The sequence below is a fragment of the Coregonus clupeaformis genome, chromosome 33 (assembly GCF_020615455.1).
Source record: "Coregonus clupeaformis isolate EN_2021a chromosome 33, ASM2061545v1, whole genome shotgun sequence".
Classification (NCBI taxonomy): Eukaryota; Metazoa; Chordata; class Actinopteri; order Salmoniformes; family Salmonidae; genus Coregonus; species Coregonus clupeaformis.
In genome coordinates, this window is record NC_059224.1 from 38,123,996 (window position 1) to 38,242,941 (window position 118,946).

General features: G+C 44.2%; 6 protein-coding genes across 14 annotated transcripts; 3 read left to right on the plus strand and 3 right to left on the minus strand.

The window, feature by feature from the left end:
- Positions 1-316: 316 nt before the first annotated feature.
- LOC121549187 (TATA box-binding protein-associated factor RNA polymerase I subunit A-like) lies at positions 317-8,394 on the minus strand. The gene is made up of 11 exons (XM_041861047.2): positions 8,343-8,394; positions 8,065-8,222; positions 6,541-6,704; positions 6,331-6,444; positions 5,917-6,115; positions 5,571-5,692; positions 5,157-5,315; positions 2,814-2,880; positions 2,375-2,498; positions 2,037-2,194; positions 317-1,784 (listed from the first exon to the last, which is right to left on the minus strand). Exons 2-11 carry the CDS (start codon positions 8,198-8,200, stop codon positions 1,627-1,629), a joined length of 1,401 nt encoding a protein of 466 aa, XP_041716981.2. The 5' UTR covers positions 8,201-8,222; positions 8,343-8,394; the 3' UTR covers positions 317-1,626.
- A 15,942-nt stretch (positions 8,395-24,336) lies between these two features.
- LOC121565682 (transport and Golgi organization protein 1 homolog) lies at positions 24,337-103,087 on the plus strand. The gene is given in 28 exon segments (XM_045210087.1): positions 24,337-24,917; positions 25,011-25,144; positions 67,766-67,822; positions 69,643-69,765; positions 86,409-86,639; positions 86,762-86,848; positions 86,974-89,140; positions 89,424-89,433; positions 93,050-93,108; positions 93,239-93,327; positions 93,436-93,513; positions 93,634-93,744; positions 94,679-94,750; positions 94,866-94,970; positions 95,082-95,204; positions 95,389-95,470; positions 97,623-97,675; positions 97,799-97,889; positions 97,979-98,117; positions 98,303-98,501; positions 98,700-98,767; positions 100,271-100,456; positions 100,579-100,601; positions 100,832-100,867; positions 100,870-100,944; positions 101,733-101,804; positions 101,910-101,956; positions 102,135-103,087. Coding segments are annotated over 28 exon segments (5,205 nt in total). The 5' UTR covers positions 24,337-24,400; the 3' UTR covers positions 102,306-103,087.
- LOC121549185 (transport and Golgi organization protein 1 homolog) lies at positions 25,841-38,636 on the plus strand. 6 transcript variants are annotated; one of them, XM_045210278.1, is made up of 21 exons: positions 25,841-26,483; positions 27,516-27,647; positions 27,778-27,799; positions 27,930-28,018; positions 28,127-28,204; positions 28,325-28,435; positions 28,859-28,930; positions 29,046-29,150; positions 29,262-29,384; positions 29,574-29,655; positions 31,800-31,852; positions 31,976-32,066; positions 32,156-32,294; positions 32,480-32,678; positions 32,876-32,943; positions 34,452-34,540; positions 35,913-35,984; positions 36,090-36,136; positions 36,315-36,380; positions 36,666-37,023; positions 37,154-38,636. In XM_045210278.1, the coding sequence occupies exons 1-21, from the start codon at positions 26,382-26,384 to the stop codon at positions 37,459-37,461; spliced, it is 2,406 nt and encodes an 801-aa protein (XP_045066213.1). In that variant the 5' UTR covers positions 25,841-26,381; the 3' UTR covers positions 37,462-38,636. The 6 variants fall into 6 exon arrangements, with proteins under 6 accessions (XP_045066213.1, XP_045066214.1, XP_045066216.1 ...); XM_045210279.1 differs by having other exon boundaries at positions 36,318-36,380; XM_045210281.1 differs by lacking the exon at positions 35,913-35,984.
- LOC121549088 (axin interactor, dorsalization-associated protein-like) lies at positions 40,288-44,249 on the minus strand. Its single transcript, XM_041860918.2, has 7 exons — positions 44,143-44,249; positions 42,613-42,776; positions 42,403-42,516; positions 41,729-41,851; positions 41,402-41,524; positions 41,129-41,246; positions 40,288-40,925 (listed from the first exon to the last, which is right to left on the minus strand). The coding sequence occupies exons 4-7, from the start codon at positions 41,814-41,816 to the stop codon at positions 40,829-40,831; spliced, it is 426 nt and encodes a 141-aa protein (XP_041716852.1). The 5' UTR covers positions 41,817-41,851; positions 42,403-42,516; positions 42,613-42,776; positions 44,143-44,249; the 3' UTR covers positions 40,288-40,828.
- LOC123482452 (leucine-rich repeat extensin-like protein 3) lies at positions 102,997-104,022 on the plus strand. The gene is made up of 3 exons (XM_045210088.1): positions 102,997-103,014; positions 103,094-103,460; positions 103,591-104,022. Exons 1-3 carry the CDS (start codon positions 102,997-102,999, stop codon positions 103,896-103,898), a joined length of 693 nt encoding a protein of 230 aa, XP_045066023.1. The 3' UTR covers positions 103,899-104,022.
- A 1,417-nt stretch (positions 104,023-105,439) lies between these two features.
- aida (axin interactor, dorsalization associated) lies at positions 105,440-113,420 on the minus strand. Of its 4 annotated transcripts, none has more exons than XM_041860907.2 (11): positions 113,088-113,420; positions 112,230-112,296; positions 111,882-111,935; positions 109,457-109,511; positions 109,285-109,348; positions 108,920-109,023; positions 108,444-108,458; positions 107,991-108,113; positions 107,666-107,788; positions 107,393-107,510; positions 105,440-107,189 (listed from the first exon to the last, which is right to left on the minus strand). In XM_041860907.2, the coding sequence occupies exons 1-11, from the start codon at positions 113,192-113,194 to the stop codon at positions 107,093-107,095; spliced, it is 927 nt and encodes a 308-aa protein (XP_041716841.1). In that variant the 5' UTR covers positions 113,195-113,420; the 3' UTR covers positions 105,440-107,092. The 4 variants fall into 4 exon arrangements, with proteins under 4 accessions (XP_041716841.1, XP_041716842.1, XP_045066219.1 ...); XM_041860908.2 differs by lacking the exon at positions 108,444-108,458 and adding an exon at positions 108,652-108,660; XM_045210284.1 differs by lacking the exon at positions 113,088-113,420 and adding an exon at positions 112,410-112,503.
- Positions 113,421-118,946: the final 5,526 nt, after the last annotated feature.

Sequence of the window (118,946 nt, forward strand, 5' to 3'; positions counted from 1 at the left end):
ACAAGGAGAGCCTATATATATTTTACTCATGTCACTACTTTTTAAGACTATGCCCATGGACATCCTTTGAGATACAAGATTAGAAAAATAGGTAACACTTGCATATCACACACAAAGTCCTCTAGCCATGTGAGCTCAATGAAATGAATGAATGTGTATTCCCTAGGGGTGAATTACGGTATATTCATTCAGGACACATAAATATTGCTTTACCCAGAGTTTAAATATTGAATCACTCATGCATTACATTGAAAATAAATTAACATTATCAAACTAAAGTGCCATGGGTGAGACAAAAATACTTAGGCTTCACAGATTCATTCATCACAAACAACTTTATTCATTTAGAGCTATGCACCCACCCAATCCACAGTGTTTATTCAGTAACAACGTGTACAAAATATAGCAGCCACATTTACCATACCACAGGCACAGAGATTACAAAAATGAATCAGGTACAAGAGCGCAAATTCAAACAACAAAGTCATTCACTTTACAGTACAGAGTACTTGATCATGTAACCTCCTGACATTGAATAGTACTGGCCACAGTTAGTTGTTCAGGAACACAAGGCTTAATCGCAGGTTCTGATAACAAACATGAGTGTGTGATGTCGTCCTTAATCATGATAAAGCTGGGCCCACTGTTCCCTGGCAGCCTGCGAACCCTCGGCCTGTGAAATTGAGCTCTGTTATCCTGCATCGAGCGGCTGGAGGGGTGTACAGTAATCAGATTTGCGTTCCGCCTGTGTGTGTGTGTAAGTGTGTGTGTGTGTGTGTGTGATGGATAGGTGTGGAAGGAGCCAAGGCTGTGTGTTCTCCCTCCCTCCATTTTACCTCAGGGACCCAAGGCTGCTTCCAACCAGGGATATCACTCATGTGATGTCATCACACAGAGACAGAGGACCGCAGAGCAAAGGTTTTATTGAACCACCAAACTGAGGGTGTCTGTCGTGTCACGTGAACGTGACTGAAGAATCGCCACAGCAGTTTATAAAAATGTAGTTTTTTTTTCTCCGTATCACTGCACTGTCCTTTGCGTCTGTTGTCATGATGCTGCTCTTTGGCGTCCCCAAATGCTTTAGCAATTCCAACATGTCGCCGCCGCCTAAATGCAGCTGGGTTCTCCATGTATCAGCGGAAGTTCAGTTGAGGCCACACCTGCCTCAGAGCTTATTACCTAGACATAATACTGTAGCACGCCCAGACTCCCTTTTCCCTACCAACTACCACAGTGAACACAGCTTTCAATTTCTGCTTCTTATAAGATGGAGCAGCAGCAGCACACAGAGCAACTCAAAACATAGGCATAGCGTGAGTGCTCCCTGGTGGACAATCACAGAACTTGACATGTAAAGCATTGCAATGCAATGAGAGGCCTGCCTCTTCTTGAAGGGGGGGAATGGTCATCTGGCTGCAACTACTGTCTGCAGATAACCAAGAACATTCTAGATAAGAAAAATAATGTAGTTGGAGCAACTGTCATGGAAGGGGAGAGAGTCTGACCTGATGACTGTATGAGGAGGACATGTCTGCCATGATCTGGCAATGGTGGAAGCACTTCACACATTTTCAAAATGTTTGTTCTCGCCACTGTGCCGGTGGCATTCTTGGAGCTTTCTTAAGGTCAGTCTTGGCTTTGTTGTCCACTTTCTCTTCTGAGCCTTCTTATATTTCTTAGCTGTCTAGGATTCCTTATCCTTTTCTTTGCCCTCTTAGCCTTCTGAGCCTCAGAAGTTACTCCTTTTCGGGCTTCCTTACCAACACGGTGGTACATGGAAGTATCTGGCAAAAGAGACAATGGGTTAGCCTACATAAGATGTCATACTGCCACTTTTCCACTATCAGAACCAGGAAAAACTAGAGCTAAGGACAGCCAAGCACTGTGGTTCAAGGAAGTAAACGTATTCTTAAACTAATTGTATTTTTTGCCACATAGTGCCAAGGCTGCAAATACTGACAATAAGTGGGGACATCTCTTAATCTCACACAACTGAAAGAAAGAAAATAAAGGTGTTACTTTGTAGCTTCACTTACAGCGAGGACAAAAGGCTTCAACCACAAAGCTCTTCACTTCCAGTAGCTCTCTATTCTCTGCCAAATCTTTCCTGGCCTGGAATGTTGAGAAGTGTATTGCTAGCCACCAGTCCTTTCTGTTCGCCATCTCCTCTGCAAAACTCTTCCGCCATTGTTTTCTAAAGGAAAAAATAAACCAGTGGAATTGGCACAAATTAAGCATGATATAAGGGCTTGACAATTAGCCATGAGAAGAGATAAGCAATGTATGCCGACATTACATTTATTCGAAGGGAATGCATTTTCAAAGTCATCCTTTTGAGAGAGAGAGTAGTGTGGATTCATGCAGCCATCCTTACTTCATCCTCAGTCTCTTGATGATGTTCCTCAAATGGTTCCAGACATCCAAGCTGCTCCTCCAACTGGAGTAGTCCAGGAGATCCAGAACCACACCTAGAGCCTTCTGAAGATCACCCTCTTTCTCTGAAAAAAAAATACTCACCCTTTACTATGAACACCTTCAAAAGGACCAACGTCAATGTGAAGAGCACATCCACCAAACACATTCATCTTAATGTGTAAAAGCCACAGAGGACAGAAACACACCCGACAACATTGAAAACTGACCAAAACATCAAGATAGACTTTAAAATGGCTTGTTTTCCTCATTTTACACCCTAGTGTGCCTTTAAGGCACTAGAAGCCAATATAATGTTATGATTGTAGCAGAAGAGAACAGTATTCCGGCATCAACTCATGACTTGGGACCAATGTATGCAGGATCTTATATTCACATACCCGATTGTAGCAGAAGAGAACAGTATTCCGGCATCATCTCATGACTTGGGACCAATGTATGCAGGATCTAAGGCAAATGTAATGGAAAACATGGACTAATTAAACAGTACTGTCTCTATTGAGAGGCAGAGCGCAGGACTAACTGTAGCCTAGAGATTTCTTGGTCACAATTAAGTACCTTACTGTGATTGTTTTAAAATAAAATGGTCAAAAGAAACAGAAATAGAAATTGCTTCTTAGCAAAGAGCCATTTCTCAAGCAAGAATTTTGCTAGGACTGTCTGGGAGTGGTCTGAGCGGGGAGGGGAAAACCGAAAACGAGCTGTTATTAGCAGAGACGTTTGGAACTCTCTTATTGGTCTATTAACTAATTTACCACCAGGAAGTCCAAAACTCCACCCCACCAAAACAGGCAGACATTTCAGGCGGTCTCGTCAAACAACTCATCCACTAAAAGGGCGTTATCATCATTTTCACAGTATTATTCAAACCTGTAGAAATATATATACAGTGAAGGAAAAAAGTATTTGATCCCCTGGTGATTTTGTACGTTTGCCCACTGACAAAGACATGATCAGTCTATCATTTTAATGGTAGGTTTATTTGAACAGTGAGAGACAGAATAACAAAAAAAAAATCCAGAAAAACGCATGTCAAAAATGTTATAAATTGATTTGCATTTTAAATGAGGGAAATAAGTATTTGACCCCTCTGCAAAACATGACTTAGTACTTGGTGGCAAAACCCTTGTTGGCAATCACAGAGGTCAGACGTTTCTTGTAGTTGGCCACCAGGTTTGCACACATCTCAGGAGGGATTTTCTCCCACTCCTCTTTGCAGATCTTCTCCAAGTCATTAAGGTTTCAAGGCTGACGTTTGGCAACTCGAACCTTCAGCTCCCTCCACATATTTTCTATGGGATTAAGGTCTGGAGACTAGCTAGGCCACTCCAGGACCTTCATGTGCTTCTTCTTGAGCCACTCCTTTGTTGCCTTGGCCGTGTGTTTTGTGTCATTGTCATTCTGGAATACCCATCCACGACCCATTTTCAATGCCCTGGCTGAGGGAAGGAGGGTCTCACCCAAGATTTGACGGTACATGGCCCCGTCCATCGTCCCTTTGTTGCGCTGAAGTTGTCCTGTTCTCTTAGCAGAAAAACACTCCCAAAGCATAATGTTTCCACCTCCATGTTTGACGGTGGGGATGGTGTTCTTGGGGTCATAGGCAGCCTTCCTCCTCCTCCAAACACGGCGAGTTGAGTTGATGCCAAAGAGCTCGATTTTGGTCTCATCTGACCACAACAATTTCACCCAGTTCTCCTCTGAATCATTCAGATGTTCATTGGCAAACTTCAGACGGGCCTGTATATGTGCTTTCTTGAGCATGGGGACCTCGCGGGCGGGGCAGGATTTCAGTCCTTCACGGCGTAGTGTGTTACCAATTGTTTTCTTGGTGACTATGGTCCCAGCTGCCTTGAGATCATTGACAAGATCCTCCCGTGTAGTTCTGGGCTGATTCCTCACCGTTCTCATGATCATTGCAACTCCACGAGGTGAGATCTTGCATGGAGCCTCAGGCCGAGGGAGATTGACAGTTATTTTGTGTTTCTTCCATTTGCGAATAATCACACCAACTGTTGTCACCTTCTCACAAAGCTGCTTGGCGATGGTCTTGTAGCCCATTCCAGCCTTGTGTAGGTCTACAATCTTGTCCCTGACATCCTTGGAGAGCTCTTTGGTCTTGGCCATGGTGGAGAGTTTGGAATCTGATTGATTGATTGCTTCTGTGGACAGGTGTCTTTTATAGAGGTAACAAGCTGAGATTTGGAGCACTCCCTTTAAGAGTGTGCTCCTAATCTCAGCTCGTTACCTGTATAAAAGACACCTGGGAGCCAGAAATCTTTCTGATTGAGAGGGGTCAAATACTTATTTCCCTCATTAAAATGCTAATCAATTTATAACATTTTTTACATGCGTTTTTCTGGAAGTTTTTGTTGTTATTCTGTCTCTCACTGTTCAAATAAACCTACCATTAAAATTATAGACTGATCATTTCTTCGTCAGTGGGCAAACGTACAAAATCAGCAGGGGATCAAATACTTTTTTCCCCTCACTGTAAAACACAGGAAAATCTAGTTTTTTACTGCACTTTAACAATGACATTAACAAACATCTGCCTCGCCTAGAATACTCTATATTGTAAAAGGAAAGGAAACACCACAGAAAAAAAAACTTGGAAGATTCTTTCATTTAATAAAAATTAAGGTTTAAACAAACAGAAGCCAGTGCCCAGCATTTCAGCTAGACGTCCCTGTTAAGAACACCAACATTGGCCTCAGTCCTACCTTCAGCACTTTGAGAAGTTTCTTCAATGGTTGGTTGTGTTTCTTCATGTACCGGTATAGGTAGACATGGGCATTGGGGTTGGGGGGGAAACTGTTGTCATAGGCATAGTCATTCAGAACCGTCACAGCTCCCTCGTGATCGTTGTAGAATTCCAGCATCTGCCATTGGCACACGCAAGTCAAAACATTAAATCATCATAGGTTGTCTGATAAGGGAAAGTAGTTAAATGATGGAAAAGTAATACAATTATGGAAAAAGGGGATGCCAGGGGCCATGTTTAGTAGGGCAAATTGTAGCAAACCATTTTGAAACTGAAAAATGAAAACAAGTGTTTTTTATTGGACAAATTCAAGTAATTCGGTTTGGAAAATGTTCTCCTGTTTCATGCGTACTAAACACGAACCAGTACTTACATCAATGTAACTCAGAACAAAAGGATCCCAGACGCCAGGAAGCTTCATGATCTCCTTCAGGTTCACAGAGGATTGTCGGAAGTAGCTATGCATTTCTTGGTTAACTGCTGCATCATACTCATCTAAAAATGTCAAACGTCCATTTTAAGCCAAAGCACAAGCACAGGTTATGGTTACCTTTTATTTGACCATGCTTTTTGAAATGCTTTGGAATGATGTCCCTAAAGGCGCAGTTACATTACCTGGCCAGTAGATGGGGATGTAACAACATAAGGATTTCTACTATCCCAATGTCATTGAAACCAATGAATAATGGTCGCTTGGTGGTTGCCAGGTGTCCTCTTACCTGTGCTGGATACAGTGGCTTTCTTGTCACTCCAGATGAAGTAATCCAGGAAGCCACTGTAGGCCTGGATCAGCTTAATCCTCTGGGACTGACCGGCTGACTGCTTGCCGTACCTCCAGCTCTCAGCGATGGACAGCTGACGCTTGGCATCCTCAAACTGCCCGTTGACCAGGAGGTGGAACGAGTGCTCCAGACAGACCTTCAGGACAAAACACTTCCTCAAAGCACGTTGATATACATTTCGATTGTAAAGACATTCCATCCATTTGTTTGTTTTTGAAGATGTCATAATGGCTCATAAGAAAAAGTACAGATGTGTTGACTGTCCTATATGACTTTTTTTTAACCTATCGACTTAGGGTCCTTTAGTAGGGCTGATAGTGTAGAGATCAAGAGGTCAATTAAGGAACATACCTTCAGGTAATGCTTTACTCCTGAGTGTTTCACTCGCTCATAGAAGCTGTTGTAGTCTTCCAGCTTCGATTCGGGATGGTGGTGTAGTATCTCTGTGCCTATCCTCCAAATTATCTGAAAGACAAAGTTTGAAGAAATCAAACTTAGCATCTATACAGTATTTCTTAGCTACACTTTGTGAGTGTTCAGTCAGTCCAAAGATAGACCTACCTCAGCGTAGAGTTGTGGCATGTTTGCAGTGGTATCCTCCAGTGTCTGTGAGTAACTGGCCATGTACTCTGCGGCATCCTGCCATCTATGGTGCAGCAAGACCTCCCTGATGTGTTGGAGGCAGTTCCTTGTGGTCTTGTGAAAGCCAGTCTCACGGGGTGTCTCTGTAATGAAACAGACATAGCTACTGATTAATAAGACTAAAGAGAGCATCTTATGTAAAGATGAAAACGATAATCAGACACTGACATACACTACGTGACCAAAAGTATGTGGACACCTGCTCGTCAAACATCTAATTCCAAAATCATGGGCATTAATATGGAGTTGTACACCCTTTGCTGCTATAACAGCCTCCACTCTTCTGGAAAGGCTTTCCACTAGATGTTGGAAAATTGCTGCGGGGACTTGCTTCCATTCAGCCACAAGAGCTTAAGTGAGGTTGGGCACTGATGTTGGACGATTAGTCCAGGCTGGCAGTCGGCATTCAAATTCATCCCAAAGGTGTTTGATGGGGTTGAGGTCAGGGCTCTGAGCTAGCCAGTCAAGTTCTTCCACATTTCTGTATGGACCTCGCTTTGTGCACGGGGGCATTATCATGCTGAAACAGGAAAGGGCCTTCCCCAAACTGTTGCCACAAAGTTGGAAGCACAGAATTGTCTAGAATGTCAATGTAAGCTGTAGCGTTAAGATTTCCCTTCACTGGAACTAAGGGTCCTAGCCCAAACCATGAAAAACAGCCCCAGACTATTATTCCTCCACCACCTAACTTTACAGTTGGTGCAATGCATTCGGGCAGGCAGCGTTCTCCTTGCATCCACCAAACCCAGATTCTTCCGTCAGACTGCCAGATGGTGACATGTGACAACGCGTTTCCACTGCTCCAGAGTCCAATGGCGGCGATCTTTACACCACTCCAGTCGACGCTTGGCATTGCGCATGGGGATCTTAGGCTTGTGTGCGGCTGCTCGGCCCGACTAACAGTTATTGTGCTGACATTGCTTTTAGAGGCAGTTTGGAACTCGGTAGTGAGTGTTGCGACCTAGGATTGATGATTTTTTACAAGCTATGTGCTTCAGCACTCGGCGGTCCTCTGTGAGCTTGTGTGGCCTACCCCACTTCGCGGCTGAGCCGTTGTTGCTCCTAGACGTTTCCACTTCACAACAACAGCACTTTAAGTTAATTGAGGCAGCCCTAGCAGGGCAGAAACTTGACGAACTGACTTGTTGGAAAGGGTGGCATCCTATGACCATGCCATGTTGAATATCACTGAGCTCTTCAGTAAGGCCATTCTACTGCCAATGTTTGTGTATGGAGATTGCATGGCTGTGTACTCGATTTTATACACCTGTAAGCAACGGGTGTGGCTGAAATAGCCGAATCCAATAATTTGAAGGGGTGTCCACATACTTTTGTGTATACATAGTGTATGTAGCACCAATCGGTAGGCAGGACCTTGAACTAGCTGGTTTAGCTTACTCGAGGGTTCACATATTCCTCTACACACTGTATTTTATCAATTACCTTTAAATATAGGAGGCGCCAGGGGTAGGTTTGGCTTCTTGATTCGTTTTCTGTTGATTGATTCATCATCATCTGAAGACTCATTTTCGCCCAGTTCTTCTCCAGGTACCCTGAGTTCCGACTCCAGATCATCCATGACTCACCATTTGAAGTTCGACCTATTTTCGTAAACAATCATGTGAAAGCCACAATATATATATATATATATATATATATGTTATATTTTTAGCAAAATATAATGTAGGTAGTTTAGCAAAAAGTGTGAATTTGCTCCAAACCCCATGCATGCTACCAACGCCTCGTCAGCGACACAAAATAAAATAATTCCGGGTCATGGAATTTCTGAGTTTTTCAAAATAAAGGTCGACCACGTAATAGTAGAAAAGTATCATTAAACTGTATTTATTCATGATAAAAATAATTGTCTAAACATTAACAATGATTCATATTTGTTCCTACTTAAGTGGTATTTGGTTAAAAGTGCAATACACTGTATTCTTCTTCTTCTTCTTCTTCTTCTGTGGGCGTTATGGTGGACTACAACCCAAAAAGGTGTATTGCCGCCACCAACTGGATGGGTTGAAGCCAAAACAAGGTAAAAAATAAAATCCATACGTGATAGGGAAACTAACTCAATCCACCCAAATAAAAATAGTACATTGACAAAACAAAACTCCTATTTCTTCCTTCTTTCAATTCTCCATATCTCCCTTCTCAGGCTCTAGGGTCTGAGACGGTGGTACGGCTTGTGACAATATTCCATGTAACTCCTTCGTCGAGAAATCTTTCAGCCCCAGGAACCTCTCCGCCGCTTCCACAATGATTTCTATCTTCCTGGACCTTCTCTCCACCTTGGCAGTGCCATTTATCACCATAGCTATAAAGGCCACAAAGTCCACCTTCTTAACCTTTGAAATATCAGGATCCTGCTGGTGAAAGGCAACCCCTGCAGCCTGCAGTGAAGGCCTTTCCATTTTACATTTACATTTTTGTCATTTAGCAGACGCTCTTATCCAGAGCGACTTACAGTTAGTGGACTTCAAGTGCACCATTCAAACCCTCAACCCTTTTACCAGCTGCTGCATATGATACAGTGGGGAAAAAAAGTATTTAGTCAGCCACCAATTGTGCAAGTTCTCCAACTTAAAAAGATGAGAGAGGCCTGTAATTTTCATCATAGGTACACGTCAACTATGACAGACAAAAGTAGAAAACTAAATCCAGAAAATCACATTGTAGGATTTTTTATGAATTTATTTGCAAATTATGGTGGAAAATAAGTATTTGGTCACCTACAAACAAGCAAGATTTCTGGCTCTCACAGACCTGTAACTTCTTCTTTAAGAGGCTCCTCTGTCCTCCACTCGTTACCTGTATTAATGGCACCTGTTTGAACTTGTTATCAGTATAAAAGACACCTGTCCACAACCTCAAACAGTCACACTCCAAACTCCACTATGGCCAAGACCAAAGAGCTGTCAAAGGACACCAGAAACAAAATTGTAGACCTGCACCAGGCTGGGAAGACTGAATCTGCAATAGGTAAGCAGCTTGGATTGAAGAAATCAACTGTGGGAGCAATTATTAGGAAATGGAAGACATACAAGACCACTGATAATCTCCCTTGATCTGGGGCTCCACGCAAGATCTCACCCCGTGTGGTCAAAATGATCACAAGAACGGTGAGCAAAAATCCCAGAACCACACGGGGGGACCTAGTGAATGACCTGCAGAGAGCTGGGACCAAAGTAACAAAGCCTACCATCAGTAACACACTACGCCGCCAGGGACTCAAATCCTGCAGTGCCAGACGTGTCCCCCTGCTTAAGCCAGTATATGTCCAGGCCCGTCTGAAGTTTGCTAGAGTGCATTTGGATGATCCAGAAGAGGATTGGGAGAATGTCATATGGTCAGATGAAACCAAAATAGAACTTTTTGGTAAAAACTCAACTCGTCGTGTTTGGAGGACAAAGAATGCTGAGTTCTATCCAAAGAACACCATACCTACTGTGAAGCATGGGGGTGGAAACATCATGCTTTGGGGCTGTTTTTCTGCAAAGGGACCAGGACGACTGATCCGTGTAAAGGAAAGAATGAATGGGGCCATGTATCGTGAGATTTTGAGTGAAAACCTCCTTCCATCAGCAAGGGCATTGAAGATGAAACGTGGCTGGGTCTTTCAGCATGACAATGATCCCAAACACACCGCCCGGGCACCGAAGGAGTGGCTTCGTAAGAAGCATTTCAAGGTCCTGGAGTGGCCTAGCCAGTCTCCAGATCTCAACCCCATAGAAAATCTTTGGAGGGAGTTGAAAGTCCCGTGTTGCCCAGCGACAGCCCCAAAACATCACTGCTCTAGAGGAGATCTGCATGGAGGAATGGGCCAAAATACCAGCAACAGTGTGTGAAAACCTTGTGAAGACTTACAGAAAACGTTTTACCTGTGTCATTGCCAACAAAGGGTATATAACAAAGTATTGAGAAACTTTTGTTATTGACCAAATACTTATTTTCCACCATAATTTGCAAATAAATTCATTAAAAATCCTACAATGTGATTTTCTGGATTTTTCTTCCTCATTTTGTCTGTCATAGTTGACGTGTACCTATGATGAAAATTACAGGCCTCTCATCTTTTTAAGTGGGAGAACTTGCACAATTGGTGGCTGACTAAATACTTTTTTTCTCCACTGTACGCTCTGGATAGCCCTGACTTTGGCTTGCAGGGATTTGTAGTCTTGCATGATGTCTACTTTGATGCTAATTAGCATTTTTCGAATCTGAGAGTAAATAGAGCCGAATATATTGATAAAAGTCACCTTGTCCAAGAGCGATTTAAATGGTTATCAAAACGTCATACCAGGGTAAGCCTACACGAAACACAGCCCTTATTTTAAGTGTTTCTAAAATTCCCTATAGGAAAAATGAATGGTGGAAAAACGATTGGAACCATTTCCGTTTGACCGCTAGGTTTTATGGGTATTATGACACCTCCACTGTGGGGCTCTATAGCAGGGGTAGGCAACTCTGTTCCTGGAGTGCAGCAGGTTCTGCAGGATTTTGTTCCAACTAGGCACCACACCTGACCAACTGAGCTAATTGATCAGTTCAGTGATTGCCTAAATTCAACACACCTGCTGTTCCAGGTTGGTTCAATCCAAAATATGAAGTGTCTGCGGCACTCCTGGACCAGGGTTGCCTAGCCCTGCACTATAGGCCTATAAATTACATATTGGCTTATAGAGAACTATTCTAGGTGCCGGAATGAAGTGGGGTTGGGATTACTCAATAGGGTCTTCATTTTAATTTGACTTTATAACAAGTGGGCTTTGTGTTCGAGCCTATTTCTTCCTATTTAAGAAATAAAAGGTAGGCCTACCTGTTTGTGGACGAAATTATAGGCTATACTATAATAACATATATATATATATATATATATATAATAATGATTTAACAACAATATAATGGAATAAAATAGAATAGAATAAATTAGGGAAGGGAGTTGGTCGCAGAGGTCTGGTGTTGGTGGAAGGACTGGTAAAGGGTGGACCTAGTGCTATAGTAGGAGTTGACTGTACTGATAGTGACGCTGTTGTCTATGGTGATAAGAGTTAACTGTGGAGTCGACCTTACTGATAAATGCATAGATCAGAATAATTTGACAAAACAGATGAATGAAAATAAGGCTGTTGAACCACCAAATCTGAAACATAAATTGTATGGGGTGGCAGGGATGTTGTGGAGGATCAGAAAGTTAAGACTCAAAAAAATGAGGGGAATTATCATGCTATTTCAATGGCAATACATTCCATTATGCAGCATAATGAAAAGTGTGATTTCGAATTTTGGGAGGAAGTTGCCAAAACTTTGCAATGGCCAATTGGAAAACCCATTGTCACCAAACGTAGTATCAAACATTTTAGGAATATGTGGGACAAGAACAGAGGTAACATTCAGTTTTGTTAATCAGATTGAGGAACAAGGTTGAGTTGACCAATCCTTTGAGCCGTCACCCATATGTAATGAGATAGGAGATGAGGATGACAGCATAAACTTTAGTCAGTGCAACAGTCAAAGACAATAAACTAACTGATACAAAAACACCAAACACAGAGGGGGGAGAAGAAATGCAGTGAAATGTAAATATGGTGAGGAATGTGTCACACAGCACAAGAAACCCCAAACACTTTTGTTTCTGTAAATCACCAAATAACAGTAAACAAGCAATGATTGTATTGGCCTATCTCCAGATAGTCAAAAGGATGTAGCATCTGCTACTTTTCTATGCAACTCAGAATCATGTTGAGTTCAAGTACAGCCATTGTAAAATGGATTTAGTCTTAAAGGGGACTGTGACACATCTATACAATCTATTAATAGTGACAACAAAGTGAAATTAAACAAAATGGTAAAAGAACATAAATGAGGTTCAGGTACAAAATCTTTGGTAGGCTCAGTGCCTCACATCCCTAGAATCATGTAGTTAAGTAGGCCTCAAACAGTACTGGGGAAAATCTGAATATTATTTATGGGGGGGGGTATAGATAATTTTAAACAATAAAGGCAATACTTGGGGAGATATTGACCCTGAATATGGAATGGATCAGCACAGTTAACCCCTCATTAACCCCTCTGCTTGCAAGTTCTTTTCTTTTTGCATCTACCTTATCAAGTTAAAAACAATATTCTATTTACCCTTGATGCTTTCCTTTTTGATACTCTGGCTCTGTAAAAAGAGAAGTAGATAACTTTAGAGATGTCTATTCTATTCACGCCCCGATTGTGCATGGGGCACGTAGCGTGGACGCCCAGGTCAGTGGCTGGGTCATGGGCCGGAATCTTTGGTAGGGGTTACATCTCCACAACAACTGATCTTTGAAACATTTCTCTCCACAGTGCTCCTGTGCAGGGGGAAAGCTTTCAGCGATTTCACCGGACCAGACTGTCGGTTTCTGTCATTTAAAAAAGGAGAGACTTGTTGGTGAAACCATACAGGAGAGGAAGTACAGAACCAACGACGCTAGACGGAGAGGAATATGTTTAAGCAAAAGGCAGTTTATTAAACACAGAGATAGCTGGTATCTGCTCAAGCTACATGCATGGACCCATTTCAGTTGCCTCTTATGGAGACAGTTGAAAAGGGATCAAAAACAGAGTTTTCAGCATTACTTTATACAATGCAACACAAAGGAAGGGGTCCTTCTTCTAGTCCCTTGATTGGTTCCGGAGGCGTAGGAGGCGGGTCTGCTCTGTCCAGAGTAGAAGCCCCATTTTGTGCACGGCAGAGTCCTCTGCCCTAGGCACCCGACCAGTAGAAAGAAGTGCAGTGTGTGTGTGTGCGTAACTCGTGAGGCATGAGGATGAGTGTGCGTATGCATGGAGATGTGTGTGTGAATGTGTGTATGTTCTCAAAGGAAAGTCTCGTGGGGAGCAACCAGATTGTGGCCTGTGGCGTGGGAGTTGTCCTTGAGAAGATATTGGCTCTGTCCATTGTTCTTGCATAGGAACAGCATTGACTGAAAACAAGCTCCTAACATTAAAATGGGTCATGCACAAGATTTTAGTCAGACCAAGCTATAACATTTTAATATTTACTACGACAAATCCCCCTCTTCACGTCTCCCCAGAGACGTGACCAAGTAACAGTAAAGAAGGAAAACTTGAGACGTGACACAAGCTAACAGTGTAATTGGCAAAATAGGGAAAACTTTATCAGAAGATAAAGTTTTATATTCCCCCTCTTCACGTCTCACAAGAGACGTGACAAAAAGCTTAAATGCTATTCATCATCCAGATATCCTTGGTCAGCATCGTCAATAGCAAGCAAAGGAAACATCTGACCGTTATCTGCAGGATTTGGATCAATAGCGGTGGTTATAATCCTGGTTGTCAGCGTCCGTATGCATGGAATGCAACAGCATCCACAAAGCACTAGAATTGCAGCAAAAACAGAGATGGATACAAGTATAGAAGAAACAAGCGTTTTATATTTACCAAACGCATTCATCCAAGAGTCCCACATTGAAGTATCCACCCCCTGAGTGGCTCTTCATTTTACCATTAAGAGTCCTCAAACCTTCTAGAGCAATTGTCAAGCTTCCATCTGCAGCAGTATTATTAGGAATAAAAGTACAACATTGTTCCCCGAACATAGCACACACACCCCCTCTTTCAGCAAGTAACATATCAACAGCAATTCTATTCTGAAAAGCCATTAATGAAGTTGCAGCTAGTTGTCCATGAACAGCCTCAAAACCTTGTTGAGTCCAGTTTTCTAATTTCTGGACATTAATGTATGTAGTTAATTCTATCGACGTTTTTATTAATAGTGCAACAGTCAGCACCCAAAAGGACGAGCCCCCAAAACTGTACTCCATGTACCCATGTTCAAGGACAGTTTCACAGACAACAAAGAGAGAGTGTTCTTATCAGCCTGTTATGTGAAACAATCCATATCAGTACAGTGCTCCTCATTAATGCATTCCTTCCAAGCTATTCATCACATACAGATCCAAAAAATAAAACCCAACAATTTTATGGTGTCACTCTAAACAGAGTATAATCACCCTTAAGAATAACAGGATATGGAAATTAAATCACAACATTTAATGTTAATAAAAAATAAAAATAATAATTTTAACCCTCTATTCCTCCCCTACACCTAACATGTACTGAGTTGGCTACCAGCCACCCAGGAATCCTTTACCTTCACATCAGGAAGAATAAACAATCACAGTGGTTAGTAAAAACATAAGGTAATAAATGAGCAAGAACTGAAAATAAATGCGTGAATGTATTTTACTAGGCAAAACATGGATCATCCAGCTTGGTCTCAGAGTCAGTAGCAGAGTCACCTGCATCATCCTGGGCCGGTAACAACAGCATCATACCCGACGCCTGCACCACTCCTACCACTGACCTCCTGAGACAGGGGACGATGCAAGAAGCACAACACATTAACAGCAAAAACACAATTACTAGGGTCAGAAATCCAGTAACCACCATAGTAGAGTACTCACCAAACCAGTCACTCAGCCAGGAAATAAGGCAACATCCACAAAGAACAAGTATACCCATAGAGGCCATAACTTCACCCAGAATAGTCACAACAATAGTTTTCCATTTACCAAATATGTTATCAAACCAACCGTTTATGGAGCTATCAATACCAGAGTTCTCAACCAGTTCGTTCTCCAGCGTGGTGATGGTCACTCAAGCGCTTTGGTCACGGGGCCCGTCCGGTGCTATATTGTTGGAGATGAAAGTACAACACATATATCCAAACAGAACACAAACCCCGTCCCGCTCAGCCAAAAGCATATCTAAAGCTATTCTATTCTGCCATGTCATTAAGCTAGTTGCCGCTGTCTGCTCAGCTAATCCCTTTATTGCATCACGAGTGTGGTTAATAAATCTTTTGCTGGTTATATTAAATATAATTTATCCAATTTACATTTTTATTAATTGTTTGACCACCAGAAAATACTTGATTCAAACCCAGCTGCGATCTGATTGTGGATCCCATCAATATATATCCTTTCATCAAAGGATCCCGGGAGGAGGTCCTACTTTCTATGTGACAACTCACCAGTCTCTGACACGTTTGATTGTTTGCTTATGTAGGTGAGTTCACAATCAGTTATCACCACACATCCATCAGATGTCAGCACGGGTCTGGTTTTTTGGCTCCTATAATCCTCTGGCTGCAACAAAGAGGAGAGATTAATCATGGTCTCTTTTAGTTGTGATATTCTCTGTGTGGGAGCAGGAGCTAAGATGCCCTACCCTGTATCCTATCCTTACTAGTCCTAGAAAAACAATTTAGAATCCCCTGTGACTTCAAACTGAGGCAACCCAGGTCGGGATGACTTTGTTATCGGGGGAAACAGATAGTGCAAGTTACCATAAGACTCTTTCACCACATTCCCAGGTGGCCTGCATGGAGGAAAAACCTGACAGAGAGTTAAAGCCTGTCAAGGGGAACGGAGTAGTTGTTAACCCTGGTTTGGCTGTCCCACAGGCAAAACAGTCCTCTTTAGACATCGTTTTTGCCATATACTGAATCCATTCCAACCACAGGTTAAGATTTCTATACCCCGTTTCCACCTGTACTACTTCCTCCAGGTCTATAGTTTTGCACTATCTTTATCACAGCCCCGGTCTCACTACCTCCCTCAGAGAGGTTTACTCTAGAATTTCCCCTTTCCCCTACGTCTAGCTGTCTCCTATGCCTTTTCAACTTGTGTTAGGTTAACTACCACTTCTGGCTGAAACAGGAGGGTCCGTGTGTGCTAGGAATATGGCCCCCACAATCAGACAGCTACCTACCGTCGGGAGACCTGTGAATCCCCACCCTTGCCCTGAGAACATGTCAGATGCCAGAGGCCAACCCATTGCTTTACCTTCTATCGAACTCACACAGGGATGATCAGACAGGGTAAGGGAATCTTCGTTAAGGAGCCAACCCCCGAGCCCTAGTGGTAATCGGATCTTTCTCCTAACTCTGTGTTTGTTCGTCAGGTGTAGCTGGTTTTGCCTTTTTACAGTGTGTGACATGGACCCAGATGGATCTCTCAGCTATTCTGCTGGCAAAGGCAGTACTTGGTAGGGCCCTTCCCGCCAGGCCTGATTCAGTCTCCTGGTTAGATAGAGTGGGTCACCTTCTCCTTTAGTTCACCTGTGGGGCACAAAACCTCTGACATACAGCTGTGGTTAATAAACTATCATACATGTTTTTTGTTTTTTTTTAAATATTTTGTCCTCTCCTTCGTATATATTTAATATTTAATCCAACCATCCCCCTCTTTGACACATGATTTGGCCATGTGTCAATATTACCACCTACCTAAACAATCACTTTAGTTAATATTGGTATTTCATTATCCAATTGCCATTCCTCCACTCTCTCTTCTGTTATTTATGGTTCAAATCAAATATATTATTACCAAATTATAATCTTCTTCACAATTTTCACAGTACTATAAATTACCCTCAACTTAGTAAAATAAACTATCTTAAAGTCCTCCTCTCATGCCTTTAGAATTTACTAGTGTGGATGATTAAAATAACACCAGAATGTTAAAACAGAGTTCAGAGGCCATTGAAATCATTTAACGAACTGTTTAATCCCATAGTATACTAAACATTTACCATTATTCTAAATATTTCATAAATGTTAGTTATCCCAAGTGTTCATTAAGTCCTCATGACATTCATTCTCATAAGAAATCATATATACCCCAAACTCAGCCAAAACCTAAAAACTCCATAAAATTCACTGTGTGCTTCTCTAAGACCTATCACCCTTGACCTGCTGAAAACCCTCCAAAATTGAAACAACAAGGCTTTATAAACATCATACTAGGTGTGTTGTTTTCTATTTGAAAACCCCAATTAAAAAACAACAACCAAACAGCCAGGTCATGAGGACTCCTGATTTCTCTCTTCCCCTTCTGCCTACAGTTTCTTAACTGGTGCCCTTTCCTTGCAGTAACTACACGGTTCCTCACATTCTCTAGCAAAATGTCCCGTTTTGTCACAATTGTAACACTTCCACTCACTCCTGTCTCCACTATTACTATTTCCTTCTTGTCTGTCTTTGCTACCGTAACCTCTCTTCTCTCCTAGGTATTGACTAATAGTCTCACTGTCTCTAATTCAACACAAAACCCCATCATCCAATAAATTTTCATACCCATTACTGTCAATGCCAAATTAGGTTTCTCTGTTCCTGTTGAAGTGCTAAGTCAATAGTAGCCAATTCAAACACCTCACAATTTGGATCAAAGGGTTCCTTAGTCTTCCCCCCACTAGAGTCTACTATTTCTCCCTCAAGGACTAGTCACGCCTTATCTTCCTCTTTCTCACGCTCAAGGCTGGGGGATGGACTTCTCTCTCCTCTCTCCTGTCTGATGGATTGCATGTCTCTCTGAGGCTATTACACAATTCAGTTATTTTCCCAACATACTCTCCGTAATCGGCCCATGGCAAAAGTGTCCTCTGGGCATCCCCTGAAACCCACTGCCCTCTAACGGCAGCCCAAACCTTACTATTCCTGTCATGGGGTGGGTCATTCTTTCTACCGCTCTGGCCACGTCCTCTGTGTTCATGGCCTGTCTGCTAAATGGCATATTATTATTATTACTGTATACATCTAAGGTTGCTGGGGCCCCCTATCATTCCCCGCCAATAGATTAGGTAAGGCTATCAGTGGGTACTGGCCCCCTCCTACTCTCTCTCTCTCTCACTGCTTATTTCTCCTTTACACACCTTATGTATCTGTTTAAGCATGGATTCGAGTTTATCTGCGTCCAGACGTCCCTCAAAACCATACCTCTCCCTCCACCTCGTTATATAATGGAGATTTCTTCTATCTCTGGATTCCATTTTAATTACATCAAGCATTTCTCGTCCCCAGTAAATTCTGGGACCTCTTGTGAGGATTTCCCCCCCCATGGTTGGTACTGTTAAAAATCCCTTAGCCACCTCTTCTATATTACAAGTAAATTTAAAGTAATTCAAAATAGCTTCACACAACAACCCCTCATAAGGAGTGCCCAGCAGGAGTCCAATTCCTATCAGAAAACATACATACAAACATTCAGACACTCCCAATCTCTCCCAGGGGGAAAAAGTTCTTCTTCACCCTGAGTGAGATTGTTGTTCCCATTAGGGTTTCTTCATTGTGTTGTCAGGATTGGTTCTCGCTGCTCAAATCAGCCCTGACTTCTGTCAGTGATCTAGAAGGAGTGGGGGCTGGTGTGCAATGAGTTAGATGGTGTCAGTGTGCGCCTAATTTACCTCTGACCTGGACTGAGTGTGAAGTAACCTCCTTCACTTCGTACGGTCCAGTCCACCTGGGTTCCAGCCACTTTCTCTTGTGGACTTTAACCCTCACCCAGTCTCCCACGTTTACCTTCAGTGTCAGCGTACTTCCCGACAGCTCCCCCTCTTGGGCCTTCTGCGCCTGAGAAGAGAGTGCTGCAGAAAATTCCGTCAATTTCTTCACATAATCAGTCATTTCTATCTGTTGTACATCAAGGGAGGGCATATGACCTCCCTCCCTTGGTGGACCTATGTTAATTTTGTTCCTGCACAAACCTTTGTTATTTTAGCTTTAAATGTTTGGTTGGGACTGTGGATGTTACTGAACCGAATCTGTGCATGATTCCGAATCTTACCTCCACCTTTTTCAGGTGTTTTGTTGCTAAAAATGTGTGGTTGTCAGATCTTATCTGCCTTGGTATACCATATCTGGGTATTAACTTAGTTTGTAGCCACTTAATAACTGACCTATCATCCTCTAATTCTGTAGTTTTCTGTAGGAATTGCCTCTACCCATTTTGAAAACCTGTCTACAGTTTCTGTCATGTGAGGGTGCCACCAGATGTGTGGGACTCGGTTCAACTTGTCTTCCATCATGGCACCTCCAGAGTTCGTCCTGTCCTCTGCCGCCCCCTCTTTCTGTCCTGGGGTGTATGGTGGGGGCCGCAGTGCCTCCTCTGTTAACAATGGGTATAGTGAAGTGGGAACAGGTCTGATGCTGGTGTCTGGGGCGACTGTAGGAGACCCTTTCACACACATTGTGTCAGATTTTTTAGGGTGCACCCTCCTACTCTCCTCTATTGCCCATGTCCCTACTCTCAACTCTCCCTGTGCTCTCTTTCTCTCTTTAGTTCCCTCTTTCTTAAACCTATGTGCCTTGTTCTTTCCTTCTTCCTCTCCCTTGGCTTTCTCAACTGCCACTTCTAGACTTTTCTCCATAATCTTGAGTTCTTCCCCGAGGGAGGTCCCCTCTGAGGTAACCTGCCTGTGTCCATCTCAACTTCACCTCCTCCCACACTTTCTTAACTTTCTTATACTTTTCTTTTCCCCCCTACTCTCTCAGTCATTCGTTGTTGTAGGTATTCATTAAATTTGGGTTTAGCTATGTTTGGTCCTGCCATCTTGCTTTCTCTATCTTTATACACTTATTCCCGTCCCTGGTGTTTTATTTCCAAGGATGTATTATCGGTATCAATTACAGACTTATCTCATGTACGACACCCTCGTATATAAAGAGGCTGATTGTTTTTATATTATGTGTAATGCAATCATTATCATAAAATCAGAATTCTAGTCACATTATACCAATGCAGTAATTTCCACACACAGCACACACCACGCTTTAGTTATCTCACGCTTGTTCTAGAATCGTGCACAACTTCAATATCAGTCTCCCCAGTCCCCGGTTCCTGAAACCCTAGGTCAAATTCACTCAGATCCACAGATTGGTGTTCAGTCTCATAAGTCTCACTATAACTTCACATCATCCATTACACGTTATAATACATAAAAACACAGACACGTTAAAATATAAACACAGCAAAACAAAACTGCCAATTAGAATACAATACCTTAAAAAAATTTAGGTTACCAGAGCGTCCTAAAACATAGTCTCAGTTCAACTGCCACCCTTCACACAACCTTATACTTATGTGAAGTCACAGAAGCAACTGGATCCCTATCAAAGGATTTTCTTTAGACAACTCAATCACTAGGAAAGACTTAATCTCAGCTTAATTGTACCTTTCACACAACCATTTATATGGAACGTTTTAAGTGTGAAATCACAGAGATAACTGGCATCCCCGGGAATTTAATACCTCTGGTCAATTTTCGGTGATTCTCCCCCACCTAATGTCTAGAACTCTGCCACAGTTAAACTTCTACCTCCTCGCAACCTATAGGGTAGGACCTCCCCTAATAGGATTTATGCAAAAGGTCTCAGTTCAAACTGGGTCCCTTTAGGAATCTAGTTGTGGGTCAAATCTTATCCACCAATGCGTCAATCCGTAGTTCGACACATTCTGGATACGTTTATCTTTATTCCTTATTCCTTATTCCTTATTCCTTAATTCCTTAGTATAAAACACAGTACCAGATATCTCATGTATGCCTTAATTCATTAGGATGGAAAATTATTTAACAAGTATTCATACTCACGCTCAGTACTACTGATCATAATTTGGTATTGGTCTATAATACAATATGCAAGATTTCGTTTTAACAGGCTCTGCATACCTTTTTAGAAGAGCGCGCTCTGATCAGGTTCCTGAGCCAAGACGAATAGTTGATTTCTCCAGGATTTTCAGGTCACTCTTCCGTCTGTTTTTAGATCGATGATTTGCCTTTTCCTCTCGCACCAACTTTTAGATCGAATTAAAAACCATCCTCTGCTACCATTTTTGTTGGTGAAACCATACAGGAGAGGAAGTACAGAACCAACGATGCTAGACGGAGAGGAATATGTTTAAGCAAAAGGCAGTTTATTAAACAACAGAGATAGCTGGTACTGCTCAAGCTACATGCATGGACCCATTTCAGTTGCCTCTTATGGAGACAGTTGAAAAGGGATCAAAAACAGAGTTTTCAGCATTACTTTATACAATGCAACACAAAGGAAGGGGTCCTTCTTCTAGTCCCTTGATTGGTTCCGGAGGCGTAGGAGGCGGGTCTGCTCTGTCCAGAGTAGAAGCCCCATTTTGTGCACGGCAGAGTCCTCTGCCCTAGGCACCCGACCAGTAGAAAGAAGTGCAGTGTGTGTGTGTGCGTAACTCGTGAGGCATGAGGATGAGTGTGCGTATGCATGGAGATGTGTGTGTGAATGTGTGTATGTTCTCAAAGGAAAGTCTCGTGGGGAGCAACCAGATTGTGGCCTGTGGCGTGGGAGTTGTCCTTGAGAAGATATTGGCTCTGTCCATTGTTCTTGCATAGGAACAGCATTGACTGAAAACAAGCTCCTAACATTAAAATGGGTCATGCACAAGATTTTAGTCAGACCAAGCTATAACATTTTAATATTTACTACGACAGACTATATATGTCTACTATAAACTCTCAGGCAGACAGACAGATATATGGGCAGGGAGTGTAAGTATAAGTTAATATTTAATTATGTGATAACATTGCAGTCTAGAAGGAATGTTGAAGCATTTTCTGTTTTGTTAACATCATGTTTCGTTCTCTGTTTTTGTTGCAATTTCGTACAATAGGTTGGTAACCGCTTTGGTTATTTCAATAAGGACCAACTTGTAATCAATCACATATACACTGAAAAAGAATTGGAGGTTCCTTCTGAGGTAAATTGATTTAGGCCTATTTCACTACTGCCAATGCATCATCACTTAAACAAGTATCTGGAATGACTGAACTTCTTTCTGAAATGGGTAGTATGACTCAAACAATGTCTTCTTTTTCTTTTCAGGAAACCGACTTTGTTTGCTTTGACACTGGACACGATAAGTTTGACAGTTATGACATTGATTCACTGTTAGGCTCCTCTTTATTGTTAACAGACAAGGAGGAATCTGTGCAAGTAACCACAGATACTTTTGACCTAACCAAAAGTGCTGAGAGCACCACAGTGGAAGTGGATAAGCCTCCACCTGAAGTGACACTGTCAGAAAATTATGAGATTGATAGGGATGTTCCTGAGGACATTGATAAGGTTGTAGAGGAGGTTCCATATGAGGTTGTAGAGGAGGTTTCAGATTATGAAGATCTGAGACATTTTGAGCCTTTAGAGTCCTCTCTGCCTCAGCCTGAAACTCTTGACACAAAGGGAGTGGAATCTGACACAGTACTTGAGACCACAGCTGAGAGGATCAAAGATTACCTTCAGAAAGATCAGCAGAGGACAGAGGACTCTGTGCCGGACAGTGTTGTTGAACCAGAGGAAGGTGAGACCAAAGAAACCCCCTCAGAACCTCTATCCAAAGATGATCCTGAGTTAAAGAATGCACCTGATGGTTTTTCAGAAGGCAGACCTATCCCTGAGTTAAAAACGTTTGATGCTGTCACCTCTGATGATGAGGACACTTGGAAGGTGACTCCATATGACGAGGAGGACGAGGAAAGTGACAAGTTTGAATATCAGCAGGATGAGGAAAGTGATTATCATCTCAGGGAAACTCCATTGCTGGCTTTTTCTGAAGAACCTTCTAATTTGGAACACAAGAACATTCCGGAATCTGATCAGACAGATGAGGAAGACAGTCTATCAGAGGTACCTCATACACAGAAACAGGACTCCAAGGACAATAACCTGTGGTCTTCATTTGGTGATACAGTTTTTAACATTGTCAGTGGTGGGGAAAGAATAGCTCATGTTGCCGGTTCAGAGGAAGATGACGAGGATGATGACGAAGGTGAAATGACACCAGAGGAGTCTCCCAAAATTGAAGAACCCAAGGAGTCAGAGGAAGCAGAACAGCCACATGAGCTAATCTTTGAGGAACCTGCAGACTCTAATTTCAGTGAGGATGCTGTCAAAGTACCTGATGAGGATTCCCAGACGTTGCAGTTTGAGGATGAATCTGAAGAAGGTGACATTGAACCTTCAACACCTCCTGCTGATGAGGCAAGTCCCTTTGAACACACTGAGGAGGCTTTAGCAGAGAACCTTACAGTAGATGACAGCCCAGTCCCTAAACAGCTCTCAAAGACAGACATGCTCTCAGACTTTGATAGTAAAATTAACGAATCAGAGCAGAAACAAGCTGTCGAAGAGTCACAAGTAGATAATACATTGAAACAGGGTGGTACAGAGCTTTTCAGACGATTTCGAGAACCATGCCAGAAGGTCCCAGATCTAAGTAAAAAAACAATGGTGAAAGAGAGCCATCAAGAACTCCTCATAGAGGAGGAGGATTCAATACACCTAGAGGGGGGAAGAGATTGAGGAAGAGTTGCTGGAGGATGAAAATGCATCATTGTGTTCATCCAAAACTGAGCACAGTGATGAAAAGGACAAAGACAGTCTATCTGAATTTGGGTCAGAGCAACCCAATAATGATACACAAACCGATGTTGTATCCAGTGATGTGTTGGATGTGGTCCAACAGGACGAGGCAATTGACATAGAACCTAAGGTGCATGAGACTGAAAAGGATGCTGAAAGCCAAACACCCTCACTTGAAGTGAAGGTTCCGGATCCCTTCCCAAGCCAAGAGCCGAAATACAGTGACGATGTGTTGAGGCTGACACTATTGCAAGACCACTTTAAGGAGGAGGATATGGAGCGCTTCCAAAAGATTCTGGGTCTTCAGAACCTCTTTAGGGTGGAGTTCCTGTTCTCTGACCTGCAGCAGGAGGCTGGTGAGTTTATTGAGGAAGCTGCCATCTTGGACGACTTCCAGGAGTTGGTGTTCACCCTGCGTCAGAAGTACTCAAACGCCAGAAACAGTGCTCCCTTGGCAGTTGGCAGTCAACTACACCCGGACACAGGTAATATTGCTTTTTTTTAAATCAGTTTAAGTTCATGTCAGAGTACAGGAGAATTAAAACCTTTTGTTAAATGCATATTTGGAAAGTGTCATACATTGCTAATGACATGATAATAATGCCTGGAAATTTGGTTTGCATAATAAGCTGTATTTATGAATTGCCCAAGAAGTACAACAAAGTAAATAGTAGTCTGTTGACAGAACAAATACACATCCTGACAATGCCAGTGAGATTGCAATGCATGAAAATGTACTCACTGTTTGAACCTCTGAATGTTTCAAAAGATGGGGAAATGTCTGATGCGGAGGAAGAGAAGACATTCCTGCACTCTGTGGAGGACACAGACAAGGATAACCTCACTGTGACAGAGACGGGTGAAGAGACTAACACACCTGAGAAGCCTGCCCATGATGAAGGTCACAAGAGACCAGATATGGACATTGAGGAGGATGGCAGGTACTTTAACAGAAACAAAGACAATCAGCTGAGCTCTAAAACTCCAGAAGAAATCCAGAGGGGCCCTCAAACTATTTTGGAAAACATCTTGGACATGGGACTTAGTGTAGGCATGGATCACCCTCCCTCAGGTAGGTGTTCATTAAACTTTCCCTACTTTTGAGATTGTGGTGAGATGTAAACTGTGTATGCATTAACCTAATTTTCTTGTGCTGTATTTCCAGGATCTCTGGAGTCACCTCCTGTCACTGATTTCCATGAAGAGAAGCACAGTGGTTCATCATTCGTATCAGTGCTAATTTTATCTGGTAGTCTCGTCACCCTGTTTTATGAGTACCTTGGAATATATGGTGTTATGGTAAGTTACTTCATGTATTTCTCTCTAATGAATGGGCTTGCCTTCCTATTGTAATTGACTAACTGCCTGCATTTAGTGCTTAGGACTCAAGGATTCATACTTATTTTATGTAGCCTAATTATTGCTGGGACAATGCATGTATTTGTTTTGTTTTTTCAGGGGGGCTTTTTGCTTAAAATTCAACATATTTTGGGTTCTACGGAGGTGTGTTCAGTTGAACGTTTGCTACGTTGCGGAACTGTTTGTACTAAACGACACTTTCCACAAAACGTTATTGTATGTTCTTGAACAGACAGGTACGTTTGCTTCAGTTTGATGAGTGTGAAGAGGTGTGGCTTGAAGCAATGATGCCGCGTTCACAGCTACTGAGAACTCGTGCCGCGTTCAAAACAACTGGGAAGTCGTAACTGGGAACTCGGAAAAATCAGACTTCAGTGCGTTCAAAACAACTGGGAAATCGAAAGAAAAAAAAACGAGCTCCGACTGGGAAAAACCGATTTGAACGGTCATCCAACTCGGAATTCCAAGTTGGGAGCTCGAGCCTCTTTCTAGAGCTTCGACTTTCCGACCTGAAAATCACTGATGGTATGATTCGACCCAGTTGTCTTGAAAGCATCATGAGTGTGGTATTTAAAGGGCAGTGGCCATGCTGACAGCCTTCCCCAACCCAACCCTTCCCCGTTTGTCAACTGGTCGTTGAGTACGGCACCGTTTCCGTTCAATTAAAAGTTCCAGAACGTCAAAACATACTGAATGCAGCCCGGGTTCATTGATCCGTCCCCCTTTTTTTGTTGACGTGTTCTAGTGAAGTGTAGGCTGAAGTTCAGTGTCCACAGCCGGTATTTGGCTAATTGAATGGGGTATAAATGACACCGTCGCTCGTGTTATACGGCTTTGTCAATTTGGCGTAGAAAGTAATCGCGTTCAAAACTCTAAAAGGAGGCTAGTAGACAGGTTGCTGGAGAAGCAGAGCCAGCGTTCAAGTTAACGTTAGCTAACTAGCAAGTTTATTAGGTAGCTAGCAAGATAGGGACATATTGTCCTCTCCTGGGTAGTCACGATAACCACGATGAAGGATCCTCTCGAGTAGTCGACTACGTTGATCAGTTGGTGAAACAAGGATTTTCGGATTTCCGCAAGCGAGTTGCATTGTACGTCACTAGCCAAGCTAACTAGCTAGCCTAGTTAACATCAGATAGCCAGCTCAGCTGTCAAACTAACGTACGGTAGCGTCGCGATGGATTCGGAAGAAACAACCCCTTTACCCACGTTGCCCCTGATGACAGAATCTGATCAACTGTCTGTCTTCTACGTATTATTTCTAACGGAACTTCAATATGTAAGTAGTTGGCTACAGTGTTGATACTGCCAATGTATGGAGGATATCTTGTTGAACTCTTTCTATAATAGCTATTGTAGCTAGCTGGCTAGTCAAGTCTTAGGCCGCCGTATGGCTGGCTGGCTGGCTAGCTAGCTACATTGAAACTGAATCATGTTGGCAGCTTCAATGTCTTGGGGAATGATCTTGTCCTCCAATACCCAATGCGTTTCCCCAATAGTTGCAGCCTAGAATGGATCACTAGATTGCTCTTTAGTTTCGATGTTTTCAAAGTGGAAGTTGCCAGCCCTCTTCCTCATAGAAAACTAAATGTCACACTTACCAGACTGGCAGTATCTGTTCTTCCTCTATCTGTGTCTCAGATAGAGAGGTGTCTTCAAGTTGTTGAATTTTACTTTGACATGTTCCCCTTGCATAACTATCACCTGAGGTTACATGCCATTTAAATATACATGTGGCTCATGTCTAGTGATGTTATGCAATAATCTGTTTTGTTTATTGCCCATTTTACAGGGTGAAAGGGCATATGATGCAATCTTTTGCACTCTAAATCCTAGGCCTAAGGCTTGTTAGATCCATGCTGTGGTGATTCATTTAACTAATCCCTGAATTTCACTGAGCGACTGCGATGGAAGTTCTGTGTTGTGCCTGTATGCCACGTGCATTGTGCAAAGGTCTCCATGGTTGGACAGTGTTAGGGCTCCAGGCCAATCCAATCCCCATTGATTACGTAAGGTTAAGGCAAATATTCTCTCTTTATTGATTTTGATCAACAACTGGGTTATAGGCTAGGTCTATTTCTGAACCCACCTTGATTTGATCTGAAGATGTACTTCGCATTGACTGAGAGGGTGCTCAGTGGGATAACCATTAGCCATGCTTTTAAACAGAACACTGTAATGCCTGATGGTTTAGTTCAATGTTTAACATCACTGATTTTCCTCTGTCATCTCAGCCCAACTATTGCCCAACTTATTTGCTAAGCCAGGCATGTGCTGTAGTAACACTGATTGGGCCTGTGTGTCTCCCCAGATGGTCACCTGCCTGCCAGAGCAATGGAAGCCAGGTCCAGACTTCTACGGCGTGTCCTGGGAACCCGTGCTGGTCACTGCAGGTGCCGGGGTCATCGGCTTCCTCTTCCTCTTCTGGAGGAGCATTCTATCTGTAAGTCCTTGTTGTACAGTCACTGCTTTCATAATTTCATCATCTGAATGCTTCATGTTATTCTATGATGTATCGTATGCTACTGTTGAGGAGGCTGTTTGCTGCCACTTTTCTTTTCCCTTTCTCACAGGTCAAAAGCAAGTCATATCTAAGTAAGTTCTTCTACTTCTCTCTGGCAATTTATGGTGCATAGTGAATCCTCATTCATATTGCCTACAGGCTGGTGTCCTTGTCACGTGTAAACCATGTCTGAATTCATACTCTTGTCATATGTTTTATTAGCTACTGAAAAAGAGATGACGGACAGGATGGAAAGGCTTGAACAAGAGAAGAAGGAGATACTCCAAAAGGTCGCTGAACTGCAGCAACAGGTAAGTTGCAGAGAATTTTCACTGACCAAGATCCAGAATTTTGGGTTCAACGAGAATTAAGCGACATAACAATGTTTGGATAATGTATTTCTACTGGGTTCCACTCAGGGCGAAGAACTTAAAGAAAAGCAAAAGCAATCTGAGAAATCTGCCACTTCATCTCTGGAGAAGATCCAGGAACTGGAGGTGAGTCTCTAGGAAATATTATCTTGATCACACATCATTGTCATGCTGACAATTTTTTATTAGTTTTTTGTTTTCCATAGTGTTTGAATTGACACACCATTTTATTTTTCTATCCAATAGAATATTGTGCAAGAGATGGAGAGACAAAATGAGCGCCTGGACGAGGAAAATAACTTACTCGCCAGATCCTTTGACGATGAGCGAGCCAATACTGCGAAACATGAAGATGTGGTGAGTAGTATTGAGCGATTAGCCGGAATAAAAATGTTCCCCCTGGTTTCAAAACAACCAATTGTCTGACATCTGTTCAATTCTTTTAATTCAATTAAGTTTGTTTTATTCTGTGAGCTCAATGTGCCGTTTCTCTAGAGAAATCAAATCAAGCACAAACTTTGAGACGTTGTAGGAAGTTTTAATTTTCAACAGGCAAATAAATATTCAACATAGTTTAGTGCAGAAAATTTGGTAATTGACTACAGAGAGGAAGGGACAGCCTGCAAATGAGAGAGATAACTGCCCTAGAGAGCAGTTGCTTCTTGATGTAGACAGCATAGGCAGCTACTATTAGCCAGCTACAAGCCTACATAGGATGACTCGTTGGTGAGCACAGAGAAAGATGGTTGTCATTATGCTTATCATTATCTTTGCCCATAGATGTCTGAAATGGACAAAACCATTGAGAAGTTGAAGTGCAGCAGGAAGAAGACCCAGGACGCACTCTCAAAGGTATAGTTCATATAAGTGAACATGCCCAATGAAAACATGTCAGATATGTTAACATTGCAACAATCAAATGTAAAGTGTCCATTTCCTTTAATTATCTTTGTCATTGAATCTGTAGGCTACCATTCTGATGGATGAAGCCAAGCTCCGTGAAGATGCCCAGAAAGTCCAGCGCCAGGTTCTGGAGAAGGATATTGCCACCCTGAAGGAGGAGAACCTCTCAGTGAGTACCAATACAGAACAACGATTCACACTTGAAGCCTCATGTGTAGGACTCATTGGCCATGCAGGGCCTGCATAGAACTGTCTTTATGACCTCATTTCCTTGTTACAGCTGCACCATGCTGCCAAGTTGTGGGAGGAGAAGCACAGGGAGATGAGCGAGCAGATCAAAGTCTACCAGAAGTCCCAGAAAGACCTGGAGGATTCCCTCGTTCAGAAGGACCACAACGTTGAGGTGAGTTTTTTTTTTTAAAGTTACGATATTGTTACACCGCATCAATTCCTTTTCACACCTTCTCAAACGCACCCTGATGACAATGAAACATGGCACCTGTATTATGTTAAGAAAAATCCTTCTCCTTGACTGATTCCAGGGGAAAAGTGTAGTGTATAATTAATTGGTGGTTCTCTCCCTCTCTGGCAGGTTTTGTCTGACCTGCTAGGAGACCTGGAGGCCTGCGATGACCTGAAAGATGGAGTTGTGACTAACGGGGAAGCTTCTAATGGTAAGTCATCTGACACAGTGTCCTAATCAGAGGAGGCTGGTGGGAGGAGCTATAGGAGGACGGGCTCCTTGTAATGTCTAGAATGGAATAAATTTAATGGTATCAAACACATGGAGACAACGTGCTTGACTCCGTTCCATTTATCCCATTACAGTGAGCCAGTCCTCCTATAGCTCCTCCCACCAGCCTTCTCTTATGTTTTTTACATTGGATAAAAGTAGAGACTCAGATCTAGAAAATGGTATAGCATACACTACAGTTGAAGAACAATGGGAAATTAATTCTGCTTTGAAAGTTGATAAACTTGTAACCCCACTTTTGAGAAAATTATCCATTTAATGTTTTGGTACACCTACTGGAGAGCTCCTCTTTGTCTATACCCATTCAGCATCGTTCACACCCTCTTAAGCCAATGCCCCACCCCTCTCTTTAAGGATTCACATGTGCTAAACAGTGAGTACTGTAGTGTACTAAACAACCAAAGATTTCAAGACTAAAGGGTAGTTTATACTACGTCTATCGACGTGTCTGTAGACAGTTGTCGCAGTGACATCATGAACATTCTATTGTCGTCCGACATCAAACTTGTCGTTGTCGTTATGAAAAAGTATAAACCCAAAAACAACAGGCTGCATGACATCAGCAGCCTGGTGGTCCAAAATAGCAGAACTGTTGTATTTGAACACCAATAAACCCATCTGTTTAAAAATGAATTTAGTTATGTCAATCTAGCAAACCAGGCAACTAAAAGCACTTTTCTAAACAATGTTTTGGTTAGTTTCTAGCTTGTTAGCAGCTAGCTAATGTTAAGTTAGCTGGCTAGCCAGTTCAAATAATGACCATATCATATAGCTGACAACGTCTTAACTTTAGCTAATTTGTATTCATTATTACAGGAAAATAAACTCCCAACAAGATCATTATTTACAAGTTAAGGGTGAGATAATTACAGGAAATAGCTTACGGTTGTGAGTGTGATGAAGTAAAAGCAGGGCATTCTACCGGAGAATTTTAGAACTTGGACACTGTCTCGTTGGCCTAACGTTATATCCAAATTTGACTTTTGTGCCGGTCATGTTCTTCACATTACCATCTCTGGTAAACACACATTATATAAAATAACATCAACGTTTATTTGTCACATGCACAGGATACAGAAGGTGTAAACGGTACAGTGAAATGGTTACTTGCATAGTGGAGTCTTTTGTTTAGACTAGCTAGCTAAACAATTAACCATAATTCCAACTCGACGTTACTACCCTGTATGAATCTGCTGGTAGCTAAAACTAACCAACTAGGTTCAATGCTACCTAGCTAACATTAGGCTATATCTAGCGATGCAAATGGCTCTGAGATACGAGTAATATTACTACACAGATCATACAAGTAACGTTAGCTAGCGAGCCAGCCGGCTAACAATAAGATTTCTTTTGCAATGAAAACGACTTTCTGATAAAATTAGAAATTTATAATATCGTAAAATGTAGCTAGCTAGACTCTCTTACCTGAATACATGGCTGAACACTTCTCCCTCTGTCACGGATGCCATGGTTGCCCTTAGTTTGAAGATGTAATCCGGAGACGGGTGTTTTATACAACTGCCTTCTTTCTGTGTGTTCTCTTTTCGACTCCCTCCACATATTTGCAATCAAACAACAACATTTTCTCCATCTCCTTAGCTATCATACTATGCTTCCACTGGATTTCAAAGCTCGGTTCTCCAGAAAGTGGAGAGCATCTTTCAAAAAAGCGAAGTTAGAAAGGATTACCTACACATACTGAGAAGCTCATGTTATAGACAGAAGCGTGCTACATGGCAGACCAATCCAAACTCATCTCATTATGTCCAGCCCATCCATTATCTCAGCCAATCATGGCTGGCAGGAAGGTTCCTGTCTTTTTCCGTGGCAAAACCAGCTAGGCTCGTAATTTAACAATTGTATTCGTATTTACAGATGGCATACAAGTTTGTTATTAAGGCACATGAAAGTTCACATGTTCCAGAAGGCATTTCTGCCAAAAAACTAATTTTGATAAATGTTTACATTCAAATGCCTCTCCTGTGAAGTAGTGACGTACGACATACGCCTAGTTTCCTGAAACGTGTCAGTAATGTGTTTACAATTATGTTTGATCCATTTCAGACAAGCAGACCGTCATCCAAAACCGCATTAAGCAAATGATGGACGTCTCTCGGGTAAGACTGAGTTCATTCTTGAACGGACCAACATTTCTGTGTACCTGAAAGCCAATAAAACTGATGCTCAGAACCAAGAAGTGTGTCAACTCTTACGCTGACTTTTGGCACAACTTACCACAGGTCCAGACCACTCTGTCTGTCGTGGAGGAAGAGCGCGATCGCTTCATGACCAAGCTGCTGAACGAAGAGAAGGCCAGGAAAGAGCTGGAAGGTATGTCAAGCACTTTATCCCAGCAACTAGAGTTTGAAATACATCACTCCCTTTTCTCTCTCAACACTATCAACTTGTTATCGCCACAGAACAATATCAGCAGCTGGAGCATGACATCTTGTTGGTGAAAAGTGACAGGAACCACCTGGAGAACCAGTACAACACCCTGCAGCAGAAGAACGAGATCATGACCGAGATGTACCAGCAGAAGGAGAATGCTTTGCAGCAGTAAGTAGAACCAGAAGCAGTTCAGTTCATGCGTTAATACCGTTGTAGGGTTTGTTCTCAGTGGCACCACAGCATGTAAAAAACATTGTTCAATGTCTTTTACTGTATTCTTTTATTGTGAAGTTTGAGGTTTTCAAATGCACTTTAAATTGAGAGTTTGATTTAATTTGTGTGTCACCTTTCAGGAAGCTGACCAAGGAGGAGTTTGTGCGCCGCAACAAGGAAGACATGCTGACAGTGGTGGACGGCAAGGCCCTAGAGGCCGAGGAGGAGGTCAAGGTATATAGGCAGCGCATCAAAGAGATCCAGGACGAGCTGAAACGGACCGAGAAGTCCTACAAAGCCCAGATGATTGAGCAGGAGCAGAAATCCCACGAGAGCTGGGTATGTACAGTACAACTTTATTAGTCCATTTGTTACAGAAACAATGGAAATGTGTATTTTTCTCATTTCTCAACCCCCACCGATGGCACATACAGTAGGACAAGAACATTTTTTAAGTCTACTGTTTGGCCAGTAAATTGTAAGGTGAATTTAGTCCAAAACAGGAGATTTTAAATGTCTCTCTTTCTTCTCTCTAGGTGATTGCACGTGCTGCTGAGCGAGCTCTGTTGGACGAGAAGAAGGAAGGAACTAACCTTCGTAACAAGTGAGTGCAACACTAATACAACAGACTCAATTGGGCTATACCAATGCAGGGCTCTAGGCTTATTCAGTTGATGGCACCAGCACATGATTTGGTCGCACCAATTTTTCGCCACTGCACAGAGATGGTGACCTGACCTGTGTCCCATAATGTACCTGCATTCCATACAGAACCAGGCTAATAATGACTAGCCATCTTTTAAATTAGCATGCCCTTGTGTTCCTACATTGATTTGGATATATTTACTCAGGGTTCAACGTGAACTGTTTTATAAATGCATTGGGAAGCATGCTTTCTCTCTATATTCAGCTAGTAATAGGCTACATTTGGATATTAATTAATGATGTATTAAAAAGCTGTATGATATAATTTTGCAATGTAAGACATTATTCTATTCGTTAGAATTGCATTGCATTAATTGCAGAATTTTGTTTCTAAAGTAGGCCTGTCTTTTAAATATTTTTTTACATCTCAAAATAGGACATTGTCCCTTTAAGACAGACTGCTTTTCAAAGGAGAGGTCAATATGTCTACAGTAGGCCAGCCAATAGGAATGCTAGTTTTCTTTTTGTACACTATCAACAGTAGCCAGTATAAGAAGAAAAAAATTATCCTGTGACAAGTAAGACAACTGAGATGGTAGTCTAGGATTCAAAAAGTAAGATATTTCATCTAACATATCCAGGGAATGCATGGTTGGTATTTTGATGTGCAACCTGTCGAAATAGAAATTCAAAATGATCCGATTTATTTTTGGACAACTTTGTGCATATTGGCCTAGGCTATATTATTCACCCCCTGAGGATGTGGGAACTCAAAACACTTATCTAGATTGCTAACTCTAAATATGATAATGTTACTAGATAGCCAATGTAGGCTAATTTATTAATATATTAGCGAATGTAATGTCCTACAAAAACCTTCCAGCTCTAGGCCTATACAGGCTACTTGATGTAGCCTTATTCACCGCAAATGGCGCGCTCCGCGGCGCATCAAAACCATATACTACATAGCCTACTCCAGTTGTAAAGTGGTGCCATGAACTCCATATTGAGAGGTGAGAAATGTAATTATATACTCACAGAAAGCAGTGACTCTCCTCTCTGTAACTAGAACAACAGTAGTTGCTTTGCTAACTGTATTTTTCCCGCAATTGCATTTTAAGCAACGGTCATATGGTTGTGCTTATTAGAATGCACCTCTCACCTATTGCTCACTCAAAATGGGGACAGGCAGATCCGTTCATATGGTCTATTTTTGGTCAATTGCACAATCATAATAATAAAGAAAAAATAAGCAAATTGTGAACCAAAAACTAACGTGACCGGCTAAAAAAGATTCACTGGCACCCTAGCAACCAATTTAAAATTGGTCGCACTGCCAAGTCAAAGGGTCGCAAATGCAAGTGTTTTGGTCGCAGTTTTGAGCCCTGAAATGCAGTAAGCTATATTAGTCTAGGTTTGGAGGTACAGTATTGAGAAGCTAAATGCCTGTTCTCTTTTTTACCCTAGACTGACTGACATGTCCAGCAAGCTGAATGAGCTCCGTAGGCCTCTGTTCAAGCCCACCCCTGGGATGGCTCCCATGCCTCTCCGACGAGGTAAGAACCAATCCTCAGAGTTCCCTTTGTTATTTCGTGCTGGCGACTGGCACGTCTGTGGCGCATTCAGTAAGGCAAAATCATCAGAATATAACTTGCAGATAGAAATGAAATGAATAGGGCTGAAATGACTCTATTCTTGAAGACAGAGAATCATATATTTATATCTGAACGTTCTGTAACGTTCCTGAACTGCCCACTGTGTTTCATACCTGGCAGGGCTAATTTCTATTGTCTTGTCGGTTGGATTTCAGCTGTGACTGCATTTCAGATTAGTTCTTGGATGTTTTGACTGTCTGATACCCCATCTGCTGTTTGATCTCTACTTTCTGAAATGCATGTTTTCCTGATGTTTTGATTTGAATTCCTTGAAGCTGGTCCAATGTGGAGAGACTGACAGCGGTATTTGGCTGTGTGGTGTTGGTTGTGTGTTTTGTTGTTTTAAAGGTTGTTAAATGCTTTTGCTAAACAGGTGATTCGTACGGGCCCTCACCTGTGAGTGGCGGTGCCCCGTCCCCCCTCTCATGATAGAGGGTCCCGGGCGCCCCCTCTGCCCCCCGTGGGGCGAAGGAACGAGCTCTACGGTGAGACTCCTGAACCCTCGCCCCGGACAGCCTTGGCCCTTCTGATTGGCCGAGCAGTACCATCCCTCAGCCAATCAAACCCCCTCCTTGTTCACCCTTGTATGCCCCGACTCGCTGCTCTCTTTTTCACCTTTCCTTTTCCCCTTTCTTCACCTCCCCTGTGGTGTTTCAATCATTCCCTTCCTTATTTTTCTTCCTACTGCTCTCATCCTGCTCCTAGTTGGTACCCACCTCTGACCTTTTCCTCTTCCTTTTTTTTTGTCTTCTGATTACTTCCTTTTGATTTTCTATGACATTCTTTCATGTCTCTTTCACTGCCATCTTTTATCCCTCTACTGCCATACCCATCTTTCTCACCTGTGTTTGAGTGTCCAGATGATCCAGAATGTTCCCATGCCTTCATTTGCTTTCACAATTTGGAATAACGCCTCTTGCTCTTCCAGTACTATGGTGTTGTTTTTGTTGTGTTCAGCTGTTGTGAGATCATATGTAAGGGGCAACTCGTTAGGTTACAAAAGCTTTAGCCTTTGCTTTATTTTTTTAAACCATATGAGATGTGGTATTAATATTTATCCGCAAGTGTTCTAGTTCTAGAAGAGTAATATCCTACCATGACATGACCAAACATTTTCCTCGGACTGCAAATAGACCAGACTTTGCTATAAATAGATGGTAGCATGAACCAGCAACGTGGTCTAGAGTCAGGTGTCTAATGACAACCAGGAGAGCCAAGATTAGCATTCGAGAAGATGAGAATATGGCATCACCGCGTATTTTGTGTCCAATAGGACCACGACCTCCATCTGACCCTCACGGCCGTTACCCTCCTGACCACAAACACCCAGTGGCTGCTAGACCTGGTAGAGATTATATTTGTAGTCACTGAGGGTTGATGTAGTATTATTCCCTAATTGTGCCCTTATCCTAAATCTCCTCTAATCATTCTGCCCTTTGCTCCTCCACAGACACAATGGCCCCACGTACATCCTCACTAAGCAATCTGGACTGCTCGGTAAGTTTCAGTCAATTTCCACAGCTTATTTGTTTCCTTATTACGTAACCATGTCAGGAGGGAAAAAGTGACATGGAACTAGAGAAGGAAAGTTTCAATGAAACCCCTTCAGTACTTACTGTGGTGTGTGCATCTCTCCCCCCTGTTCCTCCATCATGTGGGTGTGTTTGCACTAAAGCAGACCACTACACTAGAGTCAGAGTCACAGGCTGAGGCCCAGGCCTCCACAGAGAACCTAGAGGCAGTGAGTATTATGTTCCAGGCAGCGGTGGCAGGGATTGCGGATGTGTGTGTGAGCATGCTTACCAGAAATCAGTGTGATTCTTGTGGAACTGTGTAACTTGACTTATTGTGGGTTATTGTTGTCTTTCTCACATGTGCATGATTGTGTTTGTTTTGTTCTAACCTAACGAAACTGTTTGAATCACATGAAAGGGGTCTTCACTGTTGGTGCCAGCAACAGGGCTACAAGCACAATGGACATATTGCTATTCTTCGTTTTAATGTTTCTTGTTTGTTGTTCCTCCAGAACTCTCGACCTCAGGGTCCTGGCTCCCTCCTGGTCTCTCCCATCAGCTCCCCCCCCGACTCAGGCCCCGGCCCCCTCAGACCAATCATCAGCTATCCCTCTGGACTCTGCTACCGTCCCCCTCCCGGCCCCGGCCCCCACCACATCCCTCCTCCCCCACCCCCACCCTTCATGCCTCCCGTGTACCGACCAGACAACGGACACTCAGGCATGATGCCTCCCGGACCCCCACCGCCTAACGGACACCCGCCTGGTCCCATGATCTCACCCGAATATCGGCCTCCACCACCTGGTGCTTCCCCACACAACCGGTGCCCTCCTCCACCTTCTCACTATGGACCGGTGCCTCCCCCATTCGGTAGGTAGTGAATTCTGGCCCCCAGCTTTTACCTCAAGTTGACTCTTTGCTATTAGTATTTCAGTTGTGGTTAGTAATGCTATTGTTATGTTGGTACTATGGTATTATATTTGTTTTCCCTTCTACCTAGGTGTTTCCAGCGGCACTCCTATGGCCCGACCCATGGGACCCCCACGTACCTACGTGCACTATGGACCACGTGATCATTCCATCCCACCCCAGCACCTGCCCCCTTGGGCGGCCCCATACCCTCCTCACGGCGGCCCCAGAGACTTCCCTGGGCAGCCCCCCATGCAGCCACAGGCCCCCCATGGCCATGACTCTTCTGTGGGCCCCCAGCCCGGCATTGGCTCCCAGGGCCAGGGGCAAGAATACAGCTCCCAGCAGGCAACAGCTGCCCCCCAGGACTCAGTCAGCTCTGCCATGGCAGAGCCTTAGACACCCACCAACCGTTAACGACCCGGCTACATTTAATCAACCACGATTCATCTCTTTATTTTTCTTAAAGTATCTTTTCTTAAAGTATCTTAAATGTTAGTGTTCCTATTAAAGCATCAGAAAATCAATGTCTTATGTTTCGTATGTTTGAGTAGTGACTGAGGCTTGCCACTCTGCAAGAAGGCCTATTGTGCAATAACATTTATATTGTATGACTGAGGATTTTCAGTTTTTAAAAGGGTATTATGTTGGTTTTGTATTAATTTCACAATGTTATCATGGTTTCCTATGGAAATTATTAAAAATAAAGGGGCCCCAAGCTTTTGGGTTGCTTGCACTGGTTCTAATCCCCGAGCCGACTAGGTGAAAAATCTGTTGATGTGCCCTTAAGCAAGGCACTTAACCCTAATTGATCATGTAAGTCGCTCTAGATAAGAGCGTCTGCTAAATGACTAAAAATGTTTTAAAAAATGTATCAATCATTTCAGAAGTACCGTATTATCTTAACTCTTCCCAAAACAGTCTCTTCAGAATGAACTGAAAAGGAAGGTTGTGTAAATTGATAGTCAGAGATGTATTTACTATTCTTAGGATATTTTATTAATAAAGCTGGTAAAAAGTACTGCAGTTATGTTATCTATTGTTCATATGAAGCATATGACAACTCTTCAGATCCATTTTAGTTTAAAGGAAATGTCTGATAGTGCTCAATGTATTTGTTTTGTATGGATAGCTATATTACATGTGAAAAGCCATTAATCACCCACTAACTGAACACCTGTCATATTACCTTCACATTTGTTTGTCTTTTTTTTGTTCTTATGTTACATCAGGGATGCATCACATTTGTCAATTTATTTTCAAGTAAAAAAAGAACCTGATATTTCTTGCACATGATTAAAGACTGTATTTGCATTACATTTATATCATTGCGCTCAGATAATGTATGCTTTGGTGAGAAATATTTGTTTAACTCTGAGTAGGTCCCAGAGCGTTTCTTTGTACCCACAGACAATATTTACTGCTACCAAAACACTTTACTGATTTGATTATTAATGGCATATCTGGAATGTTATGATGTACACTGTTATCAAGGCTGTCAAATGATTGTATAGTTGGCCTCTGCTCTGCCTTATACAGTATGTGAAGCCATAAATGGAGTTACTGAAGGTTAATCATGATGACTAAGTGAATTTTCTGTCGACCACACCCTACACTTGAATTTGCTCTCTTTGTACATGCTATCAATAACAGCTACAGTAATACCCATCTGTTTATTCCTTAAGTGGTTAATTCTGGTAATTGCTATGGGCACTCCTGCAAAGCCTTCACTAGTCTTGCATGACAGTGGCTATGGTAGTGAGCATCAAATACGTGATCCATTGTGGTTCAATTGTGACTGACTGATCTACAAATAATTAGCTGTTTATTTTATGATGCAAGGTCATTTGTAGATCAGTCAGCAGTCACCTGCAATGTCGAACAAGCCAAGTGAAAATTTGACATAAGTGTTTAGTTAGGATTCGCTCCTTTAGTAAGTGTAAAGGAGGACCACTATTCAAACAGCATTTTGTTGTTTATTAAAAATGAAAGCAGTGTAAATTGTCAATCCAATGATAAATGTTCATTTTCTCACAACCTGTCACCCAAAGCACAACACTGTATTGACAATCGTCAACCTTGTCAGACAGCACACACACAATAATATGCACTGATTAGTGTCTCTAAATGCCACATTCAAAACAACTGGGAACTTGGAAAGACAACTGGGAACTCCCAACTGGGATATCTTTTTGAACGGTCATACAACTCGGAATTCCAAGTCGGAAACTCTTTCTAGAGCTCCGACTTGAAGATCACTGACGTCATGATTTTACCTCGTTCTTTTCAGAGTTCCCAGTTGTCTTGAAAGCACCATAAGTATATTCAGTTAGTGCCATTACAAAAAAAATATCAAAATATTAATGACAATGTTTTAATAGTGGTTAGCCATTGTGGCATTGATGGGAACAGCATTCGAAACAAAGGTAGAAATCAACTTCAGTTACATGCAGCATCCTTTTTCAAATCCCTTTACAACAGGATGACATCATAGCATCTCAGAATCCTTTTTTAATGGTAATAAAATGCATCCTTACTTCCGCCCATCCTTGAAGTAATCACAGATCTGTGATAGGATAGATTAAAGCAAATATCCCAATATATTGCTTTTACCTATTAAATAATGCCAGATCAGTGATAAGGGTGCATTTTTAAGTAAATGAACAGGGCAGTTATGTTTTCACTCTGTGGCAGTTGTGTCAAAATATCTCATTGTGCCCATTTGAAATTGGCACCAGGATATGACATCATCAATACACCGCTTGACCACCTATGACCATGTTGTTCCTCTTTTGTCCCCAAACGGAAAGACAGAGGAAGACTAAAGACGAGGCTGGTTGTTTTTCTGCTGGTTGCTTGACATACAGTGCCAACTGCTAACTCAACTCTTATTTTCCATTGAACGTCATGCAGAGAGGAGCAAAAAGTTATCGCTAATTGGCATCAGAGGGGTCAAATGCGGCGTTCGTAACCAAGTGGGAATTTACCATATAGGACTGGGAAAAATCCATTTGAACGGCCCTCCAACTGGAAATTACTAGTGAGAAACTCGTATATATAAATAATAAATAATATGCCATTTAGCAGACGCTTTTATCCAAAGCGACTTACAGTTATGCGTGCATACATTTTTTTGTGTATGGGTGGTCCCGGGGATCGAACCCACTACCTTGGCGTTACAAGCGCCGGGCTCTACCAGTTGAGCTACAGAGGACCACAATATATCATCCTGAGCTCCCACTTCTCCCACATGCTGACCTCTGACGTCACCTATTAAGGAAATGACCTGGATAACAGCCTTTTCGGCAGTTAAATGCAACAACAAAACCTTATTTATAAAAAGCAATCTATTAATATGGTTTTTTAACACTCATTTGTTTACCAGCATGATAGCTTTTAGTTTATGGCTTAGGAAGCTTGTTGGCCATTAGACAAATCAGCCTTTCTCAACAAGTTCAAAGCACGTGAATGCGTCCAACTGGTATTTACGACTTCACAACTGGTAAATTCCCACCTCCCACCTGGTTACGAACGCAGCATTATACAGTAGGGTGTTGTCACCGCTGTAGTTAATATGTGTCATCCAGGGCCATCCTATGACAGAGTTGAGGGTGTGGCCTTTGGGCCTGCTGGGTTTAGTATTGCTGATGTGAGTGGAGGCGGATACGCAGTAGGTACACCAAACTTTGTTGGATGTCTGATGACTACAGTGGAATTCTGTGGTGCTTCTGCTTTCTTGATGTGCTCCATTCAGTGACCTCGGTTATTAATCTTTGTGCAACGTCTGGTGGAGGTGGAGATAGAGTGGCTTCTTTGTCAGGAGCTGGAGCTTCTTCCTCTTGAAGTCAGTGGGCTTCTTGTACCTGACATCCGATAGCATAAATAAGTGATTATTTCAAACTGTATATTCAAAGGGCAGACTGACCAACAACAACAAAAAATAACACTCAAATCTGAGATTCTCCAAAGAAATAGTTATCAAATTTGATTTATTTTCATCTTTAAATAAAATAGAGAGTACATTTAAAGAAAGTTAATCTGGAAAATTCAACAATGTGTCACTCACAACTCGATCACAATGGGACCAGGTTTGATCTCATCCATTTCCATGAAGGCAAAACATTTTGTGCTGGTAAACCCCTTCTTGGGTTTATAGTGCTTGAACTCAAAGAAAATAGCTACCCCTGGAACATGAACAAAATTCAGGATTAACAATTGTCCGCCCAATCCCTCTGCAAGGATTTGAACATAAACGGACACTGTAGTAGCTTAATATTACATGATACTAGCTAAATAGAGGCCCCACTACTAATTCAGTAGAAATAGAAAGTTTGACTACCTTTTGGTAGTCTCTCGATATGTCTCTGGATCTCGATGTCTACGCTGAAGTGAATGTATGTGTCCTCCTTTCGGGTAGCCACAGGTGTGTCTTGCACCGGGTTCAAATCAATGCCATTCACATCTGTTGGGAAACAAAACGTTCAGATTCACTTGGGCTGTTCTGCAGGAAAAATATATAAAAAAATGTACTGTCAAGCGTCAACTCAACAGAGATAATTCTTTTTACAAAATGTCTAGATTATCACTGTTTCAGACCTTACCATTTCAGATGTGAAGGTAAGCAACTCATCTCAGCATTTTAAACAATATAGCCTACATACAGTACCTTTCACACTAACTGTCATGTAGGGATCAATGCATTGCCCTGCATCTTTCAGCCCAATCTTGTCAATCTTTATCGTGAGCAGCGACATCCCGGGCTCTGAGGGTAACCGTGGCAACAATGTACCTGTTGGAGACATGAAAGCTGTAACTTTCTAAAGAAATACAATAATTGCATAAAACATTCCCACTTTCCCAGAACTAATGCAGCTGAAATCAATATAATGTTGGCGTCCGAAATGTAACCCTACTCCCTATATAGTGCACTACTTTTGACTAGGGACCATAGGGGCCGTATTGCACTATATAGGGAATAGGGTGTAATTTGGGACGTAACCAGTGTTTATACTTGCAGATCCTTTTTCAAGTCATTACTGTCAGCATTATTTTACTTATACAATAATAGGCAGCAGAAGAAGTTGTAGACTGACTAACAGGTAAGGCTAAGATGACATACCCATTTTGGTGAACGCTTGTAAAAAAAAAAGAAGACATTGTAAAGTAGATTCAACAACTAAAGTTATCTAGTAGTAGTAGTAGTAGTAGTATAGGGTTATTGATAATAACAAACTGTCTATTAGTAGGCAATCATATTCATGCTACAACAAAACCTATTGACTTAGGGTCCTTTAGTAGGGCTGATAGTTTAGAGATCAAGAGGTCAATTAAGGAACATACCTTCAGGTAATGCTTTACTCCTGAGTGTTTCACTCGCTCATAGAAGCTGTTGTAGTCTTCCAGCTTCGATTCGGGATGGTGGTGTAGTATCTCTGTGCCTTTCCTCCAAATTATCTGAAAGACAAAGTTTGAAGAAATCAAACTTAGCATCTATACAGTACTTCTTAGCTACACTTTGTGAGTGTTCAGTCAGTCCAAAGATAGACCTACCTCAGCGTAGAGTTGTGGCATGTTTGCAGTGGTATCCTCCAGTGTCTGTGAGTAACTGGCCATGTACTCTGCGGCATCCTGCCATCTATGGTGCAGCAAGACCTCCCTGATGTGTTGGAGGCAGTTCCTTGTGGTCTTGTGAAAGCCAGTCTCACGGGGTGTCTCTGTAATGAAACAGACATAGCTACTGATTAATAAGACTAAAGAGAGCATCTTATGTAAAGATGAAAACGATAATCAGACACTGACATACACTACGTGACCAAAAGTATGTGGACACCTGCTCGTCAAACATCTAATTCCAAAATCATGGGCATTAATATGGAGTTGTACACCCTTTGCTGCTATAACAGCCTCCACTCTTCTGGGAAGGCTTTCCACTAGATGTTGGAACATTGCTGCGGGGACTTGCTTCCATTCAGCCACAAGAGCTTAAGTGAGGTTGGGCGCTGATGTTGGACGATTAGTCCTGGCTGGCAGTCGGCATTCCAATTCATCCCAAAGGTGTTTGATGGGGTTGAGGTCAGGGCTCTGAGCTAGCCAGTCAAGTTCTTCCACATTTCTGTATGGACCTCGCTTTGTGCACGGGGGCATTGTCATGCTGAAACAGGAAAGGGCCTTGCCCAAACTGTTGCCACAAAGTTGGAAGCACAGAATTGTCTAGAATGTCAATGTAAGCTGTAGCGTTAAGATTTCCCTTCACTGGAACTAAGGGTCCTAGCCCAAACCATGAAAAACAGCCCCAGACTATTATTCCTCCACCACCTAACTTTACAGTTGGTGCAATGCATTCGGGCAGGCAGCGTTCTCCTTGCATCCACCAAACCCAGATTCTTCCGTCTGACTGCCAGATGGTGACATGTGACAACGCGTTTCCACTGCTCCAGAGTCCAATGGCGGCGATCTTTACACCACTCCAGTCGACGCTTGGCATTGCGCATGGGGATCTTAGGCTTGTGTGCGGCTGCTCGGCCCGACTAACAGTTATTGTGCTGACATTGCTTTTAGAGGCAGTTTGGAACTCGGTAGTGAGTGTTGCGACCTAGGATTGATGATTTTTACAAGCTATGTGCTTCAGCACTCGGCGGTCCTCTGTGAGCTTGTGTGGCCTACCCCACTTCGCACTTCGCGGCTGAGCCGTTGTTGCTCCTAGACGTTTCCACTTCACAACAACAGCACTTTAAGTTAACTGAGGCAGCCCTAGCAGGGCAGAAACTTCACGAACTGACTTGTTGGAAAGGGTGGCATCCTATGACCGTGCCACGTTGAATGTCACTGAGCTCTTCAGTAAGGCCATTCTACTGCCAATGTTTGTGTATGGAGATTGCATGGCTGTGTACTCGATTTTATACACCTGTAAGCAACGGGTGTGGCTGAAATAGCCGAATCCAATAATTTGAAGGGGTGTCCACATACTTTTGTGTATACATAGTGTATGTAGCACCAATCGGTAGGCAGGACCTTGAACTAGCTGGTTTAGCTTACTCGAGGGTTCACATATTCGTCTACACACTGTATTTTATCAATTACCTTTAAATATAGGAGGCGCCAGGGGTAGGTTTGGCTTCTTGATTCGTTTTCTGTTGATTGATTCATCATCATCTGAAGACTCATTTTCGCCCAGTTCTTCTCCAGGTACCCTGTTTTCCGACTCCAGATCATCCATGACTCACCATTTGAAGTTCGACCTATTTTCGTAAACAATCATGTGAAAGCCACAATATATATATATATATATATATATATATATATATATATATATATATATATATAAACACAGTGGGGAGAACAAGTATTTGATACACTGTCGATTTTGCAGGTTTTCCTACGCACAAAGCATGTAGAGGTCTGTAATTTTTATCATAGGTACACTTCAACTGTGAGAGACGGAATCTAAAACAAAAATCCAGAAAATCACATTGTATGATTTTTAAGTAATTAATTTGCATTTTATTGCATGACATAAGTATTTGATACATCAGAAAAGGAGAACTTAATATTTGGTACAGAAACCTTTGTTTGCAATTACACAGATCATACGTTTCCTGTAGGTCTTGACCAGGTTTGCACACACTGCAGCAGGGATTTTGGCCCACTCCTCCATACAGACCTTCTCCAGATCCTTCAGGTTTCGGGGCTGTCGCTGGGCAATACGGACTTTCAGCTCCCTCCAAAGATTTTCTATTGGGTTCAGGTCTGGAGACTGGCTAGGCCACTGCAGGACCTTGAGATGCTTCTTACGGAGCCACTCCTTAGTTGCCCTGGCTGTGTGTTTCGGGTCGTTGTCATGCTGGAAGACCCAGCCACGACCCATTTTCAATGCTCTTACTGGGGGAAGGAGGTTGTTGGCCAAGATCTCGCGATACATGGCCCCATCCATCCTCCCCTCAATACGGTGCAGTCGTCCTGTCCCCTTTGCAGAAAAGCATCCCCAAAGAATGATGTTTCCACCTCCATGCTTCACGGTTGGGATGGTGTTCTTGGGGTTGTACTCATCCTTCTTCTTCCTCCAAACACGGCGAGTGGAGTTTAGACGAAAAAGCTATATTTTTGTCTCATCAGACCACATAACCTTCTCCCATTCCTCCTCTGGATCATCCAGATGGTCATTGGCAAACTTCAGACGGGCCTGGACATGCGCTGGCTTGAGCAGGGGGACCTTGCGTGCACTGCAGGATTTTAATCCATGACGGCGTAGTGTGTTACTAATGGTTTTCTTTGAGACTGTGGTCCCAGCTCTCTTCAGGTCATTGACCAGGTCCTGCCGTGTAGTTCTGGGCTGATCCCTCACCTTCCTCATGATCATTGATGCCCCACGAGGTGAGATCTTGCATGGAGCCCCAGACCGAGGGTGATTGACCGTCATCTTGAACTTCTTCCATTTTCTAATAATTGCGCCAACAGTTGTTGCCTTCTCACCAAGCTGCTTGCCGATTGTCCTGTAGCCCATCCCAGCCTTGTGCAGGTCTACAATTTTATCCCTGATGTCCTTACACAGCTCTCTGGTCTTGGCCATTGTGGAGAGGTTGGAGTCTGTTTGATTGAGTGTGTGTACAGGTGTCTTTTATACAGGTAACGAGTTCAAACAGGTGCAGTTAATACAGGTAATGAGTGGAGAACAGGAGGGCTTCTTAAAGAAAAACTAACAGGTCTGTGAGAGCCGGAATTCTTACTGGTTGGTAGGTGATCAAATACTTATGTCATGCAATAAAATGCAAATTCATTTCTTAAAAATCATACAATGTGATTTTCTGGATTTTTGCTTTGTAAGTAGGAAAACCTGCAAAATCGGCAGTGTATCAAATACTTGTTCTCCCCACTGTATTTGTTATATTTTTAGCAAAATATAATGTAGGTAGTTTAGCAAAAAGTGTGAATTTGCTCCAAACCCCATGCATGCTACCAACGCCTCGTCAGCGACACAAAATAAAATAATTCCGGGTCACGGAATTTCTGAGTTTTTCAAAATAAAGGTCGCCCACGTAATAGTAGAAAAGTATCATTAAACTGTATTTATTCATGACAAAAGTAATTGTCTAAACATTAACAATTATTCATATTTGTTCCTATTTAAGTGGTATTTGCATTAAATGTGGGGTTCAAAACATGGTCCAAGGTCAAATAGGGCGGCAGGTAGTTTAGTGGTTAAGAGTGTTGTGCCAGTAACCGAAAGGTCGCTGGTTCTAATCCCCGAGCCGACTAGGTGAAAAATCTGTCGACATGCCCTTGAGCAAGGCACTTAACCCTAATTGCTCCTGTAAGTCGCTCTGGATAAGAGCGTCTGCTAAATGACTAAAAAAATAAAAATAAAAAATGCCTGCAATACACTGTATTCTTCTTCTTCTGTGGGCGTTATGGTGGACTACAACCCAAAAAGGTGTATTGCCGCCACCAACTGGATGGGTTGAAACCAAAACAAGGTAAAAATAAAATCCATACGTGATAGGGAAACTAACTTAATCCACCCAATTAAAAATAGTACATTGACAAAACAAAACTCCTATTTCTTCCTTCTTTCAATTCTCCATATCTCCCTTCTCAGGCTCTAGGGCCTGAGACGGTGGTACGGCTTGTGACAATATTCCATGTAACTCCTTCGTCGAGAAATCTTTCAGCCCCAGGAACCTCTCCGCCGCTTCCACAATGATTTCTATCTTCCTGGACCTTCTCTCCACCTTGGCAGTGCCATTTATCACCATAGCTATAAAGGCCACAAAGTCCACCTTCTTAACCTTTGAAATGTCAGGATCCTGCTGGTGAAAGGCAACCCCTGCAGCCTGCAGTGAAGGCCTTTCCATTTTACATTTAAATTTTTGTCATTTAGCAGACGCTCTTATCCAGAGCGACTTACAGTTAGTGGACTTCAAGTGCACCATTCAAACCCTCAACCCTTTTACCAGCTGCTGCATATGATACGCTCTGGATAGCCCTGACTTTGGCTTGCAGGGATTTGTAGTCTTGCATGTCTACTTTGATGCTAATTAGCATTTTTCGAATCTGAGAGTAAATAGAGCCGAATATATTGATAAAAGTCACCTTGTCCAAGAGCGATTTAAATGGTTATCAAAACGTCATGCCAGGGTAAGCCTACACGAAACACAGCCCTTATTTTAAGTGTTTCTAAAATTCCCTATAGGAAAAATGAATGGTGGAAAAATGATTGGAACCATTTCCCTGTTTGACCGCTAGGTTTTATGGGTATTATGACACCTCCACTGTGGGGCTCTATAGCAGGGGTAGGCAACTCTGTTCCTGGAGTGCAGCAAGTTCTGCAGGATTTTGTTCCAACTAGGCACCACACCTGACCAACTGAGCTAATTGATCAGTTCAGTGATTGCCTAAATTCAACACACCTGCTGTTCCAGGTTGGTTCAATCCAGAATATGAAGTGTCTGCGGCACTCCTGGACCAGGGTTGCCTAGCCCTGCACTATAGGCCTATAAATTACATATTGGCTTATAGAGAGAACTATTCTAGGTGCCGGAATAAAGTGGGGTTGGGATTACTCAATAGGGTCTTCATTTTAATTTGACTTTATAACAAGTGGGCTTCGTGTTCGAGCCTATTTCTTCCTATTTAAGAAATAAAAGGTAGGCCTACCTGTTTGATGGACGAAATTATAGGCTATACTAAAATAACATATATATAATAATGATTTAACAACAATATAATGGAATAAAATAGAATAAAATAAATTAGGGAAGGGAGTTGGTCGCAGAGGTCTGGTGTTGGTGGAAGGACTGGTAAAGGGTGGACCTAGTGCTATAGTAGGAGTTGACTGTACTGATAGTGATGCTGTTGTCTATGGTGATAAGAGTTAACTGTGGAGTCGACCTTACTGATAAATGCATAGATCAGAATAATTTGACAAAACAGATTAATGAAAATAAGGCTGTTGAACCACCAAATCTGAAACATAAATTGTATGGGGTGGCAGGGATGTAGATAATTTTAAACAATAAAGGCAATACTTGGGGAGATATTGACCCTGAATATGGAATGGACCAGCACAGTTGGCCAACATCACTTTTATGGGTTGTAAGAATAGGCAGAAAGAGGTTAATGTCTTTGGTATTGGCCTGTAATTAGTTGCAATGCTTTTTTGTCATTTCATTTGCAATGGCATGTGACTTGGATCATTACCATCATTGATGGTCCTCCCAAATATGTTCACTACCGGGCTTCCTTGGACCTTGATAGTAGAGTGGCTACTATTTTGAGAACAAAATAAAACAAGGATAGCCAACCCTTAGCGTCGTCCCTCAACTAGGCATTTATATTACCATTTATTTGATAAATTCTGACTTTTACTTTTAAAGGTTAATATAAATGTAGTTGAGGGACGATAGCCTACCCTGAGACTGTGAGAGTCATATCCTCTCTGCATTTGCTTAGTTTTGTTAGAAATTGCGTAATTCAAATCTGGTATTGAAATAAGAATCAAGAGGTCTTCAATCCAAGCTAAATTTATTATATGCAAAATGTATGGATGATAAGTATGTTGGTTCGTATACGGGCTCACTGAAAAACCTCGCAGGGCAGACAGAGAACTAATCCATTGTTTTAGATTGTTCTTCAAATACTCTGACAGAGAGAGAGTTCCCACCTCTCTGCTGGCCAATCAGAGTAGAGACTTGAGCGTGGTTTAGACTTACTCAGCCAATCCGTTGGCGCACTGGCTGTTCCCCGCCTCTTAGCGCATCCCTGTTTCCAGGCATACGTTTATCATAACAACCTGTCATAGTGAGAAGAGCCAGCTCCCCTAGACACCATTCCTACGTCCAAGGAAGGTTCACAGATCACAAAGAACCAGTATAGTTAGTATTTGGAGACACAAATCCTTATCTCATTTTACCCCCTAAAAAAGCTCTTCACATCAATCACAGCTTGCCAGGTGACACAACCTACATCAGCCCAGTCTAGAATGCATTCTTTCTAAGTTAGTCATCCCATCAATTAGGAGAATAATAAATCCCCCATAATCCCCCTTTTCACACCCACTGGGTGTGATTCAAAATAAGAAAACACAGGGTGTCATTCATTATAATACAATACAAACAAAAAGAATCACACTTTTATTAATAGGCCATAATGATAAAAAAAAATTAAAACCCTCAGTCCATCTACACCCAACTTGCAAATTGTTACCAGTCACCAAGGAACTTCAAACCATAAAACACAGGATGAATAGAACACAAAACATAAGACTATTAAAACATAAAACACAAACAGAGAAGTATATTTTGGCCCCCTTTAGACACCCTCTAGTGTCACTCCACCAAGCCTGGTAGGTCATATCCTTCATTCCTAGGTTGGAGTCCAGGATTGGGCCGTATCTCACCATCTGTTGGGAAACCACCTTCTCCATCTCCTTTCTCACCAAACCTCAGACACAGGAAATAAGACAACATCCACAAAGAACAAGTATACCCATAGAAGCTATAACTTCACCCAGAATAGTTACAACAATAGTTTTCCATTTACCAAATATGTTTTTTGTTGTTGTTTTTTTATGTTTTTAGGGGGAATGGATCAGCTTAATATTGCAGATAGATTGTATCACCTATCAATGTAATTGTCTGCATCACTTCCAATCCCCCATGTTTTTTTTTTTTTTTTTTTTTATATATATACTCCCCTTTATTACTTTTCAACCCCACCGTCCCTTCCCTACTTGGAGCAAACTAGTGAACAACAATGCCCAGGCCTCTACTTCCGGTCTATACTTACTATCTACACCTTATGGACAGAGTTAATTTTACAATAATTCTATTATATATATATATATATATATATATATATTTTTTTTTTGCTCCTGAACTTCTTCTACTCTCAACCTCTCCGATCATTTTCATGATGTCCATCCGGTTTGCTTCTATATGCCATATCTTTCTAACTGTGCTCTTTCCCAAAAGCTCCCAACATACAACCTATATACTTATTATGGACACAGTATGCTTACATTATTAGCTATCTTTGTTATTATTTGTTGTTATTTGTTATTAGTCCCATCCTTCAACTCTATTCAATACCTCCCATCTATCTCTTAACACCATCCATATAGGATTTCTATTTGCCATATATATTTCAACCGTACTGTGATGTTTTACAAAAGTTCTGCACCTTTCTATTCTCATTGCTTCTACAGATTGTGAATTAAAAATAAACATTTTTGCTAAAAGTATTATTATATTATTGATTGATTGACTATGACTTTTCAGATCACCCAGTAATGCTATCTGCAAGGTTAGTTCCAGGTAAATATTGCAATCCTTTAGCCATTCCTGGACCTGTGTCCAAAAACAAGCTACAAATGGACAGAACCAAAACAAATGATCTAATTATTCTGTCTCTTCACAGCAACATCTGCAGAGCTGGGAAGATTGTATCCCCCATATAAATAACATTCTATTGGTAGCAAGAATTTTATATAATAATTTAAATTGAAAGATTCTAATTTTTGAATCCGGTGTCGTTTTGCATGTCAGTTCATAAACACTATGCCATGGGATCGGTACGTCAAAGATCTCTTCCCAACTATTTTGCAATCTATATGGGACGGCTGTCAATCCTTTGGTCCTTAAGTGAAACTGATATACTTTTTTATTTATCACAGTTTTCCTTAACCAATTATGTTCTTTAATGCAAGGCCGACAGACAAGTTCCTTACTTTCTCCCCCTTCCACTTTCCTCTTCCACTTTTGCGGTAAGGCTGCAATTATTTGGTTGTAATTTTGGGTAGAGCAGACATTTCCATATGTTTTTGTTAGCTGCATGTGCGTCATAACTCCACCAGTCCTACCGATGATATCATTTACGAAGATTATACCTTTTTTAAACATTCTGTCAAAAAATAAAGGTTTTTTGTCAATTAGTATATTTGAATTTAACCACAATATTTGTTGCATTATTTGTTCTGTCGTTTCTGGAGGATTAAATTGAAATTGCAACCAACTTTCTATGGCTTGTTTTAGAAATAGTGACATTTGGGAGATTATTTCCTTTTCAAATAACTGAAAGTGAGAGGTTGTAATCTGAATAAAGGGAAAAAGGCCTTTCTTGAACATTGGGTGAGACAATCTTACTAATTTGCTTGAGAACCAGTTCGGATTTAAGTATAACTTTTGTATGACTGAAGCTTTTAGTGATAGGTCTAATGCTTTAATATTTAATCATTTCTGTCCTCCGAATTCATATTCATTATATAAATATGCTCTTTTAATTTTGTCTGGCTTGCCGTTCCAAATAAAATTGAATATTTTTTTCTCATATAATTTAAAAAACTGTTCGCTAGGCGTAGACAAGACCATAAGCAAATAGGTAAACTGGGATAATACTAAAGAGTTAATCAGGGTGATTTTTCCACAAATTGACAGGTATTTGCCTTTCCATGGTAGTAAGATCTTATCTATTTTTGCTAACTTTCTATTAAAATGTATTGAAGTGAGATCATTTATTTCCTTTGGGATATGTATTCCGAGTATATCCACATCACCATCAGACCATTTTATTGGTAAACTACATGGTAATGTAAAACTTTTATTTTTTAGTGATCCAATACATAATATAGTACATTTGTCATAATTTGGTTGTAATCCAGAGAGGTTAGAAAATGTATCTAGATCCTCTATGAGGCTGTGGAGGGATTCTAGTTGTGGATTTAAAAGAAAACATGAATCATCAGCGTACAATGACACCTTTGTTTTTAAGCCCTGTATTTCTAATCCTCTGATATTATTATTGGATCTGATTTTAATAGCTAACATCTCGATGGCCACAATAAATAGATATGCCGATAGTGGACAACCTTGTTTCACTCCTCTTGACAGTTTAAAACTTTCTGAGAAATAGCCATTATTTACTATTTTACACCTAGTGTTACTATACATGATTTTGACCCATTTTATAAGAGATTCTCCAAAATTGAAATGCTCCAGGCATTTATATATAAACCCCAGTCGAACTTTATCAAATGCCTTTTCGAAGTCTGCTATGAATAGCAGGCCTGGTTTCCCATATTTTCCATAGTGTTCTGTTGTTTCCAATACTTGCCTTATATTATCTCCAATGTATCTTCCATGTAAAATACCTGTCTGATTAGAATGAATAATATCCGACAATAGCTTTTTAATTCTATGCGCTATACATTTTGCTAGGATTTTTGCATCACAACACTGAAGTGTAAGGGGCCTCCAATTTTGTAAATGGACTGGATCTTTATATTTTCCACTTGTATCCTGTTTCAGTAATAATGAGATCAGTCCTTCTTCTTGAGTGTCAGATAATCTACCATTTACATAGGAGTGGTTAAAACATGCTAATAACGGTCCTCTGAGTATATCAAAAAAGGTTTGGTATACCTCGACTGGTATGCCATCCAACCCTGGAGTTTTCCCAGACTTAAAGTCTTTAATTGCATCCAGAAGTTCCTCCTCTGTAATTTCACCTTCACATGAGTCTTTCTGTGTGGCTGTTAATTTGACATTATCAATAGAAAAAAAATCTCTACAATTAGCTTCAGTTAGAGGAGATGGAGGCGACTGAAAAGAAAACATATGCTTAAAGTACTTTGTTTCTTCCTTCAAAATATCATTTGGTGAATTATGGGTGACTCACCCATATCAATTGTAACCAGTTTCATTAAGTTCTTTTTGGTAGCATTCCTATGTTGAAGATTAAAAAAGAATTTTGTGCATTTTTCCCCATATTCCATCCAGTTTGCTTTATTTTTATAATATATTACACTCTTTCTTGAATAAGTTTCTCCATTTCTTTTTGTTTTTCCTCTAATTTATTCTGAGCCTCTATGTTACAGTTTTTATTGCCATCTATCTGTTCTGTTAGACTTTCTATTTCCTTTCTTAGTATAAACTCTTTTGACCTAAATTGCTTTTGTTTTCGAGATGAGTACTGAATTGCATGGCCTCTAAAGGCACATTTAAAGGTGTCCCATACAATAAGGGCATTCGCTGTACCTATGTTATGTTGGAAAAAGTCAGTTATAAATTCCTTTGTTCTAATTATAAATAAATTATCATCCAATAGGCTTTGATTAAATTTCCAATATCCTCGCCCACGTGGAAATTCAGTAAGAGTAATGTATATGCCTATTATGTGATGGTCCGACCGCATTCTGTCCCCTATCAACACTTTTTTTACTTTTGGTGCCAACGAGAATGAGATAAGAAAGAAGTCAAGACGACTAGCTTGATTCAGTCTCCGCCATGTATATCTCACTAGATCAGTATATTTAAGCCTCCATATATCTACTAGTTCTAATGTATCCATGACATTCACAATTTCCTTAAGAGCATGTGGGTGATTGTTTGTGGTGTGATTTCCTTTACGGTCCATTGAGCTATTTAAAACAGTATTATAATCCCCCACCATAATAATATTGTCTTGAGTTGCTTGCAGGCTTGATAATTTATTATATATATTGTCAAAGAATTGTGGATCATCATTATTTGGTCCGTAAAGGTTAATGAGCCATATCTGTTTATGGTCCAATAACATATTTAAAATAATCAATCTACATTGTGTATCTATTTGTACAATTTGCACATTCGGATCGAAATTACTATTAATTAATATCATCACCCCTTTTGAATTTCTTTGCCCATGGGAGAAGTATATTCCCCCCATTCTTTTTTCCACGCTACTTCATCTCGAATTGTTGAATGAGTTTCCTGTATACAATAGATATTATATTCCTTCTCTTTGAGCCATGTAAATATTGTTCTTCTTTTGTTATTATCAGCTAAGCCATTACAATTATAACTGGCTATACTTATTTCACCATACACCATAATGAGATACAAGTTTCAAGTCTATTTATCATTATATATGTTTGTAAATTTACCGATAAAAAATAGCGTAATGATTGAGTGTCCATATAGCTGTACCGTGATATTTGCATTGCTACGGAGTAACCCTTCAATTGTTCTCCACTAATTCCCCCGCTAAAGCACCTCCCCATCCCAAGTTGAGCCGTCATCCCAAGGTTCAGCATCCCACCCACGTCCCTCCGTATCCCTAAGGCCCCGAGAGGCCAGGACCCATCCATCAAAAACAGCACACAGTGCCACCCACAAAACAGAAGCAGATTAACCGCCAAAAGCATTTCCAATGCTTTCACCTCTATATAACTATATATTTTTAAATTATGCATATCCTATTTTCCATCATTATCAATTAATATGCGTAATAATGTTGGCAGTTCACGCGTAGGATTCTAACATATAACCCGGATTGCCATTGTATTACATTTAATTAATTGACAAGCAATTATTATCCTAGCAAATAATTCCCGTGGTCCATCCCATACCCTCCCCCCCAACATCCCCACCCCCCCACAACAGATGCCAGACAAGCACACACGCACATACTCACATACTCCAACACACTCAACCCCCTCCTCCACAGTCCACCATAAAAACAGATACTCAACAGCTGTTATATCCCAGAGCCCAACTCGAGAAATAACTTGATTTACGAGTGCACATACAGTTAAAGCTGAATGAGAAAGCATGCAGATTGAGTAGAAATTGATAACAATGTGAGATTAGATTAATCTACTTAATCTATGTCAAGTCCTAGGTGATGGAGATCAGATCCACCCTCTTCACCTGAGACACAAACACTCTGATCCCCTGTTGTAACCATTTCCCCAAGCATCTCCATGCGGTCAGACCTTTGATTATTTTGTGCCACCTGGGCTACAATGATAAACCCCCTCTCTGATTGTCCGAGTGTGACCCCCTCCCCATGGGTTACTGCAGCCAGTGTTGCCAGCACTGCCACTACCTGGGTGGGCGTACCCCACCGGAATCCCCACCGGCTAGGTAAAAGGTCGTCAAGGTTCTCATTAGCAGCTTTGAGAATTTCCTTGTATATTATGCTCTCCCATCAGGGGGCTCTGGCTTTGTAGGACCAACCCTGCCAGGCAGGCTCAGAATCTTGAGGGGGCGGTGCTGCTCAAGTAGGTCTCTGACCGCATTTATTTCTCTGTTTAGGCTGCATATTCACAGCAGGTCCATAAAAGAGATGGGAACTTCTCTTTGGTGTATGGGTCGCTCAGGTGGGTGTCCAGGTTATAGGGTTAGGGATCTTTCCATCATGATAGGACAATGAGAAATTAGATTAGATGTATACTATATTTAAAAATGTATATCCCTCATCTACACAAAATTGAAAGCTCTCTCTCAGTACCCCTGCTCATAGACCCCCGGTCGGCTCTGGGATATGCAACCATTTCCCCTCTCACTCACTTAACGCCGCACCTTTTCAAACACAAAAATGCACACCACATGGTTGACTGGGGAAGAAATGGGCCGAGCGTGCAAACGCACCCGCATCCACATCTGCCGCAAGGGGAAAGGACGCCAGAGAGAACACAGGACCAACCACAACAACCATCTGCCAAAACAACAACCTCCCGCCAAAAAAGCCATGTTCTAATTATTTGTATTTAAATATGTATTATTCTGCTTGTTATATCGTTTTATCCTTTTATAAAATACTATACTTACTATAAATGTTATTTAATATTACAATCCCTATCATTGCTAGTATCAGGTGCTCCAATATTTGACTCATCTATTACAACTTTTAGAATAGCCAAATATGTTATCAAACCAACCGTTTATGGAGCTATTTATACCAGAGTTCTCAGCCAGTTCGTTCGTCAGCGTGGTTACTCCCCTGAAGCTCTTTTGTCACGGACCCGTCCGGTGCTATGTTGATTGAGGATGAAAGTACAGCACATATATCCAAACAGAACACAAACTCCGCCCCGCTCAGCCAAAAGCATATCTAAAGCTATTCTATTCTGCCATGTCATTAAGCTAGTTGCCGCTGTCTGCTCAGCTAATCCCTTTATTGCATCACGAGTGTGGTTTATAAATCTTTGCTGGTTATAGTAAATATAATTCATCCAATCTACGTTTTTATTAATTGTTGACCACCAAAAAAGACTTGATTCAAACTCAGCTGCGATCTGATTCCTAGCTTTGAATTGTTCTGGAACCCCTCGAGGTACTCCTATCCCATCAAAGGATCCTTTCATCAAAGGATCCCGGGAGGAGGTCCTACTTTCTACGTGACAACTCACCAGTCTCTGACACGTTTGATTGTTTACATATGTAGGTGAGTTCACAATCAGTTATCACCACACAACCATCAGATGTCAGCACGGGCCTGGTTTTGGCTCCTAAAATCCTCTGGCTGCAACAAAGAGGAGAGATTAGTCATGGTCTATTTTAGTTGTGATATTCTCTGTGTAGGAGCAGGAGCTAAGATGCCCTACTCTGTATCCTATCTTACTAGTCCTAGAAAAACAATTAGAATCCCCTGAGACTTCAAATGTAGGCAACCTAGGTCGGAATGACTTTGTTATCGGGGGATACAGATAGTTCAAGTTACTACAAGACTCTTTCACCACATTCCCAGGTGGCTTGCATGGAGGATAAACCTGTTTTTGCGTACTTCAGACTTTCAGACAGTACCTACCCTTCTATGGGTCGCACTGCCATTTCTGGTAATTCCCTACTTTCACAATACTACACCTGTCCCTAAACTGTGTATGGAGATTTACATAACCCCCCCCCGCTCAGTATGAGCAACTACATAGTCCCAGGGTGTACATGGTGACATACATATGGTGATGTCCTTCCCTAAAGTCCCTAGTACTTCCCCTTTCCCTACGTCTAGCTGTCTCCTATGCCTTCGTAGACTGTGCTCAGGTATTATTTTATCAACTTGTGTTAGGTTAACTACTACTTCTGGCTGATCAGGAGGGTTTGAGTGTGTTAGGAATATGGCCCCCACAATCAGACAGCTACCTACCGTCGGGAGACCTGTGAATCCCCACCCTCGCCCTGAGAACATGTCAGACGCCAATCCATTGCTTCACCTTCTACCGAACTCACACAGGGATGATCAGACAGGGTAAGGGAATCTTCGTTAAGGAGCCAACCCCCGAGCCTTAATGGTGATCGGTTCTTTCTCCTAACTCTGTGTTTGTTCATCAGGTGTAACTGGGTTTACCTTTTTTGCAGTGTGTGACATGCACCCAGGTGGATCTAATAGGACTTGATAGGGCCCTTCCCAACAGGCCTGCTTCCAGTTTTTCTTCTTTTAGGGACTGGATCCACACCCAGTCTCCTGGTGAGATAGAGTGGGTCACCTTCTCCTTTAGTTCACCTGTGGGGCACAAAACCTCTGACACACGGGTGTGGTTAATAAACTATCTTCACACATACATGTTGAGCTCTCAATTTCTATAGTTTTTTTTTTGTTTTTTTTAGTATTTTGTCCTCTCCTTCGTATATATTTATTATTTAATCCTATCACTCCCCCTTTTTGACACATGATTTGCCCATGTGTCAATATTACCACCTTCCTAAACCATCCCTTAGGTAATTTATCATCCAATTGCCATACCTTTCATTTTTGAGATTGTCTTTTGCTTCTTTATTGCTCCTCCCACTTCCTTTGTCTTTTACCTGACCTGAAGACTGATTGTTGGACATGACAAGTCCATATTTAGGTCACCTAAGTCTCCTGTCTAGCAACAAAGAATAAAAATCTCTATGTTCATGATTAACCCAGTTATATCTAATAGCCCACCAAAAAACCCTCATCATCTTTAAATCACGACCAATGTCATATCCCTCTTTACTCTCTACCATTTGGATAACATCCCTGATGTATGTATGCCTCCTTAGAGTTCCAAATTATTTTACCATGGGCTACCATTGCCTTCTCATAGATAAGACCACTTAATTTACCCGTATGCAGTACATAATGGAGTACCCAAACTTTACAGCAGTTTATCATTACCAAAAAGCTCATCATTTGTTTTTTGTTTAACGGTTTTGGCGCTTCAAGTATAGCAGTTTTCCTGGATGAGTTTAACATTCGCCCCTCCTGAGTTATAGTGTGTCCTAGGTAAATGACCTCGCTCTGCCAAAGTTGAAGTTTCTTTTTGCTCACTTTGTGTCCCTGTTCTGCCAGGAAGGTTAACAATTGGATTGTATCCCTCTTACATCCCTCCTGAGTGGGATTAGCCAATAGAATATCATCTACATAAACTAACATTTTTGGCTTCCTTCCCCAGGTTCAAACTTTCCCAAATTCCTAGTTATAACCTGGGCAAAGATTGTAAGACTTTCCGAGTAGCCTTGAGGCATCCTAGCGTAAGTCCATTTCCTTCCCTGAAAAGTAAAGCCAAACCACCCCTGACTATCCGGATGAACTGGGATACTAAAGAAAGCATTAGCTAAATCTATCACTGTAAAATAGGAGTTCTCTGGTTTCAATTGGTTCAGCAATGTATGTGGATCTGGTACTCATGGAGCTCTGGGAATTATATTTCTATTAACCCCCTGCAAGTCCATGACCATCCTCCAGTCGGAGCTAGGTGCCGCCTTTTTAACAGGAAATACTGTAGAGTTGCATTATGCCTCATCTCCAGGAATTATCACCCCTCCCTTAAGTAAATGCTCAAATGTAGGTGTTATCCCTTTTATTGCTTCTGGTTTCATAGGGTATTGCTTTTGGTATGGTCTATTATCGGATCGAGGAATCACTTGTACTGGAGCTACCCCCTTAATTAGTCCTACATCGGCTGGTCCTTGTGACCATAATTTGAACGGAATTGCTGCTAACTCAGCCTCCTGTTCCTGAGTTAAGAAAATCTCTTCCTGTCATCCGTTAAAACTTATCTCCAAGTGGACCCCGGGCAGGGTTTTTGCTCTCCAATTTAACTTTCTTCTATATCTCCCAGTGGAGTGGCCACACTGATCCCCATTTGGTGTATTCTGCCAGTCAGTAATGTTTTTCCCCTGTTTTATCCATTTACCTAGTGATAACCATTCCTCTGAATGTTCTTTCACTAGGGCAACATGGGGGCTCCACCTTTCTCTGTACAGCCTCTGGCTCTGTGAACCCATTTTAACCCAATTTGAAAAACAACAACCACAAATAGCCAGGCCTCACTTAATTTGGTAGCTCACTTTTATGACCTAAATACTGCCTAACTGAGATGAGCTAATCTCTTTCTCCTGGTTATAATCTAAAGATGGTAGTACACACAAAACATGATACAGATATCCCCAGTCTTAACCCATCAATAATTGTTTGTATCAATCTCATTCCTCATAACTAATCCATTAAACCACTCAAAATTCCTCGAGTATACAATGATTATTTAATTGATTACCCTATCTCTGCTACATGTGATCTCATCTCAAATGATCCATTATCAATTATTTGTTCAACCCCCTAGGAAAATCTGTCTCCCCTGTTTCACCAATCCAGAACCCACCACAGGCTGGCGCTATTTCCCCAGCACAACAGCCAATGCATACTTGCATCCCCGTAACCAAAATAAATTATCGTTCTAGAATGTACCAACAATTTTGTATTTTCCCGCTAACCCATTTCAGTTCGCTATTCAATTTCTTTAACCGTTCTCTCTGATTAGGCCCTAATTAATAAAACAAATACTTGCTATCGTTGATCAGCATACACTTAATGACATTCCTACCATCTGAACTATGTCCTGTCTCTTACATCTCCTCCCCCTCTCCTGCTCCTTCCTACATTATGGGGGAGGCGCGGGAAACTTCCCTACAATCTTCCTTCTTAGGAAATAATGTCATTCGTACTTGTAACATATTTTCATAGTCCTATCTAGAATACTACTAAAGCTATCTTATGCAACTTTTAATACACGTAAAAACTCTCTCTCTCTCCACCCATTCCCTATTGAATAAGTGAGTCTTTCTATTTAACCCCAAAACACGCTACAAATAGTCCATTCAACATTACCAAACCAAATACTCCATCGTACCCATTCAATCAACACATCAGCAGTGGAATTTACACTCATAAATGCAGATTGTTACTCCATGCCTTGAAATGATAAATAGATTTCCACCAATAGCACCATTAATGATTTCTCATCTTACCCTCTGACACAAAATGAAGTTCCCTCACTGTACTACGTTAGCTCTACCATGATAATTAGTTCAATTTAACCATCTATTTGCTTTGTACTATATTATACATTACGTCTAAAACAACATTACTTATGGTCAGTTTATTCCACCATCACATGATCCAACAACGCCACAACCTTAAACTCATATGGGGCGGCAGGCAGCTTAGTGACCAATAGCGCCGCTCCAACAACCGAGAGGTCGCCGGTTCCAATCCCCGAGCCGACCAGGCGAAAAATCTGCCGATGTGCCCTCGAGCAAGGCACTCAACCCCAATCGCTCCTGCAAGTCGCTCTGGACAAGAGCGTCTGCCAAATTACCAAAAATGCAAATGTAAATATTCTCTACTTTCTCACCCATGACGTACGTCTACGTTCGGGTGAGCAAGTTTAGAACATCTCTCGTCAGAAACCCACATGCACCTCTCAAATAATCACCACGTGGTGTTCCCAGCCAACTCCCAGTCTATCATGGCTCCAAAAGCCACACTTTCGCTGTCTCCAGCCCCTCCCCTCGCAACTCTACCTATTCCTTGTCCAGGGGGAACAGGCTTTGTGAGGAGCTGTTTCTCGTTTTAGCGCGTTTCCAATATTCTGCCGTTATTCAAAGTACTTTAATCTATTTATTTAAATCAAATGATTCCCACCTAATTAGTTAAAGTTGGTGCATGTTTATATTTCAACGATAAACCGAATTATTTCAGTCTAATTGTTTAACCAGTATTTTGCAGGGTCAAACATCAAACGTTAAATCAAATAATAAACCAAATAGCCTAAACCAAGCACCTAAAACCAGTATTATGCTATGTCAAACATCAAACATCAAATCAAATAATAAACCGAATTGCTTCGACACAACTATTCAAAAGCAGTATTATGCTATGTCAAACACCAAACATCAAATTTCAATCATATCAGCTCAAACTGTCAGAGTGGTGTAGGTGGATGAGTAGGAATCAGGCGCAGGAAACCAGGAGGACTTCAACAGAACTTTACTAAAGTCCAAACACAAATATCAGTCGCCAACCCAACCGGGTGGCGCGAACAATTACGCACGAAAACACAGTGCGGAAACAACAAGAAAAGCGCACACAGTGCGAGCTCTCGAAAATACACAAATAACGAGAGAACAAACTCGTAGAAGCAGGCTGACATAAACAATCACGCATAACACCTGACCCAAACACACGAAACTAAATAAGGGAACAATTAAGACACAAATAAGGGACAGGTGTTATGAACAGACAAAACCAAATGAACATGAAACATAGAACGGTGGCAGCTAGTACTCCGGAGACGACGACCGCCGAAGCCTGCCCGAACAAGGAAGAGGAGCAGCCTCGGCCGAAACCGTGACAGTACCCCCCCCTTGACGCGCGGCTCCAGCCGTGCGCCGACCCGGAGCTCGGGGACGACCCGGACGACGCGGAGCAGGGCGCGCAGGATGACCCCGATGGAAATCGGTCAGTAGGGACTGGTCTAATATGTCCCTCCTTGGCACCCAGCACCGCTCCTCCGGGCCGTACCCCTCCCACTCCACGAGATATTGAAGACCCCCCATCCGGCGTCTAGAATCCAGGATGGACCTCACGGTATACGCCGGAGCCCCCTCGATGTCCAACGGGGCGGAGGAGTCTCCTCAATCTCAAAGTCCTGGAGTGGACCAGCTACCACCGGCCTGAGGAGAGACACATGGAACGAGGGGTTAATATTTTTGTAATCAACAGGTAGTTCTAACCTATAACTCACCTCGTTCAATCTCCTCAGGACTTTAAATGGCCCCACAAACCGCCGACCCAGCTTCCGGCAGGGCAGGCGGAGGGGCAGGTTTCTGGTTGAGAGCCAGACTCGATCTCCAGGTGCGTACACTGGCCCCTCATTGCGGTGTAGGTCGGCGCTCGTCTTCTGTCGACGTATGGCACGCTGCAGATGGACGTGTGCAGCGTCCCCACGTCTCCTCCGAGCGCCGCACCCACTCATCCACAGCGGGGCCTCGATCTGGCTCTCATGCCATGGTGCCAGAACCGGCTGGTACCCTAACACACACTGAAAAGGGGTTAGTTGGGTGGAGGAGTGGCGAAGAGAGTTCTGTGCCATCTCGGCCCAGGGCACATATCTCGCCCACTCCTCCGGCCGGCCCTGACAGTATGACCTCAGAAACCTACCCACATCCTGGTTGACACGTTCAACCTGCCCATTACTCTCCGGGTGGTAACCCGAGGTAAGGCTTACCGAAACCCCCAACCGTTCCATAAATGCTCTCCACACTCTAGAGGTGAACTGGGGGCCTCGGTCAGACACTATATCCTCGGGTACCCCGTAATGCCGGAAGACATGGGCGAACAGAGCCTCTGCGGTCTGTAGGGCAGTGGGTAGACCCGGCATGGGAAGGAGACGACAGGCCTTAGAGAACCGATCCACAACGACCAGGATGGTAGTATTCCCCTGTGAGGGGGGAAGGTCGGTAACAAAATCCACCGAGAGGTGGGACCAGGGTCGTTGTGGAATAGGCAGGGGTTGTAACTTACCCCTGGGCAAATGTCTGGGCGCCTTACACTGGGCACACACCGAACAGGAGGAGACATAAATCCTCACATCCCTAGCTAACGTTGGCCACCAGTACTTCGTGCTAAGGCAGTGCACTGTCCGGCCGATACCCGGATGGCCAGAGGAGGGGGACGTATGAGCCCAACAAATGAGGCGATCGCGTACCTCGAGCGGAACGTACGTCCGACCCACAGGACACTGTGGAGGACTCGGGTCGGTGCGTAACGCCCGCTCGATCTCACCATCAACCTCCCACACCACCGGAGCAACCAGACAAGACTCCGGTAGTATGGGCGTGGACTCAACTGACCTCTCCTCTGCGTCATACCGCCGAGACAGAGCATCTGCCTTCCCGTTCTGGGACCCAGGGATGTATGTGATTTTAAACACAAACCGGGCTAGGAACATAGTCCAGCGAGCCTGGCGAGGATTCAGTCTCCCTAGCTGCCCGGATGTACTCCAGGTTACGATGGTCAGTTAGAATGAGGAAAGGGTGTTGAGCCCCCTCGAGCCAATGCCGCCACACCTTTAGGGCCTGTACCACGGCTAACAGCTCCCTGTCTCCTACGTCATAATTCCGCTCCGCCGGACTGAGCTTCTTTGAGTAAAACGCACAGGGACGGAGTTTAGGTGGAGTGCCAGAACGCTGGGAAAGAACGGCCCCTATCCCGGCCTCTGACGCGTCCACCTCTACTTGGAACGGTAAAGAGGGATCCGGATGCGCCAACACCGCCGCCGAGGTAAACAGGTCCTTCAGTCTCCCAAATGCCCTGTCCGCCTCAGCTGACCACCGCAAGCGCACCGGACCCCCCTTTAACAGAGACGTTATGGGAGCTGCCACCTGTCCAAAACCCCGGATAAACCTCCGGTAATAATTCGCAAAACCCAAGAACCGTTGCACCTCCTTCACAGTGGTTGGGGTCTGCCAATTACGCACAGCTGACACCCGGTCTACCTCCATCTTCACCCCTGACGCAGATAACTGGTAACCCAGAAAGGAGACCGACTTCTGAAAAAACAGACATTTCTCTGCCTTGACATATAGGTCATGCTCCAACAGCCTCCTCAATACTCGGCGCACCAGGGCTACATGCTCAGCACGGGTAGGACTATACACCAGAATGTCGTCGATGTACACAACTACTCCCTGTCCCTGCATGTCCCGGAAGATCTCATCGACGAAGGATTGGAAGACTGAGGGAGCATTCATCAACCCATATGGCATGACTAGATACTCGTAGTGTCCGGAAGTCGTGCTAAACGCTGTCTTCCATTCATCGCCCTCTCGAATGCGCACCAAGTTATATGCGCTCCTAAGATCCAATTTTGTAAAGAACTGCGCACCGTGCAGTGACTCCGTCATAGTCGCAATCAGAGGAAGTGGATAGCTGTACTTCACTGTGATCTGATTGAGACCGCGGTAATCAATACACGGGCGCAGACCTCCATCCTTTTTCTTCACAAAAAAAGAAACTTGAGGAAGCGGGTGAAACGGAGGCCCGTATGTATCCCTGTCTAAGAGACTCAGAAATGTATGTCTCCATAGCCTTTCTCTCCTCTTGAGACAAAGGATACACATGGCTCCGCGGGAGAGCTGCTCCTGACTGGAGATCTATCGCACAATCCCCCCCGTCTATGAGGCGGCAGCTGCGCCGCCCTAGTCTTACTGAACGCTAATGCCAAATCCTCATACTCGGGGGGAATCTGCAGTGCTGGCATTAGATTCGGACTCTCCACCGAGGTCGCCCCTATGGAAACACCCAGACACCGCCCCTCACATTGAGCAGACCACCCTTTAAGAGCTTTCTCTCGCCACCTAATAATAGGGTCATGAGTCATCAACCAGGGAAGACCCAGCACTACCGGATACGCAGGAGAGTCAATCAGATAGAGCTGAATTCTCTCCTCATGACCCTCCTGCGCCATCATCTGAAGGGGTGCTGTGACTTCCCTAATCAACCCTGACCCTAACGGACGGCTATCTAGGGCATGGACGGGGAAAGGCTTATCCACTGGAAGGAGGGGAATCCCTAACTCTATACAGAACTGGCGATCTACAAAATTCCCAGCTGCGCCTGAATCTACCAGCGCCTTATGCTGGGCACGAGGTGCAACCTGTGGGAAACAAACAGGCAAGGTTAGGTGCACGACAGAAAGCTCTGGGTAAGCAGGGCGCCTACTCACCTGGGGGACCCCCAATGCGTGACCTGCCATCTCCCTCACTGGAGGACCCGCCCCAACACCTAGCCGCGGTGTGCCCTCCACGACCACAGTTGGTGCAAGGGCCGGGTCCCCTCGGGCTCCTCCTCCTCCGTTCCCTAGCGCCAGCACCTCCGAGCTCCATAGGGCTCGGCTCGGAGGTGCTGGAGAGTGGAATGGGCGAACCCCCCCTCCGGGACGCCCACGGGTGGCGAGCAGGGTATCCAGCCGGATGGCCATGTCGACCAGCTGGTCGAACGTCAACGACGTGTCCCTGCACGCCAACTCTCGCTGGACGTCCTCCCGGAGGCTGCAGCGGAAATGGTCGATATGGGCCCGCTCATTCCACCCTGCATCAGCCGCTAGGGTCCGAAACTCCAAGGCAAAGTCATGGGCGCTCCTCATCCCCTGTCGGAGGTAGAATAGACGTTCCCCCGCCGCCTTCCCTTCTGGTGGATGGTCGAACACAGCACGGAAGCGGCGGGAGAACTCCGCATAGTTCGTGGTAGCGGCGTCCATTCTCCTCCACTCGGCGTTGGCCCACTCCAACGCCTTGCCGGTGAGACAGGAGATGAGGGCTGAGACGCTCTCGTGTCCCGAGGGCGCCGGGTGTACGGTGGCGAGGTAGAGCTCCACCTGCAGCAGGAACCCTTGACACCCGGCAGTGGAGCCGTCGTACGCCCTCGGGAGCGAGAGCCGAATCCCACTAGGTTCCGGAGATGAGACAGGAGCGCTGACCGATGGGGCTGGTTCGGTTCGTGGAGGTGTGGGAACCCCGCTGGTCTCCCATCGGTGCAGCGTATTCATCACCCCCTCCAGGGCATGACAGACCTGGTTGATGCGGTCCTCCTGACCACGAAGACGTTCATCCATCTCGGCTGTCGGCGCGGTCGCTCCTGCTGATTCCATGGAAGTGATGCGTGATTCTGTCAGAGTGGTGTAGGTGGATGAGTAGGAATCAGGCGCAGGAAACCAGGAGGACTTCAACAGAACTTTACTAAAGTCCAAACACAAATATCAGTCGCCAACCCAACCGGGTGGCGCGAACAATTACGCACGAAAACACAGTGCGGAAACAACAAGAAAAGCGCACACAGTGCGAGCTCTCGAAAATACACAAATAACGAGAGAACAAACTCGTAGAAGCAGGCTGACATAAACAATCACGCATAACACCTGACCCAAACACACAAAACTAAATAAGGGAACAATTAAGACACAAATAAGGGACAGGTGTTATGAACAGACAAAACCAAATGAACATGAAACATAGAACGGTGGCAGCTAGTACTCCGGAGACGACGACCGCCGAAGCCTGCCCGAACAAGGAAGAGGAGCAGCCTCGGCCGAAACCGTGACACAAACGTTTCAGTTCAGTCACACAATTCATCACTTTAGCTTTATGTTCCCAATTGTTTTTAACGGGTTATATGGTTTAAGCAACCACAAACCCAACAGTTACCCCCAAATTATACAGTTTGAATAGTTCACATACGTTTTTTATTTTTTTATCCCTAATTGGTTTTTCATCAAGGTACATTATCATTCACACCCTCATGCATACAGTAACACTCTAATTTAAAGTACCTCCTATGGATTTCTAACCATAGCTCGCACCGTTTTTTAAAAAGTACCTCCTATGGATGTTCTATCCATAGCTCGCACCGTTTTTTAAAGGTACCTCCTATGGTTGTCTAACCATAGCTCGCACCTCCCATGGGTTTTAACCATCACAATTATCAAACATTTGCATGGTATTTTATCAAATCGAATTAGTAATCTATAATCGTTATTTATAGAGTAATAGTTCACTTACATCAAACAGGCGCTTCACAAAATTAATTTGGATAAAGCCAATGTGCAAAACTTTAGTTATATTACAATAGGTGTTTGCTTACCTTTTTAGAAGCCCGGGCACTTTGTGAAACACACGGTTCGAAGACAGCGATTGTCCAATAGGCTGGATGAATTCCAGCGAAGTTCTGCTACCAGATCACGTCAGAGGTCACCAATTGTTAGAAATTGCGTAATTCAAATCTGGTATTGAAATAAGAATCAAGAGATCTTCAATCCAAGCTAAATTTATTATATGCAAAATGTATGGATGATAAGTATGTTGGTTCGTATACGGGCTCACTGAAAAACCTTGCAGGGCAGACAGAGAACTAATCCATTGTTTTAGATTGTTCTTCAAATACTCTGACAGAGAGAGAGTTCCCACCTCTCTGCAGGCCAATCAGAGTAGAGACTTGAGCGTGGTTTAGACTTACTCAGCCAATCCGTTGGCGCACTGGCTGTTCCCCGACAAATCCTTATCTCATTTTACCCCCTAAAACAGCTCTTCACATCAATCACAGCTTGCCAGGTGACACAACCTACATCAGCCCAGTCTAGAATGCATTCTTTCTAAGTTAGTCATCCCATCAATTAGGAGAATAATAAATCCCCCATAGTTTGTTTTGGTACCCAGTGCCTGAAAAATTATCTACATGTGCTTTTGAGGTATCATAATAAATCTGCGGGAGTCAGATAGGCAAATTGAATGGAGAAATCGAGTGGGAAATTGCGCTCACTTGTCAGTAAACTTGTGGAATGTTTTAGTTCTATCCAACAAAGACGTGATAAACCCGAATCAGAACGTATATTGTGATGCAATAATCATATTTTATTCAGCGTTCTGGTTCCATGTCCTTGCTCTTTTAGTTTTGACATTGTCTGCCCAGATTTTCATATTTGCCTCCACGATCAACACATCCTTCGAATTGCTCCAGCCTTGGATTTTCTGACTTGTCGGCTTCATCTGCTCATGCTCGAGCAGAACCAGCCAGCCCAACATGGCTGTACATGTTTCTTATGTAACGTTATACATTTTAATTTTATGTATTCATAATTTCATACCCAAAGCCGCAGTCGAAAGGAGACTCTCCGACTTCAAAAGATGTGCAGACGAAGAATGCAGTAGTAAGTACTTGGCGCTAAACTCACGTGAACTTTCAGGATGCTTCCATCGTTCAATTCACTATCCCCCACCTCATCCCTAGCTAGGTTGACAGGCGTTATCATTGACCGGTTGCCATTTCAAAGGGATGAACTCGGCTAACCTAACTGTCATTAGTAGTAAATACCAATAAATAATAACCTAAGCTTGCTTGGTTGTAGCCGAAGCGAAGCCTCTGCCTGTGTTGGCTACTGCCTGGCTAGTCGCCCAATTCTGGAAGTAGAGCAACGTACGCTAACGTTAGCTCAACTATGTGTTTCTGTACTAACTAACGTTCTATATCGTGGAGCTCCGCCCCATAGGGGAGCTCTGCTCCTATTGGTTTACCCACTGCCCTAAGGCAGCATCAGCCTGAGACAAAATTATGCACACACCTGCAGCCAATAGGAGTACATGTGTCCCTATAAGAGGGGATGCCTCCCCTCAATCAGCCTCCCTTTATCTTCAGCGACTGGACTAGACTGAAGAAGCCAAGAAGAGACGAAGAGAAGACTCAGGACGAGAACGCCGTCGAATTTCCAGTCATCGACGTCGCCCTAAAATGAGCACACCAGGAGATTTTCCACCCCCAAAAGCTCTTTTCATAGCTCAATGCAGATGCTCCTCCATTGCGGCCGGCAACTCCCACGACTTATGTTTCGTGTGTCTAGGGTCCCAGCATGCCAAAGAGGGCATCTGAAGTCCCCCTAACTGCGCCTCCTGCGCCCTCCTTTCTACAAAGGAGAGGAAGCAGCGTTGGGCGTTTTTTAGGGAGGATATCCCCCTAGAGGAAGTGTTGTCGATACTCTGCTTCAGAGGCGTCATCCGACAGCGCAGACTCAGGGGATGACATTCCTATGGAACAGTCAGACCCCGTCCCTCATACATTCAAGCCTCCCTTTCCTTTGGTTAGCGAGAGGGCTTGTAGTTCCTATGGTGATGACGACACGGGCTCTGAGAAATCAGAAGCCCTGTCCTTCACCGCAGCGTCTCTGAGAACAGACTTTCCGGGTCTCATTGAGAGAGCTGCTAGACGGCTGGAAATACCGCTGACCCCTATTCCCTCCGCACCGGAGGTTGACTTAATGGAGGGCGGCCCCTATTCCAGGCCAAGAAGAGCGGCAGAGCCATTAGCTCCTGCCATGCCTTCATTGGCAAAATACGTCGAGGGCTCATGGGAGGCACCTTTAGCGGCGCGTTCGCCGGCTAAAACGTACCTCCCATTCACTAGAGTGGAGGGAAGGTTCCAGGGCCAAGCTAAGGGAATCCCCAGGTTAGAGAGCGCCATGGCGGCGTTCGAGTCCCTGGCCCTCTTCCAGGAAAGCCACGTTGCCATCTCAGAAGGACCGTCTCACAGCACAGCTGTTAGAGAAGTCCTTCAATTTGGGAGCCCAAGCTGTAGCAGCAGCTAACAACATTGCCCTCTTGGCAGCCGCTCTGTCCCGTTTAACCACGGGTAAGACAGCGCTGAAGCCAGAGGAGGTGGAGGAGGCGTCTAGAATTTCTGGCGCCATCCTACACCTAACACAGGCATCGGCCGTCTTCTCGGGGAGGTCCATGGCCACCTCGGTGGTCGCGGAGCGACACCTCTGGTTGTCACTGACAACCATGAACGAAGCAGACAGAACATCCCGGTCGAATGCCCCCCTCTCTGACGACGGGCTCTTTGGAGTCACCGTCAAAGAGGCGACTGAGAGGTTTTCCAAGCTGGACGAGGAAAAGAAGCAGCTGGCCAGATACCTGCCACTGGCAGGGAGGTTAGGCCCTGCACCGTCTCGTAAACCATCCACTTCCGCCCCCCCAGAGTAGACAAGGATCTACAGCGAGGCGGCGTATCCGGCGCCAGTCGGCGGCCGCAGGAGGCAGGAGAGCGGGCCCAGCCCCCCCAGCAGCCACGGTGGCCCCATTGCAGCCGGCGAGGGAGGTGGTGAGAGCGCCGACCTGGGCCCCTAAGGGAGGCCACAAGAGGAGGCGCACATGACGGGACGCGGGGGAGCGAATGGAGGACACGTCATCCTTGAACGTGACCACTGTTCCCCCCCACCCTTTGGTTGAAGGGATGGGTGATTATGTAAATGCTTTTGTTGATGTGTTGAATAAAGAGTTGGCTCCACCTGACTTGTCAAAAAAGAGCCCCTTTTCCATAATACGTCCGAGAGCGTTCAAATCTCACCCTCTCTCCCTTACCACTCTAAGCGCCGTTCAGCCCACCAAGGGTGCGCTGCTGAACAGGCATTCAGAGTAGGTTCACATAACACTTCAGGTATAAGAAGTGCTTCACATAGCAGACGGCAGTCTCTGTCAGACTCTGACATGATGACGCAGTCGCTATTTGGGGATGGCGCACTATCACAGACTAAGGTCTCTGTTAGTGCGATTCAGACCCATGCGGCGTTCACGGAGGGCCCGATTACCACGGTCACGAAGGTGCCAAGTGCATCGGCGCCCCCACTTCTTTCTGAACGCGCTAATACTCACTACACTGAGTGTAGTTCAGCCCACCAGAGGTGCAGAGCTGAACGCACACAGGAGGTGAAAGGAGGAAAGATACCAAGACGCCGTCTTGGTTTACCTCAAAGAGACCTCACATTACAGACTCCAAGGAGTACTGTAGTGAGTGTCTCTCATAGCAGGCTGCAGTCTCAGTCAGGAGACATGATGACGCAGCCGCTATTTGGGGATGGCGCACTATCGCAGACCAAGGTCTCGGTTAGTGCGATTCAGACCCATGCTGCGTTCACGGAGGGCCCGATTACCACGGTCACGAAGGTGCCCAGTGTATCGGCGCCCCCACTTCCCTTTGAACGCGCTAATACTCACCACACTGAGCGTGACTCAACCCACCAGAGGTGCAGAGTTGAACACACACAGAAGGTGAAGGTTAAGAAGGTATCAAGGCGCCGCCTTGTGTTACCTCATAGGGACCTCATATTACAGACTCCTAGGAGTATTGTAGTGAGGGACTCTAATAGCGAATTGCAGTCACCTACAATGACGCAATCGCTTGCTGAGGATGGTGCCCTGTCGCAGGCTGTGGCCTCGGTCAGTGCAATTCAGACCCGCGCTGCGTTCACGGAGGGCAGGAATACGACGGTTACGGGTTTAACTGACGTCTCTGCCCCCCCTTCTGGTTCAGAACGCACTAATGCTTCCTCTCCCTTTCATGGGAGGCCCGCCTTGGGCTGTTCCACCACCTCAGTGTTGGGGAACAGCGGCGGCAAGGGCCATAGAGGAATACAGGTCCTTCCTACTGAATGTACCACAGCTTCGTGCTCGGCCGCTTTCTCTGTATTGCAGTGGCAGCGAAGCTGCACCCTCTCACGCTGGCTACAACAGACGTTGCAGAAGGGTTATGCTCTCCAATTCCATCGGACCCCACCCCCATTCAGGGGAGTGGTGGAGACGGTGATGAAAAAGTGGCCGCTCTGGTTTCAGAGATTACGGAACTTTTGGCGAAGGAGGCGGTCACAGTGGTTCCCCAGGAGCAAAGGAACAAGGGGCTATATTCGCCCTACTTCTTAGTGCCAAAAAAGACAGGGGGAATGAGGCCAATATTGGATTTACGCATTCTCAACGAGAGCGTAACCAAACGGCCCTTTCGAATGCTAACGACAAAACGTCTGCTGGAATGTGTCCAGAAAGGAGACTTTTGTACGAGCATAGACCTAAAGGACGCGTACTTTCATGTGCCGGTACAGCCGCGTCACAGGAAGTTTCTGCGATTCGCCTTTCAAGGGGTGGCGTACGAATACACAAGGATGCCATTCGGGTACGCCCTGGCACCTCGCACGTTTTCCAAGTGTGTGGAGGCGGCATTGGAACAGTTGCGTCGTCAGGGAATACGGGTACTAGTCAACCTAGACGACCTACCGGTTCTCGCCCCGTCAGCAGAGCTGGCGATCACTCACACAACACAGACAGTGATTCATCTCACACGTCTGGGGTTCGCTGTGAATTGGAAAAAGAGCACGCCCTGGCCCAGTCATCAGATTGTCTACCTGGGGATACAGCTAGACACTGTAATGATGAGGGCTCGAATTTCGGACCCCCGAAGGGTAGCCTTGTTGCTAGCCCTGAGGAAGTGTCGTCCGAATCACACGGTGACGGCGCTGTCGATCATGTCACTCTTGGGTCTCATGTCGTCAGCCCACTCTGTGGTTCCGCTGGGACTCTTGCACATGCGCAGGATGCAGCGATGGTTCGCCCAACTGAGACTAGACCCTTTGGTTCAACGTCATCGGTTGGTGTTGGTTCCCCTCTCGCTCAGTGCAGATCTGAACTATTGGAGAAACCCGCGCGTTCTCACGCACGGAGTCCCGATAGGCAAAGTGTCCTCTTACATCCCAGTGTTCACAGATGCGTCTCTGACGGGATGGGGAGGGACATGTCAGACCCAAGCGATAGGAGGTGTGTGGCCTCCTTCGAGTCGCCACATCAACCTCTTGGAGTTGGAAACGGTTCGACTGGTTTTGACCCACTTCGCGTCTACCCTTCGGGGTCGCGATGTGCTGGTCTGGTCAGACAACCGGACCACAGTAACCCACATAAATCGCCAAGGAGGAGTCAGGTCTCCTGCTCTCCATCGGGCGGCAGAGGAATTGTGGCTGTGGGCTCACGAGCACCTTCGCTCGTTGAGAGCAGCACACATTCCGTGCTACTTGAACGTAGGAGCAGACCTCATGTCAAGAGGGGGTCCTCGAGACGACGAGTGGTGTCTGCATCCGGACATTGTTCTCCAAATTTGGGAACAGTTCGGGAGAGCCGAGGTGGATCTATTCGCGTCACGTGTGAACGTGCAATGTCCCCTATGGTTCTCTCTAAGGGAACAGGAAGAACCGCCACTAGGAAGAGACGCCTTTGCGCATCACCCGTGGCCGAGAGTTCTTCTGTATGCATTCCCTCCGCTGTCCTGCATTCTCCCACTGTTAGCCAGGGTGAGATCAGGAGGGAAGTCAGTGATACTGGTAGCCCCCGATCGCCCAGGGGCTCCTTGGTTTGCGGAGAGTCAGATGTTGATTGCGCCACCTTGGCCAATTCCACATCGACGGGACGCGTTGTCTCAGGCGGGGGGCACGATAGGGCAGTTGCCCATAATCGGCCAACCACTGAAGGCCTGGCTGCTGAGAGGGACAGGCTAGAGCGCCGTGGGTTATCTGATGCGGTGATCAGGACCATACAGGGTTCATGTGCCAGTTCCACTTCTAAGATGTATGCCAGTAGATGGAACGTGTTTTCACAATGGTGTGTCACACAAGGTGTAGACCCCATGAGCTGTCAGGTTGAGAGTATTCTCTCTTTCCTACAGCTTATGTTTGACAAGCAGCGATCGCCCGCCACCATTAAGGTGTTTGCAGCGGCGATTTCAGCTTGTCATGAGGGGTTTGGCAGAGACAATGTCTTTAGCCACCCTCTAGTGAAACGTTTCCTATTAGGAACGCGGCGGCTTAGGCCAACACCTAGAGCCACGCTTCCTCAGTGGGATTTGGCTTTGGTACTCGAAGCGCTATGTAAGTCGCCGTTTGAGCCATTGAATCAAATACCCCTCAAGATGCTGTCTTTTAAGACAGCGCTGTTGCTCGCTTTGACTACGGCTAAGCGTGTTAGTGATTTGTGTGCTCTTTCGACGAGACCCGACAGCCTGGCCATTAACGGCGATCTGAGCAGAGCGGTGTTACGTCCTAATCCGGCATTTGTGCCGAAGGTTATTAGGAGTTCATATAGATCACAGACCGTGGAGCTGTGGGCTTTTTCTCCTCCTCCTCATAGAGAGAGGAGTGAAGAAAGGCTCCATCGCCTGTGCCCAGTACGCGCCTTGGCGTGTTACGTTGAGCGCACAGCAGCAATTAGGTCATCGCCTCAGCTGTTTGTGTGTCATGGTGCGGCTGCACTAGGTAGACCACTTTCGAAACAGTGTCTGTCTCATTGGCACTGTGAGAGCATTGAGACAGCTTATGAGGCAACGGGGCGACAATTGCCTCAAGGTATCAGAGCTCACTCCACTCGTGGAGTAGCAGCTTCTACTGCCCTTTTCAGAGGAACAGGGGTAGAGGATATATGTAGAGCGGCGTCATGGTCAACACCGGCTCCATTTATCAGTTTCTATCTCTTGGATATGTCTTCTAACTCTTTGGCTCAGTCTGTACTCAGCGTGGCTGAAGGGAGACTTTGAGCTAGGAGGAGAGGAATGCAGGACTGTGGAGACAGGGTCTCTATCAGGTCCGCTTCCGATAGAAGGACATATTTTTGGCATGACTCCTGACTGACAGGTTCAGTACAGTAGAGGGCATGTATTGATCTGCCCACCAGTGATTCACTGGAGTGAGGCGGGATGATGAGGGATAATAGTAGTAACCTGGGTTACGATACTATTAGACCGGTCATGACAATTTGACGGAATGTGACGTCATCTATCTGCTTGTTCAGATTAGTATGAATCATGTTCTGGGATCTGACCACTAATCTCTGGGGTTCCATTGATTGATGGGGCGGCCTACCGTGTACACAATGTAGAGTGACACTTTGTGTCATTCCATTAGTGGTCGGTAGTATTGTAACAGGATATTGAGGTACCATCTATCTGCTAGTACAGATTAGTATGGCCGGTATTCTGGTGATCTGCCCACTAGTCAATGGTGTTGCCATTGGACTAGGTGGGGCGGGTTTTTAACCGATGACGCAGTATATTGTGACACTTGTAGGGTGACAGTGGTTACAGTACTGCGGGAATTGGTTGCAGCCATTGCTAGGCCTGACCTTTTCATTTTGATGGGAAGTGTTGGGCTCGGCAGGGAGTACATTTTGGAGCGCTACGCTCCGCCTTAAGCCAATAGGAGCAGAGCTCCTGTCACGAGTTACAAAGCCAGAACCCAGAAGCAGACCAGGACAAGGTAAGTTGAAACGAAGGTGAGTGTTTATTTACAAATTCAAGAGTGATGCTGAACAATCCAGGGAACAGAGCGGGCGGCGTTGATTAGTTGTTAGGGGTGCAGTGGTTGATCCAATCATGGCTCGGCAGCCGCCGACCACCAGGCAGAGGTTGGATGAAGGTTCCGGACGAGTGACTGCAGATGGAACAAAACGGAGGTAAGTAAACAACAAACCAACAAGGTGCAAAACAACAAAACTAACGCTAGAAGCTCTAAGACTGATACTCTGGTAAACCTACTGTTCATGGCTAACGATCCGGCAGGGAATGGATGTTAGGCCAGAGCCTAAGAAGGGTGATGATCAGGACCAGGTGTGCAGATTGCTGATGGGATGCAGGTGCGGAAATCAAGAGAGCTCCCCGGAGCGTTCCAGAACCCTCGGGAAACTGGAGATCACGAGCAGAAAAACTAGTCCACAGACCGGACCCGACTCAGACTGCCGGGATCGTTACAGTACCCCCCTCCGACGAACGCCACCGGGCGGACTCCCCGGAGCGCCAGGATGGAGGCGGTAGAAGTCACGGATGAGGTCAGCATCTAGGATCTGTCGCCGCGGAATCCAACTCCTCTCTTCAGGACCATACCCCTCCCAGTCCACGAGATACTGGAAACCCCGGCCCCGCCGTCTGGAATCCATGATGCGTCGCACCGTGTAGGCAGGACCACCTCCGATCATCCGAGGAGGAGGAGGAGGAGGCGGAGGAGGCAACAGAGGACTGAGGAAAACAGGCTTGAGGCAGGAGACATGAAAGGTGGGATGGACTCTGAGCGTCCTCGGGAGTTTGAGTCGAACTGCCACCGGATTGATCACCTTCTCCACCACAAACGGACCAATGAACTTCGGTAACAACTTCCTAGACTCAGTCCGTAAAGGAAGATCCCGTGTGGCCAACCAGACCCTATCTCCGATGGTGTAGGTGGGAGCGGGGATCCGGCGACGATTCGCCTGGAGCTGATACCGGTCCGAAACTCTAAGGAGTGCCTTTCTGGCCCGATGCCAGGTCCGGTGGCAACGACGAATATGGGCCTGAACAGAAGGCACTGAGAGCTCCCTCTCCTGAGAAGGGAACAAGGGAGGTTGGTAGCCATACAGGCACTGGAAGGGAGACATCCCAGTGGCAGATGTAGGGAGAGTATTGTGGGCATACTCAACCCAAGGCAACTGAGAGACCCAGGAGGTGGGGTTGGAAGAGGCCAGGCAGCGTAGCGTGGATTCCATCTTCTGGTTGGCTCTCTCCGCCTGACCATTAGATTGGGGGTGAAAACCAGATGTGAGACTGACTGTAGCTCCAATGGCCAAACAGAAGGACTTCCAGACAGCAGAGGTAAACTGAGGGCCACGGTCGGAAACGATATCACTGGGCAACCCGTGGACCCTGAAAACCTCCCTAACCAGGATCTCGGACGTCTCCGAGGCAGAGGGAAGCTTGGCAATTGGCACAAAGTGGGCGAACTTGCTGAATCTGTCCACGATAGTCAGAACGACCGTGTTCCCCTCAGAAGCGGGCAACCCAGTGACAAAGTCCAGGGCCAGATGCGACCATGGTCGCCGGGGAATAGGAAGGGGGTGAAGTAGTCCAGAGCTGGGCCGATTGGTACTCTTATTCTGCGCACACACTGGACAGGCAGCAACATAACCCCGAGTATCCTCGGCCATGGCAGGCCACCAAAAACGTCTGCGAAGAAACGCCATCGTCCGAGCCACGCCAGGGTGACAAGCCATCTTGCTGGCGTGGGACCATTTGAGGACCGCAGGACGAACCGACTCAGGCACAAACAACCGACCGGGTGGACCGTTACCGGGACCGGGCTGCGTCCGAAGAGCCGCCATCACCTCCTCCTCAATCTTCCACCTAACAGCTCCCACGACGCAGTTCCGGGGGAGAATTGTCTCGGTCTTGGACCCACTCTCCTCCGTCTTGGAGAACATCCGAGACAAGGCGTCCCGCCTTGCCGTTCTTAGATCCAGGTCGGAACGTCAGGGAAAAATTGAATCGTCCGAAAAACAACGACCACCTGGCCTGACGGGAGTTGAGACGTCTAGCCGATTGCACGTAAGCAAGATTCTTGTGGTCAGTCCAGACAATAAACGGCTGCTCCGCCCCCTCCAACCAGTGGCGCCACTCCTCCAAGGCAAGTTTCACCGCGAGAAGCTCCCGGTTACCCACATCGTAATTCCTCTCCGCAGGCGAAAGGCGACGAGAGTAGTAGGCGCAGGGATGGAGTTTACTGTCCGTGGAGCATCGCTGCGACAGGATGGCGCCAACTCCCACATCAGACGCGTCCACTTCAACGACGAACTGACGGGCCGTGTCCGGTTGAGAGAGAATCGGTGCGTTGGTGAATCGCCTCTTCAAATCCAGAAACGCTCGATCCGCCTCCGGATTCCACTTGAAGCTCCTGATACTGGAAGTCAAGGCCGTTAACGGAGCGGCCACACGGCTGTAATCCCGGATGAATCTGCGGTAGAAATTCGCAAACCCCAAAAATCTCTGGAGCTGCAATCTCGTACCGGGCTGGGCCCATTCCAGAACCGCTCTAACCTTCTCCTGGTCCATCCTAATCTCTCCCCTGGAGATGATGTACCCGAGAAAGGATGTCGTGTGGGCGTGAAACTCGCACTTCTCGGCCTTCACGAACAGGCGATTCTCCAACAATCGCTGCAGAACCTGCCGGACATGCTGGACGTGGTCGGAAGGTTCCTTCGAGAAGATCAGAATGTCATCCAGGTAAACAAACACAAAGAGACCGATCATATCTCTCAGGACGTCGTTCACCATACTCTGGAATACCGCTGGAGCATTGGTCAGTCCAAACGGCATCACCTGATACTCGAAGTGACCCATCGGTGTATTGAAACCCGTCAACCACTCGTCTCCCTCTCTGATCCGGACCATGTGATACGCATTGCGTAGGTCTAGCTTGGTGAACACCGTAGCACCCTGTAAGGAGTCGAAGGCAGAACTCATCAAGGGCAGGGGATACTTGTTCTTGACCGTGATGTCATTCAACCCCCGATAATCAATACACGGTCGAAGAGAGCCATCCTTCTTACCCACAAAGAAGAATCCTGCCCCCAGGGGTGATGACGAGGGACGAACGAGACCAGCAGCTAGGGACTCCTTGATGTAGGTCTCCAAAGCCTCACGTTCAGGGCGGGAGATACTGTATAACCTTCCCTTGGGGTAGACAGCTCCAGGGAACAGGTTGATGGCACAATCATATGGTCGGTGGGGAGGGAGTGACAGAGCCTTCTGCTTACTGAACACTTCCCCCAAATCGTGATATGTCTCGGGAACCAGGGACAAATCTGGGGGTTTAGCCTCAATCACCTGACTGGGAACCGAATGGGGACAGGCAGTCTTGAGACAGTTAGCATGACAATCAAGGCTCCAACTCGTTACCTTGCCCGTCACCCAATCGAACGTGGGATTGTGTTCCTTCAGCCAGGGGTATCCAAGGACCAGAGGAACATGGGAAGACGGCAGAATGAAGAATGAAATCATCTCCGAATGATTCCCCGACAACAGCATCTTAACCGGTTCAGTCCTCATCGTGATACGTGCCAGACTACTGCCGTTCAGAGTGGTCGCTTCAATGGCTTCCGGCAATTGCTCCTTGGAAAGCCCCAGCTGTTCCACCAACTCGGCATCAAGAAAGCTTCCATCGGCACCTGAATCGATAAAAGCGTTAATCGCTAAGCTCTGATTCCTGTTCACAAGGGTAGCCGGGAAACGGGGTCTGACAGAGGTACTGAGAGGTTGAAACTGGCTCGCTAAAAGTCCTCCCAACTTTAGCGAGCCGGGCAGTTTGACGACCGCCGGGAACAAGTGGAGATGTAATGTCCCGAGCTACCACAGTAGAGGCAGCAGTTGGTCTTACGTCTATGTTGACGCTCCTCCTTGGTTAACCCGTGCCGCCCCACTTGCATGGGTTCAGAATCGGGAGACAGGACCTCTCCACTAATCCTGTGTGGTGGACGATGATCGACGTATTCTGGTCCAATCCCCGACCCGACTGGAACCTGAGAAGCTGATCGATTGGACGGACCCCATTGCTTCTCCCTCCTTCGCTCTCGGACTCGATTATCCACCCGAATAGACAAGGCTACCAAGCTGTCCAGGTCACTAGGCTCCGGATAGGAGATCAACTCATCCTTGAGCTGCTCCGACAGACCCTGGTAAAAGGCCGCTTGCAGAGACTCCTCATTCCACCCACTCTCCACAGCCAACGTCTTGAACTCGATCACGAAGTCGGCCACGCTGCGAGTTCCTTGGTGAAGCGAAAACAGGCGCCTAGCTGCGTCCCTCCCTCGGACGGAATGGTCGAAAAGCTTCCTCATCTCGGCCGTGAACCCCTGGTATGAAGCCATGCAGGGGTCTTGTCGTTCCCAAACGGCTGAAGCCCACTCCAGCGCTCGACCACGCAGCAACTCAATCACAAAGGCTATCCTAGCCTTGTCTGTGGCATAAGAGTAGGGCTGTAGATCGAACACTAACCCACACTGCATAAGGAAAGAACGGCATCTTCCCAGCTCCCCCTCATATTTATCCGGCGTCGGAACCTTGGGCTCACGGAAGGACACCGCTCCAGACGCGGCAGGCGAGATGGGTGAAACCGGTAGTGGATCCTCCACCGGAAACTTGCGCTGGTTCTGGACCTCCGTCAGACCGGTAGAAAGGTTCCGAACTGCCAACGCGATCTCCTGTAGCTCCGTGCTATGATGGCCCAACATCTTCTCCTGATGGGTAATGGCATGGCGAACAGAGTCCAGGTCCGCTGGGTTCATTACTGGCCGGATCGTTCTGTCACGAGTTACAAAGCCAGAACCCAGAAGCAGACCAGGACAAGGTAAGTTGAAACGAAGGTGAGTGTTTATTTACAAATTCAAGAGTGATGCTGAACAATCCAGGGAACAGAGCGGGCGGCGTTGATTAGTTGTTAGGGGGTGCAGTGGTTGATCCAATCATGGCTCGGCAGCCGCCGACCACCAGGCAGAGGTTGGATGAAGGTTCCGGACGAGTGACTGCAGATGGAACAAAACGGAGGTAAGTAAACAACAAACCAACAAGGTGCAAAACAACAAAACTAACGCTAGAAGCTCTAAGACTGATACTCTGGTAAACCTACTGTTCATGGCTAACGATCCGGCAGGGAATGGATGTTAGGCCAGAGCCTAAGAAGGGTGATGATCAGGACCAGGTGTGCAGATTGCTGATGGGATGCAGGTGCGGAAATCAAGAGAGCTCCCCGGAGCGTTCCAGAACCCTCGGGAAACTGGAGATCACGAGCAGAAAAACTAGTCCACAGACCGGACCCGACTCAGACTGCCGGGATCGTTACAGCTCCCCTATGGGGCGGAGCTCCACGATATAGAACGATTAGTTACCGGAGTGTAACTCCAGTTCTATGAGTGGAGCGGAGCCCCATAGGACTTAAGGTCCTGCCGACCCTATCTAGTCTCGCTGAAGATAAATATCTCGGGAGGCTGATTGAGGGGAGGCATCCCCTCTTATTGTCACGAGTTACAAAGCCAGAACCCAGAAGCAGACCAGGACAAGGTAAGTTGAAACGAAGGTGAGTGTTTATTTACAAATTCAAGAGTGATGCTGAATAATCCAGGGAACAGAGCGGGCGGCGTTGATTAGTTGTTGGGGGTGCAGTGGTTGATCCCATCATGGCTCGGCAGCCGCCGACCACCAGGCAGAGGTTGGATGAAGGTTCCGGACGAGTGACTGCAGATGGAACAAAACGGAGGTAAGTAAACAACAAACCAACAAGGTGCCAAAACAACAAAACTAACGCTAGAAGCTCTAAGACTGATACTCTGGTAAACCTACTGTTCATGGCTAACGATCCGGCAGGGAATGGATGTTAGGCCAGAGCCTAAGAAGGGTGATGATCAGGACCAGGTGTGCAGATTGCTGATGGGATGCAGGTGCGGAAATCAAGAGAGCTCCCCGGAGCGTTCCAGAACCCTCGGGAAACTGGAGATCACGAGCAGAAAAACTAGTCCACAGACAGGACCCGACTCAGACTGCCGGGATCGTTACAGTACCCCCCCCTCCGAGCTAACGCCACCGGGCGGACTCCCCGGAGCGCCAGGATGGAGGCGGTAGAAGTCACGGATGAGGTCAGCATCTAGGATCTGTCGCCGCGGAATCCAACTCCTCTCTTCAGGACCATACCCCTCCCAGTCCACGAGATACTGGAAACCCCGGCCCCGCCGTCTGGAATCCATGATGCGTCGCACCGTGTAGGCAGGACCACCTCCGATCATCCGAGGAGGAGGAGGAGGAGGCGGAGGAGGCAACAGAGGACTGAGGAAAACAGGCTTGAGGCAGGAGACATGAAAGGTGGGATGGACTCTGAGCGTCCTCGGTAGTTTGAGTCGAACTGCCACTGGATTGATCACCTTCTCCACCACAAACGGACCAATGAACTTCGGTAACAACTTCCTAGACTCAGTCCGTAACGGAAGATCCCGTGTGGCCAACCAGACCCTATCTCCGATGGTATAGGTGGGAGCGGGGATCCGGCGACGATTCGCCTGGAGCTGATACCGGTCCGAAACTCTAAGGAGTGCCTTTCTGGCCCGATGCCAGGTCCGGTGGCAACGACGAATATGGGCCTGAACAGAGGGGCACTGAGAGCTCCTTCTCCTGAGAAGGGAACAAGGGAGGTTGGTAGCCATACAGGCACTGGAAGGGAGACATCCCAGTGGCAGATGTAGGGAGAGTATTGTGGGCATACTCAACCCAAGGCAACTGAGAGACCCAGGAGGTGGGGTTGGAAGAGACCAGGCAGCGTAGCGTGGATTCCATCTTCTGGTTGGCTCTCTCCGCCTGACCATTGGATTGGGGGTGAAAACCAGATGTGAGACTGACTGTAGCTCCAATGGCCAAACAGAAGGACTTCCAGACAGCAGAGGTAAACTGAGGGCCACGGTCGGAAACGATATCACTGGGCAAACCGTGGACCCTGAAAACCTCCCTAACCAGGATCTCGGACGTCTCCGAGGCAGAGGGAAGCTTGGCAATTGGCACAAAGTGGGCGAACTTGCTGAATCTGTCCACGATAGTCAGAACGACCGTGTTCCCCTCAGAAGCGGGCAACCCAGTGACGAAGTCCAGGGCCAGATGCGACCATGGTCGCGGGGAATAGGAAGGGGGGTGAAGTAGTCCAGAGCTGGGCCGATTGGTACTCTTATTCTGCGCACACACTGGACAGGCAGCAACAAAACCCCGAGTATCCTCGGCCATGGCAGGCCACCAAAAAGCGTCTGCGAAGAAATGCCATCGTCCGAGCCACGCCAGGGTGACAAGCCATCTTGCTGGCGTGGGACCATTTGAGGACAGCAGGACGAACCGACTCAGGCACAAACAACCGACCGGGTGGACCGTTACCGGGACCGGGCTGAGTCCGAAGGGCCGCCATCACCTCCTCCTCAATCTTCCACATAACTGCTCCCACGACGCAGTTCCGGGGGAGAATTGTCTCGGTCTTGGACCCACTCTCCTCCGTCTTGGAGAACATCCGGGACAAGGCGTCCGCCTTGCCGTTCTTAGATCCAGGTCGGAACGTCAGGGAAAAACTTGAATCGTCCGAAAAACAACGCCCACCTGGCCTGGACGGGAGTTGAGACGTCTAGCCGATTGCACGTAAGCAAGATTCTTGTGGTCAGTCCAGACAATAAACGGTTGCTCCGCCCCCTCCAACCAGTGGCGCCACTCCTCCAAGGCAAGTTTCACCGCGAGAAGCTCCCGGTTACCCACATCGTAATTCCTCTCCGCAGGCGAAAGGCGACGAGAGTAGTAGGCGCAGGGATGGAGTTTACTGTCCGTGGAGCATCGCTGCGACAGGATGGCGCCAACTCCCACATCAGACGCGTCCACTTCAACGACGAACTGACGGGCCGTGTCCGGTTGAGAGAGAATCGGTGCGTTGGTGAATCGCCTCTTCAAATCCAGAAACGCTCGATCCGCCTCCGGATTCCACTTGAAGGTCCTGATACTGGAAGTCAAGGCAGTTAACGGAGCGGCCACACGGCTGTAATCCCGGATGAATCTGCGGTAGAAATTCGCAAACCCCAAAAATCTCTGGAGCTGCAATCTCGTACCGGGCTGGGCCCATTCCAGAACCGCTCTAACCTTCTCCTGGTCCATCCTAATCTCTCCCCTGGAGATGATGTACCCGAGAAAGGATGTCGTGTGGGCGTGAAACTCGCACTTCTCGGCCTTCCACGAACAGGCGATTCTCCAACAATCGCTGCAGAACCTGCCGGACATGCTGGACGTGGTCGGAAGGTTCCTTCGAGAAGATCAGAATGTCATCCAGGTAAACAAACACAAAGAGACCGATCATATCTCTCAGGACGTCGTTCACCATACTCTGGAATACCGCTGGAGCATTGGTCAGTCCAAACGGCATCACCTGATACTCGAAGTGACCCATCGGTGTATTGAAACCCGTCAACCACTCGTCCCCCTCTCTGATCCGGACCATGTGATACGCATTGCGTAGGTCTAGCTTGGTGAACACCGTAGCACCCTGTAAGGAGTCGAAGGCAGAACTCATCAAGGGCAGGGGATACTTGTTCTTGACCGTGATGTCATTCAACCCCCGATAATCAATACACGGTCGAAGAGAGCCATCCTTCTTACCCACAAAGAAGAATCCTGCCCCCAGGGGTGATGACGAGGGACGAACGAGACCAGCAGCTAGGGACTCCTTGATGTAGGTCTCCAAAGCCTCACGTTCAGGTCGGGAGATACTGTATAACCTTCCCTTGGGGTAGACCGCTCCAGGGAACAGGTTGATGGCACAATCATATGGTCGGTGGGGGAGGGAGTGACAGAGCCTTCTGCTTACTGAAAACTTCCCCCAAATCGTGATATGTCTCGGGAACCAGGGACAAATCTGGGGGTTTAGCCTCAATCACCTGACTGGGAACCGAATGGGGACAGGCAGTCTTGAGACAGTTAGCATGACAATCAAGGCTCCAACTCGTTACCTTGCCCGTCACCCAATCGAACGTGGGATTGTGTTCCTTCAGCCAGGGGTATCCAAGGACCAGAGGAACATGGGAAGACGGCAGAATGAAGAATGAAATCATCTCAGAATGATTCCCCGACAACAGCATCTTAACCGGTTCAGTCCTCATCGTGATACGTGCCAGACTACTGCCGTCCAGAGTGGTAGCTTCAATGGCTTCCGGCAATTGCTCCTTGGAAAGCCCCAGCTGTTCCACCAACTCGGCATCTAGAAAGCTTCCATCGGCACCTGAATCGATAAAGCGTTAATCGCTAAGCTCTGATTCCTGTTCATAAGGGTAGCCGGAAACGGGGTCTGACAGAGGTATTGAGAGGTCGAAACTGGCTCGCTAAAAGTCCTCCCAACTTTAGCGAGCCGCGCAGTTTGACGACCGCCGGGAACCAGTGGCGAGGTAATGTCCCGAACCACCACAGTAGAGGCAACAGTTAGTCCCTACGTCTGTGTTGGCGCTCCTCCTTGGTTAACCCGTGCCGCCCCACTTGCATGGGTTCAGAATCGGGAGACAGAACCTCTCCACTAATCCTGTGTGGTGGCCGATGATCGGCGTATTCTGATCCAATCCCGACCCGACTGGAACCTGAGAAGCTGATCGGTTGGACGGAACCCATTGCTTCTCCCTCCTTCGCTCTCGGACTCGATTATCCACCCGAATAGACAAGGCTACCAAGCTGTCCAGGTCACTAGGCTCCGGATAGGAGATCAACTCATCCTTGAGCTGCTCCGACAGACCCTGGTAAAAGGCCGCTTGCAGAGACTCCTCATTCCACCCACTCTCCACAGCCAACGTCTTGAACTCGATCACGAAGTCGGCCACGCTGCGAGTTCCTTGGCGAAGCGAAAACAGGCGCCTAGCTGCGTCCCTCCCTCGGACGGAATGGTCGAAGAGCTTCCTCATCTCGGCCGTGAACCCCTGGTATGAAGCCATGCAGGGATCCTGTCGTTCCCAAACGGCTGAAGCCCACTCCAGCGCTCGACCACGCAGCAACTCAATCACAAAGGCTATCCTAGCCTTGTCTGTGGCATAAGAGTAGGGCTGTAGATCGAACACTAATCCACACTGCATAAGGAAGGAACGGCATCTTCCCAGCTCCCCCTCATATTTATCCGGCGCCGGAACCTTGGGCTCACGGAAGGACACAGCTCCAGAAGCGGCAGGCGAGATGGGTGAAACCGGTAGTGGATCCTCCACCGGAAACTTGCGTTGGTTCTGGACCTCCGTCAGACCGGTAGAAAGGTTCCGAACTGACAACGCGATCTCCTGTAGTACCGTGCTATGATGGCCCAACATCTTCTCCTGATGGGTAATGGCATGGCGAACAGAGTCCAGGTCCGCTGGGTTCATTACTGGCCGGATCGTTCTGTCACGAGTTACAAAGCCAGAACCCAGAAGCAGACCAGGACAAGGTAAGTTGAAACGAAGGTGAGTGTTTATTTACAAATTCAAGAGTGATGCTGAATAATCCAGGGAACAGAGCGGGCGGCGTTGATTAGTTGTTGGGGGTGCAGTGGTTGATCCCATCATGGCTCGGCAGCCGCCGACCACCAGGCAGAGGTTGGATGAAGGTTCCGGACGAGTGACTGCAGATGGAACAAAACGGAGGTAAGTAAACAACAAACCAACAAGGTGCCAAAACAACAAAACTAACGCTAGAAGCTCTAAGACTGATACTCTGGTAAACCTACTGTTCATGGCTAACGATCCGGCAGGGAATGGATGTTAGGCCAGAGCCTAAGAAGGGTGATGATCAGGACCAGGTGTGCAGATTGCTGATGGGATGCAGGTGCGGAAATCAAGAGAGCTCCCCGGAGCGTTCCAGAACCCTCGGGAAACTGGAGATCACGAGCAGAAAAACTAGTCCACAGACAGGACCCGACTCAGACTGCCGGGATCGTTACACTTATAGGGACACCTGTACTCCTACTGGCTGCAGGTGTGTGCATAATTTTGTCTCAGGCTGATGCTGCCTTAGGGCAGTGGGTAAACCAATAGGAGCAGAGCTCCCATATGGGGCTCCGCTCCACTCATAGAACTGGAGTTACACTCCGGTAACTAATCATTAGGAGCTTGCACCATGTAAACAAGTTTTCGGCCTACATATTTTGTTGAAACCAAAGCCACACAAGGGCTCATCGACAATGTTCACAAGTTTGGAGTAGCTAACTAGCTACATAACATAACTTGCCAGTTGATCTGGCAGTCTTCTTAGTTAGCTAGCTAGCTACATTAGCCTACCATACACACAATAGAGATGTGTTAGCTTGATTGTAATCAACTAGCCAACTTACTTACTAAACGGACCATAAAGATATCATACTTCTGTGTTGGCTTAGGAAGCAAATTGCAAGATGGTGTATAGGCATGGTTAGCTATATAGCTAGCTATTGTTGACATAAAAGACTGTCATGTCATTAACCCCTCTGCTTGCAAGTTCTTTTCTTTTTGCATCTACCTTATCAAGTTAAAAACAATATTCTATTTACCCTTGATGCTTGGCTTTCTTTTTTGATACTCTGGCTCTGTAAAAAGAGAAGTAGATAACTTTAGAGATGTCTATTCTATTCACGCCCTGATTGTGCATGGGGCACATAGGGTGGACGCCCAGGTCAGTGGCTGGGTCATGGGCCGGAATCTTTGGTAGGGGTTACATCTCCACAACAACTGATCTTTGAAACATTTCTCTCCACAGTGCTCCTGTGCAGGGGGAAAGCTTTCAGTGATTTCACCGGACCAGACTGTCGGTTTCTGTCATTTAAAAAAGGAGAGACTATATAGGTCTACTATAAACTCTCAGGCAGACGGACAGATATATGGGCAGGGAGTGTAAGTATAAGTTAATATTTAATTATGTGATAACATTGCAGTCTAGAAGGAATGTTGAAGCATTTTCTGTTTTGTTAACATCATGTTTCGTTCTCTGTTTTTGTTGCAATTTCGTACAATAGGTTGGTAACCGCTTTGGTTACTTCAATAAGGACCAACTTGTAATCAATCACATATACACTGAAAAAGAATTGGAGGTTCCTTCTGAGGTAAATTGATTTAGGCCTATTTCACTACTGCCAATGCATCATCACTTAAACAAGTATCTGGAATGACTGAACTTCTTTCTGAAATGGGTAGTATGACTCAAACAATGTCTTCTTTTTCTTTTCAGGAAACCGACTTTGTTTGCTTTGACACTGGACACGATAAGTTTGACAGTTATGACATTGATTCACTGTTAGGCTCCTCTTTATTGTTAACAGACAAGGAGGAATCTGTGCAAGTAACCACATATACTTTTGACCTAACCAAAAGTGCTGAGAGCACCACAGTGGAAGTGGATAAGCCTACACCTGAAGTGACAATGTCAGAAAATTATGAGATTGATAGGGATGTTCCTGAGGACATTGATAAGGTTGTAGAGGAGGTTCCAGATGAGGTTGTAGAGGAGGTTTCAGATTATGAAGATCTGAGACATTTTGAGCCTTTAGAGTCCTCTCTGCCTCAGCCTGAAACTCTTGACACAAAGGGAGTGGAATCTGACACTGTACTTGAGACCACAGCTGAGAGGATCAAAGATTACCTTCAGAAAGATCAGCAGAGGACAGAGGACTCTGTGCCGGACAGTGTTGTTGAACCAGAGGAAGGTGAGACCAAAGAAACCCCCTCAGAACCTCTATCCAAAGATGATCCTGAGTTAAAGAATGCACCTGATGGTTTTTCAGAAGGCAGACCTATCCCTGAGTTAAAAACGTTTGATGCTGTCACCTCTGATGATGAGGACACTTGGAAGGTGACTCCATATGACGAGGAGGACGAGGAAAGTGACAAGTTTGAATATCAGCAGGATGAGGAAAGTGATTATCATCTCAGGGAAACTCCATTGCTGGCTTTTTCTGAAGAACCTTCTAATTTGGAACACAAGAACATTCCGGAATCTGATCAGACAGATGAGGAAGACAGTCTATCAGAGGTACCTCATATACAGAAACAGGACTCCAAGGACAATAACCTGTGGTCTTCATTTGGTGATACAGTTTTTAACATTGTCAGTGGTGGGGAAAGAATAGCTCATGTTGCCGGTTCAGAGGAAGATGACGAGGATGATGGCGAAGGTGAAATGACACCAGAGGAGTCTCCCAAAATTGAAGAACCCAAGGAGTCAGAGGAAGCAGAACAGCCACATGAGCTAATCTTTGAGGAACCTGCAGACTCTAATTACAGTGAGGATGCTGTCAAAGTACCTGATGAGGATTCCCAGACGTTGCAGTTTGAGGATGAATCTGAAGAAGGTGACATTGAACCTTCAACACCTCCTGCTGATGAGGCAAGTCCCTTTGAACACACTGAGGAGGCTTTAGCAGAGAACCTTACAGTAGATGACAGCCCAGTCCCTAAACAGCTCTCAAAGACAGACATGCTCTCAGACTTTGATAGTAAAATTAACGAATCAGAGCAGAAACAAGCTGTCGAAGAGTCACAAGTAGATAATACATTGAAACAGGGTGGTACAGAGCTTTTCAGACGATTTCGAGAACCATGCCAGAAGGTCCCAGATCTAAGTAAAAAAACAATGGTGAAAGAGAGCCATCAAGAACTCCTCATAGAGGAGGAGGATTCAATACACCTAGAGGGGGAAGAGATTGAGGAAGAGTTGCTGGAGGATGAAAATGCATCATTGTGTTCATCCAAAACTGAGCACAGTGATGAAAAGGACAAAGACAGTCTATCTGAATTTGGGTCAGAGCAACCCAATAATGATACACAAACCGATGTTGTATCCAGTGATGTGTTGGATGTGGTCCAACACGACGAGGCAATTGACATAGAACCTAAGGTGCATGAGACTGAGAAGGATGCTGAAAGCCACACACCCTCACTTGAAGAGATGGTTCCAGATCCCTTCCCAAGCAAAGAGCCGAAATACAGTGACGATGTGTTGAGGCTGACACTATTGCGAGACCACTTTAAGGAGGAGGATATGGAGCGCTTCCAAAAGATTCTGGGTCTTCAGAACCTCTTTAGGGTGGAGTTCCTGTTCTCTGACCTGGAGCAGGAGCTGAAGGCTGCCCGGCTGTCCCAGACAAACACCAGTGAGGACATTGAAAAGGCGCTGGAGGCCATTTTGGAAGCCTCTGAAACACCAATCCTGGATGAGATTGAGAGGATGCTGGATGCCCAGGAGAACACTGACCTGCAGCAGGAGGCTGGTGAGTTTATTGAGGAGGCTGCCATCTTGGACGACTTCCAGGAGTTGGTGTTCCCCCTGCGTCAGAAGTACTCAAACGCCAGAAACAGTGCTCCCTTGGCAGTTGGCAGTCAACTACACCCGGACACAGGTAATATTGCTTTTTAAAAATCAGTTTAAGTTAATGTCAGAGTACAGGAGAATTACAACCTTTTGTTAAATGCATATTTGGAAAGTGTCATACATTGCTAATGACATGATAATAATGCCTGGAGATTTGGTTTGCATAATAAGCTGTATTTATGAAATGCCCAAGAAGTACAACAAAGTAAATAGTAGTCTGTTGACAGAACAAATACACATCCTGACAATGCCAGTGAGATTGCAATGCATGAAAATGTACTCACTGTTTGAACCTCTGAATGTTTCAAAAGATGGGGAAATGTCTGATGCGGAGGAAGAGAAGACATTCCTGACAAAATTTATTCATGACAAAAATAATTGTCTAAACATTAACAATGATTCATATTTGTTCCTATTTAAGTGGTATTTGCATTAAATGTGCGGTTCAAAACATGGTCCAAGGTCAAATAGGGCGGCAGGTAGCTTAGTGGTTAAGAGTGTTGTGCCAGTAACCGAAAGGTCGCTGGTTCTAATCCCCGAGCCGACTAGGTGAAAAATCTGTCGATATGCCCTTGAGCAAGGCACTTAACCCTAATTGCTCCTGTAAGTCGCTCTGGATAAGAGCGTCTGCTAAATGACTAAAAAAAAAACTTTTAAAAAATGCCTGCAATACACTGTATTATTCTTCTTCTTCTTCTTCTTCTTCTTCTTCTTCTCCTTCTGTGGGCTTTATGGTGGACTACAACCTAAAAAGGTGTATTGCCGCCACCAACTGGATGGGTTGAAACCAAAACAAGGTAAAAATAAAATCCATACGTGATAGGGAAACTAACTTAATCCACCCAAATAAAAATAGTACATTGACAAAACAAAACTCCTATTTCTTCCTTCTTTCAATTCTCCATATCTCCCTTCTCAGGCTCTAGGGCCTGAGACGGTGGTACGGCTTGTGACAATATTCCATGTAACTCCTTCGTCGAGAAATCTTTCAGCCCCAGGAACCTCTCCGCCGCTTCTACAATGATTTCTATCTTCCTGGACCTTCTCTCCACATTGGCAGTGCCATTTATCACCATAGCTATAAAGGCCACAAAGTCCACCTTCTTAACCTTTAAAATGTCAGGATACTGCTGGTGAAAGGCAACCCCTGCAGCCTGCAGTGAAGGCCTTTCCATTTTCCATTTCCATTTTTGTCATTTAGCAGACGCTCTTATCCAGAGCGACTTACAGTTAGTGGACTTCAAGTGCACCATTCAAACCCTCAACCCTTTTACCAGCTGCTGCATATGATACGCTCTGGATAGCCCTGACTTTGGCTTGCAGGGATTTGTAGTCTTGCATGATGTCTACTTTGATGCTAATTAGCATTTTTCGAATCTGAGAGTAAATAGAGCCGAATATATTGATAAAAGTCACCTTGTCCAAGAGCGATTTAAATGGTTATCAAAACGTCATGCCAGGGTAAGCCTACACGAAACACAGCCCTTATTTTAAGTGTTTCTAAAATTCCCTATAGGAAAAATGAACGGTGGAAAAACAATTGGAACCATTTCCCTGTTTGACCGCTAGGTTTTATGGGTATTATGACACCTCCACTGTGGGGCTCTATAGCAGGGGTAGGCAACTCTGTTCCTGGAGTGCAGCAGGTTCTGCAGGATTTTGTTCCAACTAGGCACCACACCTGACCAACTGAGCTAATTGATCAGTTCAGTGATTGCCTAAATTCAACACACCTGCTGTTCCAGGTTGGTTCAATCCAGAATATGAAGTGTCTGCGGCACTCCTGGACCAGGGTTGCCTAGCCCTGCACTATAGGCCTATAAATTACATATTGGCTTATAGAGAGAACTATTCTAGGTGCCGGAATAAAGTGGGGTTGGGATTACTCAATAGGGTCTTCATTTTAATTTGACTTTATAACAAGTGGGCTTCGTGTTCGAGCCTATTTCTTCCTATTTAAGAAATAAAAGGTAGGCCTACCTGTTTGATGGACGAAATTATAGGCTATACTATAATAACATATATATAATAATGATTTAACAACAATATAATGGAATAAAATAGAATAGAATAAATTAGGGAAGGGAGTTGGTCGCAGAGGTCTGGTGTTGGTGGAAGGACTGGTAAAGGGTGGACCTAGTGCTATAGTAGGAGTTGACTGTACTGATAGTGACGCTGTTGTCTATGGTGATAAGAGTTAACTGTGGAGTCGACCTTACTGATAAATGCATAGATCTGAATAATTTGACAAAACAGATGAATGAAAATAAGGCTGTTGAACCACCAAATCTGAAACATAAATTGTATGGGGTGGCAGGGATGTTGTGGAGGATCAGAAAGTTAACAAATGAGGGGAATTATCATGCTATTTCAATGGCAATACATTCCATTATGCAGCATAATGAAAAGTGTGATTTCGAATTTTGGGAGGAAGTTGCCAAAACTTTGCAATGGCCAATTGGAAAACCCATTGTCACCAAACGTAGTATCAAACATTTTAGGAATATGTGGGACAAGAATAGAGGTAACATCCAGTTTTGTTAATCAGATTGAGGAACAAGGTTGAGTTGACCAATCCTTTGAGCCGTCACCCATATGTAATGAGATAGGAGATGAGGATGACAGCATAAACTTTAGTCAGTGCAACAGTCAAAGACAATAAACTAACTGATACAAAAACACCAAACACAGAGGGGGGAGGAGAAATGCAGTGAAACGTAAATATGGTGAGGAATGTGTCACACAGCACAAGAAACCCCAAACACTTTTGTTTTTGTAAATCACCAAATAACAGTAAACAAGCAATGATTGTATTGGCCTATCTCCAGATAGTCAAAAGGATGTAGCATCTGCTACTTTTCTATGCAACTCAGAATCATGTTGAGTTCAAGTACAGCCATTGTATAATGGATTTAGTCTTAACGGGGACTGTGACACATCTATACAATCTATTGCTAGTGACAACAAAGTGAAATTAAACAAAATGGTAAAAGAGAACGTAAATGAGGTTCAGGTACAAAATCTTTGGTAGGCTCAGTGCCTCACATCCCTAGAATCATGTAGTTAAGTAGGCCTCAAACAGTACTGGGGAAAATCTGAATATTATTTATGGGGGGGGGATATAGATAATTTTAAACAATAAAGGCAATACTTGGGGAGATATTGACCCTGAATATGGAATGGACCAGCACAGTTGACCAACATCACTTTTATGGGTTGTAAGAATAGGCAGAAAGAGGTTCATGTCTTTGGTATTGGCCTGTAATTAGTTGCAATGCTTTTTTGTCATTTCATTTGCAATGGCATGTGACTTGGATCATTACCATCATTGATGGTCCTCCCAAATATGTTCACTACCGGGCTTCCCTGGACCTTGATAGTAGAGTGGCTACTATTTTGAGAACAGAAAAAATAAAATAAGGATAGCCAACCCTTAGCGTCGTCCCTCAACTAGGCATTTATATTAACATTTATTTGATCAATTTTGACTTACTTTTAAAGGTTAATATAAATGTAGTTGAGGGACGATAGCCTACCCTGAGACTGTGAGAGTCATATCCTCTCTATATTTGCTTAGTTTGTTTTGGTACCCAGTGCTTGAAAAATAATCTACATGTGCTTTTGAGGTATCATAATAAATCTGCGGGAGTCAGATAGGCAAATTGAATGGAGAAATCGAGTGGGAAATTACGCTCACTTGTCAGTAAACTTGTGCAATGTTTTAGTTCTATCCAACAAATACGCGATAAACCCGAATCAGAATGTATATTGTGATGCAATAATCATATTTTATTCAGCGTTCTGAATAGCCTAGTTAACATCAGATAGCCAGCTCAGCTGTCAAACTAACGTACGGTAGCGTCGCGATGGATTCATAATTTCATCATCTGAATGCTTCATGTTATTCTATGATGTATCGTATGCTACTGTTGAGGAGGCTGTTTGCTGCCACTTTTCTTTTCCCTTTCTCACTGGTCAAAAGCAAGTCATATCTAAGTAAGTTCTTCTACTTCTCTCTGGCAATTTATGGTGCATAGTGAATCCTCATTCATATTGCCTACAGGCTGGTGTCCTTGTCACGTGTAAACCATGTCTGAATTCATACTCTTGTCATATGTTTTATTAGCTACTGAAAAAGAGATGACGGACAGGATGGAAAGGCTTGAACAAGAGAAGAAGGAGATACTCCAAAAGGTCGCTGAACTGCAGCAACAGGTAAGTTGCAGAGACTTTTCACTGACCAAGATCCAGAATTTTGGGTTCAACGTGAATTAAGGGACATAACACTGTTTTTATAATGTATTTCTACTGGGTTCCCCTCAGGGCGAAGAACTTAAAGAAAAGCAAAAGCAATCTGAGAAATCTGCCACTTCATCTCTGGAGAAGATCCAGGAACTGGAGGTGAGTCTCTAGGAAATATTATCTTGATCACACATCATTGTCATGCTGACTATTTTTTATTAATTTTTTGTTTTCCATAGTGTTTGAATTGACACACCATTTTATTTTTCTATCCAATAGAATATTGTGCAAGAGATGGAGAGACAAAATGAGCGCCTGGACAAGGAAAATAACTTACTCGCCAGATCCTTTGACGATGAGCGAGCCAATACTGCGAAACATGAAGATGTGGTGAGTAATATTGAGCGATTAGCCGGAATAAAAATGTTCCCCCTGGTTTCAAAACAACCAATTGTCTGACATCTGTTCAATTCTTTTAATTCAATTAAGTTTGTTTTATTCTGTGAGCTCAATGTGCCGTTTCTCTAGAGAAATTAAATCAAGCACAAACTTTGAGACTGTCAGCTTCCTGCCTCCTGTTTGTCTCCGGGCCTCTAGAGGTCATCGGTGTTCCCCTCTGCCTTAGTTCTTCCTCGTGTGTCCTTATTAGCTTGATCCAGGTCACCTGTGCCTTGTTTCCCCTTGAGTATTTTAGCTGTGTGTTTTCCCCTTGTTTCTCACTTGGTTTCTGAGTCCTGGCTATGTGTCTCCTGCTTTGTCCCACCGTGTCTTTCCAAGTAAGCTTTTCTAAGTTATCTTTAGTTTGTTTTTCTCCCCTCGTGGAGTTATTTTGTTTTGCCTCCTGTTTTGTTACTCTACCTCTGTTAATATACCTCCTTCGGAGAAGAACTTTTGTTGGACTATTTTTGAAGTGCGAAGAACCTTTGTTTTTACATTAAATCTACTTGCCTGGAGTATTGCCTTGGGTGTTTCATTTGGGTCCAACTATACCTCCTCTGTGGCTAAGGGGTAGAACCCCCCAGCTCTCCACATCTGAGACCGGAGTTCTAGCCCAGCTTGTGACAGAGACGTTGTAGGAAGTTTTAATTTTCAACAGGCAAATAAATATTCAACATAGTTTAGTGCAGAAAATTTGGTAATTGACTACAGAGAGGAAGGGACAGCCTGCAAACGAGAGAGATAACCGCCCTAGAGAGCAGTTGCTTCTTGATGTAGACAGCATAGGCAGCTACTATTAGCCAGCTACTAGCCTAAATAGGATGACTCGTTGGTGAGCACAGAGAAAGATGGTTGTCATTATGCTTATCATTATCTTTGCCCATAGATGTCTGAAATGGACAAAACCATTGAGAAGTTGAAGCGCAGCAGGAAGAAGACCCAGGACGCACTCTCAAAGGTATAGTTCATATAAGTGAACATGCCCAATGAAAACATGTCAAATATGTTAACATTGCAACAATCAAATGTAAAGTGTCCATTTCCTTTAATTATCCTTGTCATTGAATCTGTAGGCTACCATTCTGATGGATGAAGCCAAGCTCCGTGAAGATGCCCAGAAAGTCCAGCGCCAGGTTCTGGAGAAGGATATTGCCACCCTGAAGGAGGAGAACCTCTCAGTGAGTACCAATACAGAACAACGATTCACACTTGAAGCCTCATGTGTAGGACTCATTGGCCATGCAGGGCCTGCATAGAACTGTCTTTATGACCTCATTTCCTTGTTACAGCTGCACCATGCTGCCAAGTTGTGGGAGGAGAAGCACAGGGAGATGAGCGAGCAGATCAAAGTCTACCAGAAGTCCCAGAAAGACCTGGAGGATTCCCTCGTTCAGAAGGACCACAACGTTGAGGTGAGTTTTTTTTTTTAAGTTACGAAATTGTTACACCGCATCAATTCCTTTTCACACCTTCTCAAACGCACCCTGATGACAAAGAAACATGGCACCTGTATTATGTTAAGAAAAATATTTCTTCTTGACTGATTCCAGGGGAAAAGTGTAGTGTATAATTGGTGGTTCTCTCCCTCTCTGGCAGGTTTTGTCTGACCTGCTAGGAGACCTGGAGGCCTGCGATGACCTGAAAGATGGAGTTGTGGCTAACGGGGAAGCTTCTAATGGTAAGTCATCTGACACAGTGTCCTAATCAGAGGAGGCTGGTGGGAGGAGCTATAGGAGGACGGGCTCCTTGTAATGTCTAGAATGGAATAAATTGAATGGTACCAAACACATCAAACTGGAGACAACGTGCTTGACTCCGTTCCATTTATCCCATTACAGTGAGCCAGTCCTCCTATAGCTCCTCCCACCAGCCTTCTCTTATGTTTTTTACATTGGATAAAAGTAGAGACTCAGAGCTAGAAAATGGTATATCATACACTACAGTTGAAGAACAATGGGAAATTAATTCTGCTTTGAAAGTTGATAAACTTGTAACCCCACTTTTGAGAAAATGATCAATTTAATGTTTTGGTACACCTACTGGAGAGCTCCTCTTTGTCTATACCCATTCAGCATCGTTCACACCCTCTTAAGCCAATGCCCCACCCCTCTCTTTAAGGATTCACATGTGCTAAACAGTGAGTACTGTAGTGTACTAAACAACCAAAGATTTCAAGACTAAAGGGTAGTTTATACTACGTCTATCGACGTGTCTGTAGACAGTTGTCGCAGTGACATCATGAACATTCTATTGTCGTCTGACATCAAACTTGTCGTTGTCGTAATGAAAAAGTATAAACCCAAAAACAACAGGCTGCATGACATCAGCAGCCTGGTGGTCCAAAATAGCAGAACTGTTGTATTTGAACACCAATAAACCCATCTGTTTAAAAATGAATTTAGTTATGTCAATCTAGCAAACCAGGCAACTAAAAGCACATTTCTAAACAATGTTTTGGTTAGTTTCTAGCTTGTTAGCAGCTAGCTAATGTTAAGTTAGCTGGCTAGCCAGTTCAAATAATGACCATATCATATAGCTGACAACGTCTTAACTTTAGCTAATTTGTATTAATTATTACAGGAAAATAAACTCCCAACAAGATCATTATTTACAAGTTAAGGGCGAGATAATTACAGGAAATAGCTTACGGTTGTGAGTGTGATGAAGTAAAAGCAGGGCATTCTACCTGAGAATTTTAGAACTTGGACACTGTCTCGTTGGCCTAACGTTATATCCAAATTTGACTTTTGTGCCGGTCATGTTCTTCACATTACCATCTCTGGTAAACACACACATTATATGAAATAAAATCAACGTTTATTTGTCACATGCACAGGATACAGAAGGTGTAAACGGTACAGTGAAATGGTTACTTGCATAGTGGAGTCTTTTGTTTAGACTAGCTAGCTAAACAATTAACCATAATTCCAACTCGACGTTACTACCCTGTATGAATCTGCTGGTAGCTAAAACTAACCAACTAGGTTCAATGCTACCTAGCTAACATTAGGCTATATCTAGCGATGCAAATGGCTCTGAGATACGAGTAATATTACTACACAGATCATACACGTAACATTAGCTAGCGAGCCAGCCGGCTAACAGTAAGCTTTATTTTGCAATGAAAACTACTTTCTGACAAAATTTGAAACTTATAATATCGTAAAATGTAGCTAGCTAGACTCTCTTACCTGAATACATGGATGAACACTTCTCCCTCTGTCACGGATGCCATGGTTGCCCTTAGTTTGAAGATGTAATCCGGAGACGGGTGTTTTATACAACTGCCTTCTTTCTGTGTGTTCTCTTTTCGACTCCCTCCACATATTTGCAATCAAACAACAACATTTTCTCCATCTCCTTAGCTATCATACTATGCTTCCACTGGATTTCAAAGCTCGGTTCTCCAGAAAGTGGAGAGCATCTTTCAAAAAAGCAAAGTTAGAAAGGATTACCTACACATACTGAGAAGCTCATGTTATAGACAGAAGCGTGCTACATGGCAGACCAATCCAAACTCATCTCATTATGTCCAGCCCATCCATTATCTCAGCCAATCATGGCTGGCAGGAAGGTTCCTGTCTTTTTCTGTGGCTAAACCAACTAGGCTCGTAATTTAACAATTGTATTTGTATTTACAGATGGCATACAAGTTTGTTATTAAGGCACATGAAAGTTCACATGTTCCAGAAGGCATTTCTGCCAAAAAACTAATTTTGATAAATGTTTACATTCAAATGCCTCTCCTGTGAAGTAGTGACGTACGACATACGCCTAGATTCCTGAAACGTGTCAGTAATGTGTTTACAATTATGTTTGATCCATTTCAGACAAGCAGACCGTCATCCAAAACCGCATTAAGCAAATGATGGACGTCTCTCGGGTAAGACTGAGTTCATTCTTGAACGGACCAACATTTCTGTGTACCTGAAAGCCAATAAAACTGATGCTCAGAACCAAGAAGTGTGTCAACTCTTACGCTAACTTTTGGCACAACTTACCACAGGTCCAGACCACTCTGTCTGTCGTGGAGGAAGAGCGCGATCGCTTCATGACCAAGCTGCTGACCAAAGAGAAGGCCAGGAAAGAGCTGGAAGGTATGTCAAGCACTTTATCCCAGCAACTAGAGTTTGAAATGCATCACTCCCTTTTCTCTCTCAACACTATCAACTTGTTATCGCCACAGAACAATATCAGCAGCTGGAGCATGACATCTTGTTGGTGAAAAGTGACAGGAACCACCTGGAGAACCAGTACAACACCCTGCAGCAGAAGAACGAGATCATGACCGAGATGTACCAGCAGAAGGAGAATGCTTTGCAGCAGTAAGTAGAACCAGAAGCAGTTCAGTTCATGCGTTAATACCGTTGTAGGGTTTGTTCTCAGTGGCACCACAGCATGTAAAAAACATTGTTCAATGTCTTTTACTGTATTCTTTTATTGTGAAGTTTGAGGTTTTCAAATGCACTTTAAATTGAGAGTTTGATTTAATTTGTGTGTCACCTTTCAGGAAGCTGACCAAGGAGGAGTTTGAGCGCCGCAACAAGAAAGACATGCTGACGGAGGTGGACGGCAAGGCCCTAGAGGCCGAGGAGGAGGTCAAGGTGTATAGGCAGCGCATCAAAGAGATCCAGGACGAGCTGAAACGGACCGAGAAGTCCTACAAAGCCCAGATGATTGAGCAGGAGCAGAAATCCCACGAGAGCTGGGTATGTACAGTACAACTTTATTAGTCCATTTGTTACAGAAACAATGGAAATGTGTCTTTTTCTCATTTCTCAACCCCCACCGATGGCACATACAGTAGGACAAGACATTTTTTTTAAGTCTACTGTTTGGCCAGTAAATTGTAAGGTGAATTTAGTCCAAAACAGGAGATTTTAAATGTCTCTCTTTCTTCTCTCTAGGTGATTGCACGTGCTGCTGAGCGAGCTCTGTTGGACGAGAAGAAGGAAAGAACTAACCTTCGTAACAAGTGAGTGCAACACTAATACAACAGACTCAATTGGGCTATACCAATGCAGGGCTCTAGGCTTATTCAGTTGATGGCACCAGCACATGATTTGGTCGCACCAATTTTACGCCACTGCACAGAGATGGTGACCTGACCTGTGTCCCATAATGTACCTGCATTCCATACAGAACCAGGCTAATAATGACTAGCCATCTTTTAAATTAGCATGCCCTTGTGTTCCTACATTGATTTGGATATATTTACTCAGGGTTCAACGTGAACTGTTTTTTAAATGCATTGGGAAGCATGCTTTCTCTCTATATTCAGCTAGTAATAGGCTACATTTGGATATTAATTAATGATGTATTAAAAAGCTGTATGATATAATTTTGCAATGTAAGACATTATTCTATTCGTTAGAATTGCATTGCATTAATTGCAGAATTTTGTTTCTAAAGTAGGCCTGTCTTTTAAATATTTTTTTACATCTCAAAATAGGACATTGTCCCTTTAAGACAGACTGCTTTTCAAAGGAGAGGTCAATATGTCTACAGTAGGCCAGCCAAGAGGAATGCTAGTTTTCTTTTTGTACACTATCAACAGTAGCCAGTATAAGAAAAGAAAAAAATCCTGTGACAAGTAAGACAACTGAGATGGTAGTCTAGGATTCAAAAAGTAAGATATTTCATCTAACATATCCAGGGAATGCATGGTTGGTATTTTGATGTGCAACCTGTCGAAATAGAATCCAAAATGATCCGATTTATTTTTGGACAACTTTGTGCATATTGGCCTAGGCTATATTATTCACCACCTGAGGATGTGGGAACTCAAAACACTTATCTAGATTGCTAACTCTAAATATGATAATGTTACTAGATAGCCAATGTAGGCTAATTCATTAATATATTAGCGAATGTAATGTCCTACAAAACCTTCCAGTTCTAGGCCTATACAGGCTACTTGATGTAGCCTTATTCACCGCAAATGGCGCGCTCCGCGGCGCATCAAAACCATATACTACATAGCCTACTCCAGTTGTAAAGTGGTGCCATGAACTCCATATTGAGAGGTGAGAAATGTAATTATATACTCACAGAAAGCAGTGACTCTCCTCTCTGTAACTAGAACAACAGTAGTTGCTTTGCTAACTGTATTTTTCCCGCAATTGCATTTTAAGCAACGGTCATATGGTTGTGCTTATTAGAATGCACCTCTCACCTATTGCTCACTCAAAATGGGGACAGGCAGATCCGTTCATATGGTCTATTTTTGGTCAATTGCACAATCATAATAATAAAGAAAAAATAAGCAAATTGTGAACCAAAAACTAACGTGACCGGCTAAAAAGATTCACTGGCACCCTAGCAACCAATTTAAAATTGGTCGCACTGCCAAGTCAAAGGGTCGCAAATGCAAGTGTTTTGGTCGCAGTTTTGAGCCCTGAAATGCAGTAAGCTATATTAGTCTAGGTTTGGAGGTACAGTATTGAGAAGCTAAATGCCTGTTCTCTTTTTACCCTAGACTGACTGACATGTCCAGCAAGCTGAATGAGCTCCGTAGGCCTCTGTTCAAGCCCACCCCTGGGATGGCTCCCATGCCTCTCCGACGAGGTAAGAACCAATCCTCAGAGTTCCCTTTGTTATTTCGTGCTGGCGACTGGCACGTCTGTGGCGCATTCAGTAAGGCAAAATCATCAGAATATAACTTGCAGATAGAAATGAAATGAATAGGGCTGAAATGACTCTATTCTTGAAGACAGAGAATCATATATTTATATCTGAACGTTCTGTAACGTTCCTGAACTGCCCACTGTGTTTCATACCTGGCAGGGCTAATTTCTATTGTCTTGTCGGTTGGATTTCAGCTGTGACTGCATTTCAGATTAGTTCTTGGATGTTTTGACTGTCTGATACCCCATCTGCTGTTTGATCTCTACTTTCTGAAATGCATGTTTTCCTGATGTTTTGATTTGAATTCCTTGAAGCTGGTCCAATGTGGAGAGACTGACAGCGGTATTTGGCTGTGTGGTGTTGGTTGTGTGTTTTGTTGTTTTAAAGGTTGTTAAATGCTTTTGCTAAACAGGTGATTCGTACGGGCCCTCACCTGTGAGTGGCGGTGCCCCGTCCCCCCTCTCATGATAGAGGGTCCCGGGCGCCCCCCTCTGCCCCCCGTGGGGCGAAGGAACGAGCTCTACGGTGAGACTCCTGAACCCCCGCCCGGACAGCCTTGGCCCTTCTGATTGGCCGAGCAGTACCATCCCTCAGCCAATCAAATCCCCTCCTTGTTCACCCTTGTATGCCCCGACTCGCTGCTCTCTTTTTCACCTTTCCTTTTTCCCTTTCTTCACCTCCCCTGTGGTGTTTCAATCATTTCCCTTCCTTATTTTTCTTCCTACTGCTCTCATCCTGCTCCTAGTTGGTACCCACCTCTGACCTTTTCCTCTTCCTTTTTTTGTCTTCTGATTACTTCCTTTTTGATTTTCTATGACATTCTTTCATGTCTCTTTCACTGCCATCTTTTATCCCTCTACTGCCATACCCATCTTTCTCACCTGTGTTTGAGTGTCCAGATGATCCAGAATGTTCCCATGCCTTCATTTGCTTTCACAATTTGGAATAACGCCTCTTGCTCTTCCAGTACTATGGTGTTGTTTTTGTTGTGTTCAGCTGTTGTGAGGTCATATGTAAGGGGGCAACTCGTTAGGTTACAAAAGCTTTAGCCTTTGCTTTATTTTTTTAAACCATATGAGATGTGGTATTAATATTTATCCGCAAGTGTTCTAGTTCTAGAAGAGTAATATCCTACCATGACATGACCAAACATTTTCCTCGGACTGCAAATAGACCAGACTTTGCTATAAATAGATGGTAGCATGAACCAGCAACGTGGTCTAGAGTCAGGTGTCTAATGACAACCAGGAGAGCCAAGATTAGCATTCGAGAAGATGAGAATATGGCATCACCGTGTATTTTGTGTCCAATAGGACCACGACCTCCATCTGACCCTCACGGCCGTTACCCTCCTGACCACAAACACCCAGTGGCTGCTAGACCTGGTAGAGATTATATTTGTAGTCACTGAGGGTTGATGTAGTATTATTCCCTAATTGTGCCCTTATCCTAAATCTCCTCTAATCATTCTGCCCTTTGCTCCTCCACAGACACAATGGCCCCACGTACATCCTCACTAAGCAATCTGGACTGCTCGGTAAGTTTCAGTCAATTTCCACAGCTTATTTGTTTCCTTATTACGTAACCATGTCAGGAGGGAAAAAGTGACATGGAACTAGAGAAGGAAAGTTTCAATGAAACCCCTTCAGTACTTACTGTGGTGTGTGCATCTCTCCCCCCTGTTCCTCCATCATGTGGGTGTGTTTGCACTAAAGCAGACCACTCCACTAGAGTCAGAGTCACAGGCTGAGGCCCAGGCCTCCACAGAGAACCCAGAGGCAGTGAGTATTATGTTCCAGGCAGCGGTGGCAGGGATTGCGGATGTGTGTGTGAGCATGCTTACCCCAGCTGTGGATCAGTGGCTGGAGTGGCAGGCAGCTGGGTAGTGGCTTCACATGGTTGTCAGACTTAACATTGCTGGCTGGATTCTGACATGCGTAGTTACTTGTCTTAAGGCGCTTACAGACGGGCCTCGGTAAACGGCAATTGAACCTCGAGAAAATCCTGTAGAGACCAGCGGTCCCCGGTTGTTGTCAGTTCGAAGGTTGTCATTAAAACATTGTTTGATTGGTTGGCAAGATGAACTCTGCTCATTGGTCACGCATGTGCCGCTCAAGACTTCAGCTAATTTAATATTTTGAAGCCTTGAGTGCCGAGCCAGCGGCGCCGCTCACTGGAGTGAGTACCACGACCCGAGCCACTAGCAAAACTGATAGCGTTTTGCCGCTCTACTCCCATTTGAAGTCTGATACCTTCGCCGCTTACCGCGGCCCGTCTGTAAGCGCTTTTACATGTTCCTTACATTAAGACACCCTCCCTCTTACCCCCACTGAGTGAAATGGTGGCACTGTTCTACAAAGCCTTAACTTCAGCACAACTACATGATGGATATCTCAAATGTGTTATCATTTAAAGCTGTGTGTGTGTTTGAGGTTAATGCTTTGTGGAAACGGTCCTGATTCCGAAATCAGTGTGATTCTTGTGGAACTGTGTAACTTGACTTATTGTGGGTTATTGTTGTCTTTCTCGCATGATTGTGTTTGTTTTGTTCTAACCTAACGAAACTGTTTGAATCACATGAAAGGGGTCTTCACTGTTGGTGCCAGCAACAGGGCTACAAGCACAATGGACATATTGCTATTCTTCGTTTTAATGTTGTTTGTTGTTCCTCCAGAACTCTCGACCTCAGGGTCCTGGCTCCCTCCTGGTCTCTCCCATCAGCTCCCCCGACTCAGGCTCCGGCCCCCTCAGACCAATCATCAGCTATCCCTCCGGACTCTGCTACCGTCCCCCTCCCGGCCCCGGCCCCCACCACATCCCTCCTCCCCCACCCCCACCCTTCATGCCTCCCGTGTACCGACCAGACAACGGACACTCAGGCATCATGCCTCCCGGACCCCCACCGCCTAACGGACACCCGCCTGGTCCCATGATCCCACCCGAATATCGGCCTCCACCACCTGGTGCTTACAGTCCCCCTTCCCCACACAACCGGTGCCCTCCTCCACCTTCTCACTATGGACCGGTGCCTCCCCCATTCGGTAGGTGGTGAATTCTGGCCCCCAGCTTTTACCTCAAGTTGACTCTTTGCTATTAGTATTTCAGCTGTGGTTAGTAATGCTATTGTTATGTTGGTACTATGGTATTATATTTGTTTTCCCTTCTACCTAGGTGTTTCCAGCGGCACTCCTATGGCCCGACCCATGGGACCCCCACGTACCTACGTGCACTATGGACCACGTGATCATTCCATCCCACCCCAGCACCTGCCCCCTTGGGCGGCCCCATACCCTCCTCACGGCGGCCCCAGAGACTTCCCTGGGCAGCCCCCCATGCAGCCACAGGCCCCCCATGGCCATGACTCTTCTGTGGGCCCCCAGCCCGGCATTGGCTCCCAGGGCCAGGGGCAAGACTACAGCTCCCAGCAGGCAACAGCTGCCCCCCAGGACTCAGTCAGCTCTGCCATGGCAGAGCCTTAGACACCCACCAACCGTTAACGACCCGGCTACATTTAATCAACCACGATTCATCTCTTTATTTTTTAGTATCTTTTCTTAAAGTATCTTAAATGTTAGTGTTCCTATTAAAGCATCAGAAAATCAATGTCTTATGTTTCGTATGTTTGAGTAGTGACTGAGGCTTGCCACTCTGCAAGAAGGCAGATATATTTATATTGTATGACTGAGGATTTTCAGTTTTTAAAAGGGTATTATGTTGGTTTTGTATTAATTTCACAATGTTATCATGGTTTCCTATGGAAATTATTAAAAATAAAGGGGCCCCAAACTTTTGGGTTGCTTGCGCTGGTTCTAATCCCCGAGCCGACTAGGTGAAAAATCTGTTGATGTGCCCTTAAGCAAGGCACTTAACCCTAATTGATCATGTAAGTCGCTCTAGATAATAGCGTCTGCTAAATGACTAAAAATTTTTACAAAAAATGTATCAATCATTTCAGAAGTACAGTATTATCTTAACTCTTCCCAAAACAGTCTCTTCAGAATGAACTGAAAAGGAAGGTTGTGTAAATTGATAGTCAGAGATGTATTTACTATTCTTAGGATATTTTATTAATAAAGCTGGTAAAAAGTACTGCAGTTATGTTATCTATTGTTCATATGAAGCATATGACAACTCTTCAGATCCATTTTAGTTTAAAGGAAATGTCTGATAGTGCTCAATGTATTTGTTTTGTATGGATAGCTATATTACATGTGAAAAGCCATTAATCACCCACTAACTGAACACCTGTCATATTACCTTCACATTGTTTGTCTTTTTTTGTTCTTATGTTACATCAGGGATGCATCACATTTGTCAATTTATTTTCAAGTAAAAAAAGAACCTGATATTTCTTGCACATGATTAAAGACCGTATTTGCATTACATTTATATCATTGCGCTCAGATAATGTATGCTTTGGTGAGAAATATTTGTTTAACTCTGAGTAGGTCCCAGAGCGTTTCTTTGTACCCACAGACAATATTTACTGCTACCAAAACACTTGACTGATTTGATTATTAATGGCATATCTGGAATGGTATTATGTACACTGTTATCAAGGCTGTCAAATGATTGTATAGTTGGGCTCTGCTCTGCCTTATACAGTATGTGAAGCCATAAATGGAGTTACTGAAGGTTAATCATGATGACTAAGTGAATTTTCTGTCGGCCACACCCTACACTTGAATTTGCTCTCTTTGTACATGCTATCAATAACAGCTACAGTAATACCCATCTGTTTATTCCTGAAGTGGTTAATTCTGGTAATTGCTATGGGCACTCCTGCAAAGCCTTCACTAGTCTTGCATGACAGTGGCTATGGTAGTGAGCATCAAATACGTGATCCATTGTGGTTCAATTGTGACTGACTGATCTACAAATAATTAGCAGTTTATTTTATGATGCAAGGTCATTTGTAGATCAGTCAGCAGTCACCTGCAATGTCGAACAAGCCAAGTGAAAATTTGACATGTGTTTAGTTAGGATTCGCTCCTTTAGTAAGTGTAAAGGAGGACCACTATTCAAACAGCATTTTGTTGTTTATTAGAAATGAAAGCAGTGTAAATTGTCAATCCAATGATAAATGTTCATTTTCTCACAACCTGTCACCCAAAGCACAACACTGTATTGACAATCGTCAACCTTGTCAGACAGCACACACACAATAATATGCACTGATTAGTGTCTCTAAATGCCACATTCAAAACAACTGGGAACTTGGAAAGACAACTGGGAACTCCCAACTGGGATATCTTTTTGAACGGTCATACAACTCGGAATTCCAAGTCGGAAACTCTTTCTAGAGCTCCGACTTGAAGATCACTGACGTCATGATTTTACCTCGTTCTTTTCAGAGTTCCCAGTTGTCTTGAAAGCACCATAAGTATATTCAGTTAGTGCCATTACAAAAAAAATATCAAAATATTAATAAAAATGTAGACAATGTTTTAATAGTGGTTAGCCATTGTGGCATTGATGGGAACAGCATTCAAAACAAAGGTAGAAATCAACTTCAGTTACATGCAGCATCCTTTTTCAAATCCCTTTACAACAGGATGACATCATAGCATCTCAGAATCCTTTTTTAATGGTAATAAAATGCATCCTTACTTCCGCCCATCCTTGAAGTAATCACAGATCTGTGATAGGATAGATTAAAGCAAATATCCCAATATATTGCTTTTACCTATTAAATAATGCCAGATCAGTGATAAGGGTGCATTTTTAAGTAAATGAACAGGGCAGTTATGTTTTCACTCTGTGGCAGTTGTGTCAAAATATCTCATTGTGCCCATTTGAAATTGGCACCAGGATATGACATCATCAATACACCGCTTGACCACCTATGACCATGTTGTTCCTCTTTTGTCCCCAAACGGAAAGACAGAGGAAGACTAAAGACGAGGCTGGTTGTTTTTCTGCTGGTTGCTTGACATACAGTGCCAATTGCTAACTCAACTCTTATTTTCCATTGAACGTCATGCAGAGAGGAGAAAAAAGTTATCGCTAATTGGCATCAGAGGGGTCAAATGCAGCGTTCGTAACCAAGTGGGAATTTACCATATAGGACTGGGAAAAATCCATTTGAACGGCCCTCCAACTGGAAATTACTAGTGAGAAACTCGTATATATCATCCTGAGCTCCCACTTCTCCCACATGCTGACCTCTGACGTCACCTATTAAGGAAATGACCTGGATAACAGCCTTTTCGGCAGTTAAATTCAACAACAAAACCTTATTTATAAAAAGCAATCTATTAATATGGTTTTTTAACACTCATTTGTTTACCAGCATGATAGCTTTTAGTTTATGGCTTAGGAAGCTTGTTGGCCATTAGACAAATCAGCCTTTCTCAACAAGTTCAAAGCACGTGAATGCATCCAACTGGTATTTACGACTTCACAACTGGTAAATTCCCACCTCCCACCTGGTTACGAACGCAGCATTATACAGTAGGGTGTTGTCACCGCTGTAGTTAATATGTGTCATCCAGGGCCATCCTATGACAGAGTTGAGGGTGTGGCCTTTGGGCCTGCTGGGTTTAGTATTGCTGATGTGAGTGGAGGCGGATACGCAGTAGGTACACCAAACTTTGTTGGATGTCTGATGACTACAGTGGAATTCTGTGGTGCTTCTGCTTTCTTGATGTGCTCCATTCAGTGACCTCGGTTATTAATCTTTGTGCAACGTCTGGTGGAGGTGGAGATAGAGTGGCTTCTTTGTCAGGAGCTGGAGCTTCTTCCTCTTGAAGTCAGTGGGCTTCTTGTACCTGACATCCGATAGCATAAATAAGTGATTATTTCAAACTGTATATTCAAAGGGCAGACTGACCAACAACAACAAAAAATAACACTCAAATCTGAGATTCTCCAAAGAAATAGTTATCAAATTTGATTTATTTTCATCTTTAAATAAAATAGAGAGTACATTTAAAGAAAGTTAATCTGGAAAATTCAACAATGTGTCACTCACAACTCGATCACAATGGGACCAGGTTTGATCTCATCCATTTCCATGAAGGCAAAACATTTTGTGCTGGTAAACCCCTTCTTGGGTTTATAGTGCTTGAACTCAAAGAAAATAGCTACCCCTGGAACATGAACAAAATTCAGGATTAACAATTGTCCGCCCAATCCCTCTGCAAGGATTTGAACATAAACGGACACTGTAGTAGCTTAATATTACATGATACTAGCTAAATAGAGGCCCCACTACTATTTCAGTAGAAATAGAAAGTTTGACTACCTTTTGGTAGTCTCTCGATATGTCTCTGGATCTCGATGTCTACGCTGAAGTGAATGTATGTGTCCTCCTTTCGGGTAGCCACAGGTGTGTCTTGCACCGGGTTCAAATCAATGCCATTCACATCTGTTGGGAAACAAAACGTTCAGATTCACTTGGGCTGTTCTGCAGGAAAAAATATAAAAAATGTACTGTCAAGCGTCAACTCAACAGAGATAATTCTTTTTACAAAATGTCTAGTTTATCACTGTTTCAGACCTTACCATTTCAGATGTGAAGGTAAGCAACTCATCTCAGCATTTTAAACAATATAGCCTACATACAGTACCTTTCACACTAACTGTCATGTAGGGATCAATGCATTGCCCTGCATCTTTCAGCCCAATCTTGTCAATCTTTATCGTGAGCAGCGACATCCCGGGCTCTGAGGGTAACCGTGGCAACAATGTACCTGTTGGAGACATGAAAGCTGTAACTTTCTAAAGAAATACAATAATTGCATAAAACATTCCCACTTTCCCAGAACTAATGCAGCTGAAATCAATATAATGTTAGCGTCCTAAATGGAACCCTACTCCCTATATAGTGCACTACTTTTGACTAGGGACCATAGGGGCCGTATTGCACTATATAGGGAATAGGGTGTAATTTGGGACGTAACCAGTGTTTATACTTGCAGATCCTTCTTCAAGTCATTACTGTCAGCATTATTTTACTTATACAATAATAGGCAGCAGAAGAAGTTGTAGACTGACTAACAGGTAAGGCTAAGATGACATACCCATTTTGGTGAACGCTTGTAAAAAAAAGAAGACATTGTAAAGTAGATTCAACAACTAAAGTTATCTAGTAGTAGTAGTAGTATAGGGTTATTGATAATAACAAACTGTCCATTAGTAGGCAATCATATTCATGCTACAACAAAACTATAATAAGACATAGACCCATTCAGACCCATGCCAGCCCCTTATTGCTCAACCAAACCATACCTTGCAAAGCTGTGAATGGAGCAGGCAGTGAGAACAGAGCGACGAAGCCATGCAGAGCACCAACAGAGACAGGGAACAGAGGAGACGGCAATCACAAATGCACTCAACACAGGGACACAAAGCCAGAAGAAATAACCATGGCAAAATGACATAGTCAACAGATTCAGAATACAGTGACCAATGGTTATGAATGCTCTATATACACCATAGATTACGACTACAACACAGTATTTGTTGAGTACTTTGCAAGTACTTTGTGAGTACTTACCTGGCACTCTGTTGGGAGAGGATTCTGGGGAGCCTGCTCCTGTAGCATCCTCCTCCTCTTCTTCCACCTCCAAGTTTTCCTCCTCCCCTGGGGCAAGGATTCTCCTGAATGTAAGATTTCATTAGTTAGATTACTTGTTTTGAATATTTACAGGCTCAGCATGTTGTTAAGAGATCAGATTAGGTCATTCAGATGGAGCAGCCATTGTTGCATTTTTAGTAATACCCTTTGCTTTACTGCATAATTTGCTCTGATCTGTTCTGATTATTGTGTACTTAAACCAAAAGCTTCTGGTTTTGTCTGTATCTACATTGGATACGACAATAAGTGGCCTGCATTGTGATGGTTCATAGATCTTAACTTACCTCAAGGGCACTGGCTGCACATCAAAAGGAAAATCTTTGTTATATGTCAGAATATTCTTGATAACTGTTGAGAGAAAGGCACAATTAACACATTTCATTGCCAAAACATTCAACTAATGATAAATAAAGCATTCAAATGATGACGATATCATATTCCTCCTAGTATACGTACTAAGTTCCAATTTCTTCAGATCTTCCAACTTGAACTCCTCCTGAGACTGTGTGCACTAAAGGAGCAAAAGAAGATGGAAAATACTGAAATATTCTATTGGCACAGCCTTGGAACATCTGACAACTCTGACAAAATCTGCCTGTGATTCACTCAGAGTTAAATGCATATCATAGCAGGTTTAGAATTAGAAATCATAACATCATGTAATCGTATGTTAGTCATAACACAGACGCTGGATTTTCATCAATATGATAATTGGCTGGCGAGCTGGGACATGTCCACACACACACACACACACACACACACACATTTAATAAGATGACATCACAGATTGGTATTGCATGTACAGTCGTGGTCAAAGGTTTTCACAATGACACAAATATTAATTTTCACAAAGTCTGCTGCCTCAGTTTTTATGATGGCAATTTGCATATACTCCAGAATGTTATGAAGAGTGATCAGATGAATTGCAAATAATTGCAAAGTCCCTCTTTGCCATGAAAATGAAATTAATCCCCCAAAAACATTTCCACTGAATTTCAGCCCTGCCACAAAAGGACCAACTGACATCATGTCAGTGATTGTCTCGTTAACACAGGTGAGAGTGTTGACAAGGACAAGGCTGGAGATCACTCAGTCATGCTGATTGAGTTAGAATAACAGACTGGAAGCTTTAGTGCTTGAAATCATTGTTCTTCCTCTGTTAACCATGGTTACCTGCAAGGAAACATGTGCTGTCATCATTGCTTTGCACAAAATGGGCTTCACAGACAAGGATATTGCTGCTAGTAAGATTGCACCTAAATCAACCATTTATCGGATCATCAAGAACTTCAAGGAGAGAGGTTCAATTGTTGTGAAGAAGGCTTCAGGGCGCCCAAGAAAGTCCAGCAAGTGCCAGGACCGTCTCCTAAAGTTGATTCAGCTGCGGGATCGGGGCACCACCTGTGCAGAGCTTGCTCAGGAATGACAGCAGGCAGTTGTGAGTGCATCTGCACACACAGTGAGGCGAAGACTTTTGGAGGATGGCCTGGTGTCAAGAAGGGCAGTGAGGAAGCCACTTCTCTCCAGGAAAAACATAAAGGACAGACTGATATTCTGCAAAAGGTACAGGGATTGGACTGCTGAGGACTGGGGTAAAGTCATTTTCTCTGATGAATCCCCATTCCGATTGTTTGGGGCATCCGGAAAAAAGCTTGTCCGGAGAAGACAAGGTGAGTCCTGTGTCAACAGTAAAGCATCCTGAGACCATTCATGTGTGGGGTTGCTTCTCAGCCAAGGGAGTGGGCTCACTCACAATTTTGCCTAAGAACACAGCCATGAATAAAGAATGGTACCAACACATCCTCCGAGAGCAACTTCTCCCAACCATCCAAGAACAGTTTGGTGACGAACAATTTTGCCTAAGAACACAGCCATGAATAAAGAATGGTACCAACACATCCTCCGAGAGCAACTTCTCCCAACCATCCAAGAACAGTTTGGTGACGAACAATGCCTTTTCCAGCATGATGGAGCACCTTGCCATAAGGCAAAAGTGATAACTAAGTGGCTCGGGGAACAAAACATCGAAATGTTGGGTCCATGGCCAGGAAACTCACCAGACCTTAATCCCATTGAGAACTTGTGGTCAATCCTCAAGAGGCGGGTGGACAAACAAAAACCCACAAATTCTGACAAACTCCAAGCATTGATTATGCAAGAATGGGCTGCCATCAGTCAGGATGTGGCCCAGAAGTTAATTGACAGCATGCCAGGGCAGATTGCAGAGGTCTTGAAAAAGAAGGGTCAACACTGCAAATATTACATTTACATTTACATTTTAGTCATTTAGCAGACGCTCTTATCCAGAGCGACTTACAGTTAGTGCATACATTATTTTTTATACCCCCCATGGGAATCGAACCCACAACCCTGGCGTTGCAAACGCCATGCTCTACCAACTGAGCTACATCCCTGCCGGCCATTCCCTCCCCTACCCTGGACAACGCTGGGCCAATTGTGCGCCACCCCATGGGTCTCCCGGTCGCGGCCGGCTACGACAGAGCCTGGATTCGAACCAGGATCTCTAGTGACACAGCTAGCACTGCGATGCAGTGCCTTAGACCACTGCGCCACTCGGGAGAGTATTGACTCTTTGCATAAACTTAATGTAATTGTCAATAAAAGCCTTTGACACTTATGGAATGCTTGTAATTATACTTCAGTATCCCATAGTAACATCTGACAAAAATATCTAAAAACACTGAAGCAGCAAACTTTGTGAAGACCAATACTTGTGTCATTCTCAAAACTTTTGACCACAACTGTATTCACCACCTCGCCTATAGACGCTTCAACACTGATGAAGAGTTAGGAAGAGAGCATTAATTTAGTGGTCTTTTACTATAAAACAATAATTGTCAGGGGAATCAGAGGTACAAACCTGCAAGGCAGCGCTTCTCATCTCCAGGCATGTTGCAAACTTCCCTAATGTTTTCTTAAATAAAAACAAATCAACACAGGCTAGCAGTAGGTTTCACCACATCATTAGGGTAACACTGAATGTCATAAACCTTTTTCTGTCAATAAATATGTTGTGATGAAAAACTGTATCTTTCAGCTATAAAAATAAGGCATATGAAAATCAGCATAGGCTATGTAAGACAGTGAGATAGAGGAAAGTGAGGTTGAGGTAGCCTAAGCCTATAAGTAGCCATTAATTCACCCGGTGTTGAATATAAGTAGTCATTAATTCACCTGGTGTTGAAATTAGTCTGAGTAAAGTATGTACCTTCTGGTCCTCTGTGAAGTCAGATGGGTTTGTTGACTGGACCTCTTTCTGCAGCTGCCTTGCGAGTCTAAATAAATAGAAATTAATAGAAACATCAGTTAAACACATTCTTAATCAGGTTAAACTAATAGTTCCCAAAATATGGAAACAATATGTTAATAAAAAATTTGCGTAACCTACAGTACTAGTCATCGTTGAAGGCATCTAAGGATGGGTGTTGTGGCAATACAATAATCAAATGTGTTGTTCTCATTCCCCCTCCTGGGCCAAGAGAAGAGGTACTGTAGCCTCAAAATTATCATGGATTGTCATGCCTGTGTAATACAGTATAGAAATCTATTTTAAGATAAACTTCTTTAATAATGTCTTGAACGTATCCTCATTTGTTTTTGTTCATCAGGAGCAGCCTATGACACATCCACAGATCAGAGCTCCACCCATAAGAATAGGAGGGCGTGGCAGATAATTTCCCTATACCCATTTGAGTGTCTTGCTCTGTCATATAAATTGCTCTTGCAGAATGCATCAACTCAAATGTAATTATAATTGTGATTTATGAACTAATATGATAGCAACATTGTAACAGATGCAAATTGACTGCCCCTCTTTGTAACAATGTAACGCCTATAGAAAATAGTTACAGTTTCACCACATCAAAGATCATGCAATGGCTTTCTATTGCAGATGTTTTTTAGATTTGCTGCCTTTCGTGATACTTAATGAAAACAATAATGATATATTTTACTACATATTTCGAGATGAGCAGTGTACACATTCTCTTGAATAGATAGTAAGATGCAACCATCCTTTCGCATTCTTGTCATTCTTCTAGCCACTGTGACAGGTGATGCAACTTACATTTGGTACTCATCTATCGCCTCTACTAATTGTCCCCACGAATCAAAGTCCGTGCCCTTTCTGAAACTCGCGTGCCATTTCTGGATAGTCTTGTTGACATCAGACATGTTCACAGGGTGGAGTTGCACAAGACCTTTCAGGTTAGCATCGCCGATATGGGCTACTATGTCCCTCGCGGCGTCATTGTATCCTAGTAGTTGTGCTGCTGTACCGAGGCTTAAACCGGTGATAGGCCTACCAATAGTTGATACAGTAACGAAGCCCTTCTGCGTTCTCACCTAAACTTCTATCCGTGAACGAAGGGAAGTCCCGCCTCTCACAATATGCAGTATATTCACAGATAGAACAATGAGACCGATATTTCACCGGATGTATAAATGTGAAACATCCGCTTGGCGTTTCCACTCACTACCACTAGGAAGCCAAGTGTCGGCAGTGGGAGAAGATGGAACAGATGGATTTTGACCGATATTCTGCTAATTTTCATATCGATGAAACAATTGATCTCGATACAGTTTTCTGTTCCCTAAACTAGAATATGTTAAGAACAGAGTGGACTAAGTTCTGTAGAGTTTACCCTTTGCAAAAGTGCATTGTTTAGAAGGAGTGCAAAGGCGAATTGAGTTATTGCACACTCGTACGTCACAGAGTAGTCATTCCCTATCGGAAATATGCAAATATATGCTACAACGCGCAAATAGGATCTCGCTAGCTCGTGCTTGGCTCTGCCCCACCTCCTGTTTGTTCTGCCCACTATTACTCATTTGTTTCCGTTTGAAACGACCGGCTGTGGTCTATCTTGGTTTAGTTATACAAATCTTTGACTTTATCGGTGTGAAACAAGACTGGGAGAGCTAAAAAGGTGCGATCTAAACTGTTTCAGTTAAATGTTAACGAAACACAAATAACAAACACCTATCTTATCAACTAAATTAAAATAATTGACCTTTTATGTCACTTTTTACCAATACATATTAGGTATTAGGTATATAACTCATATTATTAATTGTTTTGGTCATTTAGCAGACGCTCTTATCCAGAGCGACGTACAGTTAGTGAGTGCATACATTTTTCATACTTCTGGTTGGGTATCTGGTTGGGTATCAAATGGTGACAATAAAATTGTGTTTTGATAATAAGGCTTATTATAATTACTGTTGTAGGCTTATTATTAGGCACAAAACTATACAGGTTTTTCATTTACCAGGAAATCTATATTTCCTTATTATAACTCATGGCTATCATCATAGAATGACAATAAAATAGTTTTTGGCTCAGTAATCTACTCTTCTAGAATCTGGCAGCAAACCATTTTAGAATGGGAACTGCTGGACTCTGCATTGTATTGTCATTCTATTCAATGACAAGCTCAACAATAAAATCCATCAATATGATGCCTACCAGAAATCCACTGTAAATCCACTGTAGGCAACATAACATATTATGAAAAGACTGTCAAATTAACCTAATCACTTCTACATAAAGTTTGACTGAAACTGTAAAGTGTGTTAACATGCTCAAACATCTTGAAGAAAAATGTGGCCTTAATTGGCCACGTGTAATCTTAAATCTCAACCAGGCACAGCCAGAAGAGGAATGGCCACTCCTCGCTAGGTTTTCCCCTATGGCCTAGGCTCCTGCCTTTCTAGGCAGTTTTTCCTAGCCACTATGCTTTGCTTGCTCTTGGGGGGTTTAGGCCAGGTATCTGTATAAGCACTTAATGACAACTCCTGGTAGGTAACAACACATCTGCCACACTGATCCTCAACACGGGGGCCCCTCAGGGGTGCGTGCTCAGTCCCCTCCTGTACTCTCTGTTCACCCATGACTGCATGGCCAGGCACGACTCCAACACCATCATTAAGTTTGCCGACGACACAACAGTGGTAGGCCTGATCACCGACAACGATGAGACAGCCTATAGGGAGGAGGTCAGAGATCTGGCCGTGTGGTGCCAGGACAACAACCTCTCCCTCAACGTGACCAAGACAAAGGAGATGATTGTGGACTACAGGAAAAAAAAGAGGACTAAGCACGCCCCCCATTCTCATCGACGGGGCTGTAGTGGAACAGGTTGAGAGCTTCAAGTTCCTTGGTGTCCACATCACCAACGAACTATCATGGTCCAAACACACCAAGACAGTCGTGAAGAGGGCACGACAAAGCCTATTCCCCCTCAGGAGACTAAAAAGATTTGGCATGGGTCCTCAGATCCTCAAAAAATTCTACAGCTGCACCATCGAGAGCATCCTGACTGGTTGCATCACCGCCTGGTATGGCAACTGCTTGGCCTCTGACCGCAAGGCACTACAGAGGGTTGTGCGTACGGCCCAGTACATCACTGGGGCAAAGCTCCCTGCCATCCAGGACCTCTATACCAGGCGGTGTCAGAGGAAGGCCCTCAAAATTGTCAAAGACTCCAGCCACCCTAGTCATAGACTGTTCTCTCTGCTACCAGCACGGCAAGCGGTACCGGAGTGCCAAGTCTAGGTCCAAAAGACTTCTCAACAGCTTCTACCCCCAAGCCATAAGACTCCTGAACAGCTAATCATGGCTACCCAGACTATTTGCACTGCCCCCCACCCCATCCTTTTTACGCTGCTGCTACTCTGTTAATTATTTATGCATAGTCACTTTAACTCTACCCACATGTACATATTACCTCAACTACCTCAACTAGCCGGTGCCCCCGCACATTGACTATGCAACGGTACCCCCCTGTATATATAGCCTCCCTACTGTCACTTTATTTTACTGTATATATAGCCTCCCTACTGTCACTTTATTTTACTTCTGCTCTTTTTTTCTCAACACTTTTTTGTTGTTGTTTTATTCTTACTTTTTTTGTTTAAAATAAATGCACTGTTGGTTAAGGGCTGTAAGTAAGCATTTCACTGTAATGTCTGCACCTGTTGTATTCGGCGCATGTGACCAATACAATTTGATTTGATTTGATTTGCTTTGATGTAAAACGGGCTTTAAAAATAACATACGATTGATTGAGAGGTTTGTGCAGTGGTGTGATTACCACCATCTCATACATGTCAAGAAAATATTTTTTTGATTTAAAATCCATTGGTGACTACTCACCTGTGGTGTGGTGCTACATACAGTAATGTGGACTTTAATCAGGGTTGATTCAGGGTTTTTGGAGTCAAACCCAAGGTCATGCTCCTATTCTACCAGACTGTTATAGAGAACTTTCTATTATATGGCATTTTTGCCTGGTTTGTGAAATTGTCAGTTACTTTAAAATTACTGTCCAGACATCAATGAATATGATGGGTGTGAACAAACAATCATGGGACAGCCAAATAAAATTATCTCCTACCCTTCCTATGTACTCCACCCAAAGTTTCAACTTCTCTCCTCAGGCAGATTAAACAAATCAAATCAAATCCAATTTTATTTGTCACATGCGCCGAATACAACAGGTGTAGACCTTACAGTGAAATGCTTACTTACAAGCCCTTAACCAACAATGTAGTTTTAAGAAAGAATACCCCAAAAAATCACAAAAAAATTAAAAATAAAATAATATAAATAAAAGTAACAAATAATTAAAGAGCAGCAGTAAAAATAACAATAGCGAGGCTATATACAGCACAGGAACTGTTCGTCAGGAGCTTCATGAAATGGTTTGCCATGGCCGAGCAGCCGCACACAAGCCTAAGATCACCATGCATAATGCCAAGCATTGGATTCTGGAGCAGTGGAAATGTGTTCTCTGGAGTGATGAATCACGCTTCACCATCTGGCAGTCCGACAGACAAATCTGGGTTTGGCAGATGCCAGGAGAATGCTATCTGCCCCAATGCATAGTGCCAACTGTAAAGTTTGGTGGAGGAGGAATAATGGTCTGGGGCTGTTTAACATGGTTCGGGCTAGGCCCCTTAGTTCCAGTGAAGGGAGATCTTAATGCTATAGTATACAATGACATTCTAGATGATTCTGTGCTTCCAACATAGCGGCAACAGTTTGGGGAAGGCCCTTTCCTGTTTCAGCATGACAATGCCACGGTGCACAAAGCGAGGTCCATACAGAAATTGTTTGTCGAGATCGGTGTGGAAGAACTTGACTGGCCTGCACAGAGCCCTGACCTCAACCCCATCAAACACCTTTGGGATTAATTGGAACGCCGACTGCGAGCCAGGCCTATTGGCCCAACATCAGTGCCCGACCTCACTAATGCTCTTGTGGCTGAATGGAAGCAAGTCCCCGCAGCAATGTTCCAACATCTAGTGGAATGCCTTCCCAGAAGAGTGAAGGCTGTTATAGCAGCAAAGGGGGGGACCAACTCCATATTAATGCCCATGATTTTGGCATGAGATGTTCGACGAGCAGGTGTCCACATACTTCTGGCCATGTAGTGTACGTCCTCGAATCGTGAGAAAAAGGTGTTTAGGGAGGAGTTGGTGATCGCGATGTGGCTGGCTTCCTTTTTGTAATCCATAATCGTTAGGAGCTCCTGCTACATACGCCTTGTGTCCGACCCACTGAATTGCTCCTCCACTTTGTTCCTATACTTGGGTTTTGCCATCTTGATCGATCTGCGTAGGTTGTATTTGTACTGGTAACCAAACTATTGTCCCCGGTCACGTTGCCCTGTCTATAAGCAGTATCTATCTCTTTCAGTTTTCCTACAAGGCTGCTATGAATCCATGGTTTTTGATTCGGGAATATTTTAAAAGACACTATTGATATCATGTCATCGAGAGACTGGTATTTTGTGATCAAACATCATAACAATGACAAAAAAAGTACAAAATACAATAAATGTACAGTACCAGTCATCTACTCATTCAAGGGTTTTTCTTTATTTGTACTACTATGTCCATTGTAGAATAATAGTGAAGACATCAAAACGATGAAATAACACATATTGAATCATGTAGTAACCAAAAAAGTGTTAAATAAATCAAAATATATTTGAGATTCTTCAAATAGCCACCCTTTGCCTTGACAGCTTTGCACACTCTTGGCATTCTCTCAACCAGCTTCACCTGGAATGCTTTTCCAACAGTCTTGAAGGAGTTCCCACACATGCTGAGCACATGTTGGCTGCTTTTCCTTCACTCTGCGGTCCGACTCATCCCAAACCATCTCAATTTGGTTGAGGTTGGGGGATTGTGGAGGCCAGGTCATCTGATGCAGCACTCCATCACTCTCCTTCTTGTTAAAATAACCCTTACACAGCCTGGAGGTGTGTTGGGTCATTGTCCTGTTGAAAAACAAATGATAGTCCCACTAAGTCCAAACCAGATGGGATGGCGGATCGTTGCAGAATGCTGTGGTAGCCATGCTGGTTAAGTGTGCCTTGAATTCTAAATAAATCACAGACAGTGTCACCAGCAAAGCCCCCCTGCACCATAACACCTCCTCCATGCTTTACGGTGGGAAATACACACGCAGAGATCATCCGTTCACCCACACTGCATCTCACAAAGACACAGCAGTTTGAAACAAAAATCTCCTATTTGTACTCCAGACCAATGGACACATTTCCACCGGTCTAATGTCCAATGCTCGTGTTTCTTGGCCCAAGCAAGTCTCTTCTTATTATTGGTGTCCTTTAGTAGTGAGTTCTTTGCAGCAATTCAACCATGAAGGCCTGATTCACACAGTCTCCTCTGAATAGTTGATGTTGAGATGTGTCTGTTACTTGAACTCTAAGAAGCATTTATTTGAGCTGCAATTTCTGAGGCTGGTAACTCTAATGAACGTATCCTCTGCAGCAGAGTTAACTCTGGGTCTTCCATTCCTGTCGGGGTCCTCATGAGAGCCAGTTTCATCATAGCGCTTGATGGTTTTTGCGACTGCACTTGAAGAAACTTTCAAAGTTCTTGACATTTTCCATAT

Coding starts and splice junctions, on each gene's coding strand:
- LOC123482452 (XM_045210088.1), top strand. Junction 103,461..103,590: donor ACCGGTGCCTCCCCCATTCG/GTAGGTGGTGAA, acceptor CCTTCTACCTAG/GTGTTTCCAGCGGCACTCCT.
- LOC121549187 (XM_041861047.2), bottom strand. CDS start 8,200: ATGGATGATCTGGAGTCGGAACTCAGGGTACCTGGAGAAGAACTGGGC. Junction 6,445..6,540: donor TGCCACAACTCTACGCTGAG/GTAGGTCTATCT, acceptor TTTGTCTTTCAG/ATAATTTGGAGGATAGGCAC. Junction 2,499..2,813: donor TTCTCTTCTGCTACAATCGG/GTATGTGAATAT, acceptor TTTTTTTTTCAG/AGAAAGAGGGTGATCTTCAG.
- aida (XM_041860907.2), bottom strand. CDS start 113,194: ATGTCTGATGTCAACAAGACTATCCAGAAATGGCACGCGAGTTTCAGA. Junction 111,936..112,229: donor ACTTCACAGAGGACCAGAAG/GTACATACTTTA, acceptor TTTTTATTTAAG/AAAACATTAGGGAAGTTTGC. Junction 109,024..109,284: donor GTGCAGCCAGTGCCCTTGAG/GTAAGTTAAGAT, acceptor TCTTACATTCAG/GAGAATCCTTGCCCCAGGGG.
- LOC121549185 (XM_045210278.1), top strand. CDS start 26,382: ATGGATTCGGAAGAAACAACCCCTTTACCCACGTTGCCCCTGATGACA. Junction 28,019..28,126: donor TCGCTGAACTGCAGCAACAG/GTAAGTTGCAGA, acceptor GGTTCCACTCAG/GGCGAAGAACTTAAAGAAAA. Junction 29,385..29,573: donor AGAAGGACCACAACGTTGAG/GTGAGTTTTTTT, acceptor CCTCTCTGGCAG/GTTTTGTCTGACCTGCTAGG.
- LOC121549088 (XM_041860918.2), bottom strand. CDS start 41,816: ATGTCGCTGCTCACGATAAAGATTGACAAGATTGGGCTGAAAGATGCA. Junction 41,247..41,401: donor TATCGAGAGACTACCAAAAG/GTAGTCAAACTT, acceptor TTCATGTTCCAG/GGGTAGCTATTTTCTTTGAG. Junction 40,926..41,128: donor GGTCCCATTGTGATCGAGTT/GTGAGTGACACA, acceptor ATCGGATGTCAG/GTACAAGAAGCCCACTGACT.